The sequence below is a fragment of the Clinocottus analis genome, unplaced genomic scaffold (genome assembly GCF_023055335.1).
Source record: "Clinocottus analis isolate CAN_PGR_092001 unplaced genomic scaffold, fCliAna1.0.p SCAF_11, whole genome shotgun sequence".
Lineage (NCBI taxonomy): Eukaryota > Metazoa > Chordata > Actinopteri > Perciformes > Cottidae > Clinocottus > Clinocottus analis.
In genome coordinates, this window is record NW_027175832.1 from 7,010,738 (window position 1) to 7,129,013 (window position 118,276).

At 40.6% G+C, this 118,276-nt stretch overlaps 1 protein-coding gene across 2 annotated transcripts; it reads left to right on the forward strand.

The window, feature by feature from the left end:
- Positions 1-55,440: 55,440 nt before the first annotated feature.
- Positions 55,441-110,442, forward strand: LOC137781925 (netrin-G1-like). Of its 2 annotated transcripts, XM_068570950.1 has the most exons (7): positions 55,441-55,718; positions 59,910-60,574; positions 82,101-82,744; positions 97,099-97,271; positions 101,306-101,332; positions 102,539-102,583; positions 108,960-110,442. In XM_068570950.1, exons 2-7 carry the CDS (start codon positions 60,329-60,331, stop codon positions 109,196-109,198), a joined length of 1,374 nt encoding a protein of 457 aa, XP_068427051.1. In that variant the 5' UTR covers positions 55,441-55,718; positions 59,910-60,328; the 3' UTR covers positions 109,199-110,442. The 2 variants fall into 2 exon arrangements, with proteins under 2 accessions (XP_068427051.1, XP_068427052.1); XM_068570951.1 differs by lacking the exon at positions 102,539-102,583.
- Positions 110,443-118,276: the final 7,834 nt, after the last annotated feature.

The window sequence follows — 118,276 nt, forward strand, 5'->3', positions numbered from 1 at the left end:
TCATGTATTGGCTTTGGACTCTTATGTGACGACCCCGTTCAGCTGTTGCCCTTGTGCTTTCTTTATTGATCCCTTTTATTGCAGTGGACGTCCCCCGCTGCCAATGTTTGCTCCCTTAAATTCTCTCCTCGTTGCAGCAGATTTCAATTGCACAGGTGCTCTGCCTGGGTGTTTGTATTGCACATGGGAGTAAAGCAGAGACCCAAACAGTGATGGCAGCAGAGCTGGCTGGTCTAAATCACATGTTTGTGCAGAGGCTACAAGCCCCGCCGGAAGAATTGGACCAGGGACGCAGCCCACGGCCCGGTTCCAGAGCCGACAGGCCTGTGGAGCAAGACTTTTTGAAAGGGAGCAGATGGTGATATGAATAGTGCAGCAGGTCCTGTCCACCCCCGCCCATTGCCTTGCGTGCTGCACATTACTTCAACAAACGCTTCTCATAATTGATGTGTTGGAATGGCCTCATCATCACCGGGTTTTGCAGAGTGGCAGAATCATCAAGGTCATTACTGCTGCTCTGACGTTCGCAGGGTCCGGGACTTCTTCAAGAGGAGTGGACTTCCAGAAACTTCTGGGCGACGACGACACACGCTGGATTTGTCTGTCCCTGTGAGTATATGCTGTGGCACTGTCGTGAAATAAGGAGAGCATGCTGTGTATTGCTTATCTGACAAAATGTAGGTAGTTCATATCTCATTAAGGGTTCATTTTTGTTTCACATTTTCAGTTTATCATATTTTTACCTCATGCGAGCGATTCAGAATCACTTTTCCCACCTAATTCCCCATCTGTCTACCAGGCGTTGGAGGGGGTGCACAGAAACACTTTAATTATACATGGCAGCCCTGGGCAACACATAACATTAAAGTTGCATGGCTTGGTTTAGATGGAGTATGTTAAAATCTGTTTTGTGACCCAGGTAGCCCAGTGCCCTGCTACTGTATTCACAGTTTAATTTATACAAACACAAAGTGTAGCTGTTTTCTATTCGAACCATTTGGAAATGATGCACCTTAAATCAATTCTTATATTCCCTGACCAGATATGTAACAGCTAGTGTGCAGCCCGCCCACCATGACTATATACACTGCATATGTTCACTGAAAAAGTTTATTGGCTGAGAGAAAAATGTGCCAGCTGTCAAAAGTAGCTCAGAGAACGTTTGTGATCATTTAAATAGTTGGTGTTTAAAACGCACACCAAATGGATATCAGACAGAACATTCTTTATGACAAAAACAATCCTGACAATGCAGTTAGCAACATAATAATATTACATGTACTGTACCTACATTGCAAATGTATGTGTGTTATAAAGCATGTTGTCAATATCAAACACGTGTAAACAGCAGGTTCAGCCAAGCTAGATATGGCTGTTTGTTTTAATTTTACTGCATGCAGAATGTGAAAATGTCTCTGTAGATAGATTGCCACAAAACGTGGTACAAACATCCATATCCCTCAAGATTCATGGTTATAACTTCAGTTATACCTTAACTTTTAAACAAGTTCCATCATTAGGTAAGAAAAGATGTAATCCATGAATAAATACCTGCATTAAATAATGACATGCATCCGCCTCAGCTTTACTTTGTGTCTATCTTCATAATAACTGTACAGATATCATCTAACTATCGGCTCAAAGGCCAATAAATGTTCTTTCACTCTATTTCTCCTTTTGTGTGCAATTTACTCTGCCACTCCATGTCCTCCTCTATGTGCAGGTTGTAGCGAGTCGGATCCATTGGTTACCATATTTGTTATGACTGCTGTATACTGTAAGACTGTACTTCGTTTCCTGTTTGCTTGCCATGAAAATTGAATTAGCATGCTTCCCTGCCATCATAGTTCATTATAAGTTGTTGATGCACCACTCCCAAACAATAACCAAACTCTGGGCTGCAAACATATAAACCCAAGGGAAGATGTCACGTTTCCAAGGGATATTAATGCACTTTTCCGGATTTTAATCTGCATAGAGGAAAACAACAACAGGCAACCGGCCTCTCCAAGGTGAAACACAAGTGCTATTTTATTTATACCCTGCCCATCTCCCACCATCCCCTCCTTCTTTGTCTCCTCTCCCTGGGGAGCCAGACCGCTGTGCCCCAGAAAGCTGACATGACCAGGCTAAGGGGACACCCAGACAGAGGCGGCACTGAACACATGCAGGAATTCTCCTCCTCTGCACCAACACGCACTTTCTCCAAGCAGTCGCTTGACCTTCAAAGACAGCAAGAGGGTTTGGTGGGTGAGTACCGACTGTGGCTAAAGCCGTTTTGTAATTTGTGTATATGTATATAATTATGGTGATGGAAGGGGCCAGGGGCTTAAATTCCGGTTCTTCTGGTTGTGCTTTGAAAAAGTGAAGATAAAAATGTCATTTTTTAAATACATTTTGTTCAAAATATAGATGTTACGGAACATTTTTTTTCCTGCCTTCTTTCTGCGAGTCGCCAGCTGTTCTGCCGGAGAGTGATTGGCCGAGAGGAAGAATGACATGTCAATGACAGCTGTCCGGCATACTAGCCCTGTTAGGTCAATGCACCCTGACAGCTAGCTGACACCCCAATTTCCGGATGAGCTGCCTGCTGTGCGCTGTCTTTTAAAGGTAAGCTTAAGACATCTTCTTCACCACCCCTGCCCATTCCTCCTGCTTAATTTCTTTCCATCACTTGTCATCTGATTATGCGGTTGTTCACTTTGTTGTGTCAGCAGATGAAGAGGGGGTTAATGACTGGAGGCTGAGAGTGCCTCGGTGCACACCCCGCCCTGCAGGACATGTAACTTCAGAGTAGCTAATGGATTAAATGAAGAGGGATGGAGAGTGGTACATGTCTTTGCATGTGTGAACGTCATTTGCAGGTTCTTCAAACTGTCGACGTGCATGTTTTCTGTATCTTCCTTCCTTCATACAACTGTATAGTTAGAGCAAGATTATATCTGTAAAAAAAAATAGAAAATTAGTGTACAATTTTAATATTTATACATTAAAGGCATTCAAAATCTATTTTCAAATGTATCAAAAGTTATTGAATGTGAATGTGACATATTATAAATCCAATAATATATGTCTTTTTCCTTGAACATGCAGAGTAACGCCCCTTCACCTCACTCCCCCAATGTAGCCACAATAACGCTACTTTAGGAGCCACGACAGTGGTGATGTAAAACAAGTGAAAGGTTCTCGTTCCGTATGTAGATTATGAGGGGCTCTAAGATAGTGAAAATACAATGATTCTTAGTTTCAGGTGATTATACACTAATATATCTATATATATATATATATATATCTATATATATATCTATATATATCTATATATATATATAGATATATATATATATATATATATATATATATATAGATATATATATATATATATATATATATATCTATATATATATATCTATATATATATAGATATATATGGTTTTATTAATATTACATTCCATTTACAAATGAATCACCCGCAAGGCCACACACACACACACACACACACACACACACACACACACACACACACACACACACACACACACACACACACACACACACACACACACTGTACCTTTAAGAAACAGGAACAATGTCTCAGACAGCTTTAGTTGCAAGGTAGCTTATAATCAGTGGCAAAATGCCAGAGCCTTTAAGGTATTTCAGAGATGACCCTGTGATCCTCAGATTAAAAAAGTATATTTGATTAATCATGTTGGTGGGGAATATGAATTAATTGATAATAATAAAGTAATGTATTCCATAATAATTGTATTCTAGAAGACAAGCTTAGAAAAGCTAGCTTAGTGTTAATTAGCGATTGATTGCCGAAAATGACAAAAGGTGGAGGCAGCCAGTGGATATGATATTGCCGCAGGTGGAGATGGCATAGCAGATTTATTATTAGTGCCCTTTTCAAGATGACCATACAATGAAAAGATGAACTTCATTAAAAAAGGCCAACACCTTGAGCTCGATAAACCTCTAAAAGCTAAGGCTACGGTCGCCATTTTCAGGCTGGCAACTGGGAACAATACACTTTGCTTACGGGCTCAGTGTGACACAAGAGTCAGTGCTTGTTGTTCTGGACCAAATAGGATGCTTGGAATTGGAAAGGCTACGAGAATCTTAGCGGTTTAACTAAGGCTGCACACAAACACCAAAACACAGCAGGTCATCTTTAGGCGATTACCATGAAAACCTTTTGGAGACACAAGAATTAAGCTACAGCTGGACGAAGAGCGAAATGGTGAAAAAGAAATCGCTTCAGGGTCCATGACAAGGACCATGACATAGGGCAGAGATTCAGCAGATCGTGGTTATTACCTGGAGCTACTACTAATATAATTCAGACTTGCTCCACCATCTGCTCACTTGCAAAGTGTTCATTGGAACCTCAAGTCAAATACAGAACAACTTGATAAGTGCGGTTGCCGATGTGATGCCTGAGACGATTAAGGAAAAAATAAGGAAAGCCCACTTTGTAGCTGTAATGCTTGATCAAACATCAGATGTAAGCAATACTGCACAGCTGTCGCTTGTTTTTTTGTTTTGTAACAGACAGTGGCGTAAAAGAGAGATACATCAAAATTGAAGCGCGCTGCAATTATGGCTTTGGGGTTGAATGGAGTCCAAGCCAAGGTAAAGGAAAAGATCCCAACGGCCCTCTTCATACACTGTTCCACATGCACTTAATTTGTTTTTATCTCAAGGTGGAGCAAACATTTGAGAATATGACATTTTCATCTCACGTCTTTCTGGCCTGGATACGTTCTTTTCTAGATCGCCAAAATGATCGCAGTTGTCAAGATAGGCACAAACAAGGTGTGACCAAATATATGGCTAGAACCCACGGAGAGACTAATTCTCAAAAGGTTGCAGAGTGACATTCTGGACGATATTTAAAACAACTGCAAAATTGGTTGAAAGATCATGAAAAACGTCCATTCCTTTCCCTTCTGGGGCCCCAACAATTCACCAGCTTTAAGACAACATTCAACACAAAATGATATTAAATGCATTGGTCTGATCATAGTTAGTGCAAGTGGCTCTAGTGACAGGTAATGGAACCCTTCTCACATCTCAGTAAGCCACATCAACCCATTATTTCAGCCATGATTTAATGAGACAGCATAACAGCCTTTTCCCAACCCAAGATCTGATTATTAACAAGCCACCTTGAACATGCAAACACTTTCGGGCGCTCCTTGTCTTCCTGGGAATAAATTCAGTTCATGCTGTATAATTAGAGTCGGTATGGGGTCCATATGGTTTCAGCAGGGATGGTAGGAGCGGAGAAACGAAGACAGGAAGGGAGTAATGCACCTTTTTAATGAGATGTGAGTCTCTGTGGCACACCTGCACTCTAGCAATCTGTGAGGATTGCTCACTAGAGCCTAGAGAGGTATAAGACCTACGTAAAGTGCAATAGAAGAGCCTGAGAGTGCCTTAAATGTGGAAAACTGTATTAAATGCATTTGCCTGGCTGATTAGGACAAGTGCAGCCCCGCTAGATTTTTTTACCTCTGATTTTTAAAGAGCAACACAGCTTATCAGGAATTCCTTGGACAACTTTTGAGCATGTGTTTGATGGTCATCTGGCTCTCTGTACTCAAAGCGTCAATGACTCAGTCTACGTTATCTCTCTCTCTCTCTGTGGCAGCTAGTTGGGCATTTGCCCACCACATGGCTGAGCGATTCATTTGCAGCTTGGCGTAGCTGTCTTTGGAGCGTCTGTTTCACATGACAATGATGTGATTTTGAGAACACTCCAATGAGAGCTGGATTAAAATACTGCAGGGGGATGCTTCACAACGGTTCAGATGGAAATGTGATCTGCCCAGCAAATGTTAATAAAGCCATCTATGTCTCATCATAGATACTAATGCATTCGAACGGCAGAGACAAGCACACCCACACACACAGCACCACATTGTATCTATAGCTGTTTTGACCTTGACGTCTTGAAAGAAAAAGATAAACGTTCCTATGGGGTACTACGGCCAACAGTGCCCAATACATTAGCTATAGAAGCATTTATTGCCATCCAACACAGCTCTATGATTTCCTGTTGCAGACTGACTGGGCTAAATTATTGTGGTTTGACTGGGAAATAGCTGCTCAAGGACAAACTAAAACAAACGGCGTGTTATCCAGCGCCAGAGGGGGACCGAGACAACTGGTCTTTCACGAGAAGACCACACTAAGACCTCGAGGGGCCTATTAGGAGATACAGATTGTAGGGCCTTGTCATGCTTTTACTCTTTTTATGCCTCTCCGTTATCTTTTAAATAATGCATCTCTGTTTAAGCAGAGTCCTGCTTTTTTAAACACAGCACCTGGCACGCTTTGGTATTCCGCAGTTTGCGCCCTCCTGGGGCACAGATTTTTTTTATAAAGCTTTTGTGAGGGGGCTTTGGTTTGGAGATGTGAGGGGAGAATATGACTGAACTGAGAGCAGCTGCATGACAATGATGCTCGTTGGAGGAATGGCTGGTTTGTATTGTGTAGCAGCTGCAACGCACAATGCATAAAGAAATAGGATCGAGCAATAAAAACACAGCAATCTAACATCAATTATGATTATGGTAAGGAATACTACCAATTTACACACTTGAAAAACGCAGACTTAAATATTTAGTAATATGAGTTATACATTTTATCATCGTTATTGCTTCTTTTAATTATTGTTCTATTCATATTTCAATTTATCAGAGAACAAAAATTTAAAAAATCAGGAGAACAAGGGCTGATATACAAGTGTGTATGTGTTCAGAATTTGGTTTACAGTATATGTGCAAGATCGCAATTCATAGCACAATCATTTCTTGTTTGTGTGCATTCAGAGTAGAGTATTTTTTAATTATTATTGTGTTACTTGTTGCATACAGTATCTTGGTTCAAATGTGCGCGGCTAATGAGGCCTCTCAAAGGCCTGTTAGAGAAAGTGTTCTGGCCACTCTGATCTGGATGGTTAGCACTCTTTCCCCAATGGACCTTTGATTCTGACCCAGTTTGTAGAAGAAGCATAATGAGCTGAATGCTCCTCGGTTCATGCTCTCATTAGTTATGACCAGTGCTCAACTCTTCTGCAATACAGTTGAAGTATTCTATGTTGTATATCGACACAATTTCCAAGATAAATGTGTAATTTGAGTCAAGCCAACGTTCCATTTCATTTTGTACGGCTCTGGCTCAGAGATTGAGTGGCTTGTCCACCAAACAGACAATCGGTGGTTCCATTCCCGTTCCTCATGTTAAAGGGTCCTTGAGCAACATTCTGAACCCCAAATTGCTGCTGAAGGCCACGCCATCGGTGTGTGAATGTGTTTGGATCCTGATGGGCACGTGGCACCTTGCATCAGTGTATGAATGTGTTTGTGAATGTTGACATGTGCGCTTTGAGTGGTCTAAAGACTCGAAAGACGTCATATAAATCTAGGTTAATTTACCACGTGGTCACCTGTCAATGACATCATATCCCCTTTTCACATGCGTCTGGTTGTTTGCCGAATAGTTGTGTTTGCCAGAATTTTTATCCAGTTTTCAACCACATTTAAACACTTTCTCGATCTTGATCATTTTTAACTGTACATTTAAACTGCATAAAGGATGTCGGAGTTGTCAGAAAAAAAAGTTGAGCAAACTTAGTCGTAATCTGCAGAATCTGACTGCAAGGTGGTGGAGACAGCAACTGTCACGATCCCACACTACTTCACAATGTCCTCAAACTCTTTTTTTGTTGTATTTATTAAGACACCCCAGGTTTGTTGTTGGTCTGTGGTGAAAATGAGTCAAACTACACTTAGTGTCTTCACCCTCAGTAATGTGCAGTATTGGGCAGTAACTTGTTATGATGTGGAGTTAGATATGTAGAAATGTGGGTTTAGGATTTGTAACTTGACCAATATCGTAGGGAATATTATACAAGAAGTTACAGCCTCACCTGCACCAAGTTCAGCTGCTTAGTTTAATAGCGGGAGTACTTCTTGTTTCACCGCGTTTTACCACACACAAGGATATCATGTTAATATATAAATTGAAAAGCATCATAACAATTGACTGAAAAGTTTGCAGATTGATTGTAATTTGCTGCAAGGTGCCTGTTTGACTAATGACAAACTCTGACAGTAACTTTCACATCGAAGCAAACCGTAGGGGTTCATCCAAAAGATTTGAAACCTGCATTTTTTTTGCACTCTAATTTCCGAAAAATTGAAAGGAAACTTCGAGATATCCTCCTGCCAGGGAGGCCCACATCATTGCTACAGTATGATTGGTTATCAAATTCATGTCTTTTCAATCACAGAAGGCCGCACAGTTTGTGGGCATCTCACTCTGCAGTGGAATTCAAATCCTCAGACAAGCCTTGAAAACAGAGGCAATTAAACAGCTTTTTACAGTCATTTCATTTCACACTGCTGGAACCTGAGAAACATGTTCCCCTCAGACTTCAGAGTAATGACAGGCTGTAGACTCATAGGTGTCAGGTCAATGGGATAAAGTTCAACATCAAATACGGACAAGGTACCCTACCGGGCTTGTGGCTGGTGGAATAAATCTGGTTTGTTGAAATACAAGGCTGGTTGTCAAAAACCAAAAGGAACTCAAATATTGACTGCCAAAACTTGTTCTCTGTTGTTTTGCTCAAGACATTCTGACATGATACGTATGACAGGATAGATAGTTGAGCACAAATCAGTTGGGATTTGGCAGGGACCAAACTTTTGCTTTTGTACTCCTAACCACCGTTCTTTACTCACTGAAGTTTCCCCCAAACTCAACACCAGCAGATGTCACCAGAAGCAAAAGTCTTTACACAGAAGGAGCTCCAGATGGAAAATGAGTTTAGAAGAAAACTTGTTTGGAAAGTTGTTTGGAGAAAGGATGCTTTGATTGGTCAATTAAACTATATTATTTAACATGAAAAAAAAAAGATTACAAACATTTTATGCCACATAATTACAAGACTTTGTTTTAGGTTTGTAGAGAAAGTTATTGAGAAAGAAAAAGCAGAAAGTTTTACTCCTATACGAGTTTGTACGTACACACAAGCATACATAAGAGACTGTGCACACACATCTTCCCAATGAGGAGATTGCATTTCTAAGCTGGAAAAGCCATTCTGAAACCTGCTCAGTACAAAAGCAAACATCAATAATAAAGGTATTAAAATTTTTAATCAAGGACTTATTTAACATGGTAATTGGTGGAGACAAAAGCAGAGAACCACATGATTACACACTCAATGGCCATTACTCTGCATCCTTTATTAGCAGTGTAATGTATTGCAGTCACCTACAGATTCACTCCAGGTATTCTGGGGAGGTAGCATCACTGATTTTCAAAGCGCCTCTGTCAGACAAATGTTTAGCATATTCAACATCCCAAGATCAATATGTTGTCCGGGAATAGCGTCTCTCACGCTCCACAATTAATTCACTGATGTCGACCTCTGGCTTGAGTTTTAGTGAAGCCAACATCATCCGCCTGCTGATGGGACAAAGAGGGACATAAAGCGAATGACCTGTTTTAATACTCCTCATCAAAGCTCACAATAAAAGATCAAATGGGGCAGGAACAACCAGGATCTCTCACAATGACCTTAAAGTAAGACGCCAAATGTCGTGTGGGTTGTGACAAAGGTCAGCTAGCTATTGATGTTTCTGCTGCAAGTCTTAGCAACATTCCTGTCATGCTTTGATGGGTGGCTGTGCAGGTATAAAAGCATACCATACCATTGGAAGGGAATATTTAAACAGGCTATTAATGGTGGACTGCATGTAAAAAATACATGGAGTTTCACTCAGAATGGCCAATCAAAAGTGCATTATTGCATATTCTTTTCCGCCAAATACCATTTAAAATGTGGTTGACAATTGATACCAGCAAGAATAGATCCCGATTTTGTCAATCAAAAGAGGAACCAAGTAAAATAAGATAAAATACATACTATTGTATTAATATATTTTTGTTGCCTCCACATGGCTCTCGACATCGCGAGGGCTGAGTCGGAGGCTCGCAGCTAACAGCGCAAACAGTGCTAACAGCGCTAACAGCGCTAACAAAGCAATAGTGCTTACCCGAGGAGGAACCGGAGGGTGGCTGTTACGCTTCCGCAACAACGCTGGTAGCTGTGGCCGCTGTACGAGAGCAATGCAGAGCGGCAGCACTAAGCTATCTAGCGGGGCACGCTCACATGCACAAACATGCAATACAAGCACGCACGGCCGGAGCGGCTTTGTCAACAAAGCTAAGAGAAGCTCGGATTACAACACACACAGAGGAAGAACGACTACATTCTCTGCTCAGGCAGTCATGCCTACACTGTACCTATATATAGTCGTTTGCTGCTATGTTAATGCTTTAAATACAACAACAAAAAAATACATATGTTTAGAAAAGCACACATTTTAGAGATGCTACGGGGTTCAGTAGCAGATTAAGCAGGGCAGTGTGTCATGCTTTATTGTTGCTAATCATATAAAAATCCAGTTTAATAAAGAGCAAAACAGTACAGTTTAATAAATTTTCTCCTTTGCCAGCGAGGTCTCTTCTATCATCAGCAAAGGCAACACCAAAGAAGGTACAGAGTATGTATCACAATTTAAATATATTATGTCACAATATAACCATAAAGATGTACCGACGGTCATCAGAGCCCATAACTATGTGTTGCTTTCATTTACAACCTTCAATCACTGCAATATGTTCCAGTATTTTTGCAATGGATTATAATAACACAATAAAGTACTTTTATGATAATATGTTAGTCCTATTCCTGCATCTTTGATATTGAAGAAAAGTTGGATTCCATTAAATACCATCGTAATGTTTCCCAGACATTTTCACAAATACTTTGTGCTCCATTTGTAATTACAATATTTCCAGTGCCACGTTGACAGCTGCATACTAAGTGCTGAACATATACGACTTTCTGTTAATGTAATCACGAGTCAGACTTGTTGCACTGTTTTTTGCTCTAATGATATCATATTAATTACTCCTTTATTGTCACTTTTGTTTCATGAATAACAGTTGTTTGCAAATCTTCCTTTTTGCCTCATCTGGCTGGATCTTTTGCATTTCCTCAAAGTGCAGGAGAAATGAATGCACATTCCCTGAACACATCTCTTTCTACAGAAACAGCTGTTGTTAGACAAGTCAAACCTCTGCACCTTATCATATTGTATCTACTATGCGGGCAAAAGGGCACGTTTGCTGTTGTTTTTTTTTGCAACTGCATTCAAATCTTTTTGTATTAGCTTGCATGGCCCACAGCTTTCTCTGTAAATGTTAGTTTTGAAGCTGAAATCGTGTTTTTTTTTAAAACTTTAATTTTGATCGTTGCTCATGTGTTTAAATGAGCTTTAAGCAAAATATGAATGTTCAAAAATGACAAATAACTAGTAGATAATACACATGGGGTGTGATTAAAATATGCCAAAAAAAAGTGATATTTTCCTTTAACACTTGAGAATAAGAGCCTCCAGTAGTAAACCCATCTTGATCACCACCTCTGGTCGCGAAGGATCTGGGGATTAGCCTCTACGTGTTATCTGTAGCCACTGATGACAAAGATAGAGAGAACTAGGCATATTAGATGAGTGCTATATTTTTATACTCTGTGATCGGGTGAAGGGAATGATGGATGGACTAATACCTGCCAGCGTCTTCCTCCTCTCCTGGCTCAGGCTTTATTGAGGTCTTTAGATTCACTTATCTGCAGGCCCCCAGGTTATCTCTCTCTATTCCTTCAATAAGAAGTGCCACCTCAGAGAAGCCCTGCAGTCGCTCTTTTCCCTAAACAAAGGAATTCACACTCCTGCTTCATCTGTCTTTCATGATTCAGATCCAGCAGGAAGTGGATGTTTTGCCCACTTTCACAACCAGCGGATTCATTTTGTTGTATTAAGGAGTTTGCTAATTGATCACAAATTGCAATGCAACCTAGTTGTTAACACTCAGTTGATTAAACCTCCTAAATGGTTGATGTTTCACAAGTAAGAAACTCATTGCATTTTGCGAGAGCCTGTTGAAAACTACTCTCTCGTTTTGACCATATGACTGATCATCATTTTCATTTTTTGTTTTCTTATCTAGTTCTGCACATTGGACCACAACCAAACAAGCAGCAATACCTTTGCATGGGTTTGAACATCTGTGTTTGATGATTGTCAATATTGTGCCAGTTGTCCTTGTTTCCTGCTGCCAGTTCAAACACACCAACGGAGGAAACTGAGGTGGCAATTCAGTTCCGTTTGATTTGAGTTTATCCTTTTGACCAGGCTGTATTTAAACAAATGGTGTAATCTCACTGACTGGCATCTGTAAGGGGTGACCCAACACAATTATTGGTGCTTGCGTTCCAGCTGTACTTCAGATAGAATTTGTGTTTTGTTTTGAGGAGCCTATTTTGTCTTCTCTATTTGTATATCCATATTAATTTTACATGCACATAGGAGTAAAATCTCTGTCTTTGCGTGACATTCTCGATTGCATTAAGGGCTTTTAGTCTCTATTTGTATCTAAACACCTCCTAAGCAACACCCACAGTTTCCTTGCTCATCCTATTCAGTCAGATGGAAGCCACAGAGAAGATGCTTATCTACCTTTCCTCCCACTGCCCGAGGGAAAGGAGCTCCACTCTTCCCCATATGAGCCTGAATGGTGTCATTATCCAGGATCAAGTCCAGATCCCCACTACCCTCACCACCATCAGGCATGACTCGATTGAGTATTGACAGCATGGACTGCTGTCTCTCCTCGAAGATGACAAACCAACTGGTAAGTACCATCTGGCGATAAATCAGTTGATATGGCCTCGCATGCAACACACATGCAAACCTTAATAGAGGATATAAAGGTTTTTTATCAATTCAACCAGTAAAAATGAAAATAAAATGCTTTATTTTCTACTAATTAGTATGAGCGTACAGAGATCATATGTACTGCTGTGTGGGTTATACAGTTTAAATGCAAACAGAGGGCCATTTAAATGGACAGATATCGTAACACCACATGTAAGCTTGCATATTACACCTAAGCCTTCCACTCCAGTAGCAGTGACATTTATATAAGAATCCATGTCAAGAAGTTGCGGAAAACTTTTCTAGACAGTTGGCAAGTGTGACACTTTGCAAGGAGAAGACAGGAACACCATGATGTCACCTGGCCCGCTCGCTTCAGATGTCCCGGCTTCTCTGCCTCAGATGGGAAGTTGTTTCAAGGGACGCCCCAGGGCTACGGCGCCTCAAAGAACTGCAAGAAATACCCTTGACCGTCTCGAGAGTACTTCCTCTTCAAAGTGCAAGTGCTCAAACAAAGAACAATTACTTAGCCGACTGTGCCTCGTCCACAATAATGTTAAATATTTATAACGGAATTTCATGTCTGTATATTGACAAATGTGACGTTCAATTTCGAGAGGTGGAAGCCTTCAAAATATACCAAAGATACAATATAAACATAGTTTTTCCACCTTATTAACCTTGCATTTTACAATATATGCTTACAAAGGCAAAGGTTTTCTATTATTTAATTAAATGTTTTCATATTCTTAGTCAGAAATTTCCAGCTCAGTAGTACTTACTTACATCAAACTTCCAGCTTTATTGATATTCAATGTTCGGAAGGTTTTCACAGAGGAGTTTGTTCATATATTATTCATCAGCTGATTTATACAACATTTTATTCAGAAGAAAAAGGCAAAAACGTTTTTGTTTTTTTAATGGAGTGTTACAGAGAGATATTGATTATTCCCTCTGTAATAACTTTGACTCTAACATGTTGACACAATCTTAAAAGAACTTTGAACCTGGCTGTATCCAAAATGTGTATACTTAAACATAAATTTACAGAGAAATTGTAATCCAATTTTGTTTTGTGCTAATGTGAATAATCAACTAAGTTTCATGAAGATATCCAAAAGTTAAAATCTTTTCTTTTTTTCTTTGTGTGCAGTTTGTATCCGCTGTACATACTAATATTAAAGTGGATGTTAAAATGTACATACATTTAAGTAATAAAACATTTCCAGACAACATGTGGAAAGTCACATCTATTGAAATGTTCAGTATAACAACATCTTCTGTACTGCTTTTGTATTATTTGTGTACTGGAGGTTCGATTACCTGTTATATAAGAAAAGAAATCTGACGAGGATGAAGCATTTTAGGGACTCCTCCTACACAACAAGATCCACAAGAAATGCATCTCAGTAATGAAAAATAAAGCCACTGATGCGATGCTGAAGGTGGAGAGGGATGAATAAGAGGTTGCACTTTGTAGTTTAGGAAATCTTAAAATAAATGTTTGATAGATATCTGGGTATGAACAGATATTCCGCTCTCATTGAGGAAGTTGATTGTTTTGTGAAAAATATTTGTCTCAAAGTAAGCTAAAACTGCTGGATCAGCACTGCCATGCATTTTGAAGATTACACTCTCAAAGAGGAGCCTTTTTTAATAAAAGTATCTGCCAACTTACATCAACGCTTTCCCTGAATCCAATCTAGAGCGAGCAGCGATGGTGACAGTCACTGAGCAAAGGACACACAATCGGCTTAAACTTCAGGAAGAATGCAGCCTCATTCCACAGGAGTGGATGTAATTCGTTTAACAGAGCAGGTGTTAGACAAAACAATTATTTCTGAAAGATATTTTTTGACGATAAATACACACCAGACAGTGATATCCGAGTGATTCCTGTGTTTCACCGCTCCTTTAAAGCTTCTTCAAATTCCCAGTCTGCAAATTTCAACCTTAAATTCATCGGTAGTTGAAGGACAATAGCAGATGAAACATTATCCATCTGCTCTGCGTCCACTCGCACCGTTCCCTCTGCCTCTCTCCTTCCCTCCCCCAGTGAGGCTGTGGCGACCTGCGCATTATAAGTAGAAGCTGATGATTACATTGTTGGACTGAGAGCGATGCTCGTGGTGCTGTAATCCCAGCAGTAATCAATATCTCTGGCCGCTTTCGCCGTCCCATCCCTTCTACTGCATGTAAAATATCCCCGAGCAACACTCAGCCCACACTTTAATTATTCTCTCAAAGTCATCAGAGGCTGGAACCAACACTGGTCCTGGGCGTACTACAAATGAATCACAGCTTTTGTTTGGGGTTGCTTTACGACACCGGGGGACTGCGACAACAAATGAGAGTGGAAGTTTTTATGTTGGAAGCATTTAGTGAACATTTGGAAATCAGTGTGCATTTGAGAAAACAAAGATGCCTCAATTATGACAAACAGATCCAAGTCCAAATGCAATTAGAGAGTGTTTTCAGAAAGGTATCTGCTCTGTACGTTACATTCCATCTTCGCTCTCTTGTTTCGTGACTGTGATGTGACCTTTTCAGGCCAAAGCCACCAACCACATATCTGTCTGAGACTTTACCCTGTAATATACTCAGGAGATGATGATGATGAGTCCAAGAGACCTTTTTTAAGCACAAAACTTAGAAAGTGATGATGGAAGAGCTGGGAGCTAAAATTAGATGTCTGCCTGCTACATATTTTATCTCTGCTCATCGTGTAGAGACAAGCTAGTGAGAGGTCAGCAGTCCAGCACCGGTAACACTTCCCTACCTCCATGTAGCACGGTAATCACCAGCAAATGTTAGACGCAGGTCGAGATTGCGTTTCTTTGGTTCACTTTTGCACCCGTCTGCCTTGTATTAGTTTCTGTGTTTCCTTCAACACAAAGCAATGTGCACGAGAGCATTTAGCATACCTTTGAATGTCCTATTGTTTGCTCTCAATCGTTTCTGTCCTCTGCATTGTTATCTTTTCGTTTTATTTTCCCAGCATGCACTCTGATTTAATTCCACAAACCTGCAAAAGCTTCGTTTATTTGGCCTCGGTGCCCTAACTAAACAAAATGTCTTTTCTTTCAGCATTTATTTATGTTGATGCAGCTATTGATCATGCTCACAAGGAAATTATGTCTCTAGGCTTCAATGCTAGTTGGTGGGCCAGGACATTAATCAGGAAATCAATTGTGCGGTCGATTGGCCTGGCCTGTGTTTGGAAAAGGATTGCAATCCTAAGACTCAGTTGGATTAGAGTGAAGAGCTATCCTGCAATTACACAGCAATATTACAGTTGGTAAGGAATGTGAAGTATCAGTAAATTGCTCCAAGTCTATGCTGTTGTGCTCTTTCTTAGTATTTATTCGCACCTCAGATTAAATAAAATACTGAATCAACCATTGTATTTTTAGATTACCGTCAATGCAATAAAAACCTACACAAAACCCAACAACCTGAACAGGCGTATGCAAACACAGTTCCTTTTTCCAGTTATTTGCTTGAAAAGCACATCTTTCCAGTGAGATCCCATGCCACTGGCTTTCGGTTGTTACAAATTGAGACGCGACGTTCACTAGTTCAAACATTTACACCACGTCACATCAAAATGCGGACCCCATGTCGTTGGTATAATGAACAAGAGAACAACAATACCAGTGTTCCAGGGGTGAGATGGAGAGAGGTTCTCTTTTTTCTCCCTCACGATCACAAGGCTCTTTGACATGCTGTGTATCACTGGTGTCTCTCATTCCATCTGTCGTTCTGTCTCCCGGTTTTATCTCTCCTTGCCTGGGCTTCTGTCTTCCTTTGGACAACTTCAAACAATCCAGCTACATCTGAGGGCTGATCATGAGAAAAATATGAAAAAATAAAACCAAATGGACAGAAATCACAATTTGATCCTTAACTCTGATAAAGTTGCTAGGCTGGGCGGTACCTTTTCAAAAAGACGTTTTCCACCCTTTCTTCTACAAATTAGAAATTAGATTCCCATACAATTAAACTGCATTTCTAGATGATATTACCTTTTACACACATGGATATACCTCATGAATAAATACAGCCACAAAATACTTGTTGGTTAGGTTTAATAAAAACATAATGGTTTGCCGTCACCTTCCTCTTGTGTTAGCTTTCTGTTAGCATCTCTTGCGTTAACCGTAAGACAATGGCTCTAATCCAACCAGCTGTAAAATACACTACAAACAATTATCTACTATCCAATTTGTTTCTCATCTCTTGATTACCTTGTTAGGCTTCCTTGTCCATGAACATATTGTTTTATGTTTTTAATATTTTAGGTGTGGGCCTGTGAGCCTTTTCTTTGTCAGGATACCCCTTAATTTTAGTTTTAAAAATAGTAAATTGAACCTCAAGAGACTTATATAAATAACTAAAAGGTTGTTGTGTTACCTGATTATTATTGAGGGATATTAGAACACATATCTTAAATACATTTGCTTTATTCATGTTTAAAATTGTAATATTATTAATTAAAGTACCATCTATGGTCTTATGGGTCAATTTCAACCCATGTATATTTACTTCAAGAAAAAGGATGAAAGGATTTTTTTTCAGCAATACGACTTTAAACACAACACAAAATAAAAACCAGAATAAGTCATAACACAACATATAGTCAACAAAACAACAACCAATCAAACAAATCTTATGTTTATAACCGGGTCCAAATCGACCCTATCAACACAAAGATCATCATTTCAACCAGAGCATTTTATAATTTAGTAAAAATTTGTATTTATTTTGCATTTTGTTGAAATAGAGGTTCCTGACAAAGTCAAAAAGCCTTGATGCAATAAACTGATTTTCTGCGGTTCTTCTATGCATTTAAACCCTAAAACGGGTCGGTGGCAACCCTCACACAAGAGGAAAGTTAAGCTAAGTAAGATTGCTAAATGATTTAGGTTTGGGTGTTTAATTTGTAACTTTTGCCTTCGCATCGGACGCAAACAGCCGTCTCCTAGGTAAAGGTCCCGGACTTCCTCTCTGTCTGGATTTTCCAAGACTATCATCTGTGAAAAAAAATGAGTTTCCCTCGAAACATAATTAATAATGCCATTTTGTTGTATGGAAAAATATTTTTTCGGAGACCCGGCTGACATTTCAAGTGCACCGCCTCTTTCAGAGGCACTTCAGTAATTGCACAAACTCATGACAATCACACCACGTTATCAACATTTAAAAGTTACTCTTGGACACACAAGCTTTCTCCTATAATTGCACACTGTCTCACTTCTTAGCTTTGAAAATGTCCTTGTTATGGTGGAGTATGCGCAATGAAAAAGAACCTGCAGAAACAAGTTTGATTGCACCAAATCTGTCAGGGAGCATCATTATCTCTAGAAAGTTTCCCACAGTGAGCAGCTGGGAAATTGTCAAAAACCATCTTGTTGTGGATGCAAATGAACCCCTTTGAACTCCACTTTATGTATGTAGGTGTTTATGGCTGTCAATCACCATCAGGATTTTGAGAGTCTAGCAAATAGTGCACAAATGATCTTTTCTGTTCACCCTCTGGTGTGTGGATAGCGCAAATGCTGAAGAAAAATGTATTTTAAACTTTGCTCAATTCAATTTTTAGCTGAAGTTGAAAAAAAGCATCTCTTAGTCACAAATTGCCGGCGTTGTCTGATGAGAAGGCGTATAAATAACTTGTAAGGACAGTCTGCATCGCATGATATGCGTTTCAAGGCAAGGTGTTGTCGTTGTGAAACGTTTTTTCTGTGTGTAATGTTGTAGTCTATGAGAAATGGTTGTGGTTATGTTTCGGGAACAAAACAATGGTAGCAGGAAGTTAGGTTGAGGCAACAAACCCATTTAGTGAGGTTTAGGAAGCACATGATGATTAAAGAGAGTACATAGCGCATTCTGTCAAAAATGTGACATACGTAGAGATAATACAAACGTTACTGCAATACAACAACACAGGACACAAACACTGTTCTCCTGAGTGAAAGTCCTGTGTTTGACGAATCACCTCTCCTCCTGAAGTGATCTATCTACCTTTTTATATAACTTCAATTCAGTGGCGGGTCGTGGATCTTCTACCTGCGCGTTCAGTGCCGTCTGAGTCGTAGTGTCGATCAGCTGTTCAACAGGCATCCAACAAAAGGTGCATTACCGCCACCTACTGCCGCTGCACACCGACCAATCACAGCGTTTCAGCTTCTGAACTAAACAGGGTCTACAGGCAAATGTTTATTAAAAATGTACGCAATATATTTTTGCTTAACGTGTCCTCCCAACAGCGAGAGCAGGGAATTTGTAACATGGCGGGGAGCCATTTTTTTTTCATTTGTACATTCCTTCCACATTGCAACAAGACAATACAAAGGCGGTTGAGGATCATCAAAGTGTTCCGTTTGTATGTCACCTTTTGTCAAACACCCCAAATTATTAACATTTTGGTGCATCTTTATTTTTCAGCCTCTTTAAATTATGAACTTAAGACCGCAAATATAAAGCGTTGATGCTCTCCTGCACAGTTGACTCCATCTCGTCTGAGTGCATTGGATGTTTTATTTGCGAACCTCACGAGTGTCAGAGTAAACACATGGGCACAAACGTTTCCTGCTAAATCGCAGAACGGCAGTTTCCAAGGCAAACCTTTTAGATCACGTTACAAAAGATGGTCTATCTTTCACACAATCATTTATCATCATGCATTCTTCCAGTGAAAAATTCTGTTTCTGTCTCTCACACATTGACAATTTTACAAAGCCTCCCTGCAGTTCGGTTGACTCCTGTGTGGGAGATGGATGTGAAGGTGGCTCCCTGATGTTTTGGTTGTGACATATTTGGAGCGCAAGAGATGTGAAGATTGGTGAACTCTACATTTATAAATGATACATTTTAGCAGCCTGCCAGTGACTCAACTGTGTAGGTCACAGAATTGAAAAGCAACCATGCGGTTATATTTGAAACTTGATTAAAACACAAGTGTCCTCAATTTATACCCAGCATTATGCTTTAGTGTATTACCTCAAAAATACAGAAACTAAAACAATAACTCCAGGTAAAAAAGATTCAAATAACTTCAAACACTTCAATCGGCAAATATAGAATATAGTCTGAGGTTGACCCAGCAGAGAGAAAGATGGAAATATTTCTTCAAATCTTAACGCACATCTGCTTATCTGCAGTGATGATTGTAGCCTACACATTGTATGTGCATTGTTTCACCACTCAGATGCTGTCAACTCACACCATGAAGAGTTGGTTTACTCTATCAATGCTGCTTTGAAAGAGTCCAACAAGTATAATTGTTCTCACTCTGATCCTTAAGATGCAATATTGTCTCTTATAAATGCTATTGTACAACTGTGACTATCATTTCATATCTGACTATTTTGCTTTTGAAATACTTTTGGTCCGCCTTTGATCACTTAAGTCTGGCCAAGTTAAGGAATGGTTGAGGTGAAATAAAACCACTGTATATTTACAGGCATTAAATAAAATGTGTTACCTCTGGGGAGCAGCAGAACAAGATATCAAGATGATGGTGACACATTATCACTTTATAAAGGTGTTGGGTTAGGGTTAGTGAGTGGTTGCCCATTCACTCATCCAGCAGAGACAGAGCAAGTAGATGGAGGTTCATTTGTCAGTGCCTTGTACTGCGCATTACCCGAAATGTTCCTCTGCTGCTGTATGTGTATGCATGAAGAGTGACACCGGTCCTGTGCCTTAAGCTGGATCAGCTGGATGTCATCACACAGAAGTATAAGCTTTTTGTTAGCACACTCAGGCAATCTGGAAATTATTCAAGATGTCTAGTCAATTCAAAAACGTATTTTCTTCACAACATCATATGTTTGATCATATATTTGTCTATGGTAATGGCATTAGCCCTTAAGGGAGAGGAGCTCTACAAAGGGATTAAAGTGGAGGTTTCTAGACGAAGGAAAAAAGTTGGTTTACTTTATATAATATCATTTTCACCGAAGTAGAACATATGTATTTAAGGTGATTTCTCTGCTATATTTCTTGCTTTCCATAACATAATAACCCTAAAAAGTCAAAGTTTGCATTGGATATCACACACACACACACACACACACACACACACACACACACACACACACACACACACACACACACACACAACCGTCACCTGCTGGAAACATGCTAATATGTCGGTTTTTAAAAATTGGGGTTCAGCTAGCTGCTATAGCACTATCAGCTAGCTAATGCTAGCTTAACCACACCTGGAAGCTACATTTTGACCATACTGGCTAGCTGTTTCAAAGTTGCTCACAGGATTAAAACCAGAGATCAGGATCACCACACTTGTTTACCAGGTGCATGTTCAGCGTATTTATTCTTTTGTGAAGCAAAGTAGTTACAAACACAAATGTTACAACGGTTGGGATACAGAAACTTCCTCTAAGAGTGGATAATTGGAAAGCCGATGGCCTGGAACACGGACATGGAAAATCACCCCTTTTTTCAGCAAAGAGGCATTTAGAACATTTTTGGAAATATTTTTATTTTCAAGAATTTATTCAGTATTAATTTAAATAACTACTGTAATATTTCAGGAAATCGAGCCTGGCTTTATATGTCTGCAAATAGATTTGGATTCAAAATATTTAAGTTTTTCTTGTTGCTGGTTTGTAATGGAGGAGTTCATATAGATGTGAAAATGTGTCTATAATGTTGAAAAAGGTAAGGATTTCAGGCGTTTTCAAATTACGGGTGTAGAGTAATGCAAGAGTTCTTCTCTATTGTTTAAGAGTATAATTATTTTCGGTTCACCTTGCGTGTGAAACGCACAATGCATAAACCAAACATCACCTGATAACACTATGCTGTATATGTTTATCTCAGCAGGGTGTTTCCCCCATTAGTCTGTAGAGTAATGGCCAGCATAAGAAATTGTTTCTTTACCCCCTAATGTGTAACATCATTCTTAAAATGTAAATATCGTATTACAATTCAATAGATGGAAAGAAAGGGGATGAGCATCTTAAGGAAGGGCACTGGACCTGCCTGGGCATACTAAACAGATTATATATATATGCGGAGGGCCCAGCTCTTCTCTGTGAACAGAGAGCTGTGGATTTGCCCAGACTGTCTCTGTTGTCATTTTAATCCAGTGTGGAGATTAAAGCAGTAATCCACCTTCATTTCAAACAACGCATACTGTACATCAGGTCCTCATCATTGCTAGTGTAATAATATAATTTGGAGAAATTGTTTAAATTGTGTAGATACATTTCTATTGGAGGACAGACAGATTGGGTAGCACTTTATAGTTAATAATATTTAGCATTAGTAAAGCATGAATAAACACAAAATGAATCATTTAAAAAGCATTATTCCAACATGAACACTCATTACTAACTCATTAGTATGCCATTCATAAAAACAGTTATAGATGTCTAATTCTTGATTAATAAGCTTTGATATGGGCCCTGTGGTGGGACACACCGGGTCCTCCAAGAGAGTAACGGTGTGTTCCACGTTGGTGACGTGTCACCACCGTGGCCCACGCCGGCCAGTTGATGTTAGCCGATGCAAGTCAGTAGCATGAGTAGCATTATTTATCATGAGTACCTCGCTATCATCTGGATTGGTCTAGTTACAACTAAGGTGACGCGTGCCGGTGTCTATCTCTGGACCAGTGACGAGCTAGCATAATCAATCATTTGTAGTTATGCGCTAACAAACTATGGAACAATCGGGCACCTGAGGGGCTTTGCCCCCCAGCAGCATTATATTAATGTTCTTTATTGGGTTGTGTTGTGTCTAGTTCCCTTTTCTGTTGAGAAGATAACAGACTGGTGTTAGCTTTGAGGTTGTGCTAATATACATGCTTTGTAAAGCATATAGTCTTTACTTTAGATGAGGTCACAGAACATACTTAAGTAACTGGTAGCAACTACCTGAATTAATCACAAATTGCAGCATTTCTTATCATTCATGAACGCTTTACAAAGTATCTTATTAATAATTTATAAGTCTGCAATACTTCATATACAAATAGGGAATCCATCATTTCTAACATATGAAAACCCAAGCAATTAATCAAGAATCAAACATTTCCATCTGTGTTTATGAATTGCATACTAATGAGTTATTAATATGTGTTCATGGCATAATGCTTTAAAAATGATGAAATCAGTGATTAGGCATGCTTTACTAATGTCAAATGTGTTCACATTAGTAATTAATAGTATTAGACGTTATGTGTATTATAAAGTGTGTGACGTATCAGGATTTTTTTCATATCAAAAGTTAGTTTTGTCTGCACCATAACTTCAGTAGAAAAGGTCGTGGTCATGATTAAAGGAGACAAATATTTACTCGTGGTACAGCTTCATGGTTTTAGGGTAATGTCTGTTGGATATTATTAGCGCAATATCACAAAAGTAATGGACAGATTTGATCAGTGGCCAAGGATGACGCAGAGAAAACATGGGGCCTAATTTGGGAAGGTTAAGAAGTGCATGAGGAAACATATGACTGAGGGGAACAGAAGCCTGGGCCGTGTGGCAGAAATAAGAGTTGGAAGGTTGAGTTGGAGGAGTCAGACTTTCATAGAGACCAGAGGAAGTCCAATTATAAAATGAATCTTTCCCAATCATTTTGCTTTTTTTTTTTTTAACAATGACAAAATGTGCCCCCGTTTCCAGTCATCTGTCTAATGAATATGACAATTACAAAATTAAAATCAATACACCATAGACTACACCCTCAGTTCTATTCTCCAAAAGGACCACCTCAGGTTAACATGGCTAAAAGGTTCCTCACAGTTTTAACTTTTTTTTACCCAACTTGTGCTCGGCGATGATACTGCCTGCAAGAGATCAGCCATACAATGTGATATTGTAGTGATCAGTGTAGGAACATTGTCTTTTCACTCGTCCCCCTCACAGTGACGTTGGAGCTCGAGGTCATCCAGAGAACAATACACTTGGAGGGAGTCTTGATCCCACTAAAACACACTTCGGCATCGACTTGACCGAGGCGGCAATATCCATCCATTCATCTATTTGGATTTGCATTTTGCCATTCACATGTGAATGTGAAAAGGTCATGAAGTATATTCTTCGCTCTCTGCCAAAAGGACACTGTGGGATAATTATTTCTTATGTGATAGCCTCAGGCAGTCAGGATCTTACTGCTATCAGCATGCTCCGTCTTTATAATCCAGCCTTATTCAAATGGAGACTGTTTGGCAAATGTTGGTGTATTTTATTAAATCCTAATGTCTTTGGATCGACTTGGCTGGATCATGGAACCGGATGAGACACCGGCATAAAAAACTCACAGTTTTAGACACATATTAATCGTCAACTTGAATTAGACTTTAACACATTTCAGCTAATCTCATTTTTGATTTTTAATAATGTAATCCATACTACATCTGAATATATTGTAAATAGTCCAAGAAGTGTTTGGGAAGAATTACAAAAATGTGCCTTTGCTAAAATATTCATGCATAAATGATTGGGGAAAGGAAAGCATCAGAGCTTAAGTGCTGCATTAAACATTTATTTAATAATGATCATCAGCGCATTGGGATGTATTTGCATTCATTCATGGCCTCCTTATGGAAAATAACCGAGTGCAGTTGTGCATATATTGTAGACACTTTATAGATTATTGCCCTTATCATTACTTTTAAGAGTAACAAAATGTTTTACATAAAATGAGCTGGCTTTTCTATTCAAGTTGATGCTTTTTCATCAGCAGGGCAATAACGATGATACATTTCATCCATGCTCTCAATATTTTATTATATTCTTTCACAGTATTAAATTAATGAATTCATCCAGTCTTAATCTAATACATCACTATAAAGGTAAGGCCAGCGGTGGGCTTAACTTGCGAACATAATAAACTGGATCTTTAGAATTTAGGTCGCGATTCATTTTTCATCTGATACTGAAAATACATTTGTATATATATATATATATATATATATATATATATATATATATATATATATATATATATATATATATATATATATATAAACATACCCTCTGTAGTTTATGTGTGTATGGCTATTCTACATCTTAAGTGGGCATCTTTTTTTTCTTCCTGTGTGCCGTCTTCAGCTCAGAGGAAAGCCAACAGTCAGGAAAAGCCAAGACGGCAAAGTTTTCAAGAGGATTACAGGCAGACTTTGTCAAACAACCCAGGACAAGGAAATCACTTTCACTAATCCCACTCTCTGATGTCCGACCCACAAAATGTCCCTTTCATCAGCAATAATTGAACATTGAGCAGACGACCATTGTGCTGGAGTCTTTTCCTCTACCCTTAGCCTCTTGACTTTCAAAGTATCTTGTCTTTCTTTCCAGTCTCAGATTTGGAAAATGTTCCACCAGTGCTCTGATATTGTATGCTGAGTGATTCACCTACAGTATATAGCTTACAATTTTCAGCATGCATCTAAATGAGCCATTTAAATGTCAGTTCCTTAAATCCCATAGTTGACAGTTTTCGAAGCACTGCCCCTTAATTACTGTTGCTACACTGGAAAAAACATTTTCTTCTGCACATGCAGTTTACAGTGATAGGTTACCTCTTAGAGTATTTTTCGACAGTGGGTTCTGTATTTCAGACACATTCAGGTGTCTTCTAAAATAATAACAATCGCGAGCAGATACGATTAGCTGTTGCAAGCAAGCTGATTGCTGACACACTAGCTCATGGGAGTTGGTTGAGAATACTGTTTCTAGCTGACTTTTAAATTATTTTCCTTTATATTTAAAGCTTAGTTGTTTTCAAATTTGAATCCAGCAATCTTCTGATCTGTTTCTATCTGTTTCCCAAGTGGAATTTTGATTGTATGATCCACATGGTGTGATTTACGCAACACAACCATGGCACCTTACTTTAGAGCAAACGCACCATTTAGTCAGTTTCACACACTTCTACTCTTGTGTTGTTGGTATCTTACAACAGCCCTGTGGAGAAACCCAACATGTGACGAACGTGCTGTGCCTAGTTACAGTTGCTAAACTCTGATTGGACAATTGCTGATATGGGGAAAAGGTTTAGCAGGTGGTCAGTTCTCATTCTCAGTGTACAATTCAGCGAGATATTTAACCAGGGGTATCTCAATTCAGCAGTACCTGCATGTGACCCACAATTTCAAAGTGCTCTATCCAAAACGGAGTTCGTGAAATGTCAAACTGGGCTTTGGGTATTGCTCATGCATTTACAAGGAAGGACAGGGTGTTAAAGTTTATACATCTGGGCTTGTTGTTTTTCCTTGTTCCCCAGCAGCAGGGAGTTCTCAGCCCCTGCCATCTTCACACGTGGTTTGGCCCGGGGCACTTTAAACCCCTTCCACGACAACCACACATACACTCACTGCTCTCCTCCTCTCCCTCTCGGTCTCTCTTTTTCTGTGTCCATCACTCTCCTGCTGTCTCTCTCTTTGTCTGTCTGTCCTTCTCTCTCTCTCTCTCTCTCTCTCTCTCTCTCTCACCTGATTTCTTCCCTTGTTCAGTGTTCAGCTAGTGAATCCCTCAAGTCTATACTGGACCACTTCCTTTGACACACACACACACACACACACACACACACACACACACACACACACACACACACACAGCAAAAGGCTGTCTGTCAGCCCCTGCACTGACAGGATGAGGCCAAGCTTCCCCCAAAAGTTGTGTGAGTGTACGTGAGCATATGCAAGATTGAGCTGTGTGAATTCAGTACAATCTTGCACGCTTTTGCGTGCATGCAATGTCACATAATCAAGGATGAAATCCTGTGTCATATTTGATTTGAGGTCTGTATTGACTTTAACGGAAGTCATCCCTCTCGGTTGGAGTTCATGATGTTTTTCGTCACTTTGCATCAGCTTGACATTGAAGTCACGAAAAAAAGAGTGTTTTTGAGTGTGTTTCGTAGTATATTGAATGGACATGATGGGACAACAGCTATTGTAAAAGATGAGCTGTAGACTGTGTAGAAGAATTTAACATGATCACCATGACCATGATGGGATCCAGTTTTTTTTGGGCCATTGTTACAATTTTTTGGGCCATTTTCACCATCTTGTGCCTTTTTTTTTTAAACCAGTGAGAAGTAGGGTCATTTTCTCAGAGACTTTATGCGACTATTTCTGTGTATGTACAGTAGGGTGAGAGCAAGGACAAATCCAGAGTCAAATTCCTTGTATGTGTGCAATTACATTGCCAATAAAGCTTATTATGACACAATCAAAACTATTGCTGCATCCACAGGAGTCACCCTGCTGGCTTAAAGAAAGAATATTGGTTTAAAGCACTTCATTGGCTTCACTTTTCAGACCCAGAGGTCGCTGCATTGTTTGAACCTTAATTGTCATGTTTTTATCATAACTATTTATGGTTTCCCTCTTTAATTGTAATGTATTTCTCACTTAAAAAATTATGTACACTCATTTGCATTCAGCAGTTCTGTATGTGAGTGCCAGCATGGCTCGGTGGTACCCAGCAGTTTCCAATGTGACTGACAAATAGATATATTCAGAAACAGCAGTATTCACTCAGCGATGGCATTCAAATGTAATTATTAGAGACACAGCTATGATCAATTCATTCAGTCGACATCGCTTTCTACCACGGGTGGGTATTTCTAAAAGCAACTGAGATAATTTCTCCTGAAACAGCCATTGCATGTCCTCTCGCTTCGAGAATATACAATATACAAGTGGGCGGGGCGAGAGAGGGTTTACAAATGAGTCACAAGGTGATTGTCTACGACTGTACTGTTGCACCTTTGTGACAACATACTTGAGAAAAAGACACTTGTGGACAAATTGCCTGTTTGACTTTGCTATTCTCTTCAAGGGCATTACTCCATCTTTACCTCTTTGTCTCTGCAAGCATGACTAGTGCAATGGAACAAAAACGTTGACACCTTGTTTCAACAAATGAGAAATGACAAATGCATAAATCATTCAGGCTTCGCCGCATAGAGATTTCAGTTCGACACAGTCACAGGATGTCTGATGTTCCACTGATGAAAACGTCCCTGGAAGCCCACGGAGGGATAAAATGGTCACCCTTGTTAAATCTATATCATCATAACGATGTAAGATGCCAGTGTGACTATTTTTGTTGCTACACAGGTAAAACGGGGAGTAATTTTTCCAAAGTTATTTTCCTCTAAAGTAGTAATATCTCATCGTTTTTGGAGTGTAATTACTAGCCGTGGCTAGTAGAGTAGGGGCAAATATGCAGAATACAATCTATTGGAGTGAATTAGCATGACCACGCCCACTACGATTCCTTAAATTCCAATTCCGCCGCCATGAAACCTGTCGCTATGCTGGAATAAACCGACGGTTTATGGAATGGAAGACGGGAAGTTTAAGTGGAATTCCATTCTATATACAATAGAATCCAATTCTAGTGAATTATCTATTATGTTAATTCATATTATACTTAAATATTAACACTGAATAGAGTAAAAAATACTCTGAATTATTAACTCTGAGTCAAGAGTAGATGTTACTCTAATTAAACTAAGACCAAATGTTATTTTTGTACCTTTTTTTATTTAAGTCAAATTTACTCTGACAAATGTATTGTGTACAAACTTGTCTACACCCTGCAAACTTAATCATTCAAGCATCTTACTTAAGGATATAATCAGCTTGTTTAATATATTTCAAAAATAAATACTGTGAATCCTTAGACTAATGCGATAATAATTCAGTTCACGCCCTCATTGAGCTTTTATTGCCTCTATAGGCTTGACCTCAATAGCAAAAGGTCTCTTTCTCTGTCAGGGGTTTGTATTCCTGTGTGAACTGAAACAATATGTGAGATTTCCAGGGAGACTCCCTCTTATTGAATGAAGATATATAATAGTACTGCATCTTAGGTAACACTCCAACCCGAAGGGGATCAATATTTGCTCTTTGCAGAGACAACACTGAAACTAGAAAATATTTAACTAAACCTAAAAACATAGTGCTAAATATAACGTTGTTTACACCGGTTTCATGGAGTTGCGTATCAAGCAACATTTCAATTATTCTCAATTAAGTCTGAGTGTGGAACACAATCACAGTAAATCCAATCGCTTGCATTTCAGTTACTGTATTTCCCAACAAGACCAATATCCCAGTGATGCACTGATTCATCTTTCAGCCCATTCAATTGTCTATTTAGCCAAATGTATAATTACTCGTCTGCAGGCCAAGAGTTTTAATTAAGATTCCTTACACGCATTTTAAATTGCCCCATAAACAATTTGTAGGAACCATTAGAGCATCTCATGAAGTGATTCACTTAATGAGGGGGCGGGATGGGAATGTTGAGATGATGAGACGGGAGGTTGTAGCGAATAAGCACCATCCAGTGACTTTGGGGAAATAGACAATTAGATCTTGGCAAGCTAAACTGCCGTACAATATCACGATGGCTTGTTTGAAATGAATATAATGAGCTGCATGAAGAGTGCTGTAACGTTTTTCTTTTTACAGAAACAGATGGAAATAACCCCTCCCCTGTGCTATTTATGAATGAGCGCTTGTATTGAAAGCTGGGTTGGATTTTAAAGCAAAACACAGAGCCCACTGTATCTCAGTGTTGTGGGAATCTTCCCGTCACTGATGGGTTGAAGTTGGTTCATGACGCCTCCAGAAGGCTAAACAGTAGATGCGTGAGTGGAATAAATTAATCTGTGTGGCAGCTGTCCTTCATATATGATGATTTATTCACTTACAACTCGGAAGTTGTAGATGAGCATCACAGAAAACATATTTAGAAAAACCCAATCAGTGTAGGATCCTGTACTTGAGAGAAAAAAAGAACGTTGGTATCGCAAAATGTTCTTGAAAGTAAAAAAAGTTATTGTTTTACAGAAGAAAAAAAACATATGACAGAATATATGAAATACAATAAGGTTTAAGCATTTGTAATGCTGTAGCTGGTCCGGCTGGTTCTACTACGCTGTGTTGTAGCTATTACAAATGATTTGTGTGCAATCCACGTAAACGTGAACCAGGATCCTTAAAGAGTGACAAACTCCAGATTGGGTTGGAAGGATGGGTCGAAAGAAAAAAAAAAACAGACGTGCAACCAGAAGTCCATTTATTTGTAGTTGTTTTAAAACAAACGTGGACATATTTGTAACTTCTCCATTTAAGCAATAACACTTCTGTAGTTATCATATCCCAAACAAAGACATATTCCAAAAACAAAGTCTAAATAAGTTGTTTCCTGTCAGAATGAATGAGGAATAACTTTTCCTCAGAAAGCATTTGACCCGCTGTATGAAGATATGTTGAGCTGAACCAGGTGGAGCTGTTACACAGAAAGGTCATTTAGTCCGGCCCCCTTCAAAGGGTCATGAAACAGAGAAGAGAAACGTCTCTTTGTGCTACTGTCATCAACTTAAACTCAAAAAGTTCATTATTGTTATTATAGTTACAATATTTAAATTGAACGCCATCATACCATTTCAAGCGAAAAAAAAAAGTGCAGTATGTCTTTTGAAGTTCCAAACAAACCTTGAAGAATCAAACATTGACCACAAGAGGTACTGTCATAACTTATTCACCAGCAAGCTAGGACTTGTGTTTTGACACCTCACTTCAAAGTATCTGGATTCTATTTCATGTCGGTATTGGAGGAAAGTCAAAAGGATGCCAAATGCAAAATCCGTCACCGAGGTCAAAGCGGCTTCCCAAGATGACAGAGGGGTCGACAGATTCATTGTTAGTGCAGAGATACAATGCCACCTGTCCTTGAAATCCTGTTCTAAGCATTAGCTTTGTCTTTTCTATCCAGCGTGACCAGCTCTCTTTTCTCTTTAGCTGCTCTTTCATCTGTTATTTAATGGAGGGATTGCCAAGATGAAAGACGTGACCACTTTGCCTTTCATCACAATTACATCATCTATCTGACTACACCTGAGAATTTGTCTCATTAAAATGCAATGCTCTAAGTTAAGGAGGAATCCTACATATCACAATTATTGTAGAGAAGAGTTTACTCCAAAGAAACTTACGGGTTTGGGGTATCATCGGTGGTCCGGAAGATGTATTGTTCTGAACGTATACTGTTCTAACTGATCTATTATTTCCTGTCAGCCACTTAGTCATTATGTCCACAATACTGATTTTGTGGTATTTTTTTTCTAAAAAAATATTGTGGTATTTGATTTTCTTCATAGTCGGCGGGGAGCAAGTCTCGTGAGTTTTCCCATGTTTTAAGGACCTGTGAGTTGCCTTCTAGACACGACTCATGTTTACCCATAAACCAAAGGATACAGAGGAGACCGCTCAGGGGCGAGCCAGATGTGTTCATGTACCAGAGTCAAGGAGTACACACTGCGCTTGTTGGCCTGTGGATGCTTTGTATGGCTGCCTGCAGGCTACAGTTTGGTTAACAGTTAAACAACTTCTTTTTTTTTTAGCCTTTAGTGTTGTGCTTTCTGATTTAAATCGACTCCAGTTCTACTGTCATCATGCAACATACACAGAAGTTGAAAAGTTAATTTTCTGTAGAAATTATTCCACATGTTGCATGAACAACATTACTCCAGCTCATTAGAAACACTACTTGATTTCAGAAGTTAGCCGTCTTATGTAGCGTACAGGAGAATGTTCAAGGAGGATAATGACGCATATTGCCTTACTTACACTTACACATGTTATGTTACTGTGCCTCGCAGTCTAGTGGTCGGAAAGATGTGCAACACCCAGTCTTTTTGAACTTGAGATAGTCCATACATTTGAAGGGGCCAGACCCGGGTATAATGAGGCAGCATAACACTCAAAACTCCCAGCACTACACTATAAAGCATAGTCAGTTTGTGATAGTTCATCTTCCTCATCTTCTCCGCTGTTATCTGCTGTTCGCTCAGTATCACAGTCTCAGAGTCAGAACCAAGTAGTTGTTTTTTTTTGTGAGATCGTTATCCCAACTTTGCAGAATTCTTATCTGGATCCAGATAAGAGCTTTACGATCTGTCAATTTGTAATGGTCTCTAAGCACAAGAGGAAAAAATCCATCTCTGAGGCACAACAAAAAAAGGTTTAGGTCATTTGTATTTATTTTGGACCATTTACCTTTTGAAAACCAACCTATTTCATCGAAATGTGCATATCCAAACTAAAAGGGGGTGTATACCTGCAACCACTACAGGGCTATTTGAATAACTTTGGTTACACATGTGAGATGCAGATGTGAAAATATCAGTGAAAGTTCAAGCAAGGTCTCCAAAATTTGCAGTGGGGCACATTTGCGCACATCCGTGGCATTTGAATTTGACCAGTACCAAACCATATATTTCACTTTTACAGTGTTATATAACAACCGCTCAGTCTTGGTCTTTAAAAGGTTATTGAGAAAGAGAGGGAAAGAGAGGACACAGATGCTGCTCTCTCCGTAATGCTAATCATTACAATGCTCAGACACGCAGTAACATCAGTAGTTTCCCGCTAGATTTGAACCAAACAGTTATGAAAGATAACCCCTTGAACCGCTGCACTGATTTTAAAAGGAACTTTTTCCTTTTCATTGAAGTAGAAATGTTTCGCTGTACTTGGGTCTCCGGAGACTGTAAAGACATCTTCAAAAGAACACCTGCCCTTATCGGTGTGCTTGACCTATTTCCCCAGCTTCTTTGCTCCCACCCTCCCCTCCCTCTGTACAGCTCGGGCTACAGAGGACAGGTAATCCCATTGACACCAGCAGAGACTGATGTAGTGCACCTGTGATCTGGTTATCTCGCTCTATCTCGATCGCAGATAAAGCTGGCAACGAACCAGCGAGGTTCTTTCGAGAGTTATAGGGTTGTCACACACCATTGACTGGTGTTTAGCTAAGTCAGCACTACACTGGATGTTATTGCATCGCAGAGTTAAATAATGCTGGTGGTGATGGCTACAGTCGTGTGCGTGAACGTTACGCTGTCGGAGGAGCAACAGGAATTCATAAGTGCTGTTCGCATTTATGGAATCACTGTTCAAGAGATCAGAAGAAAACCTTGACATGGACTTCCGCGGCGCAGTACGGATCATAATATATAAATAAGGGTTTGGCAGAGAACAACACACAAATCTGACTGGTGAGGTGCTGCTGCATCATGAAAACAAAGATAAGTAGAGAAAATGTAAAAGTAGCCTGGGCATGGTCAATGAAGTGGAACAGCTAAACATAAACAAACTTAAATATTGATGGAGAAGGCGAGTCTCCTGGGAGGAAAAGCAACGGCGTCTTCTGGTGCCTCTGCGTCTGTCTGGGAGGCAGCGAACACGGGGAGCTTCTGCAGCTATAAACGATGTGAAGCAGTGAATGCGGTGCCTATCATTGCTGGGCATCGAGGAGCTTAACTCATTTTTTACTCGTTTTAAAACATAATGTGCACTTTGTTTTATCACAGCCGTGCAACTTAATCCGCGGGAGAGTTGTCCACTCATTCAATTAATTGATTTTGCTGTCATCAGCCACTCTCTCCTGTGTGCTCGCTCTATCCGGTGCAGTCGCTCTTCCTCTCCGACCTCTCTGCGGGCTCTTGATGGCAGGCGGACGGTCATGGCGAGGCCCGGCAGGTATTTAAGCTTTCAACGGCTCAGGATAATGTGCATCTAGTGCATGAAGCTAAAAATGTAGCTACTCAGGCCTCCCTAATTCATTTAGCGAAGCCCAAGGAGGCTGCGCTTGTGATATGCAAAATCCATCAGCTGGCGGAAAAGATTTCAGGCGGGGGCACACAGAACAAACTGCCTCCAAGAAGCTGAGTTGAGTGTGTGGAAGAGTTTTAATCTCCCGGCACAATGGCTGCTTCCGATCAGACCTGAGAAGTCACATACGTACATGACATAAACGGCAGAGGTGATGATTGGTGTCACGTTCAGATCACATATATTTTGTGGTGAATTTCACTGTTTTTTTCAGGAGGTAGTTTTTTTTTTTTCCTCTCTCTGCTACAATTGAGCGGGTTGCATCTCCTGCAAAAGCCTCTGGGGTCGTGCAAGAGATGCTCATCTTTTTTGTGAAGGAAACCAGGGCAACCACCTTCTGACAAGTCCCTCGACTCCCCTGCCTTATAGAGTCAGACAGCGAACACATGCGCGCACACAGGCGCACGCCAACACATACTGTAGGCGGTGAGAGAGCAACTCACATGCATACAGAGGCTGGCAGACGGATGGATAGGGAGTTCGCGAGACACAAACACATGCGCTCTAAGTGTAATTCATATCTCTCCGTTTGTTATTACTCACACAATCCTATTACCTTTAAACCTCTCTGTCAATGTGACACATCTCTGTACCGTTTAAAATGACACAAACATTGAAATGTTTTGAAGTTATTCCATTCACAACTTCGAGCACGGTGGGTTTTTTATTCAAAATTGATTGAGGCTTGTCTACCCAGATGTATTTGCTCCGCATTAAAGAAAAATGTCATCTTCAAAGTTGTTTTTTTTTACGTATTCACAATCTCACACCAAATGTTCTCTCGTGGCGACAGAGGTATTGAAGCCCGTCTTTGACTGATGTGCTGTGGCACGAGTTGTCTTCGGCTGAGATGCGGACTGCAGAGGGTTTTGACAGTGTTCTCTCCAAATATCCTGCTCCGAGTAGAGCTGATCAGAATAGACGCCTCGCTCAGCATTGCTAAGCGAGCTCCACATCACAGTCTGTCACCACTGTCTAAAAGTGGGGACTGCAGTTGGATGCTCACTTTGCGACATGGCGGTGACCTGTAACATATTGTTGTACCCTCAAATATGTCAGTTTTTCTTTTCATGCTTAAAGTATGGCTATGGACTTGTTATATGCAAAATGAAATATTAACTGGGTGGAACTGGCCAAAAATATATCACGAAATACAACGAATTCTGAATGATTTGAGGTCCAGTAAGCTTTTATTTTTATTAAAATAAATATTAGTAGTTCTAGTTTTTGTGAAGTGAACAGTTATGATAACTATGCGTGCAGGTATTTAAGTATAGTTATTAAAGAATCTCCCTGAACATGTGATAGTGCAGTCCCTTAACCGTACATAACGCACTGGAGTTCGTCAGATGATATTTAACATTTGCTTCAGTTGCTTTAAAGTATTGTTACAGCCCTCACAGACATAGAATGTCTTTTTAAATCCTATATATAAATATATGTTTTACTCACTATGGAAAATTATATGAGAAATGAAACAGTAACAAGTGAAAAAAACTGCTGTTCCTCAAATGAAATAAACATGTTTACAGTCTGGCATAATGATTTCGGGCCTATAGCTAATATGCTTATTCATGATAAATGTAGGGTGTTGAATTTTATATAAAACTCACCTTTTTGAATTATATTAAGGTTTAAAGTTGTGCCTCTAGGGATTGGCTGCTTTGAATACCATACAAATATTTGTGTTATGATAAAAAAACTTCTTTTGAGGTCACAGTCACCTTGACCTTTGACCACCAAAATCTAATAAGCTCTTCCTTTAGTCCAAGTGGACATTCGTGCCCAATTTGAAGAATTTCCCTCTCGGTGTTCCTGAGATATCGCAGTCACGAGAATGGACTCGACAGACGAGCCGATAACATACTGCCCTCCAGCCACGGCTGTCGCCGGCATGGATGCATACGAACAGTAATTCTCATCATTTATCTGTGCTTGCAGATTGATTGAGCCACTGTGAAAATGTGAAAAATGTGCCAAGATGCAAAGTATGATTAAAAAAAAGTGTTTATAATGTTGACTCCAAGTAAGAAACTAATAGCTTGCAGTGTGCAAGCTCTGTTTAGAACAGACTTTATTGGAATTGCAAACAAGGACAACAAGGACCTGACAGGCCGATCGGTCTTTATAAATTGCAGATTGCATGTATTAGACCATCGGTAAATGAGAACGCTTGTTTGTTTAACAATATTCAACCAGAAGATGGATATCTCCACAAATGGAGACTGCTGCTGCCATTTAGGTGATGTTATCTTTGTGCGTGTATCATTTGCATATTACCTTGATGTTTGTCTTGTCTTTGGTCACTTCATTCCCTCCCCCGAAAATCTAAAATTCTCAATCTGTCCTCGCAACCTTTCCTGTGGCCGTTTCAGTCTCATTTCTCTAAAGGCAGCCAGAAGGTAACTCACATGCTGCGTGCCTGCCGAGCCCTCTGGTGATAATAGCCTCCCAACGTTCAGGCGATAACAATAGATGGTGTGAATTAGTAAAAGTTAAGGAAGGCCAGAAAGAGTCATTGGGGTAATAGGACCTTGTAATAATCTCATTAAAAGGAGGGAGATGAGCACAGGGACGAGACCATTATCCCACTCCCTTCCCTACATAAGTGATATGTATTACTTAAGTCGTGCAGTGATTTTCTCATCAGCACCTTGATTGGGACTCAGTGTTTGGCTGCTGGGCCGAATGGCCGGCGAGAGCTCCCATCAACACTCAGCCGAAGTGAAATCTCAGACTGACGGCGCTTTCCCCCGGTGACTCGGCGACACAGCTAATGGCCCTGCTCGGGGCCCCGCCTCAGCATGGCTTGTCCATACAATTCTCTAAAGTTTTGCCACTTGCCAGTTACCATCTGGAGCCAATTCCTGAACTGAGATGGTGTGTACCTTTCCCACGAGGTCACAGCCTGTCTCCACATAACACTTAGCCGCAGCCCTTCCTTGTACATCTCCCTCTGGTCCACTCTCCTCTCGCTCCACTGAGCTTCTGGTCATTGTGACAGGCCATACAGTGCAGTGCATTACAGTGAGTCAGCTTCCTCTTTACTGCAAAGGATTTTAGTTTTTGACATTTTGTGTGTGTGTGTGTGTGTGTGTGTGTGTGTGTGTGTGTGTGTGTGTGTGTGTGTGTGTGTGTGTGTGGTATTACTAAACTAAGAATGTGAACACATGTGAGCACAACTTTGAGGAAGTGTTATATTGTGTGTGTGTGTTTTTTTTATTCCTGCATTTATTATTCACATATAGTTTGGTGTAACTCAAGGATCAAGACCCTTGTCTTTTCTCCTACCATAAAACATTACACCGGGTGTGAGTGTACCTTGAGTCGTCAATTTCTTAATTTAAATGTTTTATAGTAGTAGAAAAGATAAGGATTAGTCGGATTTGTGGATTAACAGACCCGCCTCTTTCGCTTTATACGCAGAGTTTAATCTGAGGACTCTAGAAACGGAAACACTCTTAAATGTATCTACTTTTAATTTGGGATTGTTTTCTCTTTCAAGAAATGTGTATTATTTATAGTATTGCCTCTAAAAAATACACGGCAAAACAATTGCAAAGAACCACAAAAAGACGGCTGATTGGCTGCATTGGTAGTGTAGACGATCTTAGACGTGACTTGACAGCAACGTGTTTAATAAGAAGCTGTACACCTTCAGTGGAGAGTTGCTGCTAGCCCGACAGCCATGCTGGCTTCAACAGTTTATGCCTACAACCCAACCCACACAACACTCTGAACTGTCCGGCCTACTTGTTGTAAATGGTAGTAATTGGCAGAGTGATATGAGTGGGAGGTGTAAGTTTGAAATTATTTACAACATTTCTTGCAACTCTCTCTGTCCTCCAGCCCACAACATCCCCAATATCTCAACATTACACCCCACTTAAATGTTATCACTTTACTTGTAAATGCACGTCACATTACAGAAGCGACAGATTTTTCAAATCTATCTTAAGACTCACTTGTCATATGTGCTGAAAGACTCGCTCCCTGTAATAATTTTTTCCTCTGCTATTTTGCTGAATCTAAAATAAGCATCTTTTAAAAAAAAAAAAGTACATTTCCAAAAAGTATTTGCCCACGGCTTATAGTGCACTGTCTGTACAAACAACCTTCCTGTCAGGTGTCCAAAATAATAAAACATTCAAGCGGTCCGTATGGCCTTAACTTAATCTAAAAAAAAAAAGAAAAGGTTTTGCTCATCTCATTTCATAGCTTGTGATCCACCAAAACATATCATCCATAATAAAAACAAAAAAACTTTGTAAGCTGCCACAAGTCAAGTGAGGAACAGCAGGAGGCTGTCAGACAACCCGGCCGAGGGGGTTATGGTTTCCACTCACCCAGTCAAAGTGCATATTCATTCACGCTGCTCCGCTCTGGTTCAGCGCTGAACTGTTCAACTGTGTCTCGAGGGCGACTATCAGACAGGCATAATTTCAAGGCCATGCACTGTTGCTCCTATTACTATTCTGCGCCACATTTATCCGTTTAGCAGAGGAAAGACAGGGTGAACAGGTAAGCCTGAAATAACGTTTGATTAATTTGAACAGCGCGGACTTTTTTTTACATTTTTATTGGAACCTTGAGATCATAATGTGTAATTTTGGACTGAAAATAAATAATGTATGACTGACATCTTTTTCAAGCACACTCAATGATCTTTTTAGAGTCAGCAGGCCTGAGCATATGCCGGGATATATTGGGCGGAACATATGGAGAAACCCTCGACAGTTCATTACAAGCGTTAACTCACACACACACACACACACGCACACACACACACACACACACACACACACGCACACACCCATTGACATTTATATCTTTAGAATATGGAGGGACATGAGTAGCTCAGGGAACACATGCAAACACACGGAGAACACACAAAAAGATTGACCTCTACATTTGGAGGTCCTGGTTCTTTGAACTCGGGTGATGCTCTGTCTATTCAACCTTCACTGCTCAGCATGAGCAGTGAATGAGCACAGCCTCAAACATGTGGAAACTAGATCTTTTGTCTTGAGCCCAAGGAGTAGTGGAAAAGGGCAGGTAGCGGGCATTGACTCAAGACTTTCCCTTCAAGTGCTCAATATTCATCCTGACACATAAACTGTAAGTGTACCCTATGCTGTAATACTGACACAGATACCTTTCTTTAAAACTGGACACACAAAGCTACCACTCTAAAACACTCCAAACCGTTGAGGCTTGTGGTCCATATACTGTAAAAGAGTTGACAGCCCTTCACAATTAATTGTCACCTATATTTAAAATAGACATTTCCGAGGCTCAACAAAGTAAAATGAAAAATTGAAAAGAAACTTGTGTTGATATGCGACCCCATAGAACAAAATATTCTAGCTTTGACACTCCGCGAGCATCAGTTTTGTGCTCAGAAATGCCATGTCAGGTTTAGCTTGTTAAATGGATTCAGTGTCTCTTCCAAAATAACCCTCCAACACATGTTTTATTCAGCGTTTAGTTGTATTTAGCTCCATCCTCTTTTGTCACTTCTGGTTGCAAAACATCACAATGGTGGCGGCCAAAAAACCAAGATGCCAAACTGAAGGCTTCAACGGGTGACGTTACGGTGACCACGCCCTCTTCTTACCAACCTGTGCTCTTTAAACAACCTCTGTTCTCTGGCTCTCTAATACTGACATGCATGGGTCTTATATAGACATTAATGGGTGCCTCAGTGTCACTGCCAAGAGGCACTGAACAAGCGTCAGTATTTCACAAGGTGGGTAAGAGACTAGGTTCCTGATATCTATACACCATAGATTTATTGTTGTTATATAGATGTATGAGAACTGGATACAAGACAACAGGACGACACACATTCATTGTAGTAAAAGTTGCTTTCCCATTGCTTCAAAAAAAATATTCTCTTCCCAGTTTGCCTTTTTTTTTTGCATGGCACAACTTATATTCTGGATTTCCCCTAGCTTTCCCTGCTTGATTTATAGGCTTGAAAGATGCTCATGGTCTATAATAAATAATGTAATAATCCGTTTGTGTCATGTCAACAGTTTTCTTGTCTCTGTTCCAAAGGAATTCAACAGTATGGGCATTGTGCTTTTTGGGCGGTAGTGGATTACCTAACTCTCTTACAGTAATAGATCAATGCTCTAGACCCAAAGTGCTGCTCAGCAGAGGGCGAGAGGGCTTCACTGCTTTGCTTCAAGCACACAGCTCAATAACTGTCACTTTACAGGAAGTGTACCGGCATGATCATCACATCCCTTATTTTCCTATACCGCCATGCAAAAAATGGCAGGCAACCCAGAAGACACCTCTGGAGTCAGTGCCCCACAACGTAAACGACACAGCACTCGTCCTCCATGCCCACAGGTCTCTCCCCGGCGCAGAGCACAGCGTACTGTGCCAGACTCCGAACACTGGGGAAATACGCCACCTCCCACGTAGTTCCGCCTCTCCGCAAAGGTGGTGGAAACATACAGTACATCACAGAAGGTTTGACTCAGTGTGCAGCATTGTAGGCCCAGGCATCTGCCTCTCACACCCACAGGTCCCTTCTCGGTCCACAAGTCTCTTCCACATCCACCGCAAATGCCACCCACCAGCCATCCCAGCTGCCAAACAGTAGGTGGTGGGAAGCAAAATAGGCCGGTGTACAAAGTACAACAACATCTCAACACACAAGCCACAGTCTCACAGACGCAAAGGTTTCCTGCTCCCGGTGGTAAGCCAGGACACAGGGAGAGGCCTTGAGTGTACTTTGTAAGCATTGCTACAATCTGTACATGTTGTATAATAAAACTGCCTAAGTGAACTAATGCACACTTGCATGCAATTATTGGCCCATAAAAAGTCTTTCCAAACGAGTATAAATTACATTGCAGTTTCCAAAGTAGTGCAAATTACATATCCATCTAATAAATATCTACTATGCCTTAGAGAATATACAGACATAAACACTGTTTGTTTCATATTCTAGAAGCACTATTAAAAAATGAAAACTGGCTACTGTGTGGAGCTCTTTACACAAACGAGACTGATGGGCCATTAATATCACCCGCAGGCAAATCCTTTGCCAGATCTGTGTCTCCTTCCTTCAGTGGAACAACACCACTTATGATGCAGTATCCAATTATCGAAGGCAGAAGCCTGTCAAGGTTAATGAGCCCTAGTGACCTCTGACCCCAGAGCCGATTTGTCTGTGTCTACGTCCTAATATCCAGAATGCTGCTGCAGATCACCGCGGCCACGACATTCTGTCGATCACTTAGAAAGAGTTCATTTCCCACACACAGTCAGCAATGACAAGCAATGTTTCAGTCATTTTGTCAGGCGTCATCTACTGTTTGATTTATTGTGGCTTATTTTCTTAAAAGTAACGGACTTCTCTCGATACATTTCTCAACCATGAGATTAGAGATTGTCACCACCATGTCTCCGTCGTCCATTGAGGAAAAGAGAGTAAGTGGCGGGTTGTCAGGGAGGCACCGCCGTCACTATCGTGCAGCTCATTGAGGGAGAAGCAGCTAAAATAACACTGGTCCTCCATGCCGGTGGTGGCGCGCTGAGCACCGAGTCACATCAGGCACATTGGGTGGAGTGATGGTTTTGAAAAGAAACCTCGTAAAATGATGAGATGTAAGAGAAGATATAAAGAGGCAAACCTGTGTCTTTGTACTAAATTATTTTCCTTTTTACGTTGTGCGCCTTCCACCCATTATTCACCAAGCGCTGCCAGTGTTTGAGTTTACAAAAGTGTCATAATGCTTGTAAGATTGTGAAATATTGGAAGGCCTATTTGGGAAGAAGACAAATGAATTACTGATATAATTAACATTTCTTCATTATGTTAATAGAAAACAGAATCTGGTCTGCATTGATTTCCTTTGAAACCTATTTGGTGTTGGAAATTACGTGTATATAAATGTAAATTCTAGGAGCCATGCCTCTTATTTACACAATTGTTTTTTTTCAACCAGCTTCACACAATAAGCAACAGGGTCCAACATGAATACACAATGTTTTTTTTTGTGGCATTTTTCTCTATAGATTTCCTTGTTATTATGTTGCTAGGCCGCTGTCAATCAAATCAGATCAAACTACTGTGGCTTCCAAAATGTTCTGAAACATTGTCATCTACCACAGATGCCTAACAAGCCATGCAAACAAACACCCTGGCTTTTCATGTGAAATGAAAAGGGTAATTCAGTCTATCCCTCCGTACCTGGTAGTGCCGCTACTGTCTACCAGTAGGCTACCGGAGATAGAGGGAATATTACATGACTCTTTTTTTTATGTTCTCTGTAAATCCTGTGGGGAAATTACCCGTTCCCGGTCACCACCGTTTGTGACAGATGGAAAACCTTTCCAAAGGGATTATAATGCCCTAGACTTGCTCTCATTTCTCATTTCTTTTAAAGCCCAGGTATCAGTTATCTGTCAGCCGAGCTCTGAATTGCCTTGACAGAGGTGCACATGTCTCTGCTCGCCCCTCGCCGGAGAGCGGATGAAATTCCCCGTTATGACCTCTCTGTCTCTGCCATTCACAGCTGTCAGGCAACACAATGACACCGCGCCGACATTTGAAATGCACCCTAATAGTGCCCTGTTGGGCCTTGTTACCACTATCACCGAGGCTTTATAGCCTTTTACTAGAGTGCCACATCCAACAATTGCCCTTCGAATTGGGATTAACTTTAAAGTACACATCTAGGAAACAGTTAGAGGGGAAATGAACGGACTGAACTGTTACAGGGGTGGTTGCTGACTTTTCTTTCATTGAGGTTTGATGTAGTGATAAAAAAGGGTGGTTCTCGCGTCAGCGGGTAAGGCCATTGTCAGCATGTCAGGGGGATTTATTTATTGTCTTTCATCAAAGAACATTATCATAAAAGCATGCTTAATAACATCTGATTGGGTATTATATTATCATATAAGAAAACTGCAAAAATATACATGCTATAAAACTGAATTTGATACCAATTAGACGTCACTTAAATTTCGGACCAACATTTTTTAACAAATGCAGATCATGACTGAAACAAACACAGTACAAGGTTTGATGCGGCATGTTATTCTGACAAACCTCATGGTTTCACACAGAACCATCTAACTGGAAAGTGTACGGAAAAGGGCAGGCGCTTCAGAAAAATACCTGGCATGTGATTGGATTAACCATCTGTCAATCAAACTCTGGCCAGCCCACGTCGGGAGAAGAGTAAAAACATATTTTCCTTCAGTTTCGTTCTTTGCTCTTCTTTTAATGATTAAAAACGCTCTCTGGTTCCGATATAACTGATGCTATTGCAGCGTCATTGCCAACCTCTTGAGGAAGCCATTGTTGTTTAATGAAACAGTTTCATCACACACACACCTGAACCAAGCCCTTGTGAACTGCAAGTAGCCCCTTCAAGGTGCTGATTGGTCTCAACCGCTGTTGTTCGGACACAAAATGCATCAGTTGAAGCCTGGCAAGATGGAGTTTGGTATAATCTTGTGATCCTGCGACTCTCATGTGATCTTGTGATACCGGGAGAGTCCAGCTGTGGTGCAAGGAAAGTAGGAACAAAGTGCCTTGCACTGAGGGACAGGAGAGAGATTCAACATGAAGGTAGCACAACCAATTTTCTCCAACTCCCCACAACGCCTCTGTCCCGTTGTTATTTTTTTTTTTTCATTTTCAAGTGTTTGAACGAATTCATATAGTGGTACAAAAAAAAATCCATTATTTAACGAAAGAAATAGAGGATCCACGCAACGACATGAACACTTACCCTTGACACAAGGGGTTAGGAAACACAATTCACTGTTTGATTAGAGGAAAAAATCTTTCAAGGAAGCCGCATTTTGTTTTCTTCGAAGCATTCACTTGTTGGACATGAGATTCCCACTGGTTTGCCAAACACTTATTAAAGACTACCGCAGCTATTAGAAGAAATAAAACCTGAAGGAAGCTCATTTCCATATGTTGTCTCCCTCTCGTCCCTGCACCGCCAAGAGATTGCTCTTTACATCGTCTCCATCTTCACCAGAGGAATGGATAGAAATCCTTTCGTCTCTGACATTCATATCAATGACATTCACTGCGTCAGTTGCATCAAACCTCCCAGGTCAGTTATTTTCTGAGAAGTATCCATGAGGAACTGTTTAAGTAACTCATTTAAAATCATTCGAGGTAAAAGGATCCTTTGCAAGTCTGCTCTGTTGAACTCTATATGTAATACGGTAAATGCGAGTTTGAACAGAAAACAGCTGAATCAAACCATCCCTTCTCTCCTGAGGAGACCCTAAAGCCGCACATTGTTCTGGCTCCAGCTCTGTCCTCAACACAGACGTGAGCGCGGTGTTGATGCTCTTGCGTCGCCATAAGAGAGAAAGACGATACGCTGATTTTTTTCGTCCCTTTTTTTCCACAAGAAGTGTCAAAATAAAACGCCGAGAAAAATTCCAAACTGTTTCCTCAACAGCTGCAGCAGTAAGAGAGTTCTCTCTCCAGAGAAAACGTGAAACCAGAATCACAAGAACAATCTTGACCTCTGGGTGTAGACTCTTGGTTTTATTTGAAACAGACATTCATATGTTTAACTTATTTTCATAATATGTTATCTCTAGATCTGACCAACATATGACCATGTTTAATCCGACAGCAGGATGTATATTTTTACAATTCTATCTGATGAATAAACACGATAATTAGGATTAAAAAGAAGAGTCTCATTATCTTTTGAGTGCACATAAAGCTTTTATCTTGAATTGACATCTAAAATCAAGACTTTTAACTGCCCATCTGATCTAGGGGGAAAAAAATGAAACAGCAGGGATGGTAATCTTTCGAGACAGGGTTGTAATTTTGCTAAGTGAGTCATCAAAGATAGTCATTTAATTCCAGATCTGTCCCGGGCAGCAAGAGAGAGCTCTTTTGATCATGAAATGAGGCCAACACTGGGACTCCAGAGAAATACCCAAATCCATTTCGGGGATTGAAGTCAATTCTAGGAATGACAAGATGAACCACCTATCTATATTTGTAAAATATCAAAAGTGGAGTCAGCAATTCTGAAGAAAGGTTATATGTGCTGAATTTGGCAAAATCACAGAATCACTGACTGCATAGGCGTGCAGATGATTTTTTTTTTTTTTTAGAAATTTACATTTTATCTCTCAAAAGATTCCAAAAATAAGTAAAAAAAAAACCTGCTAGCCAGCTCTTTAAGAAGTGTTCATGATATAAGGGGAACCCATTAGAGATGCAATTTAAGTTCATTATCCATCCATCAGAATCTGTGTTCTCGTAACCCCATCGACACATCGGCTGGTTAGTGCACGTGTTGGTTTTGTTGTAAACATGAATTGTACCATTCTGTTATGCAGCTCTCTACACACACGCTCTCCGACTCTCTAACACACAGAAATATCACAGCTTTGACGGCTGTCCTCTATTATTGAATAGAAAGAGAGGGGAAAGACTGCAGGTGGTTGCCGTTTAATATTTAAGAGCTTTCGCTGGATTCCAGCACCTGCCTCGCAGAGTGAGGAAGACATGAGGATTTCTCAGCAGAACCTGGCCCGCGGACCCCGTGGCCTCCACGCCGCCCTCCATCCCACGGCACCTCTTTCCCACCCATCCACCCAGCAACTCGTCTCCCAGCCCATCCCCGTCTTCTCCAGAGAGCCTGGTCTGCACCCAACCGCTTCGCCTTCCTTCTTTATTCATGTTCCATAACATAAACGTCTCGTAAGTAAGTCTGTCTATCAGGCACTCTTCAGATTGTGAGAGTAACGTTAATCCCAACGAACAAAGAAGATCCAGTGGTGGATGGTAATGAATAAGGGCCATTTGCATTGTAATATGAATTCATCTGTCTATATACAGGAGACGGCACTCTATTGAAGCGCTGATGTGACATTTTGTTTCTGCGGAAGACAATGCTTCCTCCAGATGTGGTGGAGGGTTTGGAGAGAGGGGCGGGGGGGGAGATAGAGGTGTCCTTGTTCATCTGGAGAAATGTTTATCATCATTTCGACGCACTACTTTCTTTTCCGACAAATCAGCTGCGACACTTTCAAACCAACATTTGGGGGGGAGATTTGCTGGCCCCCTCTCCCACAGGACTCCCAATTCTGAAGCTTCTCGTTCCCGTCCTCTCCGAGGCGCTCGGCATGTGCGGATGCAACGTTTTATGTTGGAAATGAAAAGAGGTGTCATGAGGCGTCACTAAATGCACGGGGGCTGTGTTCGATTGCTTTGCTCTGGTGTGTTTTCATGTCTGTTTGGTGCCTTTCACTTGCTGCTGGTTTGCCTCATCATAAATAATGCAGTCTCCACCCTGCCCACCTAACAAACACCCAAATGAAGACAGCCTGCATTGCAGACTCTCCGAATGAGAAAGGTTACTTCAAGGAGCAAACCGAATCAGAAAATCTACAGGAAACATTTGACGAGGACGCCCCCGTTTCAGAGCATTGTTTACAAAAATGTGTATTTTTGTGGGAATGGTTCTTGTGTGTACATGTATCTGTTTGTGTGGAATAAATAAAGGTAGCATATATATATTCGGGCAAGTGAACAGAGCACGCTATGGGTGGCTACGTGAGCCTGTAAAGTACAGTAGCTCTATCTCCAAAAATATCATGTTTTGAGGGGAGATAAGATTGGCAGAAAAAATATGTGATGACAGTTATCTTCCACATAAAGGTCTGCTCAAGCAATGCTCCAGAAAACTTGTGGCTGAGACATTCCAAGTATCCAAAAATGTGCTTCCACTCCACTTTTAATCACTTGAATTTCTGATGAAATGCCGTAGCTGGAGGCACGTCAATGCCTGTTAATACCGGGGGAATAGAAAAACCAACTGCTCTCTGGCTGCAGCATGGCAATGAATGGCTGAATGTATGAACAGATGCAGTTATACATGTTGGAAATCCATTCTTAAATAACCACTGGTGACATGTATGTTTGTATGTTAGTAAGTCAATATTAACTGCAATGAGTATTACTATCTAAACCATAGATTATGCAGGTATAATTGTTCACAAAGTCATTCATAAAAGCTCATAGGCTTCTTTCTTTCTAATCATTCATCATTTATTCAAACATGGTTATGGATAAAATACTATGTTATTTGATCAAATAAGCAGACAGTATTTTTCATATTTTTGACCAATCAGTGAATTTAGTGACATACCTGGCAAATCAAGTTATGTCATCATAATGATGTCAAAATCATGTAAAAAGCACAAACATGCAGGATACAACTCATATGGTGTTGTATAGTCTCCATTTAGTTAGAAATAAATGTACAAACATTTCACTTCTAGAAATATTTGCATGCAATTTACATCCAAAGTCATTTTCCTTTATACTGAGTAGCTGGAGGTAAATGTTGTTTTCATCAGTATCATCAACTTGATTTGACTAACTTAAGCAGCTGAAGCCTCATAAAAACTTTGGCTGAACTTTAGAATGTTTGTTTACAAGAAATGAGGACTGATGATTTTGTGACCTCTTTTCTTACTATTTTCATGAATTAATTCATGCAGTTTTAGCATCTGGTGAATGTGGACTCATTCTCTAAGTGGTGTTTTTAACAATGGAAAACACTTTACTGTATTGTATGGACTAGATATTTATCTCATGTCTAAACAATCTGAATTGTGGTGAACTCTGGACCTGAGGCAAAGCAAGTTCACCAGAGTCCAGCTTTCTTTCTTCTTGCTCTTAAATTACACCTCATTTCATATACAAGTAAACGTCACGTGATATTAAACTTAGTTTATTTCTTCTGCTTCTTTGTTTTCTTATTTTTCTTTTTTCATATCGTTTATCGGGTAAATTTAAATGTATGTTACCTGTGCCTAAACAGATGAGGAGTGACATTGCAAAGACACTAAAACAGTATTTTTGCATAAATTTGACACTAATGACAAAAAATATACATGTTTGCTGGGCAAAAAAATGCATACAGTTTGTTCTAGTGTAATGTTTTAACTTTGTTCTGTGGTATTACTATCGCGACATTACGGCTAGTTTGCATTCATAACGGGTTTCCTGAGATTCTTTGAAAGACGATTTTGAGCTGATTTAAATCCAAAACTCAGAAACAGCATGAACTGCTCGGGCCCAGGTTAGGTCTGCAGTTCAAGTTGTGATAGCGATCTAGCCAGGTTAAGAGAGATCCTTGTGACATTGAAAACTCCATATCCCTCGCTAACCCGCTAATCTCAGTCCGTGGTGCGCCCCTCTGGTCTCACCTCAAACTCAACCGGGTTCGCTGTGAGAATCGACTTGGCATCGAAGGTTGTCTGGCCTCTGTCCTCCAGGCTGCAGAGTTCCCGCAGGGTAAACTCGTGACCACTGCAAACATTCAGTAGATGATCTGGTGATGATCTTGGTTCACATGTATTCAGAAATAATATCTTGCCATGTTCAGTGACTAAAAACAAGATGGATAATAATGTCAGAACCAGTCAATTTCTCTACTGTAGGGACATTTGTGCAGTTCAGGTGGGCCAGTTAGCAAGAGGCTTGTTATTCGTGGGGCTGGCTGGAGTTTTTGGAGACGTGATCTCTTTCCTCCTGATACTACAGCAGCTTCTGCAGTTGAGTTCAGTTTATGAGCAGCACAAGTCCCTGTGGTTTTTAACATCCCGGCAGGTTAACCTCAATGAAAAGTGGATTAGACATGGGAGAGTAAATGCTTAGTCAAGCATTTACACACTCGCACACACAAATCAAGATAGTGGACTTTATTTTACAGCGTATGCGTAATGCGTGTAACGCTCTCAATCAATATTCTCTAAGTGCACCTAAACATTAGCAGGCAGTCTCCCCATCCAAATGTGTTACCCTCAATCAAAAGCAGATTAGGTAGAGGTCAATGACTGCCTTGTCGTCTGCCAATGGTCCATGTTGGAAATAATGAAGCGCTCAGAACATGACAGACACAAATAGCATGATATATGAGAGTAACACGCTCAGCACAGGATCGGCTTAATCGCTAGTCAGGTGATTAATAAGGACAAACACAAGAAAACTCCTCTCCATTAATAGTTGTGTGTGTGTGTTGGGACAGCACTGCCTGAAGAGAGAGATGCATGTAACAGCAACAAAGACTAGTGAATGGCTGCTTGGCATTTTTAATTAATGACAGTGGCAATGTGTGTGTGCCAAACCATGTTAACATGTGCCCGGCTTTGGTTGGTTCCACGCTGTTGACTGTCTTCTTTGTGCCTCTGTTAGACGCATTCGGCGCTATTGCTCTCTGTAATGCAATCCAATTTATAGATAATTGATTCTGGGATGTATTCCATCTAAGTCTGCCTTCTGGGAAGTAGACCAGTGGTCACACAACTACTGAAAAGCTTCGAGACATAAATGTCGAGCCAAGTATGACTATCTTTGTCCGATTCATTCTCACGATTTTCTTTTTTATTCCCTCTGACGAAGACATGGGATTTAACACATTTTACAATCTGCTCCAGAAAGTGACGCCACAGTTTCCCAGTAAATGAGGCTTTAAACCGCATGAAATGTCATCGTGGTAAAGATCAAGGCACAGAGCAATTACCCTGTTGTGTCGGCTATTACACATTTGTAATCTGAAATACAAACCCACCGTACTGGGGCCTGCAGAGTGTTTATCAGCATGCCAACACACCAGGAATCTTGTAAAGAAATCGGAGCTCTCCTCTGCATCACATAACAAGTCTAAACTTTGTCAAGACAAAAGCAAAATAACCTCGGGGAGTATGTGGACTGTTTGACATGCCGTACCTAATAAATGTCAAGAGCCTCACATGGGTTTGTAGATATGTGAATCAAAACTTAGAGCTGTCGGAACCAACGCTTTTCTGCAAAAGAAAAAAAAGACACACAACATCTCCTTCAGTCTATTACTGAACGGGATGTTATTTTTCACCTCTAAAACCAGCAATGATTTGTTTCTCTGCTTTTCAGCTTTTTTTTTTGACACCTGAAGTCCTCTGATTGTGTCATTATCAAGGCAATTTTTCTTCAAAATCATCTTGTCTTGAAAATTTGAAAAAGCCTGTGGCAAGTATGAGCCAATTACAAGAGATTCTGTCACAATTAAACACTCAATGGCATGTCGTCTGCCTCTTGAAAAAGACAGGACATAATCTGAATGTGTCAATTGGCCGATCGCTCAAATGGGAATAGTTCACATTTATCACCTCATTAGAGTGTTAATTTCAGCCTTTATCCTAAAAGGACATGTTTTATCTTGTCTCAAATATTGGGGGGGGGGGGGGGGGGCTGTTGATGAACTGATTTGTTACGTTTAAAAATGACCAGTGCCATCCATCATGTAGTGAAATACAGCAGTGCTCCCAGAGAGGTTGGCCCGTTGCCCACTTCTCTCACGGCAAGAGACGTCGGGGTTCCAGACGTGCCCTGGTTTCGGTGCAGCTGAGGTGCCACCCATTGCCTCTCTCACACCTGGCAAGGAAGTGTGCCACCCACTCAACAAGCAAGGAGATTTTTAATTCAAGATTCCAGGAGTGCAAAGAGGAAAGCCTCATGCAGCGTTCTTGAATGTTACTTATGATGATGTATACTAATAACAAAATGAATCCCCATGAGTCATTTCAAATAATTCAGTTGTGGATACTCTACTCAGCGTTCCATTTTGTTCTGACTTTGTTTACAAATTGGATTTGGTTCCATCAATAGCTCCTTTCCATGGAATTCCTTTGCCTTCTTTGTCACAAAGCCCAGCTACGATCAGTGCATCGTAACAGAGGGTTGATGTGCGTAGACTGGAAATGTTGTCAGTGTTCAAACACAGTGTTGTGTGATGTAAGTTCAGAGTGACCCACGTGTTCCCGCTTTGACTCAATGGTACATTAAAGTGACCGTTTTCACTCGGTTTAACCCTCTGTACCTTGAGGTCATTTTCTCCATTTTACATCATTTCTTGAATTACACTTTTTAAATGCACTTACATATCAGACACAAACCCGTGTTTTATATCAAACATTGCAGAACAATCTCAGCTCTCTACATTATGAGCCAACATTGTTATAAGGCAAACGTTTAGAGAGAAAATATGACCTGAAAAATTCAATCTCGATTTTGGAAACTCTTCATATCTCTTAAAAACATAAACATGACTTTACTCATGTGGTCGAATGTTTTGGTGCTTTCAATTGATGTACTAAAGCAGTGGAATATATGAATACAATGATGGAGATGCATGTAAATAAATGTCTAAAACCAGTCTCAGCATTCTCTAAACTAGATGCAATCATCACCATTTTTTTCACGGTACATCACAGCTGAGTTGTTTCGTCATCATGTGAACTGGTCAAAATGTTTAGAGGTTTTTTCGCTATGACAGTCAACCGTGGACATTTTTCTTATATCCAATATCAGTTTTATCCGTTTTATCGTTTTACCATAAAAGTAAATAAGGATGTTTACATACCAACTTAATTAATACATTTCATACTTGGTTTCTAAAATCAGCCTTACTTTCCCTAATATATACACACACACACACACACACACACACACACACACACACACACACACACACACACACACACACACACACACACACACACACTGCAGTGCTTGAACTAATTTCAAAGAGTGTTTTTTGACTCTGCCACCTCCTTCCTTACCCTGATCACTTCCTGTTTTAAGCTGCACTGCAGTGGCTTTGGCATACTCTCCCAAAAAATGTCACATATTCCTTGAACACAGAGACTTTTATGTGTGGTAACAACCAACTCAAATTCACAACTATGTCTCACTTGGAGAAAAGATACACTGTCATATGCCACCTTACGGTTGCTGCACTTGTCACTTTAAAGGTGAAGTTTCAGACCAATTATCGGCAGACTTCTGGTGACGCAATTAGCAAAGATAAACAGTCATAACAGCCACCTCACCCAATTGCTACAATAAATGAGTGATGTTTGTCACCAGTATGAGAATGTTGCTTTAATTAAAGCCTGGAGCACTCCGAGATCTTTATGTAAATCACCCATACCTGGATAAAAAAAAAAATTAAACATTTGGGTTAACTTTCACTGGGAATTGGTAAGTTATCTAATATTTATACCTCCTCTAATTGCATGCCATAATTACAACCTTGGCTGTAAGAAAGGCTTTGGAATAAATTTAATTAATTTGGCAGCCATAAGTTCTGCCTGCATGCTGATTCACTTTGCTCCACCTCTGGAGAACAATCTGATTGAATACACTAATAATACATTCAAACCAGATAGAAATGCTTCATGAGAAAGTCAAAAAAGAAGAAGGCTGGAGCCGGATGGAATAAAAAATAGTGTTATTTTCAACTCGCGACATGTAGATAAAACCTCGACTTGTACGTGGCGGCAACAACGGGGTTGAGAAGCGGCAGGACAGACTCACTCATTCTCCACGTCTTCTGTCTTTACATCTCTTCCCCCGTTCTCTAGAGCCGTCTCTCCGTCTACTTTGTCCACTTTCTCTTGACCACGCACGCAAGCGCACACGCGCACAGGGCGGGTGATCCCGTCCCCCTGTGCGGTCTTCCTACACGCAGCCGGGGTCACGGATGATTAAAGCAGTGGCAGGTGGACTCCACTTTGAAACTATCAATAGACCCCCGGGAGCTGAATCAAACGGCAAACCCTCCATCTCCGTCGGCGCGAGCTCTCGGTGGCACCGAGGGAGAGGACACGCTGAGGGTGAGAGGGCAGACGCCACCTCTGTATCCTCATCGTGCACCGTGGCACGCCGCTGAAAGAAACATGGAGCCGCTATGCAGGAATTCCTGACTTTCTGATGTGATTTCAAGCAGGCTTTGAGGATTCATCCGGATGACCTGGCAGCCTTTGACCCGCATGGGCCTGCGGGGGCGTGAGGGGAGCCGTCTTCTGCAGCCTTTTTCTCCGGTCCAATGCTTGTTCTACTGTTTATGAGATGGAGATAAGGAAAGCAAAGACGGATACCCACAATGCCATGGGGATTGTTTGAATGTATCGAGTGGATGTTTCTTTAAACATTAGGGCCTTGGACATTTATATTTAGGCACGCTATAGGGGCATGGCTATATGGCAATGTCGGTAAGTTAGTTGGTACATACTGGAATAGCACATCATCTGTTACATTGATTCCCGCGACATTTAAGGTCCCCATCCTTCTGACATTGGTGGACCTCTGACTTTTCTCTTTTTTTGTGTGTGATTTGTGGTTTTGAGTGAAATGTTTAAAAGCTTTTGTAATGAGATGTTGTAAAAATGTAGTTATAATCACTTTGTTTATCAGACTTTTTATCTCGCGGCATCATCAGGTCAGAATTTTCATTGGTCTCATACTTTGGTTCAATAAAACTAATGGCACTCCCGTCAGCCTCAGGTGTATTGTCCGTTTCATGCTTATTAACAAATATTAGTATGCTAAGACATTAAACTAAAGCTCAGCATGTTAGCATCATCACCGTGAACATGTTAACACGTCAACAATGCACACTTTTGGAGAATTTGGCTGATACGGATCTATCCATCCATCATTCTGTCTATCTACACTGCTTATAATCAAAATGACTGAGCACAGTCATGTGTGTGGCTGTCAGAGCGGCATGGTAGTATTTCCAGGAGGAATGATTTAATGGAAATGTCAAGAGCAGCAGTCGCTCCAAGCAAAGGCTGAACCCTCTGATTCAATGTGAGCCACTTTACCTCAGTGGGGATGAGAGCCTTGTTGTCATTCAGCTCTGGTCCTGAACAAAATCTGCTTTTATCAGAACAGAAATGTCTTTGTCACTTTTTAATGGGATTACAGCTCTTTCATTGCATATTAATTTGCCAGAAATCAATACATGCTGTGGTTCTATTTGGGGCATTTTAAACACTTAGCTGCTCAGATACATTCTTCAGAAAATGGGACGAAGAGCTAAGAAAAGAGGTTTGGAAATTAGACCTATACTCTGATTCTTCAAATGAGATGGAATGAACGAAATGAAGGTCAAACTGACCCCTTGAAACGAGATGGTTCATTCCAACGGGTTTATTCTTTCATTATGAAAAGAAATGAATAAGTGGATGTAAAGAAAGGAGTAAAAAAAAAAGGACAGCCGAATGACGTAAGAGAAAAGGAAGATAGAGGGAAGAGAGGGACCCATAACATACTCAAATTATATTTTACAAACATAAACGGTATAAACCGTTTATCACAAACTCCTCAACTACACAAAGTGTTTCAAAGCATCATTTTAATTTATAATAAGTTACTATCGTCATTAAAAAATCCACTTCAGCGTGTCATGAAGTTGCCTAAGGGCGCAAGAGCTGTCCAAGGTGCTGAACCTGCAACAACGACTTCAGACAGTGAAGACAGCAGAATGTAAGAAACCTGAGCTTTCCACATGAGCACCTTTGCATTTATTTTGTTTGACAAACAACGACAGAAAAACCAAATATGCCCCTGTTCTACAACTCAGTTTTGAGGCTTTATTGCACCGATACAGGATGCGGTCCACTCATTTACTGTGGTGACCTTCAGATGGGCGCGGTTGTTCTTATCGCGCAATCTCCACCAGTTGGCATTACACCACAATTAAAATGCGTGTTCACAGCGACCTGTCACCGCGGCTGCTCGCCGTGCTGCTTGGCACCCTGTAGTCGAGAGTGTGACATCTAGGACTCCTCGCCAAGGGAGCCCGGCAGACGCACCTAACTGTAGTTATTCTAGCAGCTCTGTCGAATAATTACACCAACAACTCCGGCCAGAGGAGTTGTATACTACCTTTCCTTTTCCTTTTCCTTCTTCTTTTTGTTTTTTGGCAAACGCAGCTTCAATCCAGACACATTCTTAAAATGAAAGGTAAGATTACATTTTTTTGTTTTCCGAAAGCATCGAGTGTCGAAGTGGAGATTATACGCGTCCGTAACCTCCGGTCGGATATTTAGACAAACAACAACTAAATCATGTTGAATTTGTATTTTTTTTTTATTGATCTTTCTTCAAATATCCAACTCTTGCAATTTAGGCTCGATTCGTATTGTGTTGTACTTTGAATTTCTGCCACGAGGACTTGCCTCTTAAGTTTCGGTGGATTTACTCTCCACATGCGTCGCATCATGTTAGTGGCTTCTAAATTGTGATGATAACATTAATTACTCGTAGGTCTGCACGGTGTAAGGTGTATGTGATACACATTACAACGAGTGATGGTTGTTATATGTATTACTGTATGCTGTAAGCTGACTGAGTGCAATGCCATAACAAAGCCATGAAAAGCGATGCAGCCCGCCGAGAAGTAATTACAACTTTAAATATAGGACTCCACTTTAGTGCCACTGCGGAGGTGTCTCTCTTTACAAGTGGATTTGGTGTCATGCATTTTCTTTAATTGTATTTTCTTCAAAGAAAAGGGAGAGACTCAATTTTCGGGGTTTTTAGAAAAGCATCACAGCGAGATAAAAATCGCTTCCTCTGTTTGATTCTTGCAACCAGTTGTATTTGAAACACAATATCGGCCACAATGGAAATAAAGATCCGGAGGATGAATCTCTGATTAGAAGAAATAACTCAATTAGAAGGCTGGACGTTTTTGCGCAGTTTGTAATTGTCACAACTGCGGAAAAAACATCCGTAGAAGTTGGAAATTTACAAACAAGTCGCTATTATCTTTAGGACCCGGCGGAGCGGTCGTATGTAACTGGACTTAGTAGCTCCATTTGAGGAAGATCGCTTATCTCGCCCCTGCTCTCTCGTCCACAAGTCGGCTGGGCTCGGACATCTATCCCAACAACTCCAAGAGCGGCTCTCCAACGGGATGTTTTAATGCACGTTGATGGACTTCAGTGTTTATGCGACTGTGAATCACCTGAACGGCTACTTGAAGTGTTTTTCTCGTGCGCCATTCCGATGAATGCTGCGCCAAGAGCAGCGCTGCGTAAAGCCCGACAGCTCGTGTGCGTACCGGTCGATCCTCGGCGGCGTTCGTAAGCGCGCAAAGAAAGAAACAGTCTAAATGCGAAAGCGAGTCTCGGACTTTATTTGGAAGCAATGGTTGCACTAGTGGGACGCGAAAGTTGAAAGAAAAGTTGAAAGAAAGAGAAAACAGTGCGCCCTCCGCGTGAATGCGCGCTTTCTGCGCATACGATCTCCTTTATTGATCCATCTGGTCAAGTTAGAGCGAGAAGAAGCAGTCAGAGGCGCATGCAAATCTTCCTGCAACCACCCCGTGAATAACTTGTTGAATGAGCAGCTCGTCCCAGGAGCGCATTTAAATGTGAGTACTGCTGTGTTTTGAGCATTCATGTTGCATAGCGTTACGTGAATGATGATAACAGCCACAACTAAATGGGCAATTACAGGGTAATTACAGTGGGCTGGTTCATGGGCGGAACGTTAACTGTTATCAGATTTGAAGTGGATTAAATGAATAAGGAATGAGCGGCTCAGAACATATAATAAACCCAGTCCTCACTACTTTCCTCTTTCAAAAGTTTGATCGTATTGAGATGTTGTTTGTTTTTGCAAGATATGGGAGCTTTCGGATCTGTATTTTCGTTGTATACACCTCTTTTAAAGCAGCTGTTATTCTCGACGTATCCTCATTACATTTTGTCTTTTAACAAATGGAATAACGTGTCTTTAACCTGTTGAGCAGCAGGTCAGTAAAGTCAGATCTAGGCGTGCCTCTGCGCAAAATCTGACCTGTAACATACCAAGCACAGATTCTCTTACGTTCTCTTAAGTTATGACAAATGGTTGCTTCCTTTGCATCGAGATTTAAAATGTGTATATGACCTGGCGAAATATAAGATGATTGGACTTTTCCCTTGATCCCTGTCCTGTTCATCTGATTGCTTGAATTCTACATGTCCTCTATTTAAAGATGTTTGCAACATGCAACTGCATTTTTGCATGTTGGTGGTTCAGGAGAAGAACTTTGAATAATGCATAGCATCAGATGTCATGTGTGGCAATGGTGCAGACGAGCTGGCTCTCTGGCTGGGCTCCACACCGAGGGGACCCTCAAATTGTCTCCACGTCAACCGTATCTACTCAGGGAGAAAGATATTTGCATGGAAGCACATTCACTCCTTGTTGTAAGTCAAAAAAAAGTGAGTCAAATTGCAGAGGCTAAAGGCGCAGCCCTTCTACGTTGATTCCAATGTTTTATGTTCGAACGCATCCAGTGCAGCAAGAAAGCTGTTAGGAGACAAAGAAATGGAGAGGGATTGACGAGAGAAAACAGGACTGAGATACTGAATGAGAAACCCACAGAGGGAGAGAGAGAGAGAGAGAGAGAGAGAGAGAGAGAGAGAGAGAGAGAGAGAGAGAGAGAGAGAGAGAGAGACTGAAGGAGTGAAAGACAATAAAAAGACAAATACATGCCAGTACAGACATGCTTCTGTGTGCCAGTCGATCCCACTGGGACTCGTATGGAAGGGTTGGTTCTTGGCACAGAGAGCGTTGGAAGCATTAACCCGTTTATTGTTGCGCTCATCAGCCAGCCACAAAGCATCAGTCTGCTCAAACTGGCTGCGGATCAGAAGTTACTGGTTGGAAGTCAGCAAAATCAATAACCACAATAAGGCAGTATTGTATCTGTGCACATCCAAAATCCTGACCAGGTGCTCCATACGGAAACAAAATAGCCATTGTTGCAGGATGAACCACATGCGGAGCATCTGTTGAGGCTGTCAGAAGCTTTTCTTGTCCGTTTTCATTCTGAAATGAATACAAGTGTCTTCTTGAAATCATACAGATCAATGTTCAAAAGCGCTGGCCGTCCAATGGAGAACTGCGGGAGTACTTTTTCTGTCCCATATATTTCAGAACCATGGACAGCTCCCCTCCACGCTGCCCCGCATGGCATCTAAGAGGCGATCAGAAAGCCACACTCAGACTGAAAGCATAAGCACACTTTAGCAGGATTACTATAAAATGAATGGAATGCATCCGCCATGCTTTTTAAGAGACTGGCTGGGAGTTTGTAACCAATATAAGCCACGGGGGCACGGCTGCCTGCTGACTTTTAAAACACTCTGCCATGCTTGAGCTGCCCAGGGGATGGAATGCAAGCGGACACAAGGGGGTGTTTCAGAGGCTTCGAAAACAAGTGGAGGAAAAGAGGGGTGGGGGAGGTGGAGGGGTCGCTCTCAGCTCTCGGCTCTCTCTCTCCCTGCATACGGAGAGATGCTCAAATATTGATGCCATTTAATATAGAATCTGACCTCATATTTTTCTTAGTGAAATGATGACATTCCTGTGCTTCTCCCAGCATTTTGAGTGCCACTGGGTACGAGGTATAGATGCAGTGGCAGGGTAAGCAAGGGGAGACGATCCTAACGTGACTGTATATTACATTCACAGTGTCGTTTAAAAAACATATTTGGCGTTGTTTGTTCGATGATTTGATCCCTATAGTTTCCGCTTTCTAAATGGTCTCAGAACACCTATTCTACGCAGAAATAATTTATTGTGCGCAATACTGATTTTATATCATGCGCTATTTTCTCTTTCCTCTCACCATACTAATGCTCTGATGCTGAATGGTATCTGCCAACGCAGGTTCATTGAGCATCCTGTCACTTTCCTTCTATTTCTAGAGATTTCATTACTCCAAGTGTCGATGGATCCAATATCCCCGTGGTCAGCTCTATTTGCTGTCGCTTATTAGCTCTGAATGTTCCCTATTAAATAAAAATAAGATGAGTGCCCTCTAGGACACGGCAGCTGGCAGCTAATTTTACTGTCTTCATAATGAAAGTCAACCTCAGTTTTATGAAAAAGGGTTCGTCCAGGTGTGTGTGTGTGTGCATGTGTGTGGCCACGGGAGTTGGGAAGAGCCCATCACATTACACATCTCTGATCTGAAACTGACATTTACATTTCTGAATTTTGCGCCACACATCCCCAGTGAAAGAAATGGCCTATTCACCACTCAGGCCTCCAGCTATGTTATCAAATTTGTAATTGGCCTTTTCTTAGCAGTCTTGCTGATTGACGTGAGCACATTTAAAGCGTTTGGGTTTTCTTCTCCCAGTTTCTTCTTCTGAGTCCCACCAGAGGTCTGTCAAATGAAGCCTGCCATCCATACCTCCTGACATGGCTCACTTTGAAGAGTGTGCGCAGCCTGAATGGCAGTGCAGATCACTTTTCTGGCTCAGATGAACATCTGTCATTGCAGTTTGAATGGAGTCAAGCTGGTAGTCATTTTGTAAAATGGGCATTAGGTTAGGAGAAGGGAGGCAGTAATTGCCTTAAAGGTCAAAATGCTCAGGCCAAGACAAGATGGCCAACTTAAAATACTGAATTATAATGCCTCCGTATACCAGCAGGGAGAATATCAGCTTCCGAGTGTGAGCCGTAGCAACTCATTCGGAGGAATTTCTCTTTCCCAACTATGATCCGAGTCTTTCTCCTTTCACATGATATACTTTATCTCCTCTTATATTTATCTTGACTCAATACTCTGGTGATAAAAACTGTAATATCATGACACAAATGCAAAAGTAGTGAACCACACATTACCTCAAATGTTTTATTTCAGCAATGACTGTCGGTCACATCCTCAGCCTAGAGGGTAGAGAGTAAAGCTGTTCACTGGAACAAGTTACTGGCTCAACTTCATCTACCAGCTGCTTGTGGAAGGCGTTTTATTAAAATCTGAATCTGCGGTGTAAATGTAATGTGACATTGCAAACCAATAATGTCCATTTAAGGAGGATAACTCTACATGCTCGTTGAAATTGTGCCCTCAGTGGGAAAGTGTAGTTTTCCCTCATGGCGACACGGACTTCCTTTCACAAAGACAAAGCTCAGACCATCTCAGAACATTGACAGTCAACAGTAACTTAACTCCTATTTACACCGCCATTACTCGATCGCATGCAGCTGAATATAGCAGCTCCATTTTACAACACGTTATACCTGAGACATTCAGATTGTGTGGGTCTCCACGGACTGCTGCCAAGCTCCATTACCTGATGAGTAAGGCCATCTGACTGATGTCTTGTGATAGCTCAGAGAAACGAAACTATCCCTCAAATAGACCATTTCTGTCTCCCAATTTGACTTTAATATTTCCCAAATGCCTCTGGAGGCATCGGTACAAACGCAACTCTACATTCGGTCATAAAGGAGCAAGAGAATCGGAAAAGGCAATAACTTAAACACACATGGAAATAAGCCTTTTTGTATGAAAATCAAATGGAGATTAGGTTTTGCAGAACAAGCTCGATTTGAATACTATACAGTGATTTTGGCAAGGTTATTATTGATGGATGCTTTTGTGTTTGTGTATACACTATGTATGTGTGTGTGTGTGTGTGTGTGAGTAGTAGTGGGTAGTGCGATGCACTGCTTTTTAACCTCAGTGCCCTTAAATCATGTAAAACGTCTGTTAATATTACAGTTTTGTGATCTGTGTAATTCATCAAACTGTTTTTTTTTTTCTTCTTTCTTTTAGGATGCTACAAAAACAACAATTGGCACGAGATCAAGCTACGATATCTGACAGCCACTGACTTATGAGGAGTGTCACTCCTCTCTGCACATCACATCTGACCAGTGGTTGACCCTTTCATCGCGGCTCAACACTTGTGAAAAAGCTCCCGTGTTGGCACATCTCTACAGCCGGGCAGAAGTGGCAGCAATCAAACACAAAACAACTGAATGGTGGCTAATCGTTGCCCGAAGCTGCTCACACAAAAGTAGCAGCATGCTGCCACAGTTCCCAAATGCGCTGTTGCACCGCTCAAAGCTGCAGTTAAATTAAAAAAGTTCGAAAGAGATATTGCCCTTTTTGTGACTCAGCAGCAGCAGCAGCAGCAGCTGTAAAGATAAAAGTAAGAAGTTCCACAGAAACCACCCAGAACGAGATCAGCGATGATTTGGCCTGTATTGTTCACTCTGCAAGCTCTGTGCACCAGCATGTCACATGCCATGCAACATTACCCGGCGGCCTGGGGACACTATGACGTGTGCAAGTCCCAGATCTATACAGAAGAGGGCCTGGCGTGGGACTACATGGCCTGTCAGCCAGAAGCCACCGACATGACAAAGTACCTGCGAGTGGCCCTCGACCCCCCAAATATCACGTGTGGAGATCCGCCTGAAACGTACTGCGCTTTGGTGAGTCGTAACCTCGCCTGTCCCGTGATGGAGACAAACGACGCCGTAGGCAGGATCACACAGCATACTGGGTCAGGGATAGAGAGCAGTGCATACAAGACAACATGCTGCCACTGCAGCAGAGATTCATTTGCACACAGAGGCTTGGGCATTAGGACACAAGTGCTAGCACGCAGGAGCGCAGTCACAAGTCAACATGAGTACACGTCTTGGAGAAGCAGGTTGGGAAGATACATGCAAGCGCATACATGACGACGTACAGTACAAATACACGGAGAATAAATAACAATAACACCACATTTCTGAGCTCATCTGTCTGGTTTAGCTAAGATAAATGTGATGTTATATTTACGACACAATGTCACAGACATCTTGTATATATATATATATATATATATATATATATATATATATATATATATATATATATATATATATATATATATATATATATATATATATATATATATATATCTTGGAAATTCTATGGACAATTTTATAGAAAAACTTTCTTTTGCAATCTCTTTGCCCTCCCTTGATAGATGTTGCCCTCTCTAGCAAAGCGCTGCATAACTTAAGTGGTTGTTCTTTTGTCCTGCTCCTCAAATATGCAGCATACTGTAATAACAATATTGTGATATTGTTGTTTGCCAACCAGTCCGACATTCATGAGCACACACAGGCATACATGCATTGTATATATGAGTGCACATGCACAGTCAAACCACACACAACGACACAGCACACAGCCACACACAACAGTGACAGGGTAATTGTACGGATCCGGGTTATTATGCACTACAGGCTCACCTAAATGTGCAGCGCTGTGGTTCAATTTCCCCTTATCAACCATTATCAACAGTTCAACCCCAGGTTGCATTTGTTTAGAATCACACTCAAAGTAACAGCAAGAGCCCAAAGGCTTTAAAGTGCTTCATTAAAAGCTGTGTGTGTGCCCGCAGAGAGCTCCTGGAGTAAATATTTACCAATTAAAACGGGCATCTTTAAAAGGGGAGTTTTTATCCTCGCAGCTCCAGATGGCATTGGGACATTTAATGCCACTGTAGGATGAAAAAGGAGCCGGCCGGCAGTCGCGTGTGACGTTCTGTGAAGCTTTATATCAAAACGAACAGTGAAATCTCGATCAGCCCAGTAGATTATCCTAAATACGCAACATTAACATAACACGGCGAGTATGAAGAGCAAAACAGAGACATAGGGAGTCAAGTTGGGAAGACTGTACTTCATTTAACTGCATAAACTGTTGTTAAAGATGCTTTGTCACAACTTTGTCCCTGTTTCTTTGGAGTTGTAATTTCATATTCAGTATACACGTTGCTATGATTATTTTCATAGTGTGTCACTTCATACTGACTGTATTTCTTTGTTATATAACTATACACTATATCCTGACAAATATGGCGTGTATGGTGTATAGTTATTGTTCCACAATGTAAATATTGAATTTATAGATACAACTACTTGTGAATATTTAATTTGTGTAGGTCAGTTGTTTCAGTATACCTACAGTAGCTAGCGTGTCATAGCCGTGCTAGTGCTACTAAATGATGAGCTAACATACTCTGCTAATGTTAGCTCCTCTGGTTAACAAGTGTCACTATTAAACATTGTTTAACTGTGAATTGATTGCGATCCACAAAACCACCTGGAAAATCTAAAATAATTGCAATAATTGTGTACAGAGCAGAGCACAGAGTTTTAATTAGCTATGTTAGCATGGTTATGCACTTCAATGTGATGGTGAACATTAAACAACATTTTCAGCATTGCCAATATTAGCATGGTACTTTATTAATGTTACCATTTTGCCCATGGCAATGCAGGGCCTTAATTCAGCCTAAAAGATTCACTTTATGACGATTGATTGTCTCATTTTTTAAAATATGCTGGACTTCATTTTTTTCAGACTTTTGGACAAAATGATCTTACCTCTTGGAACCACCAAATCATATCAAATAATAAAATGTGATTTGATTAATCACCCCCCAAAAAAGCGCATCATATCGTGCAGTCATAACAACAAACAACATTATAATTCCAATCACACACTTTGCATTTTAGGGAAAGATTATCCGACTGCCATAATCAGACATAGGTGTTATGGAATATAACATTTGCCTTGACTTGACGAAAAGGTTATGCTCATGCGGCTGTTCTGACATCTCTATATCTGACTGTCTGGATGCCAGGATCACCTCTGACATGAATCTGAGGTCATCATTGTCCAGATGATCAAATACACAGCCTCCTCCAGCACTCGCTTAAACGGCTGTTGCGCGTTTGATGTGTTTACATTCTCGGCTGGCACAAAGGCAGACTGACACTGGTGACCTTATCCACCGGTGCTTCCTGAGAGTTTGTCGGAGATGAGAGCAGCATGCAAATGAGCTCTTTTAGTCAATCACCAAGTTGCTTGCAGTGAGCCTCGTCTAATCACTTTCCCCAGGAGTTGCTTTCCCTCGTAGCCGATGGTCAAAGAATCCTGGACGGCTCATTCCCCGTCCCTTCTCTCTGCCTCGTGCTTTACTTCCCATCTTTGTTGCTCAAGGATGTTTTTTTTTCTTTTGCTCATGAAAAGTGCATTAATCATTCAAGAGTGGATCATTTTTCCATTAAAGTTTGAGGTTGTTTATCTTTTGGATAAAATAGTAAATCCTTTTGGTTTTTGATTCTATTACTCGGTCTGTTTTCTCTGGAATAGATAAAGGAGTCCAGAATAAACCGTGTCTGGGACAGGTGCTCTGCATCAGGGAGTTAGCCCTGTTTATATTTTTAGCTGCAGGCCTTCAGGGGTTCTTCGCAATGTGTTGGTATTAAGGCTGTTCTCCTGTGGTGCACTGTGGCATTGTCACTCACTATCACTCAACAATGTTTTCAGCTCTTTTTCAACTAAGACGACATGTGCAAGCGAAAACATTAAAATGCATATGCTGTAATTTAAGAGAAAGGCTGGAATAATTGCCATTACTTTACCTGATTTGTAAAATATGTCATACATTTTGTTGTAACAAATTGAGACATTATTTTTTTTTATATTCCGCATTTTCATGGATTGTATAGATAATACAAATGATCCAATTGGAGCCATTTAAATGATTGTAGAGGAGACCACACCCACCCTAATGACCAATAGTTGTTAATGCAAGGAACGCCAGCTGAACGTCTGCATCTGAAACCTCCCATTATTATTTTTGATATGGTTAACAGACACAAGTGTGCATTTCATTTCAGCACTTCTCCGCCTCTTAAATCCAAATCAGGTTGGCTTTGATGGATTTAATGGCAATCCACAAAAGTAGCAGGACATTAAATCGTCTTCTTTTCAGAGAGGAGGTTTAATTTGTATGCAATTCAGAGCTAAACCAAATCCTTTGTGATTGCCAAGTAATGGGCACGGGCTTGTTTATTCCACAACATGTGGAATAAGCGTTTGGCAGATGGCTGCCGCAGCATCTTAAAATTTTCACAATCTGAATCTGCTGGGTAAATACATTCTGTTTTGTTAAGCAGACCACCCTGACAAGCATTTCTAACTGAGACTGCCATGGTGGAGTAGTGTTTGGATTAGCACCCAGCTCATTAGAGAACTTTTCACACAGTGGTATGAAATGTGGCAGGCAAAATCCACATTTGAGAGACATTCTGCGCTCCAACAACATGTACAGTGATCTGGCAGCAGATCTAAATGAATGGATGTGTCTTTTGCGTTCGGCGTCATCGGCCCACACGCTCCACCGTGTCTGCAGCCACTGCTGATTCATCCGCGTTACGTTGGCAATTGTATAAACATTTGAGAGACAGATTTAGAAATGGTGCTTATTCCAGAAACTCTGAGTCGAACTGGGTGGATTCTTGTAATTCATCTGAACTTTATAGAATGGATGAAAGGAGTTGCGGCTGCCAGTTCACCACACGGCCCCCTCTGAGGCTTAGGACGGAAGACGAGACGAGAGCTCCCACTAAGCCGCTCGGAGACTGCCACGTTATTGACAGTCAATGCAGCCGACTTATCTTTGCTGGCAATGACGGGTCATTGTGAACTTTTAATCTGTGTCTTACATGCCCACAAGAATTCCTGTAATAGACTTAAAATGAATTGATTATAGACAAGAGAAAGGAAAGGAACCGTTGCTTCATTCAGTGGGAGGTCATTGACAGAAATAGTGTGTCTGCTAGCGGGTCGGCTAGCGCTTCAACGCTATCTCCTACACAATATGTTTAAATGCTACTAACTGGTTTTGCCAGTTACTTTTCGGAGGAAATGTAATTAAAGCCTGGATTAAGACAACAGTTTGTATCCTATCTAAAGTGGGTGGTTTGCCAAAGATGCTCTATCACATTGTAAACCTTTCATATCTTGATAGACTTACATCACAACAGAGCATGTTTTCTGGTTGATTCAAAAGATAGGTTTTATGAAATAACCACATGGGGCCGTACACGCCTGTGTTAAGCAAACACTTGACAAAAGAAGAGTATTTTCTCATTTAACTAGGAACTTTGGAGCAAAATTACAAGTTTTGTTTTATAAGTGTGTGGTTATTATCAATTTATTATCACGATATAATTCCACTATAAGATAATACATTATTATATTGAATTATCACCGAGCTTTATCCCACATTGAAGCCAATAAGACATCAGGGTTTAGGTTAAATACTGAAAATGTGTTTCATATTGTGTGTCTAGTCATTAAGGACTTTTTTAACATTAACCAAGAACACAATCTCTCCGTCACCGTAAAGCTGCCCTAATACTTTGTTTATATTAACAATGTAAAAAAATTACTACTGGAAGGTGCTATTTTATATGTCCATTAATTTAGTTTAAACCTGGTATTTCCACACAGTTGTGTAAACACATTAGCCTTATTATAATTAAACTATTTGTAGAATCAGATCCCGGTAATTGCAGCCCAAGATTGTTTTCGACGAGTTACGATTCAGGCTTACTTTACTAAGAGTTTACCGTGTTGGTTCCCTCTGGAGCTGGTGGAGCATAAAGGAGAGTGAATATTGGACTTACATTCAATGGATAGTCAGAAGCACAACCCGTTCCCATTGTGCTGTGTCAGCTGGATGCAACTGTTTGCTGATCATATTGATCATGTTAATCATAATTAGTTGGTAATTATTAGTCTGCTTTTTTACTATACTTGCTATACTTGCGGATGTGTTTAATTTATATTTACTGGTTACCTTTGGTCTACGTCATCCCCTCTTTCTCTCCCCTGCCTCCAAGCTGTCTGTCCAAAGAGCAGAAAAGGCAACAAAACCTTTAAAATGCTATGTGATCGACATTGATATCAAATATATCTGATATTGCAATCTGGTCACGTGCACTTTTAGGATACAGGTTTGAGTCCCCTCGCTATATTAAAAGTGAGGTGTAATAACTGAACCTGCATCTTTGATCCCTCTACCCTTCCTTCTTTTATTTGTTTGGGGACAGGAAACAGTTGGAGCGTTTAGCTTCCTGTCAACTCTGTGCCCTTGACTGTGTTCTGAACTGGCTCTGCCCAGCACATCATCACCGCACCACTGCGTACCAAGACACCAAGATGACATGCAACATGTCCCCTGACTCCAGAAGAGAGGGGAGGGGGGGGAGTCATCATTTATTCTTTCACTCGCCTGCCACCTCTTTTGTCTCCTGGCTTTTTAATTTCCCTGTCCCTTGTTTTCTGTCAGCTGATGATGCATAATATCAATGCCTTGTTTGAACATGTGGGGGTAGGATGCGCCATACGAGGCGAGCGCCTGACAGCTAGAGATATGTTGGCATCCTTCCCTGGGATCTGTGACATGTTCATTCTTAGAGGGTTGTAAATATAAGCAAAGATGAATTATGCATGAGCATATAAGAAAGTGATGGGCTTTGTGGTTTGACTAAACAGAGACTTTCTGAACAGCTTAACAGCTTAACGATTGAATGCATGTTTGCCGTCTTAAGTAGAGCCCATATATGCATGCATTCTTGAAAAAAAAAGTCTAAGCAGACATAATACTTGAAAAGCCAGTTTGGAATATGTTATGCAGGTATATGTCGGAATATAATTGCATTCTTATCACAAATAATAATAACAGCTGGTTTCCTTTTGCTAATACAAAGTGAGGCTGACATACATATAGAGTACATTATCTTGCCTATTCAAATTCTCAATTAGCCATAATAAGAGATATTTATTTATAAACAGTTCATTCCGTTGAACAGATTGTACAATTGTATATTGTATTTGCGACTTTCACGGACGTATGATTAAACCAAGCTGCGTGGCAGACTGTCAAACCTGTGTAGAATGGGATGTTCTGTTTGCTGATGATGCAGTGAAACGTGTTTCATATGTTTCCATTCAACGCCGCTGGGGTCGAGGCACATTTAGTTCAAATGGGGCAAAAATAACGGAAGACATTTTTTCATCATGGCATGGTAAAACCAACATCAATTTGTTTTTCCTCACAGTGTTTTGGAGTCGTGGCACCATTAGAAGACAGCTCCTGATTTTTCTTTTTTTTTCAAGAAAAACGAGCAGAAACATTACATTTCATATCCCACTCATATTTTCGTAGAAGTGGGATTATTGTTTGAATTGTCTAGAAAAAAAAACAATGATAGATGGATGATGAACCAGATCTGTACATGTGTCGTACATCCACTTTGCTTTGTTTAGGGCATCTTGTGAATATTGTTAATTGAATTGAATATTGCAATATTTTAAAAATGCAGATTTGGTCTTTTGGCAGCTTCACATGCTATGAGGTAGCTGATTGAAAACTAAACATTGTATCACTCCAAAGGTCATATTGTATCATTTGAGAGACCAGCCTTCTCTTTAGAGCTCTCTTTAGGAAGTCTCACTGTTTACTTCCTGCGGAAGAAAAAAAGAAAGTTGGTCTTGACAAAATTACCTGAAATAAGGATTTTTAAATAACATAGACAAAAAAAATATGTTCACACAAAGTCAGCTAAATGTAGTTGGAGTTTCCACGTGAATTGACTGCATCCCTCATTGTCAACTCTTTTAAAATTCTAGATCAACAAACTTTACTCGGGAAAAATACTCTTTTTTTTCCCTTTAGGTTTGAATTTTTAAACAGGATGACAAAATTGAATATTATTAGCATTTCCTCCTCGGGGACCCAAATAGCAGGAGATGAGGTGCTATTCGGGAATGATTCAAAGGATATTCTCTTACTTCGCGCTATGACTCAGCTTCCTTTCATCCAGTAGTCCCAGCCACATTGAACTAATTTGTTGTAGACTCACATGCCAACACAGTCTTGCTGCTTGGCTGGCAAAGGCAAGCATAAATGTTTCATTGGTGAATCAGCGTGTTTGTCTTACACCCCAGTACATGAGAAACCAGTTGCGCTCGCTGTCCCTCCAGTTTTGCCGTGACCATTTCAACTCTGAAATCAGTGGATAACAAGACTGTCCACACTGTCTTTTTTTTCTTCATAAAAAGGGAATTCCTTCACCATTTAATTGACTACTTTGAGTCCTCCCAGCCTCCAATGCTTGAGCACCCAATTGGCCTCATGTTATGCTGGGCAAGCTGAATGGGATTCTTGTAAAAGATACAGTAATTAAATTACTCCAAAGCTATTTGGCAGGCTGGCTATCTGCTCCTGCCCAAAAAAAAACACCTCAACTTGGTTCACCCATCTGTCAAAGGTTGTTGTGCATGTGAAGGACTTCCTCTTACGCAATACACAGCCTATAATTTTGGCCAGACTGAGAAGTGTCGAGTCATCGAGCAGTTCTCTCTTGGGAGACAAACGCTTTGAAAGCTTTAACCTTAAAGTCTGTGTTTGGTGGGAATGCAGCTGTGTTAAAACGACACGTTCACCTATTCAACATAACACAGCAGAAGCTCTTCCTGAATGGAAAACACAACGCGATATTCGGGTTACACAAATCTGTAGTGTGTCTTGCACTGGCCAAGGGTTACGACACAGATTATCACAATCTTAAACAATGTTTTCCTCTTATTTTTTAACACGTAAAGGCAAAGTTCAAAAATGTTTTGATGTGCAAATGATCTTTCTTTTCAAGCGCTGGAGCCAAGACTTGACAATGAGTTGAAGCCGAGGCGGAGTTAAAAACATATGTGAACAGAAATGTCAAATTGACAAGTACAGATTTCTATTGGAACAATTGTGTGTGTCTGTGCAGTGTCTCCAGCAGTAGAGCGCCACAGTGAAGGCAGAAGTTGCTTCAAAAACCTCTTTCAAAATTCACATTGACTTTTCATTGTTGCAAAAAACTAAAAAACGTTAAATTTAAAATGTGTGTATGTTCTTATCCATGAACATATTGTTGTATGTTTTAGTATTTTGGTGTGGGCCTCTGGGCCTTTTCATTGTCAGGATACACCTTGATTTTAATTTTTTTTTAAATGGTAAGTTGAACCTCAAGAGAATTATATAAATAAATAAAAGGTTCTTGTGTTACCTGATTATTATTGAGGGATATTAGAACACATATCTTAAATAAATGTGTTTTCATTATTTTTTCATTTTAACGAGAGTAACATCCGTGGTGTTACAGGACAATTTCAACCCATGTATATTTACTTCAAGAAAAAGACTAAGCAATTGAACTTTAATACAAACACAAAATGAAAAGCAGAACAAGTCATAACACCACATATAGATTTACAAAGTCAAACAAACAACAACCAATCAAGCAAATCTGATGTTTATAACTGGGTCCAAACTGACCCTCACAACACAGAGGTCATCATTTCAACCAAAGCATTTTGTAATTTAGTGATTTTAAAATATATAGATGTGGTTGAAATAAAGGTTCCTGACAAAGTCAAAAAGCTTTGACGCAATAAACAAATTGTACGCGGTTCTTTTATGCATTTAAAACCTAAATTGTGTCGCTGCCGACCTTAACACAAGAGGAAGGTTAAATGTGTAATATTTATGTTCAGTGCTTCAGTATATTTAGTGGACACGATCTATCTATGCATGTTAACAAATCGTATAACCGTCTTGAGAAAGCTGATAGCAAGTGCTACAGTCGTACAGGCTAAGTTATATCAGAATATGGATGGTGAACCACAGGAACACGTTATATATTTTCTGAAAGGCTGATGAAAGAAATGCTCAATGAACAGATATCTTTGGACAGAGCCAAGTTAATGCCTTCCTCTGTGTACAGTCTTTATGCTAAGCTAAGCTAAATTCATCCCAGCTGCAGCGCTAACACGCAGCCACGAGGTTGATCTCATCTCAATCTTGGAAAGAAAGCAAATAATCGTCTTTCCCGAACCGTTGAACTCACCCTTGAGTCGTTACTGCAATGTGTGCAGCATCTCAACTTTGCACCGTGTTCCTTTTAGAATTCCCCGAGAAGTCGGAACAATGGCAGATTTTTATGGTTTTGTATTCTTTCTTTTTTTATAAGTATATATATATTTTGAGAAATCATGAGCTGAGTCGAAGGGGCAAGACTTGAAATAGAGAAATCGTGGCGAGGTGGCAGGCAACTGTTGTGACCCACCTCCCCTTAGGAAACGCAGTCATCATGTTGTCAAGCCGTATCGATCTCTGAGAAAGACTTAAAGAGGCCGTTCTGTAGTTCGGGAGAGAGGCAGGGATGAAAGTGCAGATGGGAAGAATGCCCAGCTCCAAAAGTGACTGGTGGGATTTTATCATGCTCAGTGAAAGGGTGACATTTCAGTAATGCTTTATTCCTCACTTTGGCATTTCAAATTAATAAAAGCCTCTAATAACTATGCAGATTGAAAAGATGGAGCACGAGTTGACACACTATGAGCTAACACACTGATGAACAATGCCGCAATTTCACTCTCGCTGTCTCTTGTTCTTTCTTTCTCTCTCTCAATTTCATCCCGGTTTTCTATCAGTTTCTCTGCGATGACCCCTGAATCTCATTGTGAAAGTGTGTCCTCTGATATTCTTCTTACTGAGAGGGCACTTAGAATCTCTCAGCAGCAGACTGGTGTATTTTAAAGCTGCTTATATGAAACTAGCGAGAGTCAAAATCAATAATGAAATGATTGGAGAATACTTTTTTTTAATTTTATTTTTGTTGTTAGGAAGGAGGCATTCGGGGTTAACAAATGGATTACACTTTCATTTATCTGTTTGGCCTATTAGGAGCCAAAAAGAAGACTCAAGAAAGTTGTGTTTGTGTAATTAAGGCTGGGGTGCATAATATATCATTACTCTCCATGTGATCAATGCCAATCCAGATCTAGTACACACGGGAGTCTGCTTACTAAGCAAAGGTCAGCTTCCTATGCTAAGGACTGAGCCATCTCTATCGACAAAAAAATAACGCTTTCACATGTGACATTGCACATGATGCTATTGTGGATGTAAAGTGTTTATGTCAATAGGAAATAGGTCATAAATGAGAGTGAATAGAACACATCTGCTTTACATAATGAACATACAATGCATTTTTATGCTATTGTGTCATAATTATTGATAGTTTAGTAGTCTTTGTGTGAAAACAATAATTGTAACACACTTAGTACCCCATATTTGTTGTGTACGTGACAAACACATGGCATGTATGTGAGGGAATAAATTAGAGGTGTGAATTTGAAATGGCCTTCCAATTCAAATGCATCTCAATGTATTGCATCCTCAGTCTTCTACATCAGCGGTCCACAACTTTTTTTGCACCACGGACCGGTTTCGTAAGACAATATTTTTTCGGACCGGCCTTCATGGTGTGGGCGACAAATATGATGTCATAAAATTATACAACTGGCATAAAGACAACTACAAAGTGCACAATTTAAATCTTTAGTCCAGTCTACTCTGTCACTTAAACTCGCGTCACAAAGACAGGATGTTGGAAACGGAGGCAGAGTTTTCAGGACTTTTTGTGATCTTAGAATATTCTGGCTTGATTTTAGTCCAGAACACCGACAGAGTTTATTCATTCTTTCTGTGCGGCCCGCTACTAAGGGACCCATGGACCGGTACCTGGTGGTTGGGGACGGTTGTTCTATATCACTGCATCTTATAAGCATTACTCCTGTGCTTTGATTTTCACTGGATGAATTTGGCATGCAACTCGCAGACTTTTCTCAACGCGAAGCTCTTCTACGTTTACGTGGTTTAAGTCACTGCATTTCCCGAAAGAAGCAACAACTTAGTAGACTGCGGATCATTCGAATGGCTTATCTGTACTTTGGTGAAAAAGACAATGATCAGAAGAGAGATGAGAAACTACTATGACCGTGAATGACAACAAAACACAGAAAAGACTGAGCTGAAATGAAAGCAAACACATTATGCTCCGTCGCTGCACCGCCATGGTTTGTGTTTCGTCGCGATGCATTTTAGTGTTGCGAGGCGTCTCCGCCTCTAAAATAAACTGGCCATGCACTACATGTGCACAAGTGTAATGTTGTGTCACACGATGCAGCATTGCTACACAAATTAAGGATTTTAGTGTGGCTGTCCGGTACTGGGAGTGAGTGGAAAAAAAGTATGTTGAATTGAAGAATGACTCCGGAGGCAGAAGAGTTGAGTCAACAAAGGTGGAGGTTTTATGAACCAAACATCACATAGAAACAAAAGGAGAGGAAGAAAAGTGTCCGGAAACATTAACAAGGAGCAAATATGCTGCAAAAATAACTGAAATGACGCAGACTCAACGCAAGCTGCTCCCAACAACCAATTTCCCCACAGTCAATAGGCTCGTTCGTGCCTGGAAAGTGGGCATCAGGCGGCAGCAGCAGGGGGTGTTGTCAAAGCTGTGGTCAAAGCAAACAGTTTCCAACGGCTTTCAAGGATTATGCAGGAAGTAACATACATATTTGCATGCTTTTTAGATACCTGAGTGGTGCAGATCTTGTTGTGATTTGTTTGTAAATATGTGGAAATAATATACAAAATAATATACAAAATAATATTTAAAAATATACATACATACAATAATATAACATAACAAATCAAGGCCTCCCCGGCTGCCCCACTGCAGCTATATTTTTATTATTGTGTGTGTGTGTGTGTGTGTGTGTGTTTGTATATATCTTTCATCCCTGTTATTTTCATTGTCGTATCTGTCAGCTGCTACTTTGACAACTAATTTCCCCTTGGGGATTAATAAAGTATATATCTATCTTAAAGGATGGGTTAACATGCAGGATGAGTTTAAATGTTTAAATGACAAAATTAATTTGAATTTTAAAAACAAGAAATGTACGCATTTCTGGCATTGTATTCTATCCTGTGTCTTTTTTTATTTTATTCTTAATATCAAACACACAAGATGTGTTTGCACACAGATAATGAGACCAAGAAAAGAAATTCAAATTTTCTAGAATTGAATATTACAATTACAGAGAAAATTTTAATTTATTTTCTATAAAATGTGTTGTTTGTCAAAACTGAAAAGCCAATCAGCTCTTTGATGAGCTGGCAGGCTATTCCCATCATGCCATGCGTCTCGCAGTCTGTGCAGAACGCCTGACTCTAAAAACTGTGGCCATCAAGTCAGACACATATCCAACTGTCATGCATTATGCAGCGATCGCCAGTGATGAATGCTGCACAGGCCTGACTCAGAGTCCATCGCCGAAGTGCATTCTGGCTCCTGGCTCCAACCTCTTTTGGACTAGACCATTGTGCAGGAGTTAGGTAAACCAGTGAGGTTAATTCCCACTGAAACCTGTTCCCAACAAGAACACAACAAACATTTGAATGATAGCGATATTTCTAGGTGAGAAACTCTTCCACCAGGGATGAATTCTCGGCTCCCTTTACGAACCAAGTGTTTGGCCAAACACACAAAGAGCTTCGACCGCTTCAGCCAAGATCGCCAATGACCACAATGTAGCAAGAAAAAAGGAAAATCCCAAACAAGCATCACCAAGGTTAAGACACACTGCACATACAAGGACATAACCCTGGTAAAGAAAAATCAATGTAATATCTTATTATCTTCCAAATAAATAAACTAAGCTAACAGGTGGCCGGCTTCAGCCTGATGACAGTGACTGCTGTAGGAAAGGCAGGAGCCGAGGCATGTGTAAAGGCATGGAGGGAACACTCTCTTGCTCAGCTAAAGCCAATGAGACACACACCTACAACCCTGGCATTGTCAGTGCCATGCTCTATCTCTACAGGATCAAAAGAGATGCTTGTAAAATTCATCTGATGTGTTTATTGTACACACATATCTGCCCGTGTTAAGTATTCTCTCTAAAGTATCTTAACAAGAGAGAGATATCATTTTTTTGCCGCACAAGCAGGCAGCGTTTCATCCAGAGGCTGCTTTGGAATACAGAGCGCCGCAAAGAGAGGCAGAGATGAAGCAAAGAGAATTAAACATCCTCTTATTATAGCAATGTTAAAGCGTTTTATTGAATCCTGACATCAGAGGGAATCTAATCCTGCATATAACCAGGCTCACACATGAAGAGACCTGCAGCCACACACACACTAATACACACAAATACACAGAAACAACAAATACACATATAAACGTGGCTTTGATTCAGTTCTCCGAGGATCTTGTAGACACACACATGAAGGTCCACCGCCCTGCCCCATGATAATTAGGCGCTGTTAAATTTACCCCAGTGGGACAGATAATGAAGCCAGGTGTTAATTAATGTGTTTCCCCTCGTCTACCGACGCCCTGTGAATCCCAATCGACGCTGGATCGCGGCGCGGCTAATTTGCTAAGCAGCCCACTTCAAAAGCCCAGACTGGCTGTACTCGGGTCCTGAATGTGACCGCTTCGGCGAGGGCTACGTTCCAAAAGGCAGAGGACTTAGCATGTGACATAGCTAAACACGAGCATCGGGAGAAGTTTGCGATTTTGTTTTGATCATACATCGGCGCCGATAGCAGTCACTGCCATCACCTCTGCACCCTCTGATGTGCGGTTTACTGAACCACTAGATGTGTTTTTATGTTGCACTCACATGGGTCATTTACACACTACACAAGTTTTACTTCACAAGAATCACAAACTTAGCATTTGATATGATGATAAATCACAGCAAGGTCAAAGTTGGACCCTTACGAGAGACTAAAGTTGGGATGTACTGACATCTTTAGCGCCAACATTTTATGAGTAGTTTAACGAGTGTGTGTTTTCCTCCTCTGGTTGTTTTAGTTTTCAGAGGCTTGAAAAGTTTAACGTATCCAAGATCTCACAAGATAAAATGTAAAAAAAAAAAAAGATAAATGTTTAATTCTCATATGTTTTATTCCTGCTTGTCACAATTCAAAACCCGCATTCACTGGATTCAATGTACCATCAAAACGTTGACATTCGTTTTTTTACAAAAGACACGAATAGAAGCCTAATGGGTGAAAGTGCTGTGATTTTTGTCAATCTTTATTTTCTTTATGCTACATAACCTGCCGGGCTCATGATTACGTGGCTACATATACATTGATTACATAGGTTATATATAAATTAAAGTTAAGGTTTATTGCTGGTAATAGTGTATGAGCCAGCTTGGCTACATTACTCAAGCGAGTTTGGGCTAATTTATGTTCACAATATACAGAAATGAGTGTAAGCTAATGGTTGCCTAGAACGGTAGGAAAGTGCACACTCGTGTTTTCAGCCTGCACATGCATGATATTGATTTGCCAATATCTCTTGTCAGGTCTCAGACGTTCATAACCCTTGAACCACAGATGTGATATGATGGTGCACTCACAGGTCAGCTGAGCAATCCTCCTGCCCTTCATTCCTCTGAAGGTCAGAAGAATGAAAAGCCTGGCTCTGTTGTGAGCCACTGCTGGCCCTGACTGCAGGTCATTAAAGCTCTATTGAGTTTCTGCCAAAGCTCTGACTCTCCCAATATCTCACCATGGCTCATCTCAGCTGTCTCTTCCGTCAGGGCTTATACCGGAGCCCTGAAAGGATCAACACCCATCCCTGTGTTTGCTGTACACTTGAGCATTCCCTCTTCTAAAAAAGCCAAACGAGATCTACCTTGATATCATCTTTTTTTTTTTGAAATGGCTTCTGTGCATCACCACGAACCTATCATCCTCAGTTATGTGTGAGTGCAGGGCAATAGAGAGCTTGCTTCTTTTTTTCTTTTTTTTTTGCACTGTTCAAAGGTTGAGGTTTTTATTGTGGTCTTAAAATGGACTTGTGGTGCTTCGGCTCAAATAAACGTCATTTGTGTTGTCCTGGATCAACTCCCTGAACACTGAATCACAGACGAGTGATAGCACCAAGCTGTCATTTGTCAAATTCTCCTCTGGTGCGCCCCGTGAATGAGGATGGGCATCCGGAGGTGTGATGGAGGGGGTTTGAGCCAACGACAGGTCTGTGGGTGTCATGCGGCAGGTTGGGAGGTGTAAGGCCGAGCAGGATGATGGGCTGATTAATCCAGCAACACCTCGAGTCCAGTGGGAATGACTTCTCTCACAGACACAGGGGCTCTGCGGCCAGGAAGTTACTCAGCACAAAGAAGTAAACTGCACACACGTCCCCCGTTAATGTTATAGTACCGTATGTTTCACAGTAGACGTGTTTTCATTCAATTGTCAAGTCATTTTTAAGCTAACTTTATAAATGACACCAACAAAAAGTAAGTGGAATCACTTACAATCACTTACAATCACTGACAGCCGAGGACGAGAGATGTTCAGTGTGTGAGAGTCTTTACACTTCAACCAAACCAGACTCATCCACTGACCAACGTCCTGAAACACACCCCTAGTGGAAAAGAGGGGTCGTCACAGGAGCGAATAAACTCAGCTACAACGCGTTGAATGTTCTCCATGTCAGAATTGATGGAGCAAAGGTCTTCCCATAATCTATTTAACAAATCTTAGATCCGCTTTGAACTGTGACGTGAGAAGTGACTTGGGTTCCCGTGAGGCGATATCTCCAGAAGAAATGGTTTATATAATGTGGAAAATATCAAACTTGATGGTACAAATGTGCCAACGAGTTGCTCAAGCTCAGCAATTGTATCAGCATGTACGTGTCAAAATTACCATATTTAAGTAGAAATTAAGGGGAAGTCTAAGATCTTTAATAATTAAAATGAAACTTAGAATGTTTTCTTTATTTTCAGAATTGTAGTATCCTAGCATTTTAGTCATGCATTTTAATTTAAGATTGAATTACCACCACATTAGGTTGGTAAGAAAATGCAATTTCTGCAAAGCTGCAGTTGTAATAACCTTATGGGGTAAAAGAGTAATAAAGAATGAAAGAGGATGGATGTGCAGTCGATCCTCATTGTTATCATCGTCTACTTAAGATTCCTGAAACACCTGCCATTCATTTTAATCTTAAACAATCTCATCCTGTGTGCATGTGTGCATACACAGTCTCAATGATTATCAATGCAGGAGTGCAGTTTGTGTATGTACAGATTTTATGGGGGAGAGAAGGTTTGTGGAAACTCTGGCAAATAAAGAACTAGTCAAAATGTACTGAGTCATCTAATTGACCCACAGTTATGATTGCTGACAAACTGCACTTTATACTTGGCATCGTTATACCTTTCGTGCTTCCAACAGAACTACTTATAAATGTATGTTATGAATCATCTCTTTATATGCTGTGGGCCTCCTTTTGATTACCGATAGCACAATGTGTATTGTTCTTTTTCCTGAAAAAGGGTGCACATAAAGTCAAACCAAATACATTTTTAAAAGCATTTTCAGCGCAAAAATGTGAGTCTCAAAGTCACTTACAGAGAAACAAAAGCAGTGGGAACATATCAAACTAAAAAATGTCACAATGGTGAAATAACAAGCTTGCCTTAAAAAAGAGGGCTCGAGTGGAAAACTGTGGTGAGTTCAATCTGTGATCTGAGCTTCAAGTCCAGAAATCTGTCAACTAAACTGATTGGTTGGATTGCCTGCACACATCCTTCAACTGGAGCTGTCGTTGGCCAGAGAATTTATCTCCCGAGTCCCATCTCGTGTCAAAAGGCACATCAACGAGAGGTTGAGCTGTGTCAGTCTCTCAGGCCATATGTCACTCAATTAAACATCTGCTTTGCACCACATGTGTGCATGTGTGTGTGCCTATATATATATATATATATATATATATATATATATATATATATATATATATAGATAGATAGATAGATAGATAGATAGATAGATAGATAGATAGGTAGATAGATAGATAGATAGATAGATATAGATATATAGATATATTCATATATATATATATATATATATATATATATATATATATATATATATATATATATATATATATATATATAATTCAATAATGAAGTAAAAACTAGTGTATTGCATGATTTTATTTTAATGTTATCAGAACAATACAACAGGCACTCTGGAGCAACAGCAAGTTAACATACATACATATATAGTATATTAATCTGTTTTCTTTTTCTGAACAGGTACTGCTCAGTAGTAAGGGTCCCTGTTAGGGACAAGCCACTCCTCCTGTCAATGTTCAATTTGTTGCTTACCATAACACGTTAACTTGCCCAGCCCTAACATACATATATACATATACATATATATATATATACATACATATATATATATATATATATATATATATATATATATATATATATATATATATATATATATATATATATATATATATATATATACACACACAAACTTGGAGGTGGTATGTTGTCATTTAGAGGAGAAAATATAAATTGCTGTACTTTTAGTACATTTCTGTGTCAATACCTCAAAGATCCTATTGATATAATCAGTGTCCAACAGATATATTTTGTTTGTGTTGTTGGTTCTGTCACAGTTCCTTATTGACTATAATGGAAACCTTTAAACTATCGAACACAGCCGTGAAATTACATTTAAACATCCACTGAGCCTTCGTGACAATCTGACAGCCGTAATGTCCCTCATGCTTTATATTCCGGTGAATGACATTTGGATGCACATTCCCAGCTCAAGTCTCTGTCTCGCCCGTTCTCTTTGTCCCGTGTTCTTGTGTGACACCCTCATATTGGATTGACCTTTTAGGCTGCAGAGATCAGGACATCATTAGATGTGACCAGCCACAGACTTGCTGCTCAGGCCTCCTTGCACTAAGCCACTGCCCCTGGACAGATAATATAGCACCGATAGAAACCAGCTGGGCTCCGTTACACAGCAGCCGTGGTGGCAATAGAGATGTCAGCCATACCAAGAAGAGACAGGCCATGAGAAGCCCTTCAGCCATTGTATGTAATGCCAATACGTGAAGACTGACGTGACCTCATGGTGATCCCCTAAAACCGAGAGCAGAATTTGAAAAAATACATAAAAAACATTGTGTGTGGGGTTGAGACAAAAAAATATTGGACTATATCATATAATCCCAGTTTTTTCCCAGTTAGATTTTGTTAAAAATGTGTAGCTCAGGTTGAGCTTGACATCAGCATGACATCATCAGGGTTATTATGATTTATATAGCATAACAAAATAAAGTTGCATGGCATAATAATGATATGCCATGCAGATATTATCATACAGTTATATATATATATATATATATATATATATATATATATATATATATATATATATATATATATATATAATTTTCTGTGAAATGGTACTCCCATTAGTAATCATAATAAAATGCATGTCTATGCACATCAGCAAGCTGCTTTCATCATACTATTCAAAATTACAATATAACCTTTACCTTTAAATATAATCCATGCTAAATTATACTTTCATGGCGGCAATTCTTCTGGGAGGGCAGGTCACATTTTACAATTGGTCGATATCTCATTTTGGTACAAAACTCTAGTTTCTTTCTCATTCTCTGCAGACTATTTCCCTCTTTCACAGCCATGATCACTGGCAAAGGATCAAGCTGAGAGAGGTTATTGTTTTTCAATAGCTGCCCCGCAGCAGAATACTGAAGCCCTGGGTCTTAAATGACCACAGACGGTATTGATCTTCATAAGGAACTGTTTTTGTTGTTAAATAAGCACCACAGGAAATCCAATGAAAGGTCTTCACCTTTGCTTCGTCTCCATCATTCCACCTTCGATGAGCTGTTTGAAAGCATTTCACTATGGAGGGCTTTTTTAAGGGAAAGTAAATACCGTACATGCCACTTCATGTAAAATTGGAAAACTGCCTTTGCATTATTGAGCTTTATTAATGATGAAAGAAGCTTTTAGGAAAGGTTTGTGCCCAGCCAGCTACCATATGTGAACAGTTAGAATGATCACTTTGCTGAAGGCCCGAAGTCGAGGCGGGCAATGAGAGAATGATTTAGGGTTGAATGTTTGACTTGTATTTCACTGGTCTCTGAACACTTCTTCTGCTGGCATCACAAAGCAAATTTCTCTCTTTTCAAAACTTCTATTTACCGTGCTTCTCACCGTTTAGGCAAGAAATTGTTTTTTCCCCATTAGCTCCGGACGCTGCGGTCTGGGTTCTTCATATCGTCTGTGAGTAAGGCTCCCATTTCGGAAGATGCGAGGCGGCCACCCCGCTGCTGCCTCAAACCCAACCGTGACAACAAATGAAACAACTACTAAGTGAAATTCATGCTCTTGAATGACAACAGTGAAATCACTTTCTCTCACACACACACAGCCTGTGTCTCTTTCCTTGTCTTGCTCTCCATGTACTGTCAAGGTGTGGGCTCAGAGCAGGCCTCCAGGTAGTCCAAGCACAAAGGTGGGGGGGGGGGGGGGGATATAAGCAGCCTCATCATTTATCATTAGCAAACAGCCAACACTGGTACACTCTGAGACATTACGGTGCAAACTAGAACCACATATGGTTCTTTGGGACGTCGTCACAAGAGAACCCTTATTGGTTTTGCTTGTATAAAGGTGTCATCTATACACCATACTCTCTCTTTTCGATTTCTCTTCATGAGTTTCTGCTTTCAGCTTCATGTTGGCTTTGCTCTTGTGTGAGTGTGCATGGGCGTGAGAGGAGAACACTTCCTTGAAAAGAAACACAAACGGTGTACTTGTTTTATATTCTCTCTACATCCCACTCCGTGTTCGGCTCTCGCTCCGTCTTAGTAGCGTAACACTTTATGTCCCTCCTAATTGGATCATGCAACGCTCCTTTGAGTCATCGGAGCAGGTCTAGTGACCCTCAATCCCTCAGTCTTGTTTTACTTCAACCCGTAGTTATCACTTCTGCTGTAGCTGAGGCGCCGATAGCATATCACAGTCCCACAGGAAATAAAACGGGCCGAGGAGATCTGTATCTAAAAACAGGGAAATCATACAAACACCGGACTGTGAAGGAGATAAAAAAAAAATAAACATATTTTTTGCTGCGTGACAAAACACGACAACGACAAAAAAATAGGCCTTTTCCAAATAATAAAATCTAATGGCGTCTGCTTATCAGTATTCCTGCCAGTGATCTTCACCCGACAAAGTGGCAGTCTCTGTTGAATGCACTGCAATACCAGAGAGATAAGCGAGTAATGTTGCAGATAGCACTCTTCTCACCTTTAGATAATTTCGCGTGTAGAGTGTCGGATGATTGCTGATTATCGAACCGCTTTACAGTTGATCTGAATCTCATCTGCACTTAACCTCATTGTTCCTGGAGCAGAGGTGAGAGGAATGTCAATTGGAGTGTGTCTTGAGCTCTCTGGCTCTGTTTCAGCTCTCTCTCCCTCTCTCTCTCTCTCTCTTTTTCTCTCTCTCGCTGCCTCTCTCTACCCATTCACTCAGTCACTCACACAGGGATGTGTGCAGCATGTGCACACACAAGCAAACACATTCAGAGCTCTCTAACCCTCTCACAAACAAACACAAACGCATCGAGAGCGCCTCTTTCTCCTCACCAACACTCACAAAAACATCCAGACTGGGCGAATGTCTATAGAGCAGACACACAGGCCCATGAAAAATGCATGTCCTTTTGCGTGTTTCATAAGAAACACTCATCGGGATTCCGGTCCCATCTCAGCTGAAACGCCACACAGGAATATCAATTACACTGGCAATTTGGGTGGCGGTGCAGGCTGGAATGGCGCTGAACGCAAATTTCGGGATCCAGCGTGTCATCGTAACGAGAGGGTCACAGTCTCCTGCAGCTCTCGAGCCAACATTGCTTGCGCAGATTATAAAACACACGTTAGCCTGAATGCGATTGAAGCGCTATAGAGGATGGCGTCTCATGCTCATGAGAGGACGGAAAGCCAATAACCTTTCAAGGCAACGTGTACAGCTGACCTGCCATGTGCTTTAGGGTTAGTAATCGTTAGGGTGGGACTATTACAGCAAGCAGCTTGATAACTAATACGTGTTCTAGGATTCCACTTTTTCTGTCAATATTTTATGCCAAACTCAATATTTAAATACTTTTTTTTAGCATTTCAGTTGCTTAAGTTCCCTTCCTCAAACTACAGAGTGCAGGTTGGTCCCCTTGTCATTTTTACTGGACAAAACGCTTCCTGCAATTGACGAGAAAATGGTTATTATTTCAGATATTACCCAATTGCACCATACTACATATTATATAGATATTGTATACCGTGACTGCAATGTGCACTTACATGTGTGCTGTTTTCTTTACAGGAGAATCCTTATATGTGCAACAACGAGTGTGACGCCGACACTGAGGAGCTGGCTCATCCTCCAGAGTTGATGTTTGACTTTGAGGGTCGCAACCCCACAACGTTTTGGCAGTCCAGCGCCTGGAAGAAATACCCGAAGCCCCTCCAGGTCAACCTCACGCTGTCATGGAACAAAACCATCGAGCTGACTGATGACATCGTATTGACCTTTGAGTCAGGCCGACCGGAGCAGATGGTCCTGGAAAAGTCCCTCGACTATGGCAGGACCTGGACCCCGTACCAGTTCTATGCCACCGACTGCCTGGACGCGTTCACCATGGAACCCAAGACAGCCAACGACCTCACCCAGCGCACCCTGCTGGATATCATCTGCACTGAGGACTACTCCCGAGGCTACGTGTGGAAGAACGACAAGACGGTACGTTTTGAGATCAAGGATCGCTTTGCCCTCTTTGCCGGGCCTCGGCTACACAACATGGCCTCGCTGTACGGCCAGCTGGATACCACCAAGAACCTGAGGGACTTCTTCACCATCACTGATCTGAGGATTAAGCTGCTGAAGCCAGCCACTGGAGCCACCATGGTAGATGAGAATAACCTCTCCAGATACTTCTACGCCATATCTGACATCAAAGTGCAGGGCAGGTAAGACCCACTTATATTTCTGACTCGTTTTCTCGTAAAAAGTCTGATGATTTACGATATTGTTTCGGCGTTTTCTTTAAAACAGCATCTTCAGTTTGTAGATTGGTTCTTTTTATACCTTTTTGAGCTTGGTGGGAAACAAACTAAATCTGTTTTCCTGCAGTGTTTCCACCAGAAATCACTGGGTGTCTACTCAAAGTCTAATCATGTTGAGTTCAAATCCTTCCTAATAAAACATTTTGAGAGCGTAACTTGCTTACCATCTTCTTCTTCACTACCTTTATTGTTGCGTTGCTGCGCTTTTTTTCAATGTGGAAGTGTTTTTAAAAAAAGAGCCTCGCTGGAGAGGAACTGCATCAACTTCTTAATTGCCTGTAGTCCTCAGCATTGGAAAGACGGATAGTATGGATGGATTGACAGAATTTACAGTGTGTAGATTGGTATTCCCTACAAAGGCACCACACACTGATTAGCACTACTTCAAGTAGAAGGGAAGAGCTCATCAGTGAAAGCCCCCGCCGAGGTGATCAGCTGGGATGCAAGCTGACGGACTGTGGCCTCTCCGTGGTACAGAGCACCATCCCGGGTTTACTGAGCTCGGTCGACCAATGACAGTTCTCTCTACAGTCAGAGCTCGCGCGAGAAGGTGGAACGTAAGGGAGATACCGTTTCCAAAACTTGTAAGGACGTAATAACTAGTTTGGGAAAGACCGAGAGAAACATAAATATCCAACGAGGCAAAATCCCAGACGTTATTGGAATCCCTGTCGGACGCATTTTTTAGGTCTCGAAAAGAGGACATGTCTGGGAAAAAGAGGACGTCTGGTCACCCTACATTTCTACAAAGGGTCATCACAAATGCTGCTTATTATGATTTCAGCAGGCACCATAACCTGAACAGAAAACATAACTGCCACAGTTGAAACCTGAATGGAAGTCAATGGCCAAATCCCTCAGGTTCTTAACAGATGTTACTTGTTTAAGAGGCTGCAAAGGCTCACATTTATTTAATAACATGGCATGTACAATTGAGGGATTTTCCTTGAAAACATTTGTTATTGCCTGACTTGTAAGTCTTCCAGGATCTTGCCTTACAAGACGAGAGGTAATTGTGAAACAATCCATATATACTTGTTTTTGTCAGAACAATACACTTTAATAAGCAATTTTCAAAGAAAAAGGTTGATGAAACATGTGTAGTATAGTCTACGCTTGCAATATTCAAAATTTCGGTTTTATTTTGATCCTTAATGTTAAGGCAGTGTTCCTGTGTAATTTAAAATGCTGGACATCAATATGCAGTCCTCTAACATTTTTTTATTTCTCTTTTAACCTCCGGTATTCCCCTGGTGACATTGTGTTTAACATCACCGATCTATGACTTGTTGGTAATTCCTTCGAGGGAAGTCTTAAGAAAAGCGGACTTACTGAAAATGTGCATGAAGGGCTGAAAATGTCTGTAACTGGACAACGGGAAAGCCCCAACCCCTCACGGACTTTGCAGAAACTTACTTCCAAGTCTGAGTCTGTGAGAGTCAACATTTGTTTTGGGCCTGTGAATGCATGTTGATTGGGGGGGATTCCTAATTAAGTGAATTAACACATTGCTGAACTTTAAAATGCAAAGAAAAGAAGCTTCCATTCTTCCCTTTCTTTTACCTAAGTCTTGCACATTTTGCACTTTTAGACACACAGCAGCCAAAGTGTTTCCGCGTCAGTTCCAGCCCAAAATTCTGTTTCTAAAATAAGTCTGAATTACGAAAAGAAAAAAAAAAGGGGCAGCCTTGCTGAACTCGACTCTCCTAAATTACTTATTATAACCCTAACTTGACAAGGACAGAGAGCTGAGATTTCCGAGGTGAAGAGAAGAGTTTTAATGCGTGTCTCACTGCATTTTTTATTACAGACACACATTAAGATTCAGCAGACATCTTATAACCCTTAACTTGATATTACAATTATCAGGTCAGGTAGCACATACATTCTGGGGAGCTAAACTTACTTTTGATGGATTTTTTTTTTTGTTTTAAAACATTGTCAGTTTAATAAATGACAACATCGATAATTTCATTTTCTTATTTCTGTAACTTTCCAACACGTTTTTCACTTAACTTCAGATGGTTCACTTAGTGACACAATGTTAATCATTGTAATCAATTAACCTTTCCAAGATGAATTACACCTACAGATATGTACATCCACAATTCAAACACACATTTCCAATTACCATTTACAGCAGCCAGCTGCCACGGTTGTAAACAGAGTCATATGATGAAATGTGCACTGTGTTTTTTGTTTTCTTCTTGCCCAATTTAAAGCAGTTTGGCGTATTATTTGTCTTCACACAATGCAGGGGACAGAGAGAACAGAGACCATAAGCCAGCGGAGAAAAGCTACTCGATACAATACAAGGACAACACAGAAATATAGAAGTGAAGTTTGTATTGTCTGATAAAAAACAACTACAATGTGCAGCCTGAAGTGGAGCAGATTTTAACAAAGACATATCATGAAAAAAACAACTTTTTCATTGCTTGTGCACATACAATTGGGTATCTGGAGTGCCTTCCAACACATAAACAGTCAAATAGGACAATCCAGTCAGTTGTGGTGCTGCCTAAATCAGAAAGCATGTGATTCAACGAGCCTTTCAGAGTTGGCTCCTCTTTCTATGTCACATGCAGGCTCATGAGAGTACACCGCAACCCCACGTGAATATCTCCATCCACGGCTTGAAAACTTCCTTTGCATTATGTCTTCTTTATGTCAAGAAGTCAAATATCCATTATGTTCAGGTACTTTACCATCAGCGGTAGAAACAGGCAGCTTTACTGGTCTCCCTGAGGAGAAATGACTTCATGTGAATTACGTGTGACTGGAGATGAAGTCAATTTCAAGTTTCATTGCTCATCATATGATGATTTAAGGGCTCTTTAAGTGAAATGGCCGTAATTTCTGAGCACTTCTGGATGAATGATTATATGAAAACGTAAGCTGTACTTTAGGAAGGGATCCTTTTGTGTTACACATTTCAACTCTATAGTCTTTTGCTTCACAAAGTTCACCAGATAATCGCTAACTCTGTCATGTGGTGCACAGTGTGGTTATCAGGTTTTATCGACAGAAACAAGGATGATTGTAGAGCTGAGGGGGACTGATTTGTGTGGGTTTGTTACGACAAGCACATCCCGTTCACATCACACAAGTCTGTTGTGAAAAGAATATACAAATATGGATTAGTGATGCTTATAGGAGAGACCATTTTAATTTACCGTATCCTTATTTGAAAACCTTACACTTCAGTCAAATTAAACAGACCTCCACTGCAACATATCATATACTCATCAGTGACTCATCAGAAGACCTTTGTGATTCTCCCAGAATGGAAACATTGTCGTTTCATGATGCATGAAAATGGCCCACATGATGGTCGTAAAGGCTCTACAGCTGCTCCGCAAATGGGACCTGTGTTGCTTGCTGCAGTTGGTTTATATGAGGATAACTAGGTTGGTAATGACCCATCAGATGAGCCCTCGGTGAATTGAAACAGTTAGTCCCTAATTAGAATTCAGTCGACTTCAATGGCAGATTAGAACCATTAGCACGCTGGCTAATTGGTAGGAGACTAATCTTGTAATTAAGAGCATTTGCAGCTGATTAAATGGTATTCATCAGAGACACATCAGTGAAACGTGGAGACATACAGAATTGCCAGGCTGTGGTTCCAAATTTAGCCATGCCCCGTTTAGTAATGAAGAGATCTGTGGTTGTATCTAGGAGGTTTCCTTTTTGAGCAAGCTGCAGTTTATGCTTTAAATAACACACATTTTCTGACACCTCGAGTATGTTTTAATGATCTTCCACTGCTGGTTCGAACAAATCAAATCAGTCACTGAAGATGAGCTGTCATGACGGGCAAAACATCTGAAAACACTTCATGATGTTTGATTTCTTTGATCACATGCCACACGTTTTTCATAATGATGAAGAGTGATACTTGCAATTCAAGCCAATCAGAGAGATATACATGTTCTGCAGTCAGACACACCATTCAATATTCAAACTAACACCGTAAACATGAATTGATGAGTTCTGTATTGCAAGGCTTGTTTCCAAGCACAGAATAGCGTCTCCCACCGATATCTTATTTTGCCATTCATTACAAAGAGTAAAAGGTTGGATGGGAGGAAAATAAGCTATTTTGCCCAATTTTCCATCCCGCCCCTGGGCATCAAATTCAATTTTCCACAAAAAGTTTGCAGTGAGAAAGAAAAGAAAATAAACATAAGATTTCTGTCCAGAGGTGGATCAGTAACTCACTTGAAAGAGGGTGATAGAGACGGGTTGAGAGAGACTTATTAGAGCACCAGACTGAGCAGCCTCCTGGCTAAAAACAAACGTGAACGCCTTATCACAGAATGACAATCCTGTCCCAGAATTCCCAGAATACGCCACAAATGCTGATTAACTTACACTCGTATGCCGCTGAGTGTGTGCAGTGAAACCTGTGGATATAGTTGTGGATGCCACAGCCCTGAACGGGTAAATACCTCCATGCTTTAGAAATGTCAAATTATATTTTCACAATGATCTGTGAATGGGTTTTTGTCATTTCACAAATTATTTAATTTGGGAAATTTTAAAAGAAAAATGTGCTATTACCAACGCTTTTTTTTTTTGAAGATCAATTTGTCACTTATTTTCTTCAAGTCATCTTAAAATACAAGATATACCAGAGTGAAATGAATTACATTCACACTAGATGAATCTGCACCACAAGATGTACGTCCAATTCCTTCAGTCAGTACCACTGAAGGAAGTGGTAAACCCTTCATGTCGTCTAATATAATGTGAGGGGGTTGAGGTCAGAGGGGTGGATTCTGTGAACCGCCACGCTTTTTCTTCTCCTTTATAGGAACACACGTATAGGAACACACATATAGCAAAGTCTTTCTCTACAAACCTGCTCGCTGACACCCCCGCTCTCGTTCACAGCACATGATGCAACAGAAGTATGGTGAGTGATCACATGTGTCCTAAAGTGTTCTGATAGTGTTATCAGTAAGAAGAAAGCCCATCCTGCATGATACAAACTTCAATAAAACCCTTGACAACAATACTGTATATCAAGCTTCCCCTTAACCTGAATTTCAATCTTCCCCCATCTTAACCATACTGTAGTGCAGATAACAAGCTCACATTTGGTATGGTGGTAATGCAATGAAACCACACAAAATTACAAAAAGTGGGGATGTACATAAAAAAGCATAAAAATCTATAATGAATGATAAAATAAGATATTCCTGTATTAGTCCCGCAGTGGGGAAATTGCAGGATTACAGCAGCAGACAGATGAAGTGCACACAAGAGACCTATAGTCAAATAAAAATAAAAAGCAAGTAATATAAACTGTAAAGAATCCTCAATATCACTATTATATATATGTTATGAAAATGTATCTCAAAATGTGTTCATATTGCACCGGTTGAAGTGAATAGAGGGACCAAAGTGTTTGAAGTGTTTTTGTGGTCTACTGCGAGCTCAGCTGGTTGTGCAGCCTGACAGCAGCAGGAAGGAAGGAGTTGCGGTACCTCACCTTCACACACCGAGGAGGAATCAGCCGGTGGCTGAAGGAGATGTGCAGATCTGCCAGAGTGTCCTCCATGGGAGGGGAGGTGTTGTTCATCAGGGATGATAGCTTTGCCATCATCCTCCTGTCTCCCACCCCAGGGGTGGACAAAAAAGTCGATCAGTCAGTGGCCTAAAAATACCCATACACTTAACATTATTTTGGATGATTACAAAGAAATGGCATCATATATGTTTTCATAACATTTGGATCCACCAATTTGCCTGGACATATCCCAGAAATGTATGCCCACAAAGAGCTCATTCTTGACGAACAGGCAGGCAGCTCAGAGGGGGGCTGTTGGATGATTAAACACTTGAACCAAATAAAAAAAAAACAGATTTCATGTGTGACAGCAGCCACAAACACATTTTGTTTGCACTATAACAGGCATGGAGGGAGGTCACGCGGGGTGTGTGGACTAACCTGCCCAGCTATTTTAACCACTTTGATGGAGAAAAAAAAAGTTGCATTATGAGAAGACAGCAGACACTCCCGTGGAGCAATGTGCATGTACGGAGCACTATTCTGGGCTTGGGGAGAGGTCGCACGGTGTGCGGACCGACCCACAGAAATTTTAAATACTTTTTTAACCACTTCCATGGGGCAATGTGCGCAGCGCTTTTTGGTCAGATGCCTCGGCGGTGACGTCCTGACGGGCCGGCCCACACCTGCTCCCATCACCTCCACCACATCCAGTGGACACCCCTGAATGAGGCTCGTGAATCATGACTTGGAGGCTCTTCAAAGCCATTGCAAAAAAAACGTAAAGAGCTACAAATGTAGAAATGAGGAGCTTGAGATGCCACACATGACAACATAAAAGAAACAGTAGATTTCTCTTTTAATAATCTAGGAATTGTAAAAGTGCACACATTTGTAAAACTGGCTTCACGAGGTTCAGAATCACAGTGCACCGGAAATATTGTGACCAATCTTCTTGTACAATGATCTTGTATGATCGAACAACGATGGCTAAAAGAAGGCATGAAGAAAAAGCAGATGGGGAATTATTTTGTACCTATCCTGAGTCGAAGGTAGTGTGTGGCGCGGCTAGCCACGCGATTGATTTCTAAAGTTATTCCACATCAACGAAAAACAAAAACCTTGAACCGTGCCGGCGGTTCCACCTTTCACGTCTCCCTCTCCATCGTTCTTCACTTATTGATCAGATGTCTACTCGTTAATTAAGACATGACCGCTACTGGCTTGCTGCGCGGTCAGAGCTGCACATCTGCAGGGCTGCAGCGGGGCCTGGGAATGAGAGGCAGCTAATCCATAAGTGCTAATGTGCTATTTCTCTCATCCCCCCTTTGTCATTCTCTACTTTACCCAAACCGCTTCTCTCTATTTTCTTTCTCGCCTCCTTTTTCAACAGGGCCACAAGTCACACTCTCACTACACTACAATATATATCTATGTGTGTGTATGTATATACACACACACATATACTCGTGTATATATAGTATGTATGTATACATACACACACTCACGCACACATACACACACATATAAATTGTTAAATTAAATGCATATATTCCCTTCAGACTTTTTATGCTGACAAATATGAAACAAAATCAAATTTGAAAGACAAAACATACATCTTGAATCTTATCCCTCTGAGGTATACATGAGTTATTCAAAGCCAATTTCAACACAAACGCATAATAGTTTTAGAGAAGATATGACACATTTTACTAATATTGTACGCTCCCCAATGTTCCCCTCAAGCTATAGACAAACTCTGTATCCTCCTCTCCCGGTGGGACTCGTGAGCTCATGAAAGAACTGAATCACACACTTCAACTGTATCGTGCACTTAAAAAAAGAGCTAACTGTAGCTCCTCTACAGAGCATTCACAAGACGGGCTTCACACCCCATATTGAAGATCTAAACCCAGAAGATATTTACATTGTGCAATCCAACGGTTGCATAATGTATGGAGATTCAAGAAAAAGTATGTAGTCGATACAGTGTAAGTCTTGTATATATTCCAAAACATTCCTTTTCCTCATTTACCTCCTAAATTGAATAAGAGACCTTGCTTCCTATGTTTGTGTGTCTCCCTCTTTCTCTCTATTGCATGTAAGATATAGGTGTATAAGGTCGACAGGATGCAGCAGGAGGCAATAGATCGATATTCTTTTGGAGTGTTTGCGTAAAGGATATTGTTGGGCAAGTCGATGGAATTTGTTTTTGATTTTACGCTCAGTGGAAGTAAACTAATTATTTTTGTATTTTTGGACAGCAGAGCATCCACACTTGCCCGATGTGTTGTTGGGTCACATTTTCTTCCTCCTTCAGTACTTCCACAGAAAAAGGTTGCTCTCCCTTTTGTAATGTTGTCCGCCTCAGATGGATGCTCCATCAGTTCTGGTCTCATGAAGACAGTGTTAAAGTGCGCCGTTTACTTGAGTCACCCGTTGCCGAAGTTCAACTGTTGATCCACTATTTTCAATATAACATGACAGGGAAAGACAGATAGCACTATATAGTTAAGTAGCAGACAGTAATGGACTAAAAGCAATGGCTTATCAACCTCTACAGGTGACGACAATATATTGCATTTAGTCCTAATGAGTTACACCAGACTGCTAGACAAAAGTGAACATCAAGTAAAACCTGTATCAAACCTTTTTGGGGTGTTTTTTACTCTACAGCTTAGACTAGAATCTTCCTATAAATGGCTACATTGCATCTCTCACACACACACACACACACATACACACACAATCCTCCACGCCCGTGCCCTGTGAACCATGACAGCTGTAGCCAGCTTGACTGACAGAGTTTGAGAGTCAGGTTCAAGTGCAGGTTCACACACGACCCCCAGCGATACTCCACTACCACCGTAAGGCTCTCCACCCGGCTGTGCCAATGCCGGCTATCTTATCTTCCACCAGATGTCTGTCACATGATGCAGTGTTTTCTGCCAGTCATCCCCCCCGTCTCCAGCGTTTAATTAGTGCTCATTAAGGCCCAGGCTTTCTTTGTAAATAATATATGGAGAGAAAGTACATCAACATAAGCTGTCTCTGGTGGGCCAGCAGCCATGAATAGTAAAATCATCAACATGTCCTTTTGCTATACTTCTTGTAGTATCAAGCTTGACTAGTAGTGGCACAGACAAGGCTGTCGTGACTTCATGAGTTCAAATTGTGTATGTTTACGTTTGTATGTGCGTGTGTCTTCATTTGTGTAGAGCATGCCTATGCATGTTTTTTTCTCATCACATTCAAGTACTAACTATTTTTCTGAGAGCACATTTCTTTCTCTTTGTACCTGCAACCTTCACACTATAGTAGGTGAATGTATGCAGTTTGCACCGCTTGCTAGCTTTTATGCTCACACACACACACACACACACACACACAGAACACACACGGAACAAAGAACACACACACACAGAACACACACACACACACACACAACGTGCAGCCGGCCTTGGATTTCCATATTAATGTCTCCCCAATGCTGATTTCTTCATGGCTTCTTCCTTGTCTCAGTGGCTTACATCACATGAATGAGACGGCCCTCCCAGGGCTGAGGTGGAAAGACATTACCATACTGTATGTCTACATCAATGCACAACCTCAATAATAGGCCCTGTCATTGAAACAAATCACAAGCTTTCAGTGGCAGTCGCCCAAGCCACGTAAATTCAAATTTCATTTTGCCTCGGCAGAAAATTGAAGCCGGGGGAATTAACTTGTGATCCATTCCTAATATTTCTCCAACAATTTGGAGAGCCCTGGCGCAGCTACTTTATATTTCGACGGGGGACGCGAACAATTTGCTTGAGATGTATTACATTACACCCCAAAGAATGACAAAATTGGCCACAGCACAGAGCGACGAAAAACAAGCCTAATCGGACTCTTCAATTTCACGGTGACACAGCCTGGCGTAATGAGGTGCCTCTGTGACTCCCACCGTCTCCTCGTGGAAGAGTTCAATGCCCTCCGAAATATAAAAGGAGTTAATGTAAAGCAACAATGTCAAACTCATTATGTTAGCTAGATTTGTCTCGTTCCGACTCAAATTGTTGTCTTGTTATTGTTTTCTCTGACCCAGACAGCCTGGATGTAAGCACTTTAGCGTTGGCCTTTTGCTGGTTAATTAAAATGGATAACATTGCATGTAATTCACCATAATGAACCTAAAAAATCTGAATCAAATTCCCTTTTCACCTTTCGGTAAACCTTGGTAAATTGTAGACCTGCAAAGCAATTCAGCGGGCTTCACGTGAGACGTAAGAGATGCATTAAGACAGGATTTGAAAAGAACCAAAGAGAGGATACGAATAACGTCAAATTTAATTAAAAAACAGGCAGAAGCAAACAAAGAACGTAAGCCTCTTTTTCTATCTCACCTGAAAGGTGGATGGTCATAATACAGCAGTGGACCACTGACATTTACTCCAAAAACAAATATGCTGGTTCGTATCTTTGTTTAGCTGTACGTACTATTCCTACAAGACAGCAAGAGACAGGATCACATGTTGTAACAGGATCAACTTCAAGATTTTCAGAAATTCTCTCATTTTGTTCCCTGTGTAGCGGCATGTTTCACAACATTGTTTCCGCTTGTGTAAAAGACATCCAACGGCCTCTCTTTCCTTGTAAGATGCTGTTAGGTTATTCTGGTTTGTCCAGGTAACACATTGACATTCCTCTAAAACTTTCAGCAAGGCCAAAGTTTCCCCTCAGCACCCGCCATCTCTCCATATCTGTCAGAGCTATCACTAGGCAGGATATGTGAGGCTCTCAAAGTGTCTTGTCGAAGAAAGTTTTAGCAAACCTCAGTATGTATTTATACAGCATGGAGGCACATTACAAGCTCTGACCATGGGCAACTCGTGTGAGGGAACAGGTGAGGTATCGAGCTGAGGGAGGCTGGTTTGCTCCGTCAGTCTTAACAGTCAGAGTGGCAGTCATGGGTTAAATCTCTAAAGGAAAAAAGACAGAAAAGGGTCTGAAAATACTGTATAAGCTCATTTATAAAATGCTAATGTCCGCATTTGGAAAAGTTATTTTTTTAGGAGCTGCGGCCACTAAATATGTGATAGTTAAGGCTTTTAAAAAAGACCTTAACAATTTTTCATTAAAAGATTTGAAAAGATTTGAGCAGACAGAGAACTATTACAGGGATCGTATTTTTATTTTATTTTTTTGCTTCTATTTGATATTGATAGGTAAATTTATCTCTACCTTTGTGTATTGTGCGTCTCTTTTTTTGACACATTAATTGCAGTCAAATTACAAGCGTATAAAGGTGAATATAGAGTCTGTAACCATAACTGTACGAAAGTGTGGTTTAAGCGTGTGTGCATTATTAACATATCATCATTTTACATACCACAGTTATTGTCAATTTCAGTCTATCGCACACCCCTGCTGAGAATTATGAAAGGTCACCAACCTCAATGCACGAAGACGTCTTTTTTTTTTACAGCAGTCTCGTCACAATGAAAATGCATGGGTTGTGTCCCATGATACAGGGAAACCATTAAAAAGTGTATAATTAACACCTGAGTGCTTCCTACTGTAACGTGTCAAAATGTTTTCTGTGAAAAGAGGCATATGCAATCATCGGGTAGAGAGGTGTCAATCAAGCACAGTCTGTACACGCCCACGCCAGCTGATAGTCTAATTAGGCAAATAATATGCAACACCTGTGTGAGTGGACTTGAAACCACATCCGTAGGAAGGTATCTGCTGAAATATACCCATCTTGTTTCAAAGCCAAATTAATCCCAATATTTTACATGCAGATTTGCAAATAATAAACTGGTTAACCGGTTAGGACATCACTTGTGAGGATTTGTTTGTTTTTGCTATGTTCTTTATCTGCTCTGTCAGCAATTTGACTCATTATGGCTTTTAGAAGCATGATTTCTCCCTATTCAAACATTTCTATTGCTTGACACTAAATTCACTGTAATTTATCAGTTGTGTCTTTGTGCCTTTGTCTGAGAGGCAATAGGGTAAATAGAAGTTATATCATCCTCTTCACAGTCTTTAACAATTATGTCAGGGCTGTATAATATACGGTGCCAAAGATTGATCACCCTTTGGCAAAAATGCAGTTTTATGAAAAACCTACATTCTCAGAAATGACCGAAACATACACTTGAAATCAGTGGATTAAATAACAGTTTTTCTTGGTGAAAAGGTTAAACTTGAAAATGTGTGAAACAATGAAAGTTTCCTTAACCTGTCTGTTCAGCTCTTCTACTTTGAGAGTCTCATTTAAGAAGTTCTGTGCTCCTCTTTTGTCTTGCATCAGAGATGCTACAGCAGAAGCTGTCACAAGGAAGGAAAGCAGTGTTAGACATAGTGAGGCTGTCAACACAGTGCCGATCATCCAGGAGAAGCCAAGGTTAGGCAGCACACAGTGCTGCTGTCTGCTTCAGAATATCAGCGGAACGAGCCGCTCGCCTCACCTTTACTTACAGAGGAGATTTGTTCTTTGTTACGCTACGCATGCCCACGCACAGGCTCCAATTTTAGTCCTGAGTCTGTATCACATTATTCACCAGTGGCAGCATGTTTTTTATAATGTGAGGATTAAAGAAGGTAATTTTAATGAAATTAGAAGGTCATGACAACAGTTGTAATTTGATGACGCCCCAAGTCTAGCCTGATTAATGTCAAAGCTTTGGGCCGTTTGAACTACAAAAAAAAGATGCAAATATGTTCTTCCTCTCTTCCGAATATAATTTAACCCTGCAGATAGATCTTTCTCCTATATTTCTTCCTCCACAACAGTTACAATAAAGTACAGGAATACAGTATGTGGTGTTCATAATAATTAATTTAATTTCTAAAATTCAACAGCAATAAACTACGTCTTTCCAGAGATAGTGACCTGGTTACTCTGGACATTTTACAGACCTCCAGCATCTACAAAGGGAGAGTTACTTGACTTGGTAATGGATAATACGGATTGTTATTGAACTGTACAATAAACAATACATAAATGGTCATTAAAACGTTATGAACTGTGTCTTCCAAAAGACCCCTGTTGAAAATCTGTACATATAAGGGGTGTCCCTTGTGGCCCAAACTGGTGACAGAAAACTCTCTGATTTCATTATGACAATGCCAGCGGCAAAAGCATCACATCCCAGAGCTCCCTTGAGTGAACTACGTGCACCGGTTGGGCTCGATGATCCAGATTTTGCTGGTTTTTAATTAAGTGGAAGGTCAAATCTCATCGCTCTTGACTTGAGGGAGCTGCCGCTGTCTGCATGGCAGAAGTGCTACACCCAGTCATTAATTTTATGGAGCAGGGACTTTAATTGATTAAAAAGTTAAGGGCTATAGGGAATGCGGGGTAAGAGGCAGTATAGCATTTTGTTGCTGTGAATGTTACCTGTATTCAGTATAGCATCCTTTATGGCTGCTAATGTTGTTTGGCAACATATAACCTGAGGAAAGATGTGTATTTTATCTTACATATAGACTTACGTTGTTTTAAACTTAATTCATAATTAGTAAATGTTAAATAGAGGGGTTAAAATAAAGTGTCACCAATTACTGGTTGCTACCAGACACCCGTATTTAGACCTTATTAACTGACTTTTTACTGCTGCTTATCAGCTATACAGAACAGGCTACAATTTCCCTCGTTTCCTGCAGTTATCCATCATTAATGTGAGATGTCAAAGTAAGGCCAGGAAGTCAATTAGAATGGATGTTTTTCTCATTTCTCTGTCTCATGTTCACTGGCGAATGAAGGCAACAAACAGATACCCAGCTCCTCAGTCTCAAATGGAAGAAATCATAGACATGATGTGAAACCCTGACCCGCACAAACCCCTGGAGACGGGTCGGGTGTCAGATCCACCGCCCTCAATGGTCCCCCCCTCCTTCAACTGATTCTGTATTCACCCCAAAATCCCTTAAGAATTTGGGGTCCCTAGTTGTAACCTTTTACCCTTTTAGGAGTAAAATCAAATTAGGGAGAATTATACTTTATTCACATAGGCATGGAATATGAAACTGTAATATATAATGTGACAACCAACACTGCCTGTTCTGCCTCTGACAGAGATGTGAGTAAACACAACTCTCACTACAATAAAAGAATAGGATATTTTACTCACTGCTCATTCAGGTCAAAACCCATAAATGTGATTGAAACAAACTTTTTCTTTTTTTTACATGCTAGGAAATACGAGCAAGCTTGTTCCATGTGGTCAGAAGAAGGGGTGGATTTGAGCGTGCAAGCCGTCAGGCCTTCTTTCCAGTCAGCAGCGTCTGTCAGCTCTGCCACTGTTCTGTCTAATAAAGCAGCTCTGTCGACCGGTCGGGTTTCCTGCCTGAAGGCTCCCTTGCCAAATAACAGAGACTTTGAAGAAAAAGAGAATTCTCAGGCTACACGGCTTCTCTTTGTGCTCTCATCTCTCTATCAGATCCCAGTTTTGTGCTCAATTAGCGAATCTTGCACAGTGCCTTTTATTTAGCTCTCAGAGAGGCAAAAGTGACTTATTTGCATTGCTGTTTTTCTTTAAAAAAAGAAGAGAAAATAATTAAACTTAGCAAAGGCAAGATCCAAGTCAGATAACCCATCAGGATTTCAATTCAAATGTGAGAGGCACAAATACACACCGAAGCGAGGGCAGACTTTGTGTATTCTGTCCAGAGGGTATTGATTCAACGGCAGCAGAATGATGCTTATTCACGTTGTCTGTGTTTTGTTGTTATCTTTCTGTCCCAGGTGCAAGTGTAACCTGCATGCCAACAGCTGTGTGTTTGACAAGGGGAAGCTGGGCTGTGAGTGTGAGCACAACACCACGGGGCCAGACTGCAGCCGCTGTAAGAGGCACTACCACGGAAGAGCCTGGAGTGTGGGCTCCTACCTCCCTATACCCAAGGGAACAGCAAATATATGTAAGTAGATCAGTATTTCTTATGTTTGAAAGATGAAGAGTGACCATGCAGACTGTTTGTGCTGCTAGTGACACCATTTCCAGTCTGGCTATAGCAGACACTGGTGTCTGATAGAATAAAGTACCTCTTTAATATATCAACTTCTGGGCCACAGCTCTCTGAATGTTTCTTTATTTTTTTTTATAATGACATAACAAATATGTTTTCTTTTTGGTGCTGAACTTAAAAAACCTCTTACAGTGCAAAAAATGTGTGATTTATATTGTAAAGTAAATATTGTAAAGACAGCAAAGCTTGAATAAATGCCTCGTGGTTGTATGCCTCATTCAACCATCATGTTATCTAATTAAAGATTTGTGTTTTCTTGAATTGTGTCCAAAAAGATGTTTTGTGAGGTCAAAGAGACCTTTGACCAGTTCAATAGGTTCGTGTCAAATTTGAAGAAATCCCTCAAGGGATTCCCGTGATGTTGCGCTCACGGAAATGGGATGGACGTGAGGTCACAGTGACCTCGACCTTTAACCACAAAAATCTAATCAAGTTCATCCTTGAGTCCCAGTGGATGTTTGCGTCCAATTCTCATTCATGAGAATGTGACAGACGGACATCCTCAAAACATAACGCCTCCAGCCACTGCTGGCTCTGGTGCAGAGGCGTGAAAATAACTTTGGCCATTTGTTCAAACTCTTGATGTCAAACACTCTTCTCAATGTCTTCTGTCTCTACCAACTCAGAAGCAAAGATGAAACTAACGGGACAATATTCTACTCGTAAAATCTCTTTAAGTCTGTTAAGAAATGAAGTGAGATAAATATTTGCTTTGCATCATTTGCATGGATTTGACCGACAGACCATGTGACCGAAAACAGACAATTTACAAACTGTACAGACTTAGCTCGAAGCTAGATAGCAGCAAACGCACAGCTTGTGACTGTTGGAGTGTGTCTGCGTTTAGCTCGGCCGTCTGGCCATCCACTGACTCCTCGTTGATCATTTTTGACCCCTTTCATCTCCTCGCATCCAAAGCCCAAGCCCATCCTTCAGCAGGCACAGGGTTTTCAGTAAGACGGTAAGATGCAAAAAGAGGCTTGTAAGCAAACCTTCAGCTCACATTATTTTGTAAAACAGCTGATTTTAGCTGTCTAAATGTAACCTATAATATATGTAAACCATAAAGATGAGTCATTTTCAGAATGCAGTGATGACAAATGACCAATTATGTTATTTAGATATGGGCACTTGTTGAGTGCCCATATCTGGGGTCTGTTTTCTATCTGGTTTGTTTTCTGTGGACTTAATAATTGATCTTGGTGTCTTGGTGTTTTATTTATTCAGTAAGTGAACATAACTCCCTTCCAATACATTAGCATTAAATGTACTTTGTATGACCTAATGCTTGATATTTTTCTGCCTGTTCACATGGTAGTTCTGGGGCAGAAGGTGCTCCTTTGCATTATCCCCATTATAATCTTGGATGGGAGTTGAGTCACATTTATCAAATCCCATGCCTGAGGCAGGGGGCTCATTGCCTCAATAAATCTAATAGAGCCACTCAGGGATGTGGTGGATGACCAGGCGAGGCCAGATGGTGGAAGATCTAGCCCTCTGTTCCTCCATTCACACTAATTCAGCATTCAGTCACAAGCTCTCATGGCAGCAGTCTGCTGGGATTGACAGCAGTTTTTGAGGATTTTTTTTCCGATGCTCAGTTCGATTGTTTGACTTGAATTATCAGAAATGATGTGATATTTATTCACATATTTGTCAGTACCGTAAAAGTCGGGTTACAAGCCGCTCCTACCTTCGTTGGGTGCCCCCCCTTGTGACAAGCTAGCGTAGCTGCTAGCTCCCTGCTGCTGCTGCTGCTACTGTCCGCATCCCTGCTGCCCGAGACAGGTGTTGAGCCGTGCCTGGTCCCACTACCTTCGGTGGTTGTCGGGGAGCAAGCGGTGAGCTAGCGGAGAACTAGCAGCAGCCCTAGCTGGCAACAGCGGGGAGCTAGCGGGGACACCCACCAAAGACAGTAACGGCTTGTAACCCAACATGTACGGTAACAGTGCATTTCCTTGCTCTTCTATGGTCTGTTTCTTGATGATGACTTAGTATTACACTGTCATTTGTATGATTCTTATGTGTGTTATTACTCTGTGGTTGTGTATGCATGTATGTGCACAAAACTGTGTGGGTGTGTGAAGCACATTTGATTGTGATTATGAGTTTGTTTTGGGGAACGTCTGTGAACTCTAAGGAGATATTGCTGGATTTACCCCGGCGCCTCTTCTGTTATGAGTCTCCCTGCAGTGTGGCGCTCACTGTGAGATTGACAGGCCGTTATTAAAATATCCAACACTTGGCCGCATCTGTGCTGAACTGATGAAACCAAGGTCTAGCCATATCAAAAGCAATATTAGCACTTGTTTGGCAGTGGCATAAAATGCAATAAAGTCACACATGAAAGTGACGTAACAATATTGGTCCCTCAGGTGTTGAATGAACACATTTTTGTCTTAAATTATTCTTATTTCTCTCATAAATAAAACCCAGGCCTCGTAACATGCCTTTAACCATTATGTGAAGCTCATATTTCCTATGAGGTTATTAAACATACAGGCCTTGTATCAAGACAAATATGCTGAACGTGCAAAATGTAATTATACCCTAATAGCTTTCATCTGTCATCAAGTCTTCCTCTTTAATCGTGGAAGTCATTTATCTCACAGGTAGGAGCAGGGCGAGGTCTATTACATATTCATATCCTTGCACATGCAGATATATGGACATACATGACCCTTCATCTGATAAATTAGAGCCCAAAATGGAGCTCTGCGTTGTTATGGGCCATAGCTGTCAGCAGCACAGTGACTGAGAATGATTCAAATTCAAGGCTTCCCAAAAAAGGAGGAGAAAAATCTCTAAGTAGCCTGGAGAGCCGGAGAGGAATCACTTCAAGAATTATGTTGACAGTCCACTTTGCAGAAAGCGTCAACTCATCTGGTGTTCAAAAGCCGGTTCGCAGGTTAAGAGGAGTTGGGGCTGAGAGTTTGATCAGACTGTAGAATGTGCTTTGGCTTCAAAGAGCAATATTGCTTGCCCTTCATTTCCCACACATAACAACTATTTGTTAGGAATTGCCATTTGCTTGCTTTCTTGCAAATAGCAGCTAAGATCTGTGCTTTTCCTGTTGCCTTAGTGCTGTGACGGACCACGCTGGGAATGAAGTGATGATTAAAGTACAAAAAATATGAAACCCCACTGAAACATAATCACAGAAGGACAAAGTGATAAAGCATGAGAAAATTATCAGAAGTAGCGCTAATTGTGGGGTAGGAATTCCCTGCTGATTACATTACCGTAACACAAAGATGGTGAATCCACAGCCAGATACTGATAACACAAAGGCTTTGGGACAAAGCCTGCAACAGGGTTGGCAACGTCAGCTCCAGCTCACAGGGTTTCAATGCTTGGAAATGTAATTATTTTTTTAGCTTATTGTCTTCAATTTACAGTCAATCATAGGCAAATGTTTCAGCATCTGTGCTATTCTTACGTTTCTTTGATTGGCTGTATCTCCGCTTTCCATAAACTGATAATAACAAAAACCTGACAATCAAAGTAGATATGACTGGTTTGATTCAAAGATTTGTTGATTTAAAGATGACACAGAACATTGCTAAAAGCTAAGAGCGGACAAGCTAAGAGAAGACAAGCTGTCCAACACAAGTTTATTTGAAACAATGCTGATGAAAAGACTTTTTTTGCTCCTAGATTTTTGATTCTGTTGACATTTTGTCATTGGCAGACCTGTTATTATCATCAGAAGTAGGCGGGTGTTGGACCATGCGGTGGTCGGGTTCTCTGCAGAGCCGTGGCCGCTGTTAATCAGCGGGCACAGAGGAGATCAATTTGATAAGTGTTAGTGGGCTTTGAATTATTCAAGAAAAAAGAATGATGTTTTCTCTTGCAGTGAAGTTTGAAGAGTTGCATTACATGAGTCCATGCTTTGATGAAACACTGTTTCTTTGCTCTCTACGCAGGTATCCCCAGTAATCACGGACCAGTGCGTAAGTTGATCAAACTTTTTCAATTGGCATGATGATTAAATTCTTCCTCCCTCAATGATGACTAACTCTCATCTGACTGATGACGTTGGTGTGAGAAATTGTTCTGTACATTACCATTATCATTCATCAGTATGTTTTTCAAGGCGTTGAAGAGGAATTGCATTTTATTATCCCACTTTTATGATTACTTTGCATGGTTTAAAACATACTTTCTCCAATGCAGTTGTCGTGAAAGTTATTCCTGGAAGACTTTAAATATATAATAAACTAGTACTAGTTTTCTTATACCATTGAAACATTATCCATTTGCTTTAAGAAAACAAAATATATGTATATTTTATTACAAATCATATCTACTTATATTCATGCATACATTTCTACTAATAGTTTTGCAAAACATGCTATTTTGTTGGCTATTTTGTAAATGTAAACCTGCCTTTTGTGGAAATTATTGGCTGGTTTTCATATATTTTCATATATTTCCATAAATCCATGAGTAACTTAATGACCATGGGGCTTTGTAAACATTGTGTTCATTTGTATACTGTACAGAAATGAATCCTTTTCAGGCATCCGTTGCTTTAAAAGGAGGAAATACCATAAAACCCTAAGCATGCTTTGCACAATGGTCAGCAGTGATATAACGTGTACAATACAGTAGATAATAAGCAAAAACATAAAACAATATAGTATGATTTAAGATTAAATGACTCACTTGACTCACTGCATGTTTGGGCCAATGAATCAGCAGGCACTATACATAATTATTCTCTCCCTTCCACACTAGAATATTTGCTCCAAGTTGGTTTTAACAGAAAGATATTTGCCCAAAGCCAGAGAAAAGAAAAACATTTTTCATGAAGACATAGCTCCCACCATGCATCCGTAAGCATGTTGATGCCTGAAGGCAACGCCTCATACTGGATATTAAGCTTCCATATGTACATGTCTCTGCCTTTGTCTTGTGAAAGATTCACTCATTTAAGCTGCATGCACACAATTTTACATGAGTCCCTTTACTACCCCAAAACACGTGGCAGAAACTCTCCAATCATTTTGAGGCAAACCAGCCGAGATAACTCAGATTACGGTGTACACAAATACAAAATAATAATCTATGCATGCTGTCCCTGTGCTTTAACTACATAACAGCATGAAAAAGATGACACATCAGTGTAATATATAACCTTTCCCATCTTTACACAGATCGAGCAAATGCTTCATCTCTTGGTGTTGCAAATCGTAACCAAGGTAGGCTTATAGGCTTTGTAACTTCAGCATGACACTAACAATACATAAAAAGTACTGACTGCTTATTGATTGGCAATTAGCACAACAACAAAAAGTGTAATGTAGAATTTGCAAATAGGTTGTTTCCCCAGAGCCGAGGTGCTTTCATCTTGCATGCACACAAACACGCACTGGTCCTTACAAGGCAGACTTTCTGTTGTGAGAATACTATAGGGAATGGACCACATGCCTCATGATCACCAGGTCCACAGCCTCCTAACCCCTTTGATCATGCCCTCTTTTTAATTACCAAGAATGCTCTCTGGGGGTGCACCCTCTATGCCATGTTCACAAGGAAAAAAAAAAGGATAGAGGCGGAGGAGAGGGAAGGAGAGAAGAGGCTTCAGGGGGGTTTATGTAGATTGATCTGGAGCCATCTCCGGCTAATCCTCAAACCCAGATATCCTGTGTAGTGAGAGTTAAGTTGCATCTGCACCACTGCTCTCACAGCCGGGAGAGAGAGAAAATGAAAGAGGACTTTCAGGATTTCCACGATACGAGACGGGGTGTTTCCTTCACCTCTCTGGATTCACAAAGCTGGGAACGATGTGCACCTATAAAAATAATCTTAGCTGCAGTCAGAGGTGAGAAGAAACAGTTACTGCACAGATGTGGATTACAAACAATTCTGCTTTTCTGTGTAATCTGCATCTTTTCTATATAAAGTGTCACAATATAGTATCAATATGATCTATAACAAATGAAATGACAAGCTTTTAAATGTACATGTACTCCATGTTGTACATTCTGCACTCCTGATGCTGAATGACCCACAGCATCAAAGAGAGGCGACATTGCATACCGCAACATCTGTGTCTCTGAAATAAACTTCAAATAATTAAAGTTCAATGCTCTTCAAATTTCCCAGTCAAGTAATCATTACATACGTGAAGCAGTGTGGACTTAAATAAAGGATATTCTGTAAGTGTTTTTAAACAATCTTAAAAAGAAGCAACATTTCAAAAAGAACAATTCAGGCATTTTGGGAAATATGCTTCACTTAGCATAAAGACTGAACTTTATTTGACAATATGTCAAACAGCAACTCTAAACCTATTTAAGAAACGTGTTGGGTCTTATTTCTTGACAAAAAAAAACAGAACCAGCAGAAACTGCAACTCTCTGCATCCAGCTGCTGTTTTCCAATAAATAGTTATGACATGAAGCTCCCCATTAAACTACAACTTCTCATTTTTTACATTTTGTTTTGTGTACCAATTAAACAAACAAATTCAACTAAATGCGTGAGCTTTATTTGTGCTGGTCGGCGTATTTCTCAAACGAGCCTGCTTCCACTGTGTGCTACGCTAAGCTAACAGGCTGCTGGTGGTGGCGTCACATTGTTTGCATGAGTGTGGCTCTTCTCCAACTCTCAAAGAGAAAGAGAACACTTCCCCTTGTTTAACTATTCCTTCAATGGCATTTTCTTATCTTCCTATTCTGACTTGACAAGCATTCAAAAGAGGCGTGTTGTGCCTTTAGATGCAGTTTTGTATCACTGACACTGTCGAGTGCTACTCTGCAGCTGCCAACTTATATTGAACTTTGGAGCCTTAAAATTTGACTAATGATGAAGCTTTCATGTTAATGTGATAACGGGAAGGCATGGCTGAATGCCGGTTTCAGCTTACCCTGACACCATGGAAAAAACACATTGATCCAATCTAATAGAAGCAAAACAAACTCTCAAAGCATATAATTAGCAGATCCTGTGTCTGAAAACTGTCTCCAGTTATAGTTAATTGCGCTGGTGAATTATAAAGTTTGAAATATTAATAGAATCACTGTGAAGAACCATAGTATAAACAGCTACCATATATCCCCTGTATGTAATTAAATGGATGCTTTCCTTGGAAATAAAATTAAAGTTGTATGCTTCCGCCAACTAGTCAAGTTGAAATTAGCATCCATGGCTGTCCTAAATATCATCACCTCATCGTGTTATCCTATTAGACACTGGTGTGAAATTACACATAACAAGACTGGATATTCAGAACTTATTTCTATGACATACGAAATAGATCTTCCACAAAACACTGTTATCTCAGAGTACCGAGGAGATCAAGAGTTCTGATTATGACCAATTATGATTATGAGAATGATACTCAATTCACAGCTGCATGCCAAATCGGGTACTTGGTGGCCCGCTGACCTTTTTGTAGTTCACAATGAAAATATGTTGAATCACAATGTGATGATTCTTAAAAAGATTTGGGGTACTATCAAATATGAAGCGTGCAAAAAAACCACATCAAAATAGACTAGAGCTGGTTTATGAATAAAAAGTCTAAGAGAGGTTCGACTCGGTCCCACCAACAGCGGTTTGGGTCGAACCCTCAATGTCTGTACGGTTTATTAACTGACCCATGCCATCCTGTTATTTATCAAAAGTGTTCCCCGGGAAAAGCAAGTTGAGGAAATCTGCTTTTCGACAAAGCCAGACTGCTCGAGAAAAGCAAATATGTCCAATACCTCAGTATCATAGTTGATTAAATGTGCTCTAATTCACAACATAATCCAGTCTGTGGTGTGGAACAGAATGTGTCACAGCACGACAAGACAAAATCACATTTGAAAAAACTGACCTTTCAATGCCATTATGTTTCTAGTCACACAAGCAGCAATATGAAATTTAATTCAGCTCTTGGTCCATCCTGTCCATCCCCGTTGTGTTGTTGCTGTGGGGACTTTTCTCAATGTTGCTTCGTGCAACACCAAGGCCCAAGGATAGATCTGTCACAACAGTTATCCTGCTAAAATGTCACACATCTGACGGAAGTGCGAGGTGCTCGTATGTCCCAGAGAGAATCCGCCGGTGCTTAGCCTGGACTCAAATTGTTGCTTTCTCACTTGCTGCCACCACAAGTCGAAGACGGTGTCAAACAGGGCCAGTTTGTCGACACCCCGATATAAAGATAGTTATATGAAAGGAAGAAAAAATTCAAACAGCAGGATTTTTTCGTTTTTCATGAAATTGATTATTTAAAGGAGCACTCTTATTCAAATTCTGATCTTATTTAATCTCTCTCTTTCTGTTTCTCCACATTTTTTCATGAAATAGTTCTCACATTTTAGTTTTCATTCAAAAATGTAAATGTTTAAATTGAATTTATTTTACTCTGAAGATCTAAGATCGCTAATTTGTCTCACTGTGTTGGGTTAAGGCTTTCACAGAGATGTTCATCTCATCTAAAATGCATAGTAATAGATAATAAATCTTACAAACTGTATTAATTCCTATATACCCCGCCACTATGTGAGCTTTTTCCTGAGCGACAGAGAATAATTGACTCATTTGTCTTTGTGTTGTGTCGTGACAGCAGGGCCCTGTGGCTCCACGAAGACACTGCAGGCTTAAGTCTCGGCCTCTGCAAACTAATTGGGCTGCAGATGCTTTTAGAAAGACGATGGCCCTGAGGGTCTGCTGGAGGACACAGAGATTATCCTTTGGCCGCAGGAAACAAAGTTAACGTGTAGACTAGACAATGGAGACTCGGGACGATCCCATGCTATTTTTTGACCAAAACACAGAGAGCAGGTGTTTTCAATTCGCTGTGAAATAGGAACACTGCTTTGAAATGGCTGGTTGGGGTGTAGCCAGAAGGCCATTAAATGCACTGAGGACAGGAGAGCAGCTCACCGTCATTCAGGAATCCATTTGTATGCATGCAAAGTTCAAGTACAGACAATTTTGCGCGAGTAAGCTGTTCATTTGTTGGGCATGATTGGACTGACTAGAAGTCTTAATCCAGTCAAACTTGGACCAAGACTGTCAGGGCCTGAGACATATTTTGGCTGGGCTTAGAGGAATACTTCACACAAAATGACTATTCGTATATCAATTACTCGAATACTTTGAATTCTTGAAGAAAACTTAGTTTTTCTCGCTTGCCTCCACACTGAACGAAGAATCCAACTCAGTCTCATGCATCCAGGTTCATGATAACTTATTCTTATATAAGGTCAAAATTTTAAGGTAAGACCTTAATATTTAAAACACTCCTGAATTACCAGGCCCATGCTTGCACAGCGTTCTACTAAATCCATCAAGACTTTTCTTTATTTTTATTCTTCATTTGTTGTGGAGGTATGTGGAAAAAAAGTTTCTTCAAGAATTCCAGAGAGCACGGGGAGAGTAACTGATATACAAACGGTAATGTTGTAGTATTCCTTTAAGCTTGTATCGCATGTGTTTGGGTCAGGTTTGATTATAAACATTGCAATTAAAGTTTTATCAAACCAGCAATAACTGCTTATTGGCATGGGATCAGTGGAAACACACAATGCTGACATATTTTAACATTTTAAATTGGTGATGCAAACAGTTGTTTATTTACACATCCCACTGACACAATAATGTTAACATTTATCTGATAGGAGCTGAAAGACACTTAAATCTCCATAGAGCTGAAGGTACTACATGGTTGATTATGTAATTTAACCTATTGCTGTCCAAAAATATATATATTGATTATAGCAACTTCAATTATTAAATCCTACCTTGAATCACGAGGTAATTGCAAAATATGTGCTCAAAATATTGTCCTTTGTGCTAAATCTTCAGTACAGAAACAGTCAGTTCTCATGACAGCCTCTAATACATCCAATAATAATAATATCATAATTATAACCCAACCCCTTTCACTGCTGCCTTTGATTATGAAAATCATATTTTTTAATGTATCCTTTGCCCTCTAAATTGACCTTAAATGTAAAGAAACAGCTTCTTCACGAGATGATCTGCAGAGCCGCGTCTGTTGTGTCTGTTTCATCTAAACATAAATAGTATGATGTCATATTTCCAGCATTGATTGGAGTTGTGTGGATAAAAACTTGTAATCTATCGAAAACATCAATTGTAAATGTCAGGTTTTCTTGTCAGTCTCTGACTCAAAGAGCTGTGGCTTCTTGCCAGACTCATTACTTTTGCACCAGTGTTCAACAATCACACAGAGAGAAATCTATCACGCAGCGCAGCCCCAAGACCTGCTGCATTTTAAGTAAGGAGTTTGATTGACTGTTCCACTGTTGGAGCTGCTTTATATCTGCTCTTATAAGGCAATGATTATCAAGCTGCCTATAAAAATATACAAACAGTTTAACACAACAAGGCGGTCAGACCAAATCTCTCAGGGTTTCTGAAAGTAGAGGCAGGCGAGGTGAGGAAAGAGTCATTCACAGCACTTCATCCAAGAATTATCGAAAATCCCATGTTGGTGATGAAAGCCCTCGTTCCACACACAGGTGGACTTTCCATTTAAAGCACATGACAGCAGTAGTGTCTGTGTAAAGGGGATCTTATTAAGTTAAATGCAATACAAATCCCTTTTTAATCAGTTTTGGCAGGAGCAATGATGAGGCTGTTTGTTGCGTTTATGCTGATGCATGAGCCACATTACAGAAAACCCCAAATGTGATTAGTATTTATGCAAGTAAAGATATCCAATTACACTGAAATCTCTTGGCAAATATTACCTCTTCCGGGATTTCACCTCTGCCAGCCAGAGGCTTCCTGGAATAATTGAGTCGTGAGTTTTTGTCTGCAAATGTGAATATTGGTTTATGTACCATGTAGTCCGAAGCAATCTATATGAAAACTAAGAAATGTTTGGTGGCCACGGGAACAAGGATTTGACATACTTAACACCTAAGTCCTCTTACAGGAATTGTATTGTTTGCTGTAAGGTTAACCATAGATAATAAAACTGAAACAATTGGTGAATTACTGGTACTGAAAAGGCTTATTTGCATATCAAAGGCAGTGGTGGTGCAGGTGGAGCCAGGTATCAATCCCCTGTGTTCTCATCGTTCTGTTCTTTGAGTCTTACTGTGCCAGAGGGAACACACAACGCATGCTCCTGTCCTGTTTCACCATACTCCAGCATCCTTTGATTCGCTAATCATTAATTTCACCTCCTCGCTGCCATGGTGCCGTGGTTTGTTTGCTCCTTTGTTTCTGCCTGGCTTATTCGTCCCTCTGGTGCTCCTAAAATAACCACAAATCCATGAAACGTCTGTGTGTGTTCTTTTGTAATAAACAATCATTCATGGAAAAGGCTTGTCACCGGCTGTAGGCTGCATTCTAGTATATTCATACAGTATGTGGCCTGGTTATCCGTCTCCTCGTCCTCTGCCCACTCCTCCACTGAAGTCCTTGGCTTCACCCTCCCTAATGTGTCAGCTGTGCTCTAAGGACACAGAGCGATGCAGACAGGACAAGAAGAGGCAGCTTGTGCCCTGTGAACTTGCCTGTTTATGTTCTCTGCTGCCCTATCACTGAGTGATCTATTAATCACCCCTTCCTGTCTCCCCTGCCCTTTTTGCTTTGTCTCCGCAGCTCGGGTGTGTGACAACGCGATGCTGCGCTGTCAGAACGGGGGCTCTTGCCACCACCATCAGCGTTGCCATTGTTCCCCCGGCTTCACGGGCGTCCTGTGCGAGAGAGCTCGCTGCCAGGGCCCCGGGGAGTGTGATGACCAATTGTCAGGACGGGCCTCCTTCCATCATCCCCCTATCAGCCGCCAGCTCGCTCTTACCCTTGTAGTGCTCCCGCTATCGATTGTTTCCCTTTGCTGAGAGACCTGAACGGCCTCCCATCCTTAACCAAAACCCTGAGACCACATGTGTTGAGAATGAACTCTCAACCTTAAGGACGTAAGAGGACAAAGGATGTGTGGACACTGTGCTCAGCATATATTATAAGTAACTCTTTTGTATATCGAAGGCCACAGTGGTGGAAGACTGATTGGCTATACTGAATGCTAGATGGATTTGTGAAAGGCTCACTGCTGTCTTATAATGTCACAGAGGAAGCGGTTGGAGCCCTCCTTTTGTGATTATGTCATCGACTGATACTTTATTAACTGCAGACTGGAGACTCAGACGGAGCAATCAACACTCTGAGAGCAAACTGTACAAAACTAGACACATGATTTCTAAGTATCATCTGAACTTATAAAAAAAAAAAAGAAATGTGGACGGGAGACATCTTAAAACATCTTGCCTCCTTCTTCTCTCCTTTCCTCACTCGTCCCTTTTTCCCTCACCTTCTCCTCCCTGTGCTTTGGTGACTCTGGTGATTTTACTTTGCTAAAAGGGTGTCTGTTGTTTTGCCAAATGCTGCACATGTATTATTATCGAGCCCTTTGACAAGAACCAATCCAGTACTTTTTCTTTTTCAGAGGCTTTGTAGTCACGCTTGAGCTCACAAGTTGTAACATACTGTAACTGTATTTAATTTTTGTATAAAACAGATATTTTCATGACTAAGCAAAACAAAAATATGTATTACTTGTTTTCTATTGCTGCCGACCTGTCCTAGATGTGGACTACGAGTGCACACAGAGTTTGGTTGTATCATTGTTTTGCTTGTGTGGCACATGGTTCTCTTCATTTGAGAGCTGCTGTCGAAACTATGTTTACAGTACACACTTACACAATACACTTTCACCAAAGGGAAAAAGAAACACATGTCTTTGTCTTGTTGTTGAACCGTAGTCATTTTATTAAGTAGTAACATTTGAGACCAGATATATGGAGTGAAACAGTGTATTGTTTGTAGATACGTACAAGCCGATGACAATTGCTGAATGTCATTTTAAAGGGTTTTTGAAAGCTATAAATACCAATCGTTGACCTATTCACTGAAGCAACAGTTGCTGATAGCAATATATCAGTCAACAAATTAAGTCCTAGTTGTACAACTACAGTTGTTTTTTCCTAACGTGTTGTAACTATCCTTGTTGTGCTCATGAAACATGGGAGAATCAGAAGAATCTCAAGCCGAAAACCCATCTGCTTTATGTAAATTTACAAGAAGACTTGTGTGAAGGGGGGTGTGGGAGGGGGGGGGGAAATGGAGATTGCACGGCTGTCGCAAAGGTTGTCCAGCTCAAATCTGTAATCAAATCTAATCCTTGAATCAAATGGAAGGAGGAGAAGGTTTTCTGAGCTGGTATTCGGTTGAAGCCTGCATCCTGCTGCGGAAAGCTCCGAGAAGCGACACGTTCAGGAAATGAGCTTTAATTCACGAAGGGTCAATGAATCGAAATGAAGTCGCTTCCCGCTGGGTGACATACTGATCACGGAGACCAATTTCATTTGAGAGATTCATTTCCCTACCAAGGTTGTCATCAAACACCTAATTGTGTTAGAGTCTACTGTAAGTGCCTCTCATTAAATGACACTGTCTACGAAAAGAGTGGCGAATGCCTTTTTTGACAGAGACACTTGCCTTGCAAAGCGACTTTTAGAACTTCAGATGAGCGAGTTGAAATGAGTAATTACAAGAGAGTAATGAATGTAAAGTATTTAGCAGACCAGACTTTTGACCAAACACCTCTATAGCCACATTGCAACAACGTTATAGGATTGGCCATTAGTGTCTTCACAAAATCTAACCCAATGAGATTTTTGAGAAATAATGATCATTAATGTAGATATCATGACTAAGTTGGTAAAGGCAATTAATAAAACATCTGGGACGATTCATTAAGTTTAGAAAATGACATAACTTTACTGTGAAGCAGCCTTTAAAACCATCTTAAATCTGCTGGGGAAAAGATGAGCGGCAATGCAATGTCAATTTATTTCAATTAGCAAAATATTTAAAGAATTACACATTCGCTTAACATTCCAGAACAGCAATTGTTAAAAAAAAGAGGAAAGAAGAAAATCCTGTGATAAATTCCCCAGATGTCGAAGTGGTGAGCGTTGGGCTGTATTAAGAGTGCGTGTGTACGATTTTAACGGATGTAACACTTTATTAACTGCTCTAATGTAAGCAGCAGACATTATTTTTGTTCTTGTTATCTGATCATCTCATGACTTTGACTTTCTTATCCTATAATTTTGCCTTTCTATCTCATCATTTTTACTTTCTATCTCATAATTATTACATTGTATCTATTTTTTTTTATTCTTTTACTGCCGTAAATGGGATTCCATAGATATAGCTTGCACCAAAAGAAGAAGAAAAAAAAGATGTGTCTACGACAGTGGCGAGCGGTGGTGTCTTCAGTGAGTGTCGTATAGTCCTCATCGCGGGCAGACTTGGGGAAAAACGTGTCCCTGGAGTTACTGTCACAGACCGACCCACTCAATACATGGCACGTTCATACATGTGTGAACAGCATACACCCGACCCACTTCATCCACCAGAGCAGACTCCCCCGCCGAGCAACGCACAATTACATAGAAATGCTGTTAACCAACTCCCAAGCAAGGCATACCAGAGGCATACCAACGTTGGCTTCAATAGCCAGCGAGCTGTGGCGTGAGAGTGTGTGAAAACATGCAAAAGCGTGTGTCACACGGCGAAACCGTGAGAGTTGGTAGCTCTGTCACTGTAAACAGCATACGTGGAAAACATGCCACTCCGACAGACATAAGGGCTACATGGGCTTAGCGAAAGGTCAATTCCTCTTTTAACCAAACAGCTACTCTCTGGCCAAAAATACAGTGACAATTATATGGCCTTCAGTTATTTAATAGTTTTGTTCAAGGTTCCTGTCTCTGAATTGGCTCTGCTGGATGTGAAGTAGCACTCTTGAGACGGTTTGTGCTGATAGTTGGAGGAAACAAAGCTTTAGAGCTGTGTTTAAGGGCCAGACGATTACTTTTATGATGTATTAATGCATTAACATTGATGTTTTATGACACTTGCTCCTGGCTTTGGGCTTCATTTAGCTATTGGCACAAAAAAGTTTTAAGGTTAAAACCAAGTCTCCTCCTCTTAAATAAAGATTTTGGGTGAAAAAGTTGACGAAAAAAGTTGACGATTAACTGAACTTAAACCACTGCTCTGCGTTCAACACTGACATTCATAACACGGAGAACAAATGAGGGAGATAATTCCTCTACGTGGTCCGCTTATTGCTGGAGTACGGGCATGTAAATATCCAAAGCAACTTTTGCTGCTTCCACACCACAGACAGAAAAAGTTGTGGCAACTCCAACTTGTTATTGAACATATGCAGACTTATTCTTTTTCTCATACTATCATATATGATGTTTCTTTGGTATAATTCTTTCGAGTGCAGCATGAAGATTGTTTTTCAGGGGTTGGAATTCCGTGCAGAAAGAAAAGACCTGAGGATTTTGTTCGCTGGTTATGTTCCCCACTGTTTCGTGTCACAGCAACGCCGTGTCCTTCCTCCTTTCACTTCGAAGACTCAGGGGGGGGTATTAGGAGGACATTTTTAGACACGAGGAGCAGAGCAGTCCTTGTGTTCTGCCAGTGTCAGCACTGGTGGCACCAACAGCAAGTTGCATTACATAAGACAAGGGGTATTCAGTATCTAGGAAAGAATAGCTCAGCAACACCACTGGATCTTATTAGTAATCCAATAGCTATATTTAGCTCATCAATGACACTTTGAAATGCCCAGCAGCCGTAGACCTCGAAACACAGTTTAGTGATGTTCAGGGACAGAAAGCTACATTTTTAGCAGTCAAAAAATAATTGCATGCATTCTTCCAAACCATTTGAATAGTATGAACGCTTATGCTAAAAATGGGAACACAAATCCTGACTGCTATATGTTCCCGTGGCTGTTTTTAAAGCTAAAGGGGTTTTTTTAGTTTTTTTTTTAAAGAAAGCATAGCTCCTGTTCAAATCATGTCCAGAAGATATACAGTGATGTACAGCTAACAATCCAGGAGCTTATACTTCACACAAATATAGCACCGAGTTTCTAACAATAAGTCGTCCTTGACCCGTCAGTGAGCAAGCTTCAGCTGCTGGTCCAACTGTCGCGTTAACAAAAGAAATTAAACTACTAGCGTGGCTCCATATGGATAGTTACAGTTTAAGTTGCATGTCTTTAGACTGTGGGAGGAAGCCGGAAAACCTGGAGGGAACCCAGGTCACAATATTAAGGGACACAGCTATCGTGATCTGCTCGTCTTTGTGAAATGTGTGCTTAAATTGGTTGCTTGGAGGTCAGCCTATACTCGCAAGGTGGCAATTGAGCTAAACTCCAGCATGCCAGTGAGCTTGGAGCAATGGCACACGATGGTCACATTAGCTCTGCAAGCGTCATTCTTATTTTTCTACACTGGTTGGTGAAGAACCTGCTGGCATTTTGTTCTCATAATTATACCATTTAATTCAATTAAGAATCATTGATGAGGGGAAAAAGCTCTGCACACTTGCAGGCTACTAGCCTTACCTGACAGTTAGCGAGCTTGTTAACCCGGCTGCTGACAGAAAAATCAGTTCAGTTTAAAATATGTATTTAAAATATGGAGTAGTTTGTTCCCTGACAGAGGTGGATTACATCAAAGTTTATGAATTGGCAACACACTAAATACGCCACGGTAGCTTCTTCACCGCTTCTCTGTTCGGTCAAAAGGACAGAATTGTCGAGTCTTGTTATGATTGATCAATGGCACAAATTTGACACAAACAATGTGTCCAGATGTGTACATCATCCCCACGTGCGACTCGAGTGACTGTAGCAATTCCTTTGAAATGAACTGATTTGGCCGAAAGGTGTTGTCCAACGATGTGACTGGGCCTTACGGCGACAAAACTCACTCAATAACTTATTAGCATTTTAAGCAAATCAGTAATCAATGTCAGATTTCTTCCCGCGAGATAGAGCAAACTTATATCACGGAGATGAATCATTGATACAGGGTCGAATTTCAATGTATCCACGTTTATCATACCATCACATCTATCACCCCTCTGTATACCCTTTCTAACCGTTTAAATTATTTTTTTTATAATTTAATAAAAATGTACAAGGACATAACTAGAAATAATAATATCCCTGACATCGCGAGGACAGCTATCGTGGGTGGTTTGCAAGGTCATAACTAGATGGTAACGATGATGCTTTAGTGCAGAGAATAGGGATTAAATTGAGATTAGATTGCATTAAATAAACCAGGGTTACACGTGAGACCACCTGATACACTAACATAATGCAACAGCGCACCTCATTGGCTTGTATTTGTACAATATCGGCCCAATAACTCACCAACGTCTCTCCATCTTAATCAATTTGTCAGCTCCAGCGGCAAAAAAAATTGTATCGACTACATTTATGTGGCAACACAACAGTAATGGCAGTTATGGAGGGGTGGGAGCAGCATGCCATCTGTGGCTTTATCAAACTCCTATTCACATCCCTGACATCACAAGGACAGCTATAGTGGGTGGTTTGCCGGCTTGGCACACAGAGCCAGAGCACACCAGAATCAATAGACTGAACAAAGAGGAAGTTAAGCTGCCTCCGCTGGAACATAATGGAAATACCTTTTCTTTCTCCCCACTGCTCTTTCAGAGTTCTTGGAAATGACTAAGCAGGAAGCAATGCTTTTATGCCAACAACCATTAGCTGAAGAAAGATGTAGGGCTGTCCCAATTTTGAAGGTTAAGTGAAGAATATTGAAGCGGATTCGAAGCTTCAACCAGGCGGGGGGCACTATACACATTACAGAATTGACGTCACCAAACAAAAAGGTATAGGCCGGCTCACTGTAGGCCAACTGCATCGATCTCTATTACACATAATGCACTCTTACACGCAGACAGAAAGAGGAAACGAGAGAGAGAGAGATCTCAGTCAGATATACAGCTCTGTGAAATAGTCGTTGTGCCATCGGGCTTGAGACCCGGTAGACCTGTGCTGAGGGGTAAAGACGACAACACAAGCTGTCAAACTGTCCTCAAACTTGCAGTCGTTATTTACTTCTGTTGTACTTTACTTTGTCATCCGTGTCTAATGAGAAATTGACAAAAATCAGACTTTTTTATTGAAACATAAACGAAAAACGTATTCAATAATCACATCAAATCAATTAAAATAGCCCGTAAAAACAAATTTGCTCACATGTAGGCCTATAAAAACATTTATAAATAAATAGACATATATAATAAAAGACCCACAAACTCACAGCACTGAGAATAACAAAGAATTAGGATTCATTATGAATATGGTGCTTTTACTGTTTCTTATTTCATGTACAATTAGTTTTTGTTTTTTTTGGAAATGCATATATAACATTGCATACTTATTCGGAAATCCATTCCAATGGCAACGATTAAAGCTTGAAAACATTCGGGTCAGCCTTGCTTTTTTTTACCAAAAAGGTACAGGTCACCTATTTCATTAGAAACTATCCTTTTATCGCTGAGGAATTATTGCATAAATGTTTTGTATGATGAGATGGAGTCAATGTGGGTTTATGTCTAATAATCTGCAGGACAATTATGAAAAAAAGTGAGTAATTGAAATGATTTATCTGTAATGGATAGGCCTCTTTAAGCAGGACTGTTTAGAGGCCCTAAGTGAAAGCTTTAAAACAAAATCAGCTTTCTTGTCACGAGCATAAACCAATCTGATGTCCCCTCATTTCAATACAATCTGGGGCGGCAATCGGCTCTTCGGATGCAGATGGTAATCCTATTTAGTATCACGCACGATCACAGCGCTTGTCTATTTTTTTTCTCAATGCCAAATCCAGCACTTCTGGCCTTCAGTGCCACACCTAAATTGCAAATCAGCCACGGCTGGGATTGGCAATGCAAGCCCTCGACACCCTGTTGAAGAAATTATTTATGTATCACACCGGTGCCGTCCATAAATAAAAGATACCATTCACAGTCTGTTCCAGAGTTCCCGGAGCTTGGATGAAAACGGTTTATCCTCGTTTTTTCACACGCTGAGAGGGATGTGGGGTTTGTGTTGGTCCCTGGTTTGCATCATAGACAAAAAAAAAGGCCCACCTGTAGAATGTATAAATAAAAATGGCACACGAAAACTGATATACATTTCTCGACAGGATGAGTCCTACAAATCACACCAAGGCAAACTTTTACATTCAGTTGTTTTTTCGCTCTACCATATTTAAAATAGGCACCCAGAGTACCAGAAGTATGAGTTTAGACTCGAGTAAATCTAAATGAAAACAGGGGACAGGAATGCAGCGAGCTAAAACTGCAAGTTGCAATAAAAGTGAATAAATAAAGGAGACAGCAGAAATATGTAGAGATATATATATTTTTGTATGTATACAATTACTATTATTGCTGCAAATCTGCAACATTCTTTCAATATTTGTGTGATATTTTTACAAAGAGCATTTGTTTCACATTTGGAAGCAAACAATTTGTAGCAAACAAGTGTTTGGCGATGGCATTGGTTATTCTAAGGACTGTTGTCTCGTGTATTAGAAGATAGAGAAGCGCAGGTGGTGGCAGAAAATCCCAAACCAAAGAGCCGGGACAACGAATCAGTTAGAGAAGAAACAAACACCCGGAAAAAGATAGTCAGAAATACAGACTGACAGCGACACAAGGCGCGGTGGGCTAGAGGCGAAGGACGGGCACACAAGAACAAAGGGATTCAAGTTACAGTGGCGAACAATGAAGGAGGGGGAGACAGAAGCCTCCATCACAGAGGTCCACCATAAGACAATGGCTCCCTGATGGAGAGAGGCAGCAGTAAACACTCTTGTTTGGCAGACCTGGAGGAAGGGAATGGAGAAACAGAGGGAGACCGAAGGGATGGGGGGGGAGGAGGGGGGAAAGCAGCAGGAGGGGTGAGAGACCAACAGGCCCTGCCAAAGCGGCCCCCATGACGAGCAGCGCCACCTCGTTAAACCTGTCCACAGGAGTCACAGGCAGATGCTCTGCTTTTTCTATGATAATGGCCGAGCTGCTAAGCAGCTAGCGGCGTCACGCTCCTTTGAGCAACCATTGACCTTAAAAGCTGTCACCGGGTTTCACGCCAGCGCTGGTTCCAACTCGCCGCACTCACAAGGGGCTTGTTGCTGCGGGTTATGATGCAGGCCTCGATGTGCGAGCCGTGCTCGTCATCGAATGTTGTGCTTGAAGATGCCGTTCCCGCGATTTGGTATTCATAACTTTGTGTTTGGCTTCCGCGCTCCGCTGCATGTGGGCATCGGATAGAGTAGCTAAAGATTCATGATCGCCAATTATGTCTTAAGATCTTTAAAAACATGCTCCCCAGACTGTGCAAATTGGCATAAAAGGATATGAAAGTGTTACCCATTAATGCACATTTATTCACCCTTTTGCATTTAGCAGACCCGCTGCTGTCAAGCATCAAAGCGCAGTCAGCCCATGGAGCCACGAGTCTTAAGGAAGTAACCAGGGTAAGGAAGAGATAGACGGAGGAGAAGAGAGCAGCAGCTCTCTGAGGATTAGCTCATTTAGACTGCTTTGATCTGGGAGATCTTAATTGCTGGGTAGCTCTGATTGAGCCCTCACAGCGACTTAGCAATATCCAGGCGAGGAGGGAGGAGGGTGGTCTTGTCCTTACCTTCTCATCCTCATTTCTTTTCTTTCTCCAGAAAAACTAATCTCAATTCTTGGACATTATTATTTAATTGTATTTCTATTAATGTGAAAGAAGAAGCGTGTACGAGGGCAGCGACGCTTTCAATGAAGCGCTCAAAAGCAGCATCCCAGAAGTAATGTTGACCATTTGAGAAAAGTGCTATGTACTAGATACATACTTAGAAAAGTGCTATAAAATTAAAGTATTATTAGTTTATTGTTTTAGCTTGCTAATATTCACTAAACACAAAGTGCAGGCGGGCGGGGAAACCCTTAGTTACCAGATATTCATACTGTAAACCAGAGTATTGGAGAAAGTGAAACCTTGAGCTGCTGATGAT

Excerpts from the sequence above, each read along its gene's own strand:
- LOC137781925 (XM_068570950.1), top strand. The coding sequence starts at position 60,329 with ATGATTTGGCCTGTATTGTTCACTCTGCAAGCTCTGTGCACCAGCATG. Across the intron at positions 82,745-97,098 it reads GACATCAAAGTGCAGGGCAG|GTGCAAGTGTAACCTGCATG; the intron begins GTAAGACCCACT and ends TTTCTGTCCCAG. Across the intron at positions 101,333-102,538 it reads CAGTAATCACGGACCAGTGC|ATCGAGCAAATGCTTCATCT; the intron begins GTAAGTTGATCA and ends ATCTTTACACAG.